At 42.6% G+C, this 141173-nt stretch overlaps 9 protein-coding genes across 15 annotated transcripts; 2 read left to right on the forward strand and 7 right to left on the reverse strand.

Annotated features, from left to right (window-relative positions):
• Positions 1-10249: 10249 nt before the first annotated feature.
• ACADSB (acyl-CoA dehydrogenase short/branched chain) lies at positions 10250-26176 on the reverse strand. Its single transcript, XM_052677119.1, has 11 exons — positions 26063-26176; positions 23655-23817; positions 22649-22749; positions 21517-21723; positions 20904-21074; positions 18625-18750; positions 18153-18245; positions 16369-16458; positions 14531-14668; positions 13873-13972; positions 10250-13365 (listed from the first exon to the last, which is right to left on the reverse strand). Exons 1-11 carry the CDS (start codon positions 26102-26104, stop codon positions 13295-13297), a joined length of 1302 nt encoding a protein of 433 aa, XP_052533079.1. The 5' UTR covers positions 26105-26176; the 3' UTR covers positions 10250-13294.
• A 192-nt stretch (positions 26177-26368) lies between these two features.
• On the forward strand, positions 26369-40038 carry IKZF5 (IKAROS family zinc finger 5). Of its 2 annotated transcripts, none has more exons than XM_052677123.1 (5): positions 26369-26488; positions 27908-27976; positions 32290-32455; positions 32745-32927; positions 35453-40038. In XM_052677123.1, exons 3-5 carry the CDS (start codon positions 32323-32325, stop codon positions 36400-36402), a joined length of 1266 nt encoding a protein of 421 aa, XP_052533083.1. In that variant the 5' UTR covers positions 26369-26488; positions 27908-27976; positions 32290-32322; the 3' UTR covers positions 36403-40038. The 2 variants fall into 2 exon arrangements, with proteins under 2 accessions (XP_052533083.1, XP_052533084.1); XM_052677124.1 differs by lacking the exon at positions 26369-26488 and adding an exon at positions 26538-26557.
• Positions 39897-43394, reverse strand: PSTK (phosphoseryl-tRNA kinase). The gene is given in 8 exon segments (XM_052677139.1): positions 39897-40763; positions 40869-41033; positions 41259-41352; positions 41664-41739; positions 42136-42427; positions 42430-42534; positions 42819-43074; positions 43170-43394. Coding segments are annotated over 8 exon segments (1416 nt in total). The 5' UTR covers positions 43380-43394; the 3' UTR covers positions 39897-40545.
• A 578-nt stretch (positions 43395-43972) lies between these two features.
• On the reverse strand, positions 43973-59525 carry LOC128077634 (disintegrin and metalloproteinase domain-containing protein 9-like). 5 transcript variants are annotated; one of them, XM_052677104.1, is made up of 23 exons: positions 59371-59525; positions 58801-58946; positions 56364-56476; positions 55112-55188; positions 54455-54533; positions 53373-53449; positions 52464-52686; positions 51911-51976; positions 51758-51829; positions 51006-51178; positions 50530-50614; positions 50161-50282; positions 49546-49717; positions 48599-48688; positions 47848-48043; positions 47618-47723; positions 47231-47405; positions 46729-46809; positions 46082-46187; positions 45211-45343; positions 44561-44624; positions 44270-44322; positions 43973-44167 (listed from the first exon to the last, which is right to left on the reverse strand). In XM_052677104.1, exons 2-23 carry the CDS (start codon positions 58868-58870, stop codon positions 44086-44088), a joined length of 2415 nt encoding a protein of 804 aa, XP_052533064.1. In that variant the 5' UTR covers positions 58871-58946; positions 59371-59525; the 3' UTR covers positions 43973-44085. The 5 variants fall into 5 exon arrangements, with proteins under 5 accessions (XP_052533064.1, XP_052533066.1, XP_052533063.1 ...); XM_052677106.1 differs by lacking the exon at positions 59371-59525 and having other exon boundaries at positions 54953-55188; positions 56364-56461; positions 58801-59303; XM_052677103.1 differs by lacking the exon at positions 59371-59525 and having other exon boundaries at positions 58801-59303.
• Positions 59526-60252: 727 nt separating this feature from the next.
• Positions 60253-64519, forward strand: CUNH10orf88 (chromosome unknown C10orf88 homolog). 2 transcript variants are annotated; one of them, XM_052677121.1, is made up of 6 exons: positions 60253-60416; positions 60534-60731; positions 61490-61562; positions 62109-62315; positions 62888-63354; positions 63972-64519. In XM_052677121.1, exons 1-6 carry the CDS (start codon positions 60280-60282, stop codon positions 64198-64200), a joined length of 1311 nt encoding a protein of 436 aa, XP_052533081.1. In that variant the 5' UTR covers positions 60253-60279; the 3' UTR covers positions 64201-64519. The 2 variants fall into 2 exon arrangements, with proteins under 2 accessions (XP_052533081.1, XP_052533082.1); XM_052677122.1 differs by having other exon boundaries at positions 62891-63354.
• A 1338-nt stretch (positions 64520-65857) lies between these two features.
• Positions 65858-72607, reverse strand: CUZD1 (CUB and zona pellucida like domains 1). Its single transcript, XM_052677108.1, is given in 9 exon segments — positions 65858-66246; positions 67024-67292; positions 67635-68020; positions 68641-68813; positions 69665-69885; positions 70445-70595; positions 71392-71606; positions 71827-71977; positions 71980-72607. Coding segments are annotated over 9 exon segments (1827 nt in total). The 5' UTR covers positions 72074-72607; the 3' UTR covers positions 65858-66079.
• A 2848-nt stretch (positions 72608-75455) lies between these two features.
• LOC128077832 (deleted in malignant brain tumors 1 protein-like) lies at positions 75456-91234 on the reverse strand. Its single transcript, XM_052677391.1, has 21 exons — positions 91024-91234; positions 90265-90294; positions 89780-89881; positions 89273-89350; positions 88677-88736; positions 88058-88156; positions 87732-87806; positions 87334-87411; positions 83559-83882; positions 82808-82849; positions 82356-82667; positions 81878-81910; positions 81410-81442; positions 81229-81264; positions 81055-81096; positions 80576-80608; positions 80248-80322; positions 79552-79581; positions 78998-79173; positions 77721-78106; positions 75456-76738 (listed from the first exon to the last, which is right to left on the reverse strand). Exons 1-21 carry the CDS (start codon positions 91232-91234, stop codon positions 76498-76500), a joined length of 2496 nt encoding a protein of 831 aa, XP_052533351.1. The 3' UTR covers positions 75456-76497.
• Positions 91235-98197: 6963 nt separating this feature from the next.
• On the reverse strand, positions 98198-104445 carry LOC128077647 (deleted in malignant brain tumors 1 protein-like). Its single transcript, XM_052677137.1, has 5 exons — positions 104148-104445; positions 101565-101588; positions 100434-100784; positions 99069-99446; positions 98198-98871 (listed from the first exon to the last, which is right to left on the reverse strand). The coding sequence occupies exons 1-5, from the start codon at positions 104191-104193 to the stop codon at positions 98858-98860; spliced, it is 813 nt and encodes a 270-aa protein (XP_052533097.1). The 5' UTR covers positions 104194-104445; the 3' UTR covers positions 98198-98857.
• An 8017-nt stretch (positions 104446-112462) lies between these two features.
• Positions 112463-138182, reverse strand: DMBT1 (deleted in malignant brain tumors 1). The gene is made up of 22 exons (XM_052677392.1): positions 138027-138182; positions 136484-136795; positions 136173-136223; positions 135549-135702; positions 135108-135316; positions 133418-133590; positions 132636-133030; positions 131362-131633; positions 130461-130631; positions 129607-129659; positions 123045-123402; positions 121692-122072; positions 120230-120610; positions 118820-119255; positions 118580-118666; positions 117650-118056; positions 116471-116621; positions 115989-116200; positions 115558-115730; positions 114693-115081; positions 113850-114121; positions 112463-113160 (listed from the first exon to the last, which is right to left on the reverse strand). Exons 1-22 carry the CDS (start codon positions 138085-138087, stop codon positions 112997-112999), a joined length of 5262 nt encoding a protein of 1753 aa, XP_052533352.1. The 5' UTR covers positions 138088-138182; the 3' UTR covers positions 112463-112996.
• Positions 138183-141173: the final 2991 nt, after the last annotated feature.

Here is a 141173-nt window from a genome sequence, read left to right on the forward strand (position 1 = left end):
AGCCTGAATCCACTAGAGATACAAATCCCCATCTCTTTGAGAACGGTAAAAAGAAGTCAGCCATCACATTGTACACCATCTTGCACTGAGAGAAACTCCAAAGTTTAAGGCCATCCGCATTTAAATCCAAGGCCAGATAAGACATTTAAATTTTAGTAGCACTCAGTTATACACCTGACATAGAGAAATGGCTGCAATCCTTTTTATCAGGCTGTAGAATAGGCATTAAATGACAAAATATTAGCCAGGCCATAGATCCACAAAACCTATAAGTTTTGAAGGGGCTTCATTAAATCTGCTTTTATCAGATGGGAGAGAAGGGCCTGGCACAACGTTGGAGGTATTTGAGGCATCGGGCTTTTAGAGAGCCGCTGCCAGGTCCTCCATCCGTCTGTCTATTTTCATATTTATTGTTTTACCAATCACTTTATCCATCCATCTGTTCATCTGTGTAAACCCATTTTTTTAAATTTTAATTTTTATTTATGGACTGACCTTAATAAACTCTCCTCAAGTACCGCGTGTTTATCACTGTCGCGGGTGAAAACGTTATTAATGACAGCAGGGCTGAGCAGGGGAGACGACTGCCCTCTAAATTCCTTTTCAGCTGACTGGGCCGCAGCAACTCAGCTGGGTGGAGGTGGCTGGATCGATAAGGTCGGAGTTCAGTCACTGTTCCCATCTCCTCTATCATCCCCATCATGGCCAGCTAACGATGCCTGCAGGTGGAGTGGGGCCCCTTCCACCCTTATGAATTGCCTCGCTCCGTGGCAGGGGCTGTCCGGCCCCGTAGGAGAATCTGTGGGTAGCTCTGGATATTGTTTTGAAATGTATATGAGGGAAGACGTGGAATTCAATAAAAGAAAAGCCCGGTGTGTTTATAGTAAATAGCATGGCTGGCAGTGAGGCGCTGGCACGATCTGAGGGCAAACCTGGCTCCCACGGGTTGCAGCCGTTACAGAGAAATTCTGACTAAACATAAATAAGGGATGCTGCAGTCATTAAATGCTTTCCTCATAACACAGAGAAATCAGAGGCAAGCACTCGGTCATGAAAGTTCCTTAAAGTAAACGGCTGCAACAGTCGGCGACCTGGGGCTGATAACCCGACCCAGCATCGCACGGCCTGCATCCTCCCTGCCACAGCCGTGGCACAGCCCTTCAGACTGGCATACACGTGTTTCTTTTTGAGGGTGCAAGTCACAGTTCAGGCCTGAAAATGATATTTATCGCTGCTGCTAAAGTTTGTTTAATTGCTAACAGCAAGGCGGATGATCGCTACGTTGAAAGCGTAAGGCAGGGAGCGTGTCTTGAAGTACCTTAAAATTACACACTTATGGATTAAGACTGTTTCAAATTTATGATACGTAATAGTCACGAGGTGGCTATAAATGCTTTATGAGTTCACTTTGTTGACATAAGGTTTAACCTTGCCTCAAAAATACATTTTTATCCTGCTGACTTAAAGCAGGCTTGACAAATACTCTGCAGCTTCGCTCAGCCCTCACTTGTTATCCCTGGCTGGCCCAGGTGCTGCTGGTGACAGAGCTCTGTCGTTCCAGATGTAGCTGTGAGGATGGGGACGTTCCTCTCACGGCTTCATTCTGTCTCCAGCATCATTTGAAGCCTCGGATCCCTGCCTTGGGTTTTATTTCGACATCGGAGGCGTAAATCAAGTCATAAACATATTTAAACTAATGTTGTTGAAAATCCGTAATTCTGACAGCAAAATGAGCAACAAAAGCGCATATAATATTTTGTGACATGTAATTTTAACTTCATCCAGTCTCTTTGCTTTTGAGACATTGTTACCTGCAGGATAAGGCAATAAAATAAGGATGTACAAGAATGTGTCAAATGTAGGGCTTCCCTAAATTACGCTCTGAGGCACAGATTAATACATTTAATACATTCCAGTCATGAGTGAAGTACTTATAGCAGAACAACTGCTCCTTCAGTGATATCATTCACTGGAATGAACTACAGCTAACAGTGACAAGCTGGAAAAATGCCCCCACTTTTCAAACTGTACAAATGGCATTTGGACACAGTAACTCAAAACTGGACACTTCATTTCAAGTTTAAAGCTAGTGGTCCAGTCAAAAGCTATTACTCCATCTTCTTTATTTGTAGTCCATGCTTTTGTGCTCTTTAAGAATCAAATAAATACTGGTGTAATGGTTAGCAACTGCCAGTTCAACGAAAAATACTGCTAAATTCACCAATAAGTCTTTTTTCTACACACACAAATTTATGACATAAGAACTGAACCCATTCCTGTTACACTGTCTGGATAGTTTTTTAATGCAGAGGGAGACTCACTTTAGTGATAAGAGTTTAAACCTGAACTCCTTTTTCCTCCTCCCTGTGTCATACATCTAGATAGAGAGGAGCGTGGAACAAATGAGCAACGCACGCAGGTGTGCTGAGCTGGCTGGTGCTCAGCTGCACGAGCTGTGCAGAGGTGAGGCTTGGGCAGCACTGCAGTTCAAACCAGTCTCTTTGCCTTTTCCATTTGCACCAAATGGAATGTGGTCATCTAAGAGCAGATGCAAGGTTTGTCTCCCTCCTCTACACTGAGAACTTAACCAAGCTCACTAGACAGCACCTTGCATCCCCGTCGCTTCTACATGGAAAGATCTCTCATCCCCATCTTCTACCCAGGAGTCAGGCTGTTGGCTTTTCATTCCTCCTGGCACCATGGGCAGACTGCAAGACTTGAGTTCGCAAGCTCCTGCTTTGATCTGCCTATACAGAACAGCCCATACTGACAGGTACAAGGTCTGAGCTCCTCCTCAGCAATCAACATATGCCTGGTGCTCCTGGAGAAATGCCTCCTGAAACCCTCCAGCACAAACTATGAGGCCACCTGTGAATTAATGCTTATTCCAGATAACATCTGTGCTAAAAAATGCATTATTTGGTGCCACGTGAAACCACCTGGAAGAACACTTGCAGCTAAGGAGGTGACACCAGAGGCTGTGCTAACCTGGAACAGGCTGAGACAGACACAGAGGTGGTGGGACAAAGGGATGATAAGTATTCACACTGCCCAAGTGCCACGACTCCTCTCCATGCACACCTTTTACAGGGCGCTGTATTAAATGCTAAAGGGTGTCTACAAGCAGAAATGACTTCTGCTTCCACAGAAAGAACTTAATCCTTTCTTTTATTCCGTTTCTGAAAGATATTGACACTGAAATGAGCAAGATTTTTTTTGTATGATGTTCTAAGTAATTTCATTTGGCATCATAATAACATCTTGATTAATTCTATCCACGTGGAAAATTACAAGTAAAATTACAGGTCCTTTTGTTTTGTTTTTTCTTTTCCTGCAAAGTGCTTTTTAAAGGCTTGGTATGAAGCGCAAGCAATGCAAACTGAGAAGAACTGTGGTAGTGACTATGATGGGATAAATGATTGGTGTATCAAGATTGTATCCCTGATCTCTGCACTGATTAATGAGAATACAAAGACCTGGAAGCTGCTGGAAGCTGCTGTAGGCTGCCAATTCGTAACAGCCCTTCTACCCTATACATCATGTCCTTTACTGTCTTTCCCTCTTGGAGAGAAGTTCTTACAACTTGCTGCGTGAGCCACAGTCCCACAGCAGCCAGATGCACACCCCAAGTGATGTTACTCACCTTTCAGATGACAGGCTCTTACTCTTGGACACTTGCAGGCTTCTAGAAGAAGACCACTGTAATTCTCTCACTCTGGCTGGTAGCACTGCTGTTTGATGGTTAGCAGGTATTCTTGAAAAAGTTTTCTTTCCTAGCCACAGATAAGTGCAAGCTGCTCTCCTGAGCTCTGCCAGAGCCCCTAAGAGAAGTGTGAAAAGTTGTGCAGGCTGCAGGAAGTGCCTTCTTCTTGCACATGCAGGTTTGCTGCGCTGCAGTATTGAATTCCCCACCATGACAAAGTCTGCCCTGAAAGGAGGCACTCACAGATTTGTGCCTAGAGACTTCCACGTGCTCTTCAACCTCATGTGGCCTCAACGAGAACAAAACACTGCAGGACCTTCCAGGAAAAGGCTGTGAATACCAATATATAGGAAAAAATCCTCACAATTAACAGTCACTTGAAAAATAAAACTGTTTTCTCTTCTCCTCCCCATCATTGTCTCATGTGAAATAGCTTCAAGAAAGAACCTGTTATTGGTTACATGGCACGTAGTATCAGAATCATTTCTCTCATACTGCATCCCATGGTCCCATGTCACACTGCGTAATACAGTCATCTCAGCCTAGGAAGTACCACCTATTTTAAGCAGGCCTGAAGTGCTCTAAACTATCTAACAGTGCAGGAGTGGAGCTGACACACATTGGTGATGCATGAAAACGCACTGCAGATGAAAAGAAGTTTCTCTATGTGAAAGAATGGGGAGTGCAGAGCTTCACGCCAGCTGCAAAGCTTGGATGTTTCTCAGCACTATCTTAAAAATCTCTAAATTTCAAGATCATAACCCAACCCTGCTAAGATCTATTTCACTATTTGAGTACGTAGAAGCCTCAACACCTCGTATCTTTGATAGGCTTATGACACAGAAAATGTTTAGCTTTGCCTATATCTGATCCCAACTCAGCTTGGAAATGCTTTGAAGTAGAACTTCTTTCAGCCACATAACTGGGTTTTATACGAATCTTGTACCATGGGCAACGGCTGGAAGATCAATACAAATAAAAATGAAAAATAATGCAGTGTTCTAAATTACTAGGACTGATTCCTCGTAGCAGTCATACAGAACAACAATTCCACCCATACTTGCAGGATTTTATCAGTGGCCGATTACCAATTCAAAATCTTCACAGAGTCTACAGGCCGTTCCACGGAAGAACAGCAAAATTCATTTCCAATTCGGGTTTTGACTTCTGAAGTCGTTTTCAGAAGGCCTCTCCTCGAGGCACATCCGTGCACGCAGAGCAAGCAGCCCTCAAACACCCATTCCTGGCAAACCAACACAACCTGAGGAGACGCGATGCTCCTGCTGCAGCCACCGCACCATAGGCAGCGCTGAGTAAACGGGCAAAAGAATTGGATTATGCACACACACACAATTCAGACTTTCGGTTACTGGGTGCTTCCCGGCTCCCTGTTTCCACAGAAAAGTCAGGGTTTTGTTCCTTAAGTCCTTGTACTGCTTATTTACATATGAAAAGGTGAGTTTATAAAAGAGCTTTCCTATTTTACCACATCTAATAGTTAATAATTCAAATCTGTGGCCATTATCATCATATAGATTGACACAAACGGCATATGGATCATTCTGGGGACGAGGGTTAGTTTCTTTTAAGAGAGAATTGTTTTAGTTTTTGCAGGAAATTAATCAGGGGAATGGGCTTTGTGGAGCATGGAGCAAATCTAATCTGTTCTTTGTTCAAATTTGCCTTGCTCCAATTCCTAGCAATTGTAGACAACATGCTCTTTTGTTCAGGAGCCACTTGTTACATGCATAATTAGAGACTGCAGTAGCTGTGTTTAAAGAAAAACTGTTTTCCAATGTAATGTGTGATCTTGATAATAGTATTTTCATCAAAGGTAGCAATTACATTCATTAAGCTGGGACTGGCAAGGCAGCGAGGAAATTAAGTGGAAGGTGAATAAAAAGCTCCCTGTTTCTTTTTGAAATCTCCATCTCTTTATAAGTTGAAATGCACCATGTTGAGCTGCAACTGGAAAATACATGCTGGATATATAAAAAAAAAAAAAAAAGAAAGGAAGAAAAAAATAAAGTCCTCCTTAACCTTTCTGAATAATGATCCAGAAGATATCCTAGGGACACCTACTATAGATGCACTTTGCAAATTAAAGGGCTTTATTCTGCATTAATTTCTTATGCAAGTTTTAAACGAGCTCAACATATGATTCGGGTCTTTAAAGGCTCCAGGGCTCTCTAGGATTAATTCACTGTTCTTTTCACACATAAATTAATTGTTTTGTGTTCTCAAAAACGGCAAACAGCACATAAATCAACCGGTTTAGAAGAGACGTGAGGCTGGTACCTTTTGCAAATCACCCAAGTCGGCTATTTACACTTCATTACTATAATGTAACTTTTAAAGGGAAAGCTGTAAAAGTAGGACATCTGTTATTAATTCTAAACGGATTTCAATGCATAGCTCATTTTAGCAATTTGATTCCCTGAATGGCACAAGTTGTAGAGCCATTCTTCCAGCGCTCTGATTGTATTTTTTTCCAGTTAATAATTCAATTAGACATCGTTAATGTACGTGCAAACATTAGAAGTAGACAGTTCACCCAGCACCACTACTTTTGCCTAAAGCCCGGTGAGATTTGCAGATGGGAAAACATGAAAACCTAAAGGTGAGCCGTGGAGCAGCAGGAGGGCTGCGTCCTGTCTGCAGGCTGCCAGCAAGCACTCCTGCTGATGGAGCACACAGAAATCCCATCCTGGGGTTCCAAAATGTCATTCTGCTGTCTTCCAGGCTCTGTACAGCAGGCTGAGAAGCAGGGGGGAGCGGGGTACATCCCTCATACCTTCACACAGCCAGGGCAGCACACTGCTGTCCTACTCACCGGGCAGAAGGCACAGCAAATTAGGGGTGCAGCCAAGATGCTCCCTGGCAAACAACCCTTTCATCAAGTGGGGCAAGGCTAACTTACAAGCACTTACAGCAGAGCAGGAACTGAGATGCTGACCGTGGCAGTGCTGTGCTCCTGCCTGAACAAGGATGTCCCAGCACGCTGTCATCTTGAGGAAAGAGAGAAAGATCAGAGCCAGAACCTGCCTGGCTGCGGCTCCCAAAATAACTGCTTCTCCTTCTGCCCTTCCCAGAAATAGAATATGAAACCACAGCATCTTTGACAAATTGGAATTTGCATAGTTCTGCAAAACATTTCCTTCAGTTAGGAATGATTTAATTATTCCTCACTTCCTCTTCTAGAAATCATTCCTGGATAATGATGTTAGCATAGAGCAGATATGTTTCAGTCAAGAAATTGATGTAATTCAGTGCCAGAAGGCTTTTACAGTACCAAAGGAAAAAAGAATTTTGTACACTTCTAAATAGAAATAAGAGTATAGAAAAGGCTGGCAATCCAATTACAGTAGCCTGAGTCACTGGGTGTCTTAACCTGGTGCCATGTCAGCACCCTGAAGGATGAGGGGACAACCCACGTGAACCAGATTCTTAGATTCTAAATAACGATTAAATCATGAGTAGCTGCATTACCTCCAGAGAATTGTTTCTCTCTGCAAATTGAATCGCTGAAGTCAAAGTACAGAAGAGCTAGAACATTTGTGATATGGAATGGAAGACCTATCGCTGCACCTTGCTTTGGACCTCAGAAGCTGTGATTGCTGCATGATAGTTACACATGCTTTACAAGTAGCTCAACCGAATCCAGCTTTTATTCTTCAAGCAATAATAACCTGCCTCAGCAATCAATTGGAGACCTTGCCTCAATTAAACTGGGACAATTATTTTCTTTCTGAAGTTTGACTGGACCCATGCTGTGAAGACAAAAGAAATCTGGTATCTTAAGGAAGGAGCTCAACAGTTTGCATTTGGTAAAAATCATGGAGTGGAGCATAAGGAGTTTTTCACTGAACACAGGGAAAACAAGACTGTGAATGTAAGTGCAGCCTTCCCATCGGATGCCAATCTTCCAGTACATCCAGGGGAGTCAGAAAACATTTTCAAAGTTCAAAAAGTACCTTAGCTGAAAAAGTGCTTTGTGGCAATTCTTATGGGAACAGTCGGAGCGAACGCCGCATTTGGTGCGCCAACATCTTCCACCTCAGGAAAGAACACCTAACATTTTCCTTCCTAGAACAAACAGCTTTGGCTTTGACACTAAAAAAACAACAGTGAACATTTGCTGTGTACCAACACACCATCAGCTCCACCAAGACAATTTATACGGAGCTTCTCAGTATTCAAGCACATTTCTAGAATCTTTAACTTCTGAATGAGATAAAATGCAAAAAAAACCCATAGAACTTTGAAATGATACAAAGGTGAACACAAAGATGGCTTTTTTTTTTCCTTTAGGAAACTGAACTGATGGAAAGGATGATCTGAAAGCCATCCTGGTCATCTGATGGGTCACTCAGCATCCAAAAACCCTGGCTGAATTCTTTCAAGAGAAGGGAGGAAGCACCTCTTCAACCAGAAAAACAACAGTTCTGGATACGTGTATCGGAGCTTCTTGCTTCCTGTGAAGCAGAGACCCAACCACAGTTTCTTTTGCAGGCCTCAAAATGCGAAGTTTTCAAACCCAAAGCAATCGAACCTCCCAGACATGAGGTACAAATTCAGCATGAACAGATCACACTGCAGCTCAGCTCATTCTATCCGCACTGGGAAAGCAAGCTGTGTCATAACTGGAAAAAATAAGACATTTCTCAATCTGCCAACTTGCACTGTGCTCTAAAACAAGCAAGCAATGCCATTGCAGCTCTTCACACCAATGAGTGCTTTCCCACACTGCTCACCTTTACAGATAGAGCCAGCTGCAAGCCCTGCTAATGCGTGCACATGGCCTTCTTTAAACACACCAGGAGCAGTCCAGCCCTGCCATATGCACTGATTTACTACAGATGCTTTTAAAACTGTCACAGATTGTGACAACTATTTGTATAACACTTCAGTTAGCAGCTCTTCAGCTCTGCTGGGAAGAGAGCAGAAATCACTCCTCAGCTCTCACGCGCTAATTTCCTGCTGAGGTGACCCGCTAATAACCAAGCTAGCAATGTGGTGTTGGGGACTTATTACTGTATTTTAGGTTTTCCTGTTTCTATCAGACTTTTTTCCATCCGAGTATTATGTAAGAGAGTAGTTCCAGCTTGCAATAGCTTCCCTTTCTCCAGAGATCGCTGCAAAGTATTTGATGAACTTATTTCTCTGCATGTTCAGAACTCCTGATCGCATATATTGCGCTGAGCTCTGAAAGCACTGGTTACTTGGCTATCACCATTCACTCCTCCATCAGGTGGGGAGTGCTTTTTCTTAAGGTTATTTAGTGAAGTTGTCTTGTAATATTTTTTTTTTCATATGTACAGTCCTTCAGCATTAGTCACTGTACACTAATGAGCCATGCAGGGGAAGATTAGCTCCAAAAGGATGTAAATCCACATGATTTCAAATGACAGAAGAATATACACAATGCTATTGCTGCCTGTTGAAATTGTCTATCTTTTTGATTTATATTGAAATGTATTTTGTCAGAAAAACTGTCACACTGTGCATTCTTCTGAACTAACTAACATACCAGTATGAATCAACATGGCAACACTGATCTATGAAACAAGCCAGTGGGAAACACACTAGTTAGTTTTAGTTGCCTACCATGTTACAGCACACAAACAGAATACTTACAGGGGAAAATAAACACCAAGATTTCAAAGCTTAATCATATCTTCCATATCAGCCAATGAGAAATTCCCTCCACTGCTCTAAGTTGGACTTTGTTCATTACAGCGACTGATCTTACAACTGCCATGTTTAACCAAAATAATGATTGTCACTCCTATTTGTTAGCCTACAGCTCAGGATTAGCCACACTGATGTGTGACCTTGGCACAGACTCAGGAGGAGCACTCAGAGGGGAAGCAAGCAGGCACTCACACTCTCTCTCACCCTTTGTGTACAGCTGGCCATGCCATGGAGCTCCGGGCAACCGAGTCCAAAGAGAAAGCTTTCCAACCATTCCCTTCCACTTGGACTATGGAGTTACATTTCAGAGAGGACAACTCCTTGTCGAATGCTCTGCAACTGCTACATTTCAGTACAACAAACTGTGAAAACTCCTTTGGAATCGTGCTGCACATCTTCACCTGTCTCATCAGCTCTCGCTTGATTTGTGCCTCCTGCAACAGTTTGCACAGTGATAACATAACAGGTAAATATTCATGAAGTATTTCTGGCAGCTGTTAGCCACTCTTACATTATTCTCTTTGGAGAACATTTATCGCATTGGTACAGTGAAAACATTCAGGGGCCAAGGAAAAATGTTTCTTCAGTTTTCATGTATTCAGTAAGCCCAAGAAGTCAGACAGCTGCTTCTGAACCGGACGGTGCTTCAAATCTAGTTTATTGTGGTATGAAGAACTTGAAATAGGTCTCTCACCAAAAGATTTCCAAATGGAAAAGTAATATCACGTTAATTAGAAAATTCTTTACATAGTGAAAAGCTCCTGTGGAACAATTACTCTGTATTTCACACCATCCTTTTCTAACACAATCTTCACATAGGGAAAAGAAAACACGAAAGAAAGAACAACAGCATCGGAAACATCATATAAAAGGTTGTATTTGAGTATTTTCCAGATAACAATTAAACCTTTCTGTGGATACCTGCATCAGCTTTATCACAAACCGGAGTAACGTGAAAGCAATACAACAGGAGACATATTCATTCTGTCTCAGTACAAAAACTGCAATTTCAAAATTGAAATGACAAATTACTAGAGAACCATCAGCTGATACACAAGATTAGCATTGTATCTAGTCAGATATCAAATTCAGGCACTTTTTAATGCATTCTCAAAGGTTTTTTCTTCTAACCAGTGCAATGTAGCATATGAGTACTGAAGATGTTGTTCCAAGGTAATAGACCAGACTGACTGAAATGACTAAGGACATATACAGAAAAACTCACTAATATATATACATATTATGCATGAAGCAGCTTTAAGTCCCACTCTCATCACAGAAAGCCTTGTGACACTCACCATGCCAGTTCTGCTGCCCCACACTTACTGGTCCAACCACCATTAACAGTTCTGAGCTCAACACTGCCAAGGGCAGAAGTGCAATTTATGACAATCCATACACATGTGTCCAAACCCAATCGGGGTGGGGGCACAGGCTCTTAACAGCTCCTGACAACAGAGCACACCCTATTACTAAACTAACAACTGCATCAATGCAGCCATGGAAGCATGCTTAAGAGGGTCAAATTCTTCCCAGAGTAAATGGCCAGAACAGCCAATGCTGACACAGTGACGTGTTCCTTCTTTAAGGAAAAGTGGCATCTGGGAAGAAACCCGGTGATTCACATTTACTTGTGTGCATATTCCTCCACAAAATGTTGTAGACAGGAATAGAATGCATTCATTTTGTTCAAAAGAAAGAATTCGGACAGCACATGAAATGGAGAGACATGAAACACTCACAGTCATAATACTAGCTAAAAGACTGACTTTGCCTTTCTAAGAACTGTTGAGTTGCTGATGAAGCTGTCCAGGCAGTTTTTTGAAGTACAGCAGCCAAGTTCAGACTGCAAGAAATCACATTATTGTGAGTTTTTTCCTTTCCCCCCCCCCCCCTATTTTAAATAGACACCTGACCCAGCTCCACACAAAGAGACAGTCCTTTTACACGAGGCTGAATATCCAGCCCTAAGCAGTCCTTCAAGGAGCTCCGCACTTTCCTTAATAAAGGGTTTGCTTTTAGCACTATATTAAGTCACTTAAGTACCATCACTCACTTTGTAGCCTCACACAAATCTAAAGAAGCCAAGCTAAGATATTGCCTTGCACTACGAGACCCATTAAACAGTACGGATCAAAACCTGATCTCTGCTGATACTCGTGTTAGCAAAGCAGGCTGGAGCAGCTGAGGACAGCCTCTCACATTAGCACATTGCATCATAGCAATCAAGGACACTCAAGTATTTATAGTAAGATTACAATCAGCCTAGTCTCACAGATGCCTATTTTGAGCAGAGTAACTGCTGTTAGTCACTGTAGTGTTCATAGTCTTAACTGTAGTCTAGAATCTGAAAGAAAGTCTGCAAACAACCTGAAATGTGTTTTAACAATGTATGAGGAGGAAACTTTCAGGAATTCTTTTGAACAAACTCACATGGAAAGTGCTTTTTTATTTGGCATAGTTATCACATTAGTTCTTTGCTGTCAACAAGGCAAAGAGGGTATGTGGGGAAAGTCACTCACTAAAATAGTTACTTCCCTTTGAGGCTGAAAGCACGTGTAAGAACTGATGCTTTTCTTCTTGCTTGTTTCTCTGTGTAAGGCACTGCAGTGTGCTTGTCAAAATATACTTATTGAGGGCCCTTTTCCACAGTTGGCCAGAAAATCCTCTGGGAGTCTCAGACTGGAACTTTCTATACTCCACTCAATGTTACACATAAGTGACTAGGAAGCTTTAAAAATGAGATCCTTCTAAGTTGGCCAAAACAGAAAACCAACCTTTCCCTACCCAAAACACTTGAAACAAATTGCCAGTTACAGCAATTATATAATTATATAAACTTCCTGTCTCTCGACTCTAAGTTAATTAGTTCTCCTACACTGAAGAGTCCTCACAAGTAAATAAAATGCCTAATTTTAAAGTAAACAGAGAGGGACAAAACAGCAAATACATCCAGACAATTATCTCCCTCTCTCCCCAGTGAAGATAACTGGCTCTTAGTGGTTGCAGAGAAACCATGACTTCCATGATTTCCTTCCCCTCAATCATCTCTCCCTAACCCTCAGGAAGGTTCTGAGGACTGAAGTTGGTAACACACACTGAACAAGGAAGGCCGCTGTGAGGTAGCATCACAGCATTCCTATTATCTAGCTTATACCTCTGTCCTTCTCAAGAACCAGTAGAGCTTTTTAACCCCATTTCACAAAGATTTCAACTCAACCTTTTATAAAAGGATATCTATAAATAGCCTCTTAGATTTAAACCCTTAGCATCTGTGAATGCTGGAAAGGGAGGCAGACATTATCTACCTTTCAATACTACAGAGTGGGGCTGGAAGGGCTTAATTACCAAGATATACTTAAGAACACACTAAAGGCTGCAAAAAAAAAAAAAATAAAAAAATTGCTCCAATTACAGCAGCTCCACAGACATCAATCCCCAAAAGAGGAAAACCATCCCTTTTACCTATTTCCAAGCAGCTCTCCTCATACCCCATGCTAAAAAAGGCATGAAGAACAAACTGAAGCGTTACACCGTGCAGCAGCTGGGCTGCACACGAAGAGACCTTTCCCATAGGCAGCTTAACAGAAGCTTTTACATCAGGCAACATTTCTTTTGTTTCAGTCTGAAATCTTGAAGTTCGAACACACTGCTTGTATAATCAAAAGCAACAAAATAATTTCAGCCAAGAGATTGCTTTTAACTCAAGATTTAGCATGATTTATACATTCACTGTCCTGAAATGTGGAATCCACCGTTTTGCTTGTGATTTTGTCTCTGATAATGTATTCTGATTTTGATATCACTTCTGATTTTGTATAAACACAAAGAACTTGGGATTAGTGATTAACGCTCAGTGAAGTTGTTGCTGTTAACAGTCACAAAGTTCTTAAACTTTCAGTACTCCTGTGCTAAGCTTTTTGCAATGGTGCTCAACTGGATGTTTGAAGTTCCTTCATATATTGTGCCTGAAATCAGAACAGAAAGAGTTAGGAGACAATAAAATCATGGCAAGTACTCCAAGAGATCAAGATATTATCTGAACAGTCCAGCTAGAACACTGATGATTACAAAGAGAAGCTTTACCCAATAAGTTCTAGAGTTAATATTCATGTAGGTGTTCACAACTTATCTGTGACAATCAAAATGCTCTTCTTTTGGTACAACAATTTCCATGAAAACCAATTCCTAGATAACCAACAGAAGGCTAACCATCAACATAAGATGTCAGCAATTGGCAGCAATGTCAAACCCTTAGGTTCAGCAGTTACACTGGTAAACGAGGAAACCTCCATGAAATTCTACATACATTCAGATCTTTAATCCAAAGAACTACATACAAAGATACACTTTAATCAGTGTTGATGACAGTTCTCAGGGAAAAAAAATCTCTTTAAAAATTAGCTAGTCATTCATGTCCAAAGTATAACAACATCAATGCCACAAAAAACATCTGTTTAGAGGCTACCACTCACCTATTTTGCAGTCACGGTAGTACTTTTCTATTGGGTAATTCTTTGTGAATCCAACACCACCCATCCATTCAATGCATTTACTGGTTGTTAGTGTTGCAACCTGTGAAAATAGTTTCACTGTTACTATTTCAGCATTCAACATCTCGTAGGCAACGCTACACTTTATGGTTATTAAAAGGGAAGGCAAAATAGTAATTACAACAATAACTAGTATAAGTGGAAAAGTGACAGATTGATATTTTTGTATTATCTTATGCAAGTTACTTGATACATTAACATTCTTCCACACCAGAGAACATCAAGAATTCACTATTACTGCAGCAGTTCACATGACACCCTATGAAACAGATTAGGGAAAATATGCAAAACAGCAATTAAAAAGAATCAGAAGCAATGCAGTTCTGAATCACATTAAGCATCACAGTTGTGGACCAGCTAAGTTCAATCATTTATTTCTCCAGCCACAAAAAGAATCCCAAGAGAATGAAATCTCTTTACATAAGTCAAAATACAAATTCACTTTCTCTTTTAATGACAGAATATAGAAATATAGCTACAGATTTCACAGCAAAACATGACTTAACAATTGCACATTCAGTAACAGAAGAAACTTTCAAACAGCAGTGAAATAAGCATTAAATTGAAGAGTGTACATTACCTCTGCAGCATAGTATTTGGCCATGCTGGCCTCCTTTATGTAAGGCTTTCCTGTTTCTGCAAGACGGGCTGCATTGTAGGTCAACAGCCTTGCAGCCTCCAACTGTGTGGCCACCTGAGCTATCTGATGCTGCATGGCCTGTAATAAGCATGTCACAAGTCAGACAGAACTAATATTTAGTACTCACGTGACATTTCTAGCAAGAATCCCTTTCTCCACAAAAGGACATATCTACACTCAGAAATAGAATAAAAAAGTAATGCAGATAGACCAGCAATTCTTCATGGCTCTGCATTTGCGACAACAAATTCGAGAAATCTGAGCCACTGAAGTCCTTTGAGGAATTGCACTCTCTCCTTTCCTCTCCTTGGATTCAGAAGTACAGAGGAACTTCTTGCCAGACTGGAAAGAGTCAACTATTTGAACCCATGAATACCAAAGAAATCTCAGCCAACTGGCAACGTTCTGCTCAGCAGTGCAGTGACAAGAGTGGGGCAAAGTGCTACATTTACTTGGCAGCTATCTACTGAAACAGTTGTACATCAACACATCTAGTTCTCCCATGAAGTTTAACTGAAAAAGACACGAAAAAAACTTCTTAGATAAAAATGGAGAACTACTAGAGCAACAACTACCTCTTCCCATGCACAATATTCATGAGACAAAAGCCATGGGTGGCTTAGAAAGAAGCATAGAGGATGTGACTGATGAATGGATTCAACAGGATGGAAAGTGGTGATGGAATTCACCTCTAAATGGCAGGTATTAAAGAAGAATAGGATTACTGAAATAGATACAAACATTATGATGATTGAAAATGAATATTTAATAGTCTAACTTGCACCTAAAACACAATGAAATCTTTCATCTTACTAGAACATTAACACTGCTCCTTAAAATTTGCAGAAACATACAGCAGAAATATAAAGGCAGGTCAAAATAACAGAATAATTTGGCAATTATGAAATTCAATTTCCCATTTGAAAGACACAGTTCCAATAATTTGCTAAATATCTCTGGGTGCTTCCTAAAATTTGTACAAATTACCAGAAGCATTAATGTTCCTTCCCTTCAGTTGAGATGTAGGTTTCTTTTAACAAGAAAATTACTACAGTAATTACAATTATACATCTTCCTTATTAAACTATACCTCATTTTTGCAACAAAGAGTCTTTCAGTTTAAGATACAGATATTATCAGGAAAACTCAGTGTCTTCATATAACACAGGAAATAGGATAATTTAATCAGTTTTCCTCATCTTCCTACGTTTTCCAGTGTCTCCAGGAAAAGGCCTTCCCCTACACCTCACGTGAGTGTATAAAAACTGGGATGTGCTCAGCTGTGAGACTAAAATCAGGGTGCATTTTTCAAGGCAGTGAATATAATAGCAAGCAAAACGAGTTACAGCACCACTGTTTTAAAATTCTGAATGATTTACATGCCATTTGAATAAAAACAACACTGAATTGCTATAGTTCCCAGGTAGGTGGTTGAGTCACCGTCCCTGGATGTGTTCAAAAACCATTTGGATGTGGTGCTCAGGGACGTGATTTAGTGGAGGGCTGTTGGAGTTAGGGTGGTATGGTTAGGTTGTGGTTGGACTCACTGATCTTTAAGGTCTCTCCCAACCTGAGCATTTCTGTGATTCTGTGATTTCAAATGGCAGACGAATGCTTGTCTGAAATTCTTCTGAAAATTTCTTCTCAAATATGGAGGAGTTATGGCAGAAGATCAAGAACAAATCATGAAAATCAGGGAACTCATTTTATGAACTTTATCTACTGTGATCACTGCTACTGTCTTGGAGAAAACCTCTCACGAGCCTGTAAACAAGTACCTGGAAATCAAATACGCGTTTCCCAAACTGGACTCTCTCCTTTGTGTATGGAACTGCGTGGTCAAAACACCCCTGTGCCAGTCCTAACATCTGTAACAAAGACAAGGCATGTATTCAGTAAAACTTAGCTAATGAATGCACCTTACAGAGATCAGAGCAGAGTCTTTGGTCAGTGAGTTCACCTTTGTAAAAAGCCTGGCGTTTAGGAGAAGAAATTTTCTTCCTACCTAATGAGTGCTAAAACAAATCCCAAATATTATGAAGGTTCCATACAGACTCTGAAGAGAGAGTTTTACAGTTACTCAGATTTCAGACATTTACTTTTTATTCAATTAAGACTCCTGATTAAAAAAAACCCACAATGCCTACAAAAAAGGGTATCTAAGAAAAGAACATAAGAAAATAATGCAGTACTTGGCTCATCAGCTGCACTGGCATATTTATTGTTGTCTCAAATAAACTCATGTGAATGAACTAAGTACATCAGCTTCAGCACCTATACCAATATATACAGCTACCTTGCCCTAAAACTGTCTGAAACTGTTTTCACAGCCATAATTATATCTTTACTTAATTTTAATTATCTTTTAAACCCACCACACTGCAAAACTAAATTCAATATTACAGGGCTTTAACACTGCTCTTCTTGGTCATTCAAGTATATTTCTCACCATTTACCAAAAAAGTAGTAACTGAGATATAACAACTACCTGACCTTAACTTTTAATTAGGCTATAAGTGTAACTTGAAGTAATTAAGTTAAATTCTAGACCATGTATTTTACTGCCAGAGCATCTATATTATTTATATCTCTGGGAATAGCAGGGTCCATGGCTCTCGTTTTTAAATGCCATATGTGGACAAGTTTAATCACAGATGATTTTTAGAAATGATGGCAAAGCCAGTGCATTTAGCAACACAGTGTACTGCCATGTGAAAAGCCTAAGTTTCAGAAGGACCACTACTCCTGGTGTGATCATTCAGAGGTCTGTCTGCAAGCTGGAGAAAATAGTTAGGGAGGATTAGCAGTACAGATGCATGGCACCCTACACAGCATAGCTACATTCACAACAAAATACCAAGGAAACATTACTTATTAGGAAGTAAATTTGAAAATACAGAGAAAACTTGTCATAAGCTGTTTTATTATAAGGCTGTATCTGATTTCCACTGAAGTCACCAGCAGTCTGGGATCTAAAGTGAGTTTACAACAAAATGCAGCACTTGGAAGAAACTCCAAGATGAGCAACTGAGTTCTTGAAGATGCCATTAAGATACAATTTTCAAACACAGCACTGAACGAGGACACTTCTGCTACAGAAAACATCATACTCATTTCAAAATTAAGTTAACTATTAACAAAAAGGCTACTGAGGAAACATTAGTTAGCCCAAGGTCACATTTGGCAATCCCATCACGATGAGGAACATTAACATCAGATATTTCAGATCTAGTCTTCAAAAAATAAATATACACAATGAGAGACAAAAGTGTTGAAATATTTCTGAAGCCATAAGTTCACCACCAAAGACAAGCTAATTGGTATTTAATGTGCTTAAATGCATTGCTCATGTCACAGCAAGGATTTAATCATTTGCAGTTGTTTTGGTATATTGCTGGTATGTTACTTTAGACACAGGGACAGTGACATCTAGTGGCAATGTAGTTTTTAATAAAGCATCTCCTCAATTGTTTATCTTTACTAGCCCCCAATACTTTGTAAGGTCCAATGCAAATTCAAAGTTATTTCATGGTTGCATTCAGCATTAAACAATGTTACCCACCTGTGCAGCAATCCCTATTCTGCCACCATTCAGCATCCCAATCGCATACTTGTAGCCCTGTCCGATCTGCCCAAGGATATTTGTCTCAGGAACCTAAGGAATAAAATCACTCAGTTGTTTCTGTTCCATTCTGCTTTGCAACTGCTAGAAATGTTCACAGGTGAATCACTGTATGCATCTTGTTTAATTTGCCCTGTAAAGGAGGGCATAATACATAAACCAACCATCTGCATATTAGAAGACCCAATTAGAACATTCTGATTATAAATTCAATTAGGAAAAACGGTATCAAAATTTAGAACTTAAAACTCAATCATCCTGAGTATTTCTGAGAAATAGGGATGACTGTAACAAGCAACGAAGGGGAAACAGGGAGAAAGCAATGGAAATGTAGTTAATCTTCTTTCCTTCTGTGTGATCAAGCTCAAATCATACACAAGTTATGCTTCAATAGCTAAAGAGCCTACAATACCTTAACGTTTTCAAATGTTACTGGGCAAGTAGAAGATGCTCTGATTCCAAGCTTATCCTCCTTCTTGCCTACATGTAGTCCCTCTGTGTCACGATCTACTATGAAGCATGTAATTCCCTTGTATCCCTAGGACAAATTAAAAAAAAATAATCAGTAACTGTTCTTTTATACTAGTATTATTACCAAATGCTTATATAAATATCACATTCCAAAGCTGATGTTTCATACCTGCTCCATATGTTACTAAATAAGCAGCTGGCACTGTCATCTGCTCCCCATATCTACTAATTATAGCTCAACACAGGCCAAAGCAAACACTACTATGAGATATTCCATATGAAAGACAGAATAATTTTGGAAGTTGTCTTGAGAGGACAGCAAACCTGTATTATGCCAATGGAACAGGATCACAGTGCCTTCTGTACTGGAAATCACTGGGAAAGCAAGGTTATGCTGTGTTGGAACATGGCACGTTAAACAGTGAGCTGCCAGGCAGAGTGTGTTTAGGCTCAAGTGGACAAATGAATAGCAGCTCTAAACCCACCTGTCAGAATATTCTGCAGTATGCAAGTTTTTAGTTAAGCTCAATCACTCCAGCTGTGCTCCCTAAGGAAGGCTGCAATTAATCACTTCCTTCTAAGGTTGTCCAAAGTAAGAATGCTCATTAAGGAGACTGTTATCACTGGGAACTGTATCTGAATATTCAGAGCTCAGTATAAGTACTATAAAAGCCCAGAATGGAAATCCAGGTTTGCTAGGCACATTCATCTTGTGATTCCAGTCTGCAGAACTTGAATACCACTGCCTTTTCATTTCCAAAAAGTAGTGGGAACATATTTTATGAAGTACTCTGAGATCATTGTGATGGTTGTTGTACATATTCAGATCACAATCCCAACAGGACACTCAACAATGCATGTGACAATACATAAACTGTACAGTCAGTCTGAATTCTGGCACCTCTCTGCACAGGACTGCAGTTTTGACACAGCTGAAATCTTAGAATCCTGAAGTACAGCAGTAATTCCTGATGACTGTCACTTTCCCTTCCTCTCTGTAGTTTATTCTTATTTCCAGTTCTCTCTCCTTTCCCCCACTCATTCATGCTTTCTCAGCGTTTCCTCCTGCCAGAACCACAGCAGTCTCTCACACCCCATTCTTCAAGGCCCAGGAGAGAAGTGCAAAGTCCTCCAAGGCCATGCTCCCATCTCTTTCCAAACCAACCACCCACAGCACTTCTTCCCATTAAGAGGATGGCACAGTGAAGCAGGAAAAGCATTGTGGTCCTTGTGAAAGAGTCGTACCCTTATTAAAGTCTTCCCTCTCTGTCGTGGTTTTACGATTTCTGCTATCAGTATTCCACATCATAACATCATGTAGTGCACTGCAAGTTAAAGAGTTAATGGTACACAGATCTACACTGGTCTGTTCTTTTATATGTACTGTTGTTAACTGTTAGCTAGTCTTTGAAAATCAATGGCTTTCAGTCTCCTTGAATATTAACGGAAAAATCAAATTTCTAACTTCAACAGGACAAAACATATGCTTTCAAAATGCTACACAGAGTAACAACTCCAAACTATAAGCAAGGGACAGCAGTTAACAAATATGGAAATCACTTATCAAATGCATTTTCAGGTTATGAAGCACTTAAATCACCCACCAGACTGTGATGAAATGAACAACATTTCATAAAGCAACACGATGCTCAATGTTCTGTCTAATGAAAGGAAACAAGATTTTTTTTGTATTGGATTCTCTCTCTGCTTTGTGGTACAGCATACTTTAAAGCTTGCACTTGATTTTTCTGGGTCTTTACCACCAATGTCCAAATTAGTAAATGATAAAACTTGAAACATGCATATTCAGATATGGGTTTGGTTTTCTTTTTCTTTTACCTGAACTTTACTAATGTGTCCTTGTTAATTATTTGGTGCATGGAGCCTAAGCTCTGTTTTGCCTTGCAAAACAGCAACTTGTCAGTTGGGCCAGCAGTGTCACAAACAATCTGTTCTTCTGTTACTCAGAATAAGACCAATGCACGCTGTGCTTGTCAGCAAGTAATTATGACTCTGACATTTTTATTTTCCCTGGTGGGAGGAATTTATTAAATTGCTCAGCAAGTTCTCTATTTTTGTTGGAAAACACTTTAAAGGTTTGTTCTCAGCTAGGAAAAGGTGCAAAGAGTATTAGCCTTTAAGATCATATTATTAATATAAAATGCACAGACTCATATCATCATCTGACATTGAAAATAACATGATTCTTTAGCAACTTACTGAGGCAGGATCTGTATTTGCCATCACAAAGAAAACCCCTGCATGTTCTGCTAAGGTAATCCACATCTTTGAGCCATTGATAATATAGTAGTCTCCTTTCTTTTCAGCACGAGTCTTCAAAGAGAAAGCATCACTGCCAGATCCAGCCTCTGACAGGCAAAAACTGCCTATCTGCCAATGGAAGGGAAAAATTCTTTTTAAGAATTCTGCAACAAAAATAGTTATTAGCAAGCACAAGCCTCTTGAATTCAAACCTTTTAACCTATCACCTCAAAGTAACTAAGTATCAGGTATGGAGGTTAACAACAAACACCATGTAATTCCATGTCTCTTGCAGTCAACTGCTTCAGTGATTTTTTTTCCACAGTAAGTTAAATTTCAATGGAACTGAGGAACTGAGATCCTTTCCTCTTTTACCTCTCATCTACTGATGACAGGATACATCTCTACCACCGCAGCTCTCAGCTCTAACAAGTGTTTCAAACTTCACATACAAAGATGTTTTCCACTGCTGCAGTCACCCATTCAGTTACTGGGAAAAAGACACCCAACCACTTCTATCATGTGACTTCTGAAAACTGTCCTGTTGTAGTAACATGAGCTGCTGACTCACTGTATCTTTAGACACTTTAGGCAAGTAGGTTTTCTTTTGTTCTTCTGTTCCATATGTGGTAAATAATCTATTTGTCAGCGTATTTTGGAGTTCACACACTAGAGCTACAGTTGGATCAACTTTGGCCAATTCTTCTACTGCCAATATGACAGAAAAAAACGAAGCTCCAGTTCCTCCATACTCTTCCCCAAGTTCAATACTCATCAGCTGAAATAGAAAAGATGCAAATATATCAGCCTTTCTCATAAGTTCTCATCACCCTGTTAGGCAAATACTTCAAAGACTAAAATAAAAACTACAATATGTAAGCATTTCCAGGTCCTTTCTTGAAGTTCCTTTTAATACCCTCTACAAACTAAAAAAAATTATCAAATTATCATTTTTGATAAATTATCAATGATCAAATTTTGATAAATAACATGATCAAATTATCAAGAGTCAACCCGTGCAAGAAATAATTCACAAAAGCAGAATACAGGCCAAACATCACCAAGGCCAGGCTGGACAAGGCTCTGGGCAGCCTGGTCTGGTGGTTGCTGACCCTGAACATAGCAGGGGGGTTGGAACTAGATGGTCATTGTGGTCCTTTTCACCCCAGGCCATTCAATGATTCTATGATCACTGCAATTTCAGTGTAAGTCCATCATTTAGAGTAGTCTTTGCACAAAGTGATGTTTTCATCATAGATGAGCGTTAGGTCTAATAGCAGGAAAGGTTACAATTGAATGCAGGAATAATAAACTCAAGCTCCTGTGGCTGCCTGATATGGATATGGAAGACTCTCAATGCCCTCTTCCAGAGACACTTACAGTTATGCTGGTCCTAGTATTCCATGCAATTATTCTTGTCCGAGAAGAAAAACAAAAAGTTGGTAAAGAAAGAACTCAAAGATAATTTGAAGAATGCAGTATAAGAGTGGGAGAGATGGAGAGAATATCATAGCAAAAGATGGAGAGAAATTGAAAAACTAAACTGCCCTTCTGTGGATAAACCCCAAGTTTTCCAACATGCGTTAGCTCAAATGAATTATCTCTCACAATCTTTTAATCTAAAAATCTGAAAAGTGGACAGTTAGAAACTCGTATTACTGGTGTTGCTTTTGGACTAAATAATCAAGTAAAAATGTGCAGACCCCTTGTTCAAACAATCCCTTTATTACAGAGTCTTCCATTTTCGAATTCTCATCCATTTTTTGTACCAGAGGCGCAACTCGTTCCTGAGCAAATCTTTTCACTGTAATGAAAGAAGAAAGCAAGCATGTAAGTATCCTAACACTGTACTTGAGGATCACTAAAATGTCACACTTCTGACAGGTTATGCCTCTATCCTGACACTCCCTGACAATTTAAAAAAACCAAGAAGTGAAACAAAGTAATGTGCCACAATGTTCCGCTATCATTCACATCACAAGCTTGTGAACTGAAACAAACACTTTCTGTAGATTTAGAAACTTCAAAAAACAACTCAAAGACACTTACATGCAATTATCTGGCAAAAAAAGAAAGGGGGGGCAGGGGAAATATTCCCAATACACCCCTTATTTTGTTAGCTGTATCTTCTTTACAAATTCAGCTTCTCACTTGGGCAGTCTTAAGGCTTTAACACATGTTGAGTGTATGAGATGATAAGCAAGACTCTTCTTGTTCAAGATGAGCCTCAGAGATCTCTGCTAGATATGCAGGTTGTCACTCTGAGCCCTCTGCACCTCAGTCTTCCTCATGCAGGCCTGACTACACTGCAGGCACACATCACATCTGCCCCTGCCAGGTGAAACTTCTGACGAGCAGCTGGAGCAGTGACCCACAGCTGAACCAAGCATTTCTGAAAGGGCATGAGACAACACCAGGCAACTTCACTGCTGGGACAGCAACAGTTTCAAACAGCTAATATTTACTCAAGCAGAGTAAACTGCACTCTGGTATGTGCACTTGTGCTCTGGTAACATGGAAGAAGGACCAAAACAACACTGCATTCTTCTCTTGTGATCGACAGCAATTTAAAAATCAAGCGAAATTCAACAGAACTATCTCAACTAGAGATTTAACTGGTATTAAATGACAAAAAAAAAAGTATTTTTAAGGTAAGATTTCCCTTATAGCTAGGCATTTCTGAATTTTAACCACACAGAAAATAGGTACCCATATCTTTCAGCATCGTCTCCTCTTCAGTGAATGTTTGAAGCGGAGCACAGATGAGTCCATCAGTTGTCACATTTGGCTTAAGTTCTGATTTGAAGGATCTATAGGCACACTGAGAAGCCCTCCAAGAGGCTGCCAAGTATGCTGGCACATTTCTTTTCAGCTGTTGACAATAAATACAGAACATCAGAACGGTTAGCAGAATTCATGTCTGTAGACTTCTTAAATATTCATGTAAAACAACGTGGTTGTTTTTTTTTCCCCACAATTCCACTCAACTTTAATAACAGACTTAACTTCTCTGATTTTCTAGGGACCAGCAACTCTCACTTTCAAAGCAATGACAGCCCTTTCTCTGATTATCTTGTTGTGAAAGGGCATGACTTCAACAGCACTGTGGGTTTTTCTGTTCCAATCCAAATCTTACTTATCACTGGCTGATTTTCAGAGCAAACATTTCACAATCCAAGCACCAGGTATTTGAAACTTTCTATATAGTTTAAATCCTACAGCTAGTATATTGATAGCACTCTGTAACTAATTATTAACATGTCTTGGTTGATTTCTTTAAAAAGTAGAGGAGTACTAAACCTGAATGATTAACCTCACCCCTCTAAGAAGCGTCTCTCCATTCATCCATAACACAAAACAATCTCAAATGACATCAAGAAGCAGTGTGTATCCACCCAAGAGAGTAGAGGTATTACACAGCATTTTACTGCAGGAGGAACTGTGTTAAGCATGCATGGTAAAATCCAGGAAGTCACCAAAATGAATAGCATACACAGCGTGGCTGTTGGGAGCAAGCTGCAAACAGGGATCATCAGCTGAGCAAACAGAGACAATGTGACAGAACGAGTTTTGCATCTTGGGGAGCTATGAACTACTTTCTGCTCAAAGAATTGCTCAGGTAGGTAATGGAATTAACATAGCAAACGTGAGCTGGCTCAAAAAGCAACAGGTTAATGTATGGAACCTGCTGCAAAATGTATTTTGTGCTATTCAAAAGCAGCATTCAAAAAAGAACAGTCCAATCAACTGAGCTCAAATGAGACAGAAGGAGGCTCTGCCCTCGCAGCTCCCTGAACCCAATGCACTCTGTGGCTGTTGTCCCATCAGATCTTTGCTACAGGTTTCTGTCACTGTTGCTGCCAGACGGAAATGCAGGCATTCATTTCTTATCAAGACAGCTGGTGACAGAAACCCCTAGCAGAGACACAGCTGTGCCATAAGAATAATGTATATATGAGCAGCCTCCTGCCAACATATGTTTTTGCTAGCATGCTCTCTTAACCCCACAGTGAACTGATGACAGACTGTGCTGTAAGCAGAGTGCTGCCAGCTTACAAAAAGCAGGACAAGTTGGCAGTGCACATTATGATAGCAGCATTTCTCAAAAACCAGCAGAAACTTTGAGGTTGGGAATTAAAAATTCCTTTGATCTTCCCAATGATTACTCTTCCATGCTGACTTTCAATACCTGTCACCACACTGAAGAACTGCTGTAAAACAGATCTGTGGACTCCTTTTGTCTTAGCAACAAGATGCCCAAGCCTATCACAAGCAAGGCACGTTACTCCAAACAGCCATGTACAACCACAAGAAAATAAAAGGAGTTGCAATACAGAAAACAGACACTGCTATTTGTTCGTATGCAACACCAAGGTCACAAAACAAACACTGACTGTGACCGATTCAGGAATACTGTATTTAGATGAGCAGCAACAACTGCAACACTTTCAAACTACGATTAAGTCACTGGAGCTGCCACAGGTCTTCACAGGAAAGCAAACTGAGAGCTGCTTTAATAGAGGAAAAAATCCAAGCTAAGCACGATCTTGAGGCTGACAGTGGGTACAGAGCCAGTACTGCTGAAACAATATCTAGTAATACTCTGGGTGTCACCCACGCTTCCCTTGGCGGCTCTCAGCACTGGGATGCAGACTTAGCGAACACATCACTGGATGCACACGGAGCTCTCTGCCCCACGCACAGAGGGAAGTTGATATTTATCGACCAGAGAGAAAAACACAAAGACTCTTCTCAAACGACGACAGGCAGCTGGGTGAGCTCGGCCGGTCAGCAGCCCAGCAAGGACAAGCAAAGCGCTGCTCAGGGAAGCAGCTCCGCACAGCCAGCAGCTCAGCGTCCATCGCTGTGCTGCAGCAGCTCCCGGCAACTGCGCCAGAGGTTTGGTGAAAGCCAGCGCTCAAAGCAGCAGCCCTGAGCTCCGCTCCCCTCCCCGCCACTCCAACAACACAACACGGCTGCTTCCCATTCCCAGCACCGCCCTGAGATGGAGCCCGCGTGGCAACCCGCACACAGATCCGCTCCGAACAAGGGAACGCTCAGCCCTCTCCCTCACCACCACCAGGCGGGCTGCCCTCAGCCCGCGGCCCGCGCATCACCTTAGCGCCGCTCCTCAGCCAAGCTCCCGCCGCCGCCGCCATGCCGGCCCGCTGCCCGCCCCCTCCGCGCTGTCTCGCGAGACTTCGGAGAGGGGGGAGGCCGCCGGGCGGCACAACAAACATGGCGGCGGCGGCGGAAGGGGGCGGCCGCGGCGCGGGGCGGCGGCGGTGAGTAGGGGCTGCCGGCTCCGCGGCCATGAGGCGGGCTCCCTCCGGGCCGCTCGCCGAACGGCTGAGAGGCGGGCGGAGGGGTGAAGCGGCGCGGCCACCTCACGCGGGGCAGGCGGCGGTTGAGGCGGACGCGTCCCGGGCCGTTTGGCGCTGAGACGGCGGTGCTGTGGAGATGGAGCCCCACTCTCTCTCGCTCTGTGGAAGCTGCCAGCTCGGGGCCTTCTGCCTCGTTCGTTTTATACGGGAGAAGATGAGGTTGTGACAGGCGGCTCTTCTGCCACACCCCCCTTTTTTTTTTTCCTTTTCCTTTCTGATTCCTTAAAAGTAAGTGGGATGCGGATGTGTGCTGTTAGTCCTGTCACGCTGTTCTCCTGCAGCCGCAATTCCTGAAGTCTGATGTGTTGGTGCTTTTTGTTTTTTTAACTAAATACAATTTACTGATGATTTTGTGGCGTCTGAATGGTTTCTCATGGCAGAGTCGTGTGGTTGAGGGCTGGGGGAGAGCTGGGAGCAGCCTACAGGGCTGTGCCATACACAGACAGCGGGTTTGCTGCAGCACCCCTAGGGGAAATGGTGTCAGACCAAAGAAGGGGAGATTCAGGCTGGATATAATGTTCACTGTAAGGTTGGTGAGGCACTGCTCAGGCGGCCCAAGAAGTGGTGTTGCCCCATCATGCGCACACCCAAGGTCAGGGGATGGGATCTGAGCACCTGATGGAGCTGTGGTGTCCCAAAGCTCTGTGCCTTCCACTGAGATGTATTTTGCTTGGATGAAAACTTAATGTCTAGAGACTGGGACACGGGTGTGGGTAACTCTTGAAAGGGTAGATAACAGCAGGACAAGGGGAAACGGTTTGAAGTTGAGGGAGGGAAGATTAAGGTTGGATGTCAGGGGGAAGTTCTTTACTATGAGAGTGTGAAGGTACTGGAACAGCTGCCCAGAGAGGCTGTGGATGCCCCATCCCTGGAGGTGTTCAAGGCCAGGTTGGATGGGGCCCTGGGCAGCTTGGGCTGGTATTAAATGTGGAGGCTGGTGGCCCTGCATGTGGCAGCAGGTTGGAGATTCGTGATCCTTGAGGTCCCTTCCAACCCTGGCCGTTCTGTGATTCTGAGAAGGGGGTTCGTGTCCTACAGCACTTTGTCCACCATAAGCCTGGCATGTAGCATTGCAACCAATGCTATGTGGAACAACTGTGTAGTAAGCCAATAATCCATGTTCTGCTCAATTGGGCAGAGAAAGTGCCCAATGTGCTCAGTTCATTTGAGTACATGAAATGTGAGCTGCTCTGCTTGGGTTCTAATAATTAAAGTTGCATTTACTAGTATGCAGTAGCCTGAGCTACTATCATTCTTCCCTGGAAGGGAGAGCTGTAAGGTGTGTCTGCTGTAAAACAGACTCTGTCAGATAAGGTTCTTTTATGCATGCAGATGTAGAGGGTTGTTGTCAAATTGTGGCAATTTATCTGTCCTAAAATGAAAAAGAGCGGTGGGCATCTGTAAATTGAGTTGTTGACATAGAGAAAGGAGAACCCCCCAAAACATTATATTTTCCCAGTCCAATTTCTTGACTTGCTAGAAGGAAGCCTGGTCATCACTGTACTACATTGTCCTGTATACCCCTTTCATATCTATAATTCATGTCTTGATGTCCTTGTTTTTTTTTCCTCATTGCAGGAGACACCAACAAATGGAACACAAATTGACCTAAGCTTACATCAGGCTGGTGACATCCAAAAAAAAAAAAAGGTATGCAAAATTAATATGTGACGACGTGGTCAAAATTAATTGAACAGTGTTAATGACAACAGTTACATAGGTGTGATGTGGATACAAAAAGTGAATTAACGCTTGCAAATAATTTTAAAGAGGCATGTTTGTTGTTGAATATGGTTTTGAATTCATAACTTGAGTTTTCACAGCTTACCTTGTGTTTTGTGTAGTAACTACTGGAAAAAAGTGATGTTCTTATGGGAAAAGTAGCAGTAAATGATGCTGATTACAATCTGCAGGAACAGTAATGTGACAGGCCCATCTTCCTCTTTCCACTTGAGCCTGACTTCTGTATTCACAGATTCACCTTAAAGATTTGTCACTTACAGTCCCAGAAAAAAAAGCATGACAAGTGACTTCTGGTGAATATTTTTATTATTTCAGTGCATAATAAATAAGTGAATTAAGACCACTGCAGAACAGGAAGCTAAGATTTTGAGGTGAAAGAAACACTGCTTTCTCCAAGGCTTTTTTCTGTCCTTACTAATTCTCTAGTCATTCCCCAACATGAGACAGCAGAGCAGATGCTACGGCAGAATTATCAATCTCTGGTTTCTTTGGAACCATTTCTTCCCTGGAAACAAACTATCAGGTACATAGAATTGTCCTCTGGTGCGATAGATGAAGCAGATGAAACTTTGTAATGCTTTTACTGGCAATGCTGAATTCTAATAAAGTGTACAGCACTAGAATATTAGAATTTGTTCTCCAAAACATATACAATTTTTTCAAGTTTCTTTCCTACAACTCACAGAGGTTGGGAAGAATAATGGATTTCTTCCTTCTCTTTATTTTTTTTCCCCTTTCAGGGAGGTGGGGTATCTCTGCTTTTTGTTTTGTCTGACATAACAGGAGTACATTTTTGGGCATGCTCCCTATTCAGTAGGAAACTAAAGTTCAGGTACAATCCATTAGGAAAAAAAATAAAATAAATAGAGCATAGAGTCATAGAATCACCAAGGTTGGAAAAGGCCTACAAGATCATCCAGTCCAACCATCCACCTATCAGCAATAGGTCTCACTAAACCACATCCCTCTACACAACATCCAGACATCCCTTGAACACGTCCAGTTGGTGACTCCACCACCTCCCCTGGCAGCCCATTCCAGCACCTGACCACTCTTTCAGAGAAGTATTATTTCCTCACGACCAGCCTGAATTTCCCCTGATGCAACTTGAGGCCATTCCCTCTGGTCCTATCACCAGTTACATGAGAGAAGAGGCCGACCTCCAGCTCACTACAACCTCCCTTCAGGTAGTTACAGAGAGCAGTAAGATCTCCCTTGAGCCTGCTCTTCTACTGACTGAACAATCCCAGCTCCTTCAGCTGCTCCTCATAAAGCCTGTGCTCCAGCCCCCTCACAGCCTAGTTGCCCTACTCTCCTGGATGTCTTTCATGCAGAGAGGGATCCAAAACTGAGCACAGTACTTGAGCTGCAGCCTCATGAGTGCTGAGTACAGAGGGACAATTGCTTTCCTGCTCCTGCTAGCAACGCTATTTCTGATACAAGCCAGGATGCCATGGGCCTTCTTGGCCACCTGGGCACACTGCTGGCTCACGTTCAGCCAAGCATCAACCAATACCCCTAGGTCCATTTCCTCTACAGGGTCTTCCAGCCACTCTGCCCCAACCCTGTAGCACTGCCTAGGGTTGCGGTGGCTAAAGTGAAGGACCTGGTACTTTGTCTTCTTGAACCTTGTCCCATTGGCTTCAGCTCAGCCATCCAGCCTGTCCAGATCCCTCTGTAGGGCCTTGCTACCTCAGGCAGATTGACACTCTGCCAAGTTGGTGTCATCTGCAAACTTACTGAGGGTGCATTCAATGCCCTCATCCAGGTCATCAGTAAAGATATTGAAGAGGACAGGCCTCAACACTGACCTCTGGGAAATACCACTCGTGACTGGTCACCAACTGGATTTGACTCCATTCAGCACCACTCTCAGCCCTCCAGCCAGCTCCTTACCCAGCAAAGTGTGTACCTGTCCATGCTGTGGGCTGCCAGCTTCTCCCTTCTTCCACAGGAGGTAGATTCTCTTTTTCTCCTGGAGTCTCAGGAAAAGCTCCCTGTCCATCCACGCTGGTCTTCTTCCTTGCTCATGTTGTGGCTCAGGGGGATAGATAGCCTGTTCCTGTGCCTTTAAGACTTCTTTCTTGAGGAGCAACCAGCCTTCCTGGACCCCTTTACCCACCAAGACTGAATCCCAAGGGACCCTCTGTAGTAGTCTGAACAATTTGAAATCTTCCCTCTGGAATCCCAAGGTTTTGCTGTCCCCTCCTGTGGCTCCACCAGGAATCGAGAACTCTAAGACTTCATGGTCCCTGTGTCCAAGACAGCTCCCAACCTCCACGTCTCTTACCAGACCTTCTCTGTGAACAGCAGGTCTAGCAGGGCACCTCCCCTGGTGGGCTCTCTCACTAGCTGCAGAAAGAAGTTATCTTCTATACACTCTAAAAACTTAACAGACTGCTTCTTCTGTGCTGCGTTGTATTCCCAGCATAGATCAGGGAAGTTGAAGTTCCCCATGAGAACAAGGGCTGGTGATCACACAACTTCTGCCAGCTGCTCATAGAGCACCTCATCTGTCTCTTCATCCTGGTTAGGTGATCTTTAAAAGACCCCCACCAGGATGTCTGCCCCTGACACAAGCCCAATAACATCAAAACGCTCTCTAACATAGAGAGCCATGCCACCACACCTCCTTCCTTGCACTTCCTTTCTGAAGGGCTTGTAGCCATTCATTCCAGTACTCCAGCCACAGGAGCAATCCCACCACGTTTCTGTGATGGCAACTCAGTCATAGCTTGCCTGCTGTACCATGGCTTCCAGCTCCTGTTTGTTGCCTGTGCTGCATGCACTGGTGTAGATGCACTTCAGCTGAGCCCATTGCCTCACCCCTAATCCCATTATCACTCCTCTAGGCTCATCTCTAGCAGGCCTAGTTTTAATATATTCCCTCTTCATATTTAAAGCCCTCTCTACAAGCCCTGCTAGCTCCTGGGCAAGGATCGTTTCCCCCTTCGAGACAGGTGATACCCATCAGCAGCCATCAGGCCAGGTGCTGAATAAACCACCCCACAGAATCATAGAATTGCTCAGGTTGGAAAACATCTTAAAGATCATCCAGTCCAACTACAACCTAACCACACCACCCTAACTCTAACAACTCTCTGCTAAATCACTGAGCACCACATCCAAACGGTTTTTAAACACGTCCAGGGATGGTGACTCAACCACCTCCCTGTGCAGCTCATTCCAGTGCTTAACAACCCTTTCTGTAAAGAAGCTTTTCCTGATATCCAACCTAAACTTACCCTGGTGCAGCTTGAAGCCATTTCCCCTCATCTTGTCACCAGCGAGAAGAGACCAACCCTACTCTCACTGTAGGCACCTTTCAGATACTGGAAGACAGCAGTAAGGTCTCCCCTCAGCCTCCTTTTCCCCAAACTGAACAGCCCCAGTCCCTCCTGTCTCTCCCCATAGGCCATATTCTCCAAGCCCTTCACCAGCCTTGTTGCCCAACTTTGGACCTGCTCCAGCACCTCCGTGTCCTTTCTGTACTGAGGTGCCCAAAACTGAACACAGCACTCGAGGTGAGGCCTCACCAGTGCCGATTACTTCCCTAGTCCTGCTCACCACAGCATTCCTGATCCAAGCCAGGATGCCATTGGCCTTCTCAGCCTCCTGGGCTCATACTCAGTACTGTCCATCAGCACACCAAGGTCCCTTTCTGTCAGACCTCTGTCAGCCACTTCTCCCCAAGCCCGTAGGGTTTCCCGGGTTGTTGCACCAAAATGCAGGCCCCAACACTTGGCCCTTTTGAAATTCACACAGTTAACCTTGGCCCATGATCCAGTCTATCCAGGTCCCTCTGTAGTGCCTTTCTCCCCTCAGGCAGATCAGCACTCCCTCCCAACTTGGTGCAGTCTGCAAACTTACTGATGATGCACTCAATCCCCTCATCAAGATGGTTAATAATAATTAAACTGAGGTAGGTCGTGATGGGAGTTGCTTGTGTTGCCGAGCTGGGACCTGCAGTCTCTTGATGATTTTGATTATGTCATTTCACCTGCTCTTATGTAGTCCTTATTTTCCTGTTTCTGCAGATGATTTTCATACTAATACTTACTTAATGATCTTGATTATTAAGATCCTGAAATTATGGTTGTCAGTTCATGTATTTAGACATGATACACGATAAAAATAGTCCCTCCCTATAAAAAGCTTCGTTTTATGAATGCTTTTAAATGCAGTGGAACTTGTGATTTGAACATATTTTTCCTTCTAGGCACAAGAGGTTGTAAACTTAAAGAGGGAATATGGGTGAAAAGAAGCCAGAACCTTTGGACTTTGTAAAAGATTTTCAGGAATACCTTACACAGCAGACTCACCATGTGAATATGATTTCTGGATCTGTTAGTGGAGACAAGGAAGCAGAGACTCTTCAGGGAGGTAAGCTAACTTCAGTCCTATCAGCATTTTGGATTCTGGGAAATGACTGCACAGTTTACATTCTGGATAATTATGCACACTACTCCCATTATGTGGAAGCACTTCTAGTAGTAGTTTTTACATCACAGAGGATGTATGTGTACCCTTATCTTTATTAGGGTTTGTTCTGATAGTTCTGTGTGTTTAATGAGCAAGGGCGTATGGAAGCAGAGATACTTGGCATATCTCACAGCACAACAGCTGTTATCTCAGAGATTGTCTATTGAAATGCCTGTTGCATTCTTCACAGCTGGGACTGAAGGTGATCAGAATGGGCTGGATCATCCTTCTGTTGAAGTTTCACTGGATGAAAACTCAGGAATGTTAGTGGATGGATTTGAAAGGACATTTGATGGAAAATTGAAGTGTCGCTACTGCAACTATGCCAGCAAAGGAACAGCAAGGCTGATAGAGCATATCAGAATTCATACAGGTATGAAATATTCTACAGTACTTCACAGTGAGGCACTGTGGTGTGCACTCAGTGTTACGTTTTGCATATGAGCAGCTGTCATCTTCAAGCAGTGTGATATTTCTTTGAGTTACTCGGCAGATAACCTGCTTTTTTGTTGTTGTTGGTGGTGGTGGTGGTATTGTTTGTTTGCTGATTCCTGAGATGTCTTTGGCTTTGTGTGCATGGGGAGCCTCAAAGAGAATGGCTGGAACAATGTATTGTTATTTAATATCAAATGTTGTAAATCTTTCTTGTACCACAAAACAAAAATGAAGCTTTACTTCTTCAAGTGTGAGAACGTGGCTAACAGTACAGTGTCAGTATTCCTTCCCTTACTATAGAAAGTTGTCTATGTTCTCCTATACTCTTAGCTCTTAACAGCTCTTTTGTGTTCTCCAAATGCCTTATCCTGCTGCTGCTTTATGGAACAGAAGTCATTTGGTGGCTTGAGCTAGCAAAACAATATCTGCTATAGATTATGACCTTTTCAGTACAGTTGTAATATACGAAAACAAGATGAATTCCATTTGAAAGCTGAAGTGCTGAGAAACGTCATCAAAATTTCTGACCCACTGGTAATTATTCAAAACCAAGCCTTCTGAGGACTGTGTACCATCTGCAAACAGGAAGGTCCTCTCTGGGGACAAGTGTGACACTTAGGGTTTGTGCCCTGGCTAACGTTCAGACTTGTTTCTCATGGCTGTAGCATGTAATATTGTCAGCATCACCCCAGACCTGAACTTCACAATGGTAAGTTGCTCACAACACATAAAACCATCAGTTCTTCATATGCCTTCTTTGTTTCAAATAAAATCTTTGCTCTGTCTTCAAGTTTTGGGAAATGCTGGAAGAGCAGAGCTTTCTGTGACAGGTGACTGTTCTCAGTGCATTTGCAAATGTTGCCAGAATTGGAGAGTAAATGCATGACTTGTTTGATCAAGGAAACTGTCCTACTTAAAGGCAAGTTGATCCAAGGCCTCTGTTTTATTGTGCTCAGAAGCATGGGGAGGAAGTGTGGCAAAGGGCTAAGACATGGATTGCATGACTATGAAAGCTCAGAGTGAGCCAGCAATAGGGAACTGGGAGCTGACCTGTAGCTCAGAGAGATGTAAGCAAACAGATGATGCGTCCTGGATAATGTGCAAGTGCAGCAAGTATCTACCAAAGCAATTATGGCACAGGCATGACCATACGACTGTTATTAAGTGCAATTTACTCTGAATAAAATTCATACTGGGTCTTAATAGCAGTGCTGTCAGTGGTTTACTGGCTGTGCTGTGTTTAAGGGTTTGCAACACGACACGCAGATCTTTTTCTGTGTCACCAGTTTAGAGTGAAATAAGAACTGCATTAACTTTGCCATGGGAAGGGCTGTGTGACTATTAGTCATGTGACACCTTGTGTGTCCTGTGCAGTGCTTGCATATTATCAGTAGCCCTGACTGCATTCAGACATCTGGTTTTTGTTGTTGTTGTAGATAATGGATTTTGAAAGCCACAAAGCAGTTCTGTTGGCCTGTTTTCACAACGATAGAGAATGCTTCAAAAGAACTTAAAGGCTGAAGAGAAGGATCACACTCTTCTGTTTTGCAGTTTGCAAAACATTTTGCAACAGAAGTTGCTCAAAAGCAGTTTAGACATTGGCATATCATTCTAGGTAGGAAGGTAAGCATGTGGAAGGTAAGGGATGTGGCATGTCAGCACCTGGACATGCATCAAATCACACCAAAGGCATTTCTAACCATCCACACATGGAATGCAAAAACTCCTAAGATATCAATCTGTGAAAGGAGGATTGAGAACCCCAGTATGATGTTACAGAGGTAACACATGGAGTTGTTTGAAAGCTTTCAAAGAGTTGTGTTTGAAAACACAACTACAGAAGTGTTAGTGGGAAATGTCATCTAGTAGAAGAATGAAGTTCAAGCTGTCAGAAAGGACAGTACCTGACTACCATGTCTGAGAGAGCAGTTGTCTGGTGGTTAGCTGGATTTAGTTTTCTTCAGTAACTCTTTAGCCACAGAATTCTTTTTGAAAATTCAGTTCTCGAGTACATGTATGTGTGCATGGGTTACTTGGATAATAATTCCAAGATGTTTAAAAGTGAGAATTGTGCAGAAGATGTCAAAAGAATGCCCTTCCTAGATGTTAAAAGAGCAGTGAGACATTACTGCAGCCAACTGATTGCATGCTTCAGAGAGGAGGTAGATTTTGGATCTAATGAGAGCACCGCACGGACATCACTGCATTTGGTTCTTGGCATCATTGCTGCAATTCTCAGGCTATGGGCTGTGCTAGTTGTGCTCACGTTGTTTCTGATGCTCACTCACTTAGGAGAGGCAGACATGTGTAACTTTACTCCGCTATTCCACCAAACATCCAGCTAATCTCAAGACTAGCAACAACTCTGAAGCTGAATTTGAGCCCTTTGGTGAGCAGCACACAGCTATTTCCATGAAAAGACTTTTCCTGTGAGATGCCACAGTATCTTTTTTAATTTTCCAGGTGAGAAGCCACACAGATGCCATTTGTGTCCCTTTGCGTCCGCTTACGAACGTCATCTGGAAGCTCACATGCGATCACATACTGGTGAGAAACCATACAAATGTGAGCTGTGTTCCTTCCGCTGCAGTGACAGAAGCAACTTATCTCACCACCGGAGGCGTAAACATAAAATGGTGCCTATCAAGGGTACGAGGTCTTCCCTGAGTAGCAAGAAAATGTGGGGGGTTCTGCAGAAGAAGACCAGCAACTTGGGGTACAGCAGAAGAGCGTTAATTAATTTGAGCCCTCCTTCTATGGTGGTTCACAAACCAGACTACCTGAATGATTTCACTCATGAAATCCCAAATATCCAGACTGAAGCTTATGAGAACATGACTAAGTCATCCCAGACCGGTGGGTTGCCAAGAGATCCACAAGACCTCATGGTGGATAATCCTTTAAACCAGCTCTCTACGTTAGCTGGACAGTTGTCCAGCTTGCCACCCGAAAACCAAAACGAGAGAGGATGCTCTCCTGATGTTGTTACCTGCCAAGACGAAAAGCCTTTCATGATGCAGCAGCCTGCTACGCCCGCTGTAGTTTCCTCTGTGTCAGCAAGCATTGCTCAGAGTTCATCTCCAACCAGCCCGGATCCTCGGCCTGCACACAACCAAAGGAACTACAGCCCAGTGGCGGGGCCGAGCAGCGAGCGCAGCGCCCACACCAGTACTCCCAGCATAAGTAACAGCCAGCCAAGCACTCCAGCTCCCACCCTTCCTGTTCAGGACCCCCAGCTTCTGCATCACTGCCAGCACTGTGACATGTATTTTGCGGACAATATCCTTTACACCATTCACATGGGATGTCATGGGTTTGAGAATCCTTTTCAGTGCAACATATGTGGGTGCAAGTGTAAAAACAAGTATGACTTTGCTTGCCATTTTGCGAGAGGTCAACATAGCCAACATTGAGAACGTGCTTTCTTTTAGTTTTTTAACATATTGCAATATATTTTTCATACTTCCTGAAGGAAAGCTTGCACATTCCCATAAGGAAAATTTGCGTTGAACTATTGGACAAAGAAGGCAAATTTATTTCTGTGTTGTCATGAAACTTGCCAGGGAAATTTTGTATAAGGTGTGGTGGTTGTTTTATATGTAGCCTTTAAAAGGAGGGGAAAAAAGAAGAAGAAAAAAAAAAGAGAAATCAACCCACTGAAAGTATTATAACAATTGGAATTTATTAAGATGTTTTGGTTGCGAAATTTCAGTTGCTTGCTCTTAAAATCCCCATAAATATTACAGATGCAGAAACAGAGTGTCCTGACACGTAGAATACAGTCATCAGATTTGTTAGATAGGATAAAATATGTTAGGCATAAACTATGAAAGGTTACTGCAGGGACAGATGTGGTTGCTTTGGAGACTTATCCTTAAAAACAGCTACTATCAAGGTTAAAACACAGACAGAAGCAACTTTCACATACAAATTGAATTTGACTTTAAAGCTCACTTTAATCTGATGAGATTATTATGTTTTAGCTTACTATAACCCAAACTCAAAACACTAATTTAACTATTATTGTTAAGATTCACCGTGAAACTAGAAGATGAAAGATGATTGTGAGTGAAACTCTGGTAGGAAAATAAAGTTAGGAGCCAATCATTCACTGCCTATAAAAAGAAGGAATAAACTTGACACCTTATTTGAAACTGCAAAGTACACTTAGCAAAATTGTATCCATGTTAAAAGGAGGCAATTCTTGTAGTACTAGCACAGATCAGTGTTAACTGCCTTAAATCCATTTGTACACATCTTTAAAATTTGCACAACTAGACTTCTGTCTGGCTGATGGAAGTTCTAATGGAAAGGAGAGGTCTATGAGCTGAATCTGATACTCAGTGTTATCTTGGGCCGGGCGACAGCTGGTAGGTTGCCTTTCTGTTTGAAAGCTGTGTAATCACGTTATTGTAAGCTTTGGCTAACTTGGAAGTCAGTTTGTCTGGCATCCATCCCCAACATGTGTTGTGCTGGAAGTACAGAGAAGAGCTGAGGGTTTGTTTGTGGTGGGGTCGGGTTTGTTTTGTTGGGTTTTTTAAGTATTCATGTAGTAGGCAGGCCATGAAGCACTGGCTGGCTACATTGAATTCATTGTGATGAATAGCATACGTACACAAGGATGTACATGAAGTCCATTGCACATGTTTATTTAATCCTTTACATGTTACTTTAGAAGCACCTAGACTAATGGACAGGCACTTTAATAGGAACTTATATGAAACATCCTAGCAGAACTAATAAAAGCTCTTGATATGTTACACAGGAATTTGTAATGCTTCAAAAATTGAAGAACCATTACTTTTACCATACTTAGACGTGCACTTTTATCTTAGTTTGTCTTACTGGAGACAAATTAAAGCTTCTTTTATATGTATTCCCTCTTTCCTATCAGCAACATATGGCAGAAAATGTTTTGTCAAAAGTAGGAAGATTTTGTGTTCTGGAAATCAGTGTCTGCAATCTGAACAGTGACTGTTTGGTTATTCAGATCTGTATTGCCATGGGAGCTAAAGCTTACAAGGACTTCTGTTTAAGAAGAATACGCAGGGAAAAAGAACCTGACAATTTTGGCACCAGAGGTGATTTTCACTTGAACGAATTAGAAATCTAGGAACTGAATACACTTACCCAATTCATCCACGGTTTTGGTTTCAGGCTTGGTTTCAAATGCGTTTTAGTGAGTTGGTATAACTGAGAATATCATTTCTGTTTTTCATATGGCACTCTTTATAATCCTCCGATGTCCCTTTCTCACTTTATAAAGTTTCAGAAGCAAAACAGCAGCTCTTTGCATGAACTGCATGCAGAGGACCTGGAGCCACCCACCTGTGTGTCCTTTTGTATTTTGAAGGCTATGGTGAAGTTGACTGAACTGGAACCCACGTGGAAGGTATTGCTCCTGTACAGGCTGTGTGACGTGGCCTTGCCAGTCACAGAACAGTACTGAGGTGACACACAGAGGTGGCTAAATTACACACTATTAGAACCACAAATTAATTAAAGACCATTACAATTACTAATCTTTTTCTTACCTTTTGATACATGGTGCAGGCTTTAATTGCTAGGCTCCGGCTGCTGCAAGGAGACTTCCAGGATTGCACTGCTGTAAGGAATACCCTCCAGCTGTGAGTTACTAGGTTACAACAGCTGAGTTTGGTTTGTGGCTCCAGTCTTTGACACCAGAGGGATTGCTGTGGTTGTGTTCTGTTCTTTATATTGTTTCTTCAGCAGTGCCTATAAGCAGTATGGACTTCCTAACAAGTGCAGTGACTTCTGAACCATAATTGCCCTGCATGTAACTGCAGGTAGAGCAGTAAGGTTGCTATGAGAAGCAGCTGGTAGCAAGAGGGAGCCTGCGTGACCTCACTGAAAGGGGCCCAATGTAATGCTGTGTTCTGTTGTGCCAAACAGTTCCCTGACTATAACTAGCTCCTTCTGACTACTGAGTAGCTTTGGAAGGCGTGTTTTCCTGTTGGTTTTGTTGTACATATTGTTTACTATAATTTAAAGAACAGAACTAATTCTGGAAGATGGATGACGATCCTGACAGTTGCCATGCACAAGCAGGCCTTACCCGTTCAGTCAGCGAGGGATTCCCTTAAGGAACCACGGGATCAAGACCTTGGCTAGTGAGCCTTTCCACATTGGCTTCTCCATGGGCTGCACTGGCTTTTCTTTATGAAAACAAACCTTTGTATTGCAAGGTGGTGATGAGCACCTGACCTCATATTCACAGGGAAGTTTGGGAACGAGCTGATCTATTTTTTCCCCCATACCTTGACTCTGGTAACTTCTGTAGTTGCAAAACATTAAGTTAATGGTTTTCTTTTGTTTGTTTGTATTGTGATAGCTTATTTTACAGATTTGTTGATGATCTGAACATGCATTATTTATAGCACTCTTCATACAGACTCAGTACTTTGAGAGGTATTCCAGCAAGCGTGAAGATCTTGGTAGATCATCTCAGTTAATGCTTAAACCAACTGTAAAACAGCCAACAGAGTAGTAATAGTTGGTTTGTCACAGATATGATGTTTAGATAAAGTTAATTTTGACATCAAACTTTAATTGGCATTTTAACATAAAGGTTCGTGCCAGTGTTTCCTAGCAAAATGATCTGTTGTATTTCTGTTCCAGGATGTTTTTGGGGTTTGCTTCTTTGCTTTTTGTTTCTTTGGACGATGGGAATGTAATTTAGAAGTTTTCACTGGCAAGTTTTCTATTAATTTTCAACTTCTTTGAGAATCTACAGCAAACGGATGTTTTGGTGCAGGAAAATATATACCCTGCTGAAGCATTTTTCATTGAGCAATCTTTGTATATGTGCTTCTAAGTATCTGCTTTGTTAATAATATGTATTTCAATGTAAAGAGCATATTTTGTATGCAAAAATGAAATCCATTAGAACTGTAAAGTAAATTTTACTGTGTAGTGGATGTTCTCAGAAGACAGGGTTAATTCTGAAATAACTCGACTATATCTAGTGTAGTTCATGTTGTGGAGCTTTGCTTTTGTAAGGTAAGAATAAAATAATACTTTCTAATTAAGCCTTACAGTGATTCATCTTTCAATTGCACGTGGATCAGCTGGTGAGCTGCTCATGCCTAGGTGTGCTTTAGGTAAGGTATGGAAGGTGAGATCAAGCCTTTCATCACCCTAAGCTGGATGTCCCTATGCATGGAAATGAATGTCTTGTAACAGCTTTGAGGGCAGCACCAACTTTTAAGCTCCTTTGGACATCCAAGTTATTCCAACCTGTATTCATGTGTGCCTGCAGCTCTGAATCTCAATTTAAGGTGTTTCAAATCTTTTCCTTTATGGTGTTGCTGTAGAGAGGCCGAGAGCCTGTCCTAAAATGGACTTGGGAAACTGAGACAGCACTTGAATGGAGCATAACTGTCTGTATCCTGACTTTGGATGCTGCAGTTCATTTACTGTTAACCTATCACTCAACGTGCTAAATGCCATCTCACTGCTTTTACACCCTGTCAGGCACAAAAGAGCTGTGCAAATGCTCAGCTCCCTGTTGGGAACAGAGCTGAGCAGGCTGCCATTCAAGGTGCTCTTTGAAACCTCAGCTGGATGAGGTTCTGGGAAAGCCAGGCCAGCCCGATGGTCCCACTGCAAGAGGGAAGTGGAACTTGACTTCCAGGCATTCCTTCCAGGCTGCTGTGCTCTACAGCATCCCTGTTCCATAAACCAGGAGCAGGAGTTAGAGGTGGCTGAGCCCTGAGAAGGAAGCTGTCACTCTCGGGTGTTTTCAGCAGTACTGCTAAAGCAGCGTTACGTTTTTAACGCTCTTTACTCTTCAAAGTAACCCAACATTCTCTGTATTATTACTTTAGAATGTATTTATTAACTATATTGGTTGCCTCAAGTTGGAATGAAGAAAGCACACTGGTAGCAGGGTCAGTAGTGGGATTTTGTTGGCCAGATTCGTTTCCCACATGACTTCCATGCCGCAGATCTTCCAAAAGTTCTGCCTTGAGTTTGTTGAGTTCTTCTGCCAGGCTTTTCATCTCACCTGGGAGCACGTTCTTATCTTAAAGAAAATTCAAGTTGCCATGTTATGCTCATTTTAGAAGCTAACATTTACCATAACTTTGGCTCGTGTTGTTCAATAATTCTGGCAAGGCTTCTGAAGGACACTGCCTTGGTCACAGCTGCAGGGTTGGGAATCCAATTAATCCCAAGGGATTCCACAGGTTAACCTCACGGTGCCAGCTAACAGCTTGGCTGTGCTCCACCTCAGCTGTGCCTCACGTACCTTTTGCCTCCTTCATAGTTTGAGAGATGATTCGTCTGCACGTCTGATCAGCTTGATGGACAGCACTGGCTGCACAGATCGCTCGATCTGCTTCCTATCCAAAAGGACCAACAGACAGGGAGAAACGTGCAAACAGATGAGAATTCGTTCACGTTATGATCAGCCTCTGAAGTACTCATTCTCCAACGGGGAGAAATGTGAGCACCACCTCAGTGCCCAGCGCAGTGCACGTCTGCTCCTTCTCCTCTTCAAATAGGATCAGCCTCCGTGTGCATGCTTTTGCCACCCAGAACCGCAATAGAACTCTTTGAATTTTTGTCACTGTGGTGTTGTGAGCACAATTCCAGAAGAAATTGATTCCCTATCATCTGAAAGAGCTATGGATTTTAAAACACAGCACTCTACCTTCTGCTCAGTGTCTTCCTTGTTTTGCTTCACGGGGTTTTGCAACGCAGCGTCCAGCAAATTAATTATCTGCACGCTAAGGAAACAAAGAATAGAGAAATGCATTAATCCAACAGTCCTGACAGAAATCTATCTTCCATTTTGTCATGATAGCTCATGAAAGCAAACCCCCATTCCCAGTTAAATTTATGAGACAGTCAGTGAGATAATAGTTACAGAGAAGTCAGATCATAGAATGGCTTTGGATGGGACCTCAAGGATCGTCAAGCTCCAACACTCTGTCACATGCAGGGCCACCAACCTCCACATTTAATCCCAGACCAGGCTGCCCAGGGCCCCATCCAACCTGGCCTTGAACCCCTCCAGGGACGGGGCATCCACAGGTGGCGGTCCCACCACTCTCACAGTAAAGAGCTTCATGATATGAAATGACAACAAGCTTCAACCGCCCGTATGTGCAAACAGAACTCACTGGAAAGCCTCCATCAGCCCGGCATCACACTGCTCCTCCAGGGTGCAGGCAGAGCAGCTCAGGATGAGGCTGTTCTGCTCCCAGGGGTTCTTCTCAGGCTCTGGCAGCTCCATTCTCTGTGCCATACGGCAGATCGTCCCCTCGGGCACCGGGCTGCCCCGCAGGCGGTTCCTCTGCAGGCACAGCTCCAGGGGGCATTCCAGGAAGAGCTGGCAGAAGCCCAGGCAATCTGCAGGGATGCAATGGACAGTTGTCTGGACGAGGCCGTGCACGAGTGCTGATCCTCCGGATGAAGGAGCCCAGTTCTGAGGGCGGCACACCGAGAACGGCAGCGTGAGACCCAGCAGCTCCTATGCTGCTCGCTCCAAAAGTAGCGCCTCCTGTTTATTTCCACGGAAACTACAACAGGTACAAAGGGCACGACAACACGGTTTGACAGAGCAAACTCTCGGCTACAAAACAGTGTTTTTTCAACGCAGCCACCGTCAGCTCTGAGACCAACGAGAGCCCGTGCGCTGCACCGGTACACGTATAGACGGGCGGCAAAGGCTGCCCTGCCGGGAAGGTCCAACCCTCCTGCATCCCCCCAGCGCCACCCCGCTGCCACCGGCCGACACGAAGCAGGACGCCCCGCTCGACCCACGCCCGGCCGCGTGCGGCAGGAGGAGCGGAGCACGAATTACACTCGCGAGCCAGCTGGAACACCTCGTATCGCATGCTGCGGTAGTAGAAGTTGTCATCCAGGACGACGCACAGCGGGCGGACCGCGGCACCGCCTCCGTCCCGCCCCGGGAGCGGCCCCTGCTCGGCGCAGCAGCTCAGGAAGCGGCCCCAGGCGGGCGGGGCGGGGCCGGGCAGGGGGGAGCCGGAGCGCAGCTCCCGCAAGAAGCGCTCCAGGAGCCGCAGCACTTCCCGCCGCCGCCGCTTCCAGGCGGAGTCCTGCGGAGCGAGGAGCGCGGTTTGCGCCTCGCCGCCCGGCAACGGCGGCCGAGCGACGCGGCCAATGGGAAGGCGGGAAGGAGAGCGGCACTGACCAATGGGGGCTCCCCGTCAGGAGGCTCGCCCCGCCCCCGGGCCTCCTCCGGGATGAGGTCGTCGTAGACGAGCAGCGCGCAGTCCCAGCCCTGGCGGAGCGGCAGTTGGCGGCGCAGAGCGCGGGCCAGCGTAGACTTGCCGGCGGCCGGCAGCCCGCACAGCACGCACAGCACGCACAGCACCACGCGCCCGCCGTCCGCCCGCTCCATCGCCGCCGCACTGCGCTCAGACGCCGCTTCCCCGAGGGGGCGGCCCTGCGCAGGCGCAATGGGAGAGCGGGCGCGCGGCGAGAGCGCCCCCTGGCGGAGCGGCGGTCCTCGCGGCGGCGGCGGCGGTTCGGGAAGTACGTGGAGGGTGACGAACGGTGCGGCAGCTGCCGGGTGCCCACGGCCATGAAATCAAGATCGTGCCGGTGATGTACGTTAAGTCATCGCATTAGTGCGATTCTGCCTTCTGAGGACTCCCGAGGGAGCTCGTTGCTTGCACGACGCGCTTTGCCCCGCGGGTTTCTGCCTCCAGGAGGGGGCGAAGGGGCCCGAAGGAGCTGCGGGCTGCCCGCACAGGACGGAACTGGACGGCTGTTAAATGACCCCCATCTGCTTCTCCTCCCCTGTGCGCTGAGAAGCCCCGTTCTGCCACAGGTTTAAAGCAACCACAGCTGGACTTCAAGCTTTCCGTGAAAGAAATAAAAACAAAAAGAAGGGTGAGGTAGATGAGGCACAAACGCAGCCAGCAGCTCTTAGGCAATAATACAGTAAGGCAATGATACAAAGGCTGTGCTCAGGGTCTCTCGGCACCGAGTCTTTCCCAGTGGTACGAGCTGCTGGAAGGATGCACACGTGGAGGGCTGCGAGATGCCAGCCCTCGTGCTTCTCCTTATCAGTTCCTCGCAGCAGTTGTGGCCCAGGGAGTTCCTCACACAGCGGGTCGGGGTGATGGGACAGCAGGGCGATGAGGTCCTGAAGGAACCACGGGAAACCGCGTTTGTCCTGCCTGCCTGGAGGGGGGAACAGCTTTGAGAAGTGCTTCGGCACCGAGACAAGCTGTACTTCTGAGCAGGAATTTTGCCCCCTGTAGCAAACGTTTAAGTCATACAAACCTCGGACCGGGAAAATGCGATATGGTGAAAATATCAGGGCTTGCTGTGGTGGGCTAGGAGAGATGGCACAGATAATCAGGTTAGCGCAACACATTTCAAATCGTAGCTCACTATTCTCAACAGAGCTAATGCTATGCAACTTTCAGACAGCGTGTTTTGTCCTGTCCAACAGCCTCTGATGGCTTTTGTGTATCAATAAAACCACAACGTAATCAGTAAGGGCCTTAGGTGAAGGCACTGTATGACTGGGATTACTCAGCACGAAGTAATACAGCTATGCATCTGCCTTACCTGATCATTTCTTGTGGTATGGGTTGGTCTGTTGCTTTGCTTTGGTTGCTGTGCATTGTTATCCCTGAAAGGAAAACACCACCCTCAGGAAAATTCCCATTTGGATTGACAGCATGAAGGGATGAATGCTTACAAAGGGACGCAATTACAGATCTCATGTTTCTGACTTCACCCCTTCCTGGATGTGGCAAATAATTTCCATGTTCATCATCATAGAATGGCCTGGGTTGAAAAGGACCTCAAAGATCATCTGCTTCCAACCCCCTGCCCTGTGCAGGGTCTCCAACCAGCAGCCCAGGCTGCCCAGAGCCACATCCAGCCTGGCCTTGAATGCCTGCAGGGATGGGGCATCCACAGCCTCCTTGGGCAGCCTGTCCCAGTGCCTCACCACCCATGCTCCATGTCCCTGTGCCCATGAACACAATTACAAGTACCAATGAGAACGGTGCAGGGCATTTTAAGAAAGAAAAATGCTTGAGAAGTCACGATCAGAGCATCTGTATGAAAGTACTCACATTTACCAATAGCAGGACAGTCTTTCTCTTTGGGGGGCTATGTAGTATTTTTTACACAGAGCGTCTAACTAGATTGCTAAATTGATTTAGAGCACCCTCACAGCCATTGAAATGCATTTGTAATAAGGATCATACCTGTGATGTCTTCTACTTTTCCTGCAAAACTTCCTCTTTATTGCGCCACGCTTAATTACTGCTATTACAGTCACAATCAGTACTGGCAGCACAACGAAGAAAAAAATAAGCAGGCCGTCCCGAAGTGATGAGTCTGGAGAAAAATAACAGCAATCGTGTAAGACAGCTGTCTTGTTTCACCTCATATGAAAGCATTTTGCAGTTAAAAATACCTTTCTGAGGTAAGAATTGCCATCTTTAAGTTGCTATAAAGCAAAACTAATAATTAGGATTTGCATTTCCGTAATCACAAATTGTCCTTGCCTTACTCAGCCTGTGCTGTAGGACATACAACGTTCTCCTTTTAGTCACAGGTGTAAAAGGCTTTCCCTGGTCTCTCAGTGTAAATGCCAGAATAATTCACTCCTTCTTCCCTTTGCATAATTTCATGGCTCTCAGCTGAGCAGTGATGATGCAGCATGAACCTCCTTCATCCCTCTCATTGCAGTGACACCTTTTCCATATGTAAAGGCTGCTGGTTTCATACTCAAGCTGTAGCCTTACTATATGATACATGTTTTATCAGGTTCAAAATAATTAGGAATTAAATATTTGAGAACATCTAACTGTTTTAAAATGTACAAGTAATTCTAAGTAATGAGTGTATTGTTTTTTATCTCAGATAAAACTAAAATGGAGCTTCTCCCTCTGACCAACTTGTGTAGGTCTGCAGACACAAATCAGATGCTGGTCATTCTCCAAGGCAGTCACAAATGAGCAGTAGAGAAAAAAGAAAAAAAAGCCTTAGAAAAGAGACAGAAAACCACCCTGTATGAGTAGATTAATTAAATGGGACCCTGGAAGCAGTAAGAAAGCAGTTTCAGAATCATACCCATGTGAGCTGGACCACTGTCAGTGCTGCCACCGTAGCCTGACTGGTTACAGAATGGAGGCGCCCATCCAGAATTGCAGTGGCAGTTGCCATTGTTGTTGCACACCTGCAGCCAATGCAAAGGGGTTTAGTCAAGGAAAGGCTTTTTGGAAGCAGCCACTTTCAACCTCTGATGTGTATCTTAAGTTACACATTAAGAACTGCAGGTGGGAACAAGAAATATTGCATAGTATTGCACAGAAGCATAGGAAGCATAAGCTCACTGCTTCCACAACATTCCAGAATGCTGAGTGAAAGAACTTCTCAGTTCTAAACTGTCCGACTCCATTTTCATTCTTCACAGAGAAATATCTGCATCCTGAATCACCAGCCTGTCCTCCTCAGAGGAATACTCTCCTCTTACAGTTTGACAACTCAGAAATATTCGAGTAGTCCTGAGGGAAATTCAGAAGAAATGTTTAGAAGTGTCTTGCAATGTTAGTGCTAAGGTGTTTACAGTACTGCTAACGTGAATTATGGATTAAAACGTGGATTTAACTTTCAGTACAGAGCAGAATAAAGCAAAGCCATCTGTCAGGCTGTTGCTTTTACAGAGGCATTCTGTAGCTATCTTCAAGATGTAGAGCATGAAAACACCATCTACTCACCCCATTGCCATTACACTTCTGCTTTACATCACAGCTGTAGCCCAGATGACTTGCATCCACACACTCAAAAGCTACACAGGCCTGGGAAAGTATTTAAAAAATGACTTTTAAATGCAACATTCCCCCCAGATCCTATCCATTTTATACATATACTATATAATAATAAACATTTTCAAGTCTACAGCTTTTGCTTATCAGCCCTTTGCCTTGGCATACAGAACACTGAGTCCTTAACAGCTTTATAGCTGTATTTATCTCAGATTTTCTTAAATCTACGGATGCAGCTTGATGGAAATAGTTTGAGTAACTGATAAGATTGCTCACTGATTTGTAGCACCACAGGTTGTTTTTAAGAGCTAATTAATTGTGTGCGTATCTCTCAACAAGCAGATTTTTAATGACATGATGGTAGATACATAAGTGAACCATTGAATGCTTTTGAAAGTTAAGAGCTTTCCAGCTGGTGCAATATATTGTGTACATGTGCTGACATTTGTCTTACCTTCTTTTCTCCACATGCTGTTCCATCATGAACTTGAGCAGGATCAGGGATATCTGATCCTAAGTCAAAATCAGAGGACCAGCATAAAACCCCAGAGGCATTATTGACAACACTCCACGCAGGAAGATTCTGAAGGCTAACAGAAGTGCACTGGAGCTTGCCACACAGACTGTGCCTGTAGTGAACAAATGGCACTTGGGGAGAAGATGAACAGCAAAAAAACACACCCAAAACCCCCAATATAAATGCAAATACACCAGCCAGTCAAATGTAGGCTGCATTTTAAACAAATACTCATCTTAAACCTCTATGCTCTACAAGTACATAACAGAATGTGTATTTTTCACTGGAGATCTTAGGGGTGGCTTTTGTTTAGTACTGACTTACTGAACAGAACACTTCTTGTACACTCCACCTGTCATTCCGCAGTTTCCAAATCTATCTCCTTTAATATTGGCTTTTTTAAAGCACAGATCAGGTGCTTTTCGTGCCCCTGTATGAAAAACAGAGATTCTTAGCAAGCCATCACACAGTCTTAAAAACATGAGAAAGAAAAAGCAAGCTATGAACCGTCTCTAGAAGACTACAAGTCTTTTTACATTGAATTATAAACTTACCTTTTCCATATATAGCTTCACACTGCGAATCAAAGCTCTGACACACTCCGTAGTAGCAATATGCTTCCATGTTGTTGCATGGGTAACCATTCATGATGTAAACATCGTCTGGACAGTAGGCATAGCTTCCATTGCAGTATTCAGGGAGATCACAGAAATCCATTTTTGATCTGCATTCTGTTCCTGCTGCTTTAAACTGGAACAGGAGAAGAATGCTGCCTCACTTTTATTTCGTGACGGCACGACTTCAAACATGAAACAATGACAGCTGAGAATCTGTTTTTAAAGAAGATTTTAAAGAAGATAAAATAGGGTGGGGTTTTTTTTTTTTTGATTAACATCTAATAAAAAGTCTCAAACTTCCCTCAGGTTCATAGGGCGTAGCTACAAAGTTTTTGAGCTGAGTTTGCAGAAGAGTTGGGTAGGTCGTACAGATGCACACACAAGCACAAATTAAAAAGTAGCCAACAATCAGAGACTGTGCAGATGCCTGGAGTTGCATAATGGAGATGACTATTGCTGAATCCCCTGATTACTTCTTCCTCCTGTGAGGGATGACACAGAGATGAGATTCCATTTCTAAGCTTCAGAACTCATCAAGAGACAAATTCTCTACCTCCATGCTCTCTGCTGGTGAATGTAGTTTGATGTGGAACTATGTCAAGAGATTCTATGGGATTCTTTTCCAACACCTCCTAAGAAAGCCAGCCTAGTAATGAATATCAGTTCAGCTTAATCAGACAAAGCCTACCTTGCAGTTTTTGCAGCACAGTCCCTGTGCACACTGTGATCCAGACGTCAGTTTGCAAGTGGCAGCATTGCAGCAAGGGTTGGTGCATTCCTGAGAAAGTCAGAAAGAAGGGAACACCATCTTTCTACCTTGTGTAGCCAGGAATGTAGCTGGTCAAGCCATGTGCATGGACAAACCAAGCACTGCATACACTGCCTGTCTTGCATATGCTGAGACTGGTAGCCTCTCACAGAAAGCAACATACAGTCTGGCTGTATTTTTTTTAACAAGTCATCAGAAAAACACCTATTTTGATGGGCTATGCCATAGGAATATAAGATAGGTTTCCACTTTAGGCAGGCACTGAAGAAGCAGACCAGTTTGTTTTAAAAATAACACTACATATCCCACCCTGTCTCATTTTCCCACTACACTGGCAGTTTGGTGTAGGGAAATGCTGATATCTTTTCTTGGCTTAGAAGAAGACTTATGCAACGGGGTTACTGGCAGCCTTTTGATTTATTAGTGTCTTTCTGGAGACACCAAAGAACGAGCCAATATGCCCCATTCTTAGAAAGACACTTTCACAGTGTGAATATGACCAAAGTAACTGTGCTTTGGGCTAATTTTGAGGGCTACAGTTAGGAAACATGTAAGTGCTACACAAACCAGCGATCACTTTTCTGTTACATAAATCTCTACCTTGCTAAAACCAGCACAAAAACCAATGGCATTTTCACATGCTGTGCACTGAAATGCACTTCTCTGTTAGGCAATGACTCAAAGCTCTATCAAGTCCAGCAGCCCTTAACTGAGTTCCTACCAAAACTGATTGTATCATTTTAGGCTTTTTCTAAAACAAACCTTTATACAGCTTGCAAAAATGTGAACTTCAAGAAAGGCTCCCCAGATGTTAACACAAATCAGGTGTGCAAGTATAACACAAGTACACAGCTGAATTCCATTACCTGTGGCTTTCCACAGTCACATTCTTCATTGTTATCAATCACGTTGTTACCACAGACAGGTTCTTTGTAAACATTACTTGTTTTGGGTGGATTTCTGAGGCAGTTTCCTCCTCCATTTAGAACAAGATTCTCAAAATCATCAGCACTGCAGGAACTGAAATTCCTGGATCCCCTGGAAAGCACAATGTTTTCATTAGATTTTCCTTGCAAAAAAGACAATTCAATAAAATACTGTCATGTTTCCAGATGTTAGAGATCTTGAAATATTCTCTTTTTGCTTTGTTTTGTGTTACTTTTAGAAATAAAAAAAGATTTTCCTTTTTTCAGAAGCAAAAAAGACCCATCAGGTTATACATTCTTATACAAAATAGGCTTCCAAAATCCCTGTGCTGAGTCCAAAAATGCCTGATTGCAATATCTTCTGACCAGGTCAGAAAACAGGTAAAGATTCATATAAATGCAAATGAAATCAAGCCCAAACATTCACTGCGTGATCAAAATCTTCAAACAACTTCTCATTCACAAAAGTTCCTTGGTGCTCGTGGAATCTTCTCAGTTTACAAGACATAGGCAGTGCAGATACATAACAGTCATTAAATTAAATGGAAATCTTACTTATCTGTGCTGTACATAATGTAGGATGCAGGACACCTGTTATCATCATGTTTCATTCCAAGGTTATGTCCCAGTTCATGTGCAACTACTGTAGCATGACGTAACACATTGTTATGATTCAACTAATAAAGAGAATCAGTGTTAAAAATGATGAAAGTAAAGTACTATGTTTCTACCTGCCCACTTATTCAAGCCACAGGTTTCTTAGAGGCTACAAAGACACAAAATTGTGTTGCAAAGCAAAACCAGCAAGAAATGGCAGTTTGCCACTGTTCATTTTCAGGCAGGGCTACATTCTGCTGCCCTTTCTATTCCTTCTAACAGGATCATAGTGTGACAGTAACACAGTCAGCCACGGAATGTACTTACAGTGCTGATCGACCCTCCCTGCACCTGTGAGCAGACAGTACCCACAAAAGCCATTCCGATGGATCCGCCGTAAGAGTCTCTCCCTCTGTGACAGAAGCAATTTGAAGGTGGTGTTGAAAGAGGAGCTGAACGTTTAAGGTTGCTTCTAAAAGGCGCTGATGAACCAAATACTGCAAAGCATAATTTGGTCTTCTTGAAGACAAGAAGAAAGTTGCACGATATCATGGTCTCAACTAATAATATTGGGATAACACTGATTGGAAATAATGATCAGTCGCCAAAGCCTGCTGTATCAGTGCTTCTAAGATCAAACCATATTCATTACATTTTCTTGATTTCTTTTTTGCCAGGTTAAAGCTGTTTGGAAGTTGAGGGAATTGTTTTCCAGTTATATTTTCATTCAGACGTGAAACAAAACCCACATATATTAGCAACTCTGGCAGCGTGGCCAGTTCTGCCACTAAATCAAAACTTACATTATGAGATGGCTGACATCATTTCTGGATCTCTTAAGAAGATCTTTCTGTCTCCAAGAAACAAATCTACTCAGTACATCTCCAGCTGAACCCTCCATTACAGAGATTTGGTTTTTATCTGTCCAGATCTCTAATCCAACCAAAACAATCTGGATATTCAATGCACTGTACATCTGGAAAAGGGGGAAAAAAAGGTGATGACTATCCATCAGTCTGGTTCAAGTGAGTTACGAAAGATTTTTTCATTACTGCTGCATTAACATGAAGCCAAACAGTGTCTGAGACATAAGTTTAGTTTCTTTGAATAGTTACAATCTAGTTTAATATTAAGAAATACATGACTGAAGGCAATCTACTCATGAATATGCTCAAAGAGATCTTTCAGGTGAAATTGGAAAGATAATGTTCATTTATTTTCTTAGCTAAATGCACTGAGGAGAAACTGTGAGCATGTCACTGCATTCCTCATGGAATTGTTCACAATGCTGACAGTTTGCTTAAGGAAAAAACAATTGCAAACAAGTGAAATACTCTTCCTGGAAGCATAAAAAGTGCTGCAGACCTCAGGTTTGTGGTCTGCACCTCTACAGGTTCTGTGCACAGATACGCAGCATGCCTTAATATCACCAATTGCCACATAACTTCCAAATACACTCTCAGGACACAGCTGCAACAGATTTACTGAATTATTTTCTCTTCTGAAAACTAAGACATATAAAAGCTACTGAACATAGGTGACTGAACAGACCTACCCCATCAACATAATTAATCAGCTCAACGGTTTCCTTTTGCACTGCAGCAGGATCAGAGCTCTTCTGCAAAAACTGTAAGATGCCACATGCAAACGTCAGTGAAAAGTGTTAATATTTTAACAAAAGGTATTTAGCATTCTACAGAGTCATTACCCTGTGATTATCCACAACCACAAATAATTCCACATAGCTTTTCTGTGGCAGGACAGCTCGCTTCTTCTGCAAATTAGAAAGCACAGTAAGTTAATGCTGCCTAGTGGATTCAAGGTTTTTAACTCATCCTTCTCATCTTTTTCATTTAATGTATTTATAAAGAAATTTGCATTTTTAAACTGGCCTCAAATGTAAGTTAGCTTTAGATTTCCACGCCAGTATCAGTACTTTAGCACTTCACTTTTGGTCAGACCTTGAGATGCATGAGCTGAATGGCAGCTTCATGCCTTCCATACACCCATGGGCTGAGCTCTGCTAAAGGACTGCTTCAAGTGATGTTAGATTCCCATTGTGCTATTCTTCTCTTTCAGAATTTATCAGGACTCCCAACAGTTTGGGGTCCATGAAAACATGAGCAACAGGAGGTGCTCAGCCAAACCCACCTGCAGTGATACCATGCCAAAGCAAGGCTCTGCAGACCCTTTGCTGCTGGGACAGACTGAGGAAATAGTTTGGACTGTAGCACTCAGGAGAGAAACAGGAATGTATTTACCCTCAAAAGCTCTTCCCTACTAGAGGTACTGTTTAGTGAAAATGCATATTTCACAGACTGCTTCGCAAACATCTGCATCTCATGATGAAGGCTGTCATTCAGCACACCACAGTGGAAAGGAATATGCTGCATGTCTTCTAACTGGTAAAACCTGTGTTCAAACGTTCTGGATGTGTTGAGTGGCTCCATTCCATACCATTTGCCAGCAATGTAGATAATTCCTCTGATGAGCATAAAAGAATGAAGAATTATTTCTCTCTCGTGATTATGACTAGGGGAGTGAACAGTAGATTAACACTTCAAAGCGTAATTATTCGTGCCATTATCTTAACATAAATTATTATCTCAAATTATCTCAGTACAGGGAGTGAATTCAGAAGCCCAACAGGATCTCAAAAGAAAAAAACAGTACTCATTGAAGATATTGATCTTATGGAAATATATGCTCCTTGAAGCAATTACTGGGAAAGCATAACTGTTGTGGATGGTCAAGCACTGGAACAGGCTTCCCTGGCAACAAACAACACCTTAGATATATAGTTGAGCTCTTAGATCGCTCTGCATGGAGCCAGGAGTTGGACTCAGTGATCCCTGTGGGTCCCTTCCATGGACAGGATATTCTGTGCACTTGTATCAAGTATTACAGGCCTTTGCTCATGCCTGTGTTCTACATGTATTTAGATCATGCTCTCCCCGAAGGAATTTCAGATAAGTGATAAATAGTAGTGGAGACAAAGAATAAAACCTGTATCGAGTTTCAGCTTCATCAAGATGTGAAACGTAAAAAACCTTTGCAAGACAGGATGGTGCTTCTTTCCATGAGTAGGATGGATATTAAGGCTTTTGTTTTGTTTTTACTGGTGGTGCTGTACAGTTAATTATCTCCAAGCAAAAAGCAAGAGGTCATACCTCAGGCCATCGCACGTGCTAAGAGCAAGCACCGAGTCAGCCATTCCTTCCACAGCACCATGGTAATAACAGTGTGTCTGAAATGCAACAAGACCCCATAATTAATGACAAAATAAGGTTGCTGTGTTCAAATTCAAACGTATTTGGTAACCAGCCTTATTATTTGCAGGATGTTACAGCTGACTTTTGCAAATTGAAAGTGTTCCATATTCTAAAATAATCCCAAATTTCTTGGGAGTAAAATATTGCTTGACATGAGTAGTAGCTACTACAGCATCTGGTCCCCTGGTTCTAGAAAATAAAGAGCTTTTTTATTTAACCTGTCACCATCTTTTCATGAGTTCTTTGTGTCTCTATTGCTTATCTTGTTCTCACATAGAATGCTCTCCAAGGCTGATCCAAGATGCTCTGCATGCACAAAGCAGTCTCACTGAGCCAGCATGCAGGTAAAGGCTGAAATTAAACATAAAAGCATTCTGAAGGTTTGCTCAAAACTACAGGGCTTTGATGCTGCCATTGTACATTTCATTTCAATGTACATTTCAATGTACATAAATGTACATTGTACATTGTACCTTTAGCAGTGTACTATGCAAAGGTGACCTAGTTGGGTAGCTCAAATTCAATCTTGGCATAATCTCCTGTGCCTCCTTTCTCACCTTACAAAATAGTGATGCTGTATCATCAGAAAAAGTATGAGGACACGACTGCTCCCTCATAAAACATGAAACCTTCTGTTCTATATCACATTAATGCTATAAGTAGAAAACCTTGACAAAATCTCTCTCCCAGCATATAGTTCTTTTTCCTATGGGTGCCCTTCATTGGCATACCTGCATTTCTCTTTCCACTGCTAAAAATGTAAACAATTTTTATTGTTCTACTGTACAGACACAAGGACACTCAGAATGAATGGTCACACACATTCACTTTTGCTTTTGAAATGCATACAGATGCACCTATATCCTGGCTGCTGCTCTCAGTCCTATCAAACTGTTAATAAGGCCTTCAGTTCAAAAAGCTTGGGTTCTCTGCTTTGAGGAAGCTCTTACCCGAAAGGGGAAATTTAAGATGTACAATACCTTGTTTTTTGATTGTGTTGCCTCCAGTTTCCCATTTTTCCCATAGGTATATAGCATAAAGTCTTTGCTAACAAGGTCTCTGCAAACAAAAACAAACTACTGCTCTTTTAAGGGTCTATAAAGCAAGAAATAAATCAAAAATCCTAGTAAGTACTACATTGTTAGCAGCATACTCCTCTTACATTATTACTAAACTGCATAGACATGAAAGAGATACCTCCAGAATGAGCTGAGCTATTTGGAAAATGTGTTATTTTGAAGTAGTTTAACTAAAATATCCACAAAGTAGGACTTGAGCAGACTATGTTATATCAGGGCCTGGACTGTTCCTGACTCAGAAACAACGAAGAACAACAGACAAATTTATCTTAACTCCAACATTACTAACAACCCTCCCTGCCAAAAATGGATATGAATTCTACTTTTCCAGGAAATCTACTGCTGTGTGGTGCTAATAATAAATTAATTGAAATCAATTTGTGCACAGAAAAATATTACCTTGTGCTTGTGAGGCAGCACCATAACAGAGACACTATAGAACATATTCTGTAATTATGGCAGCCTGCCCTCAAAGTGATTTCTTCTGTGTAACAATACTTGGCTGCATGCAACCACATTCAAACATGGAATGATATCCTAGAGCACTCTGTAACATACTTATTTTTCTTCAGTGTTAGGAGGTATGTTCCATTTCTGGTTTTAATGGAGTAAGAAAGATTGTCATCTGAATGCTCCTGAAAACAGAACAGAAATATCATTCAGTGAATTTTTACCTGGGTGTGCCAGTTCCATGCTCTCTTTGATAACAGAGCTCCAACTACCACGTATGTGTGACGTATTCACTTGATTCATAAAACACACATTTCCTACCCCTCACACTTTCTGCACTTAAAAGATTCAGCACCACGCTCTACGTTCTTTCCTATGGAAAGTTCAAATTCTGCTAGGCTATAAATAATCATATAGAAGACATAATGAAAAATCATACAAACTACACAGAGGATTAAGTATGTCTGCCTTTAGAGATCTGGAGAAGGAATGAAGATATGCTGTCTACAAAAAGGTCAATAATTACCATTTGTGGTATTAATAACTAAAAAATAATTGTTCATTAAGCTAAACATAGGCGTCCATTGTATCGCTTTACAGGCTCAGGAACCTCAGCATCCTCAGATGCTCCTGAGGATGTAGTGGAGAGGAAATAGGCACAGAGCAGACGAAGGTGGCCAGAGGCTTCCAAGGAAGGCACAGCCCAAGTATGCACTCTGCTGAACTGTCACGTCAAGTTTTGTGACACTCCTTATGTAAATCACCATCAGCCAGCTGAACAACACGAAAACACTTCCTTAGGTAATCAGTTTGCACAGAGATGACTAACCATTTCATCATCAGTTATTTCAATCATTGAACTCTGTATCTGGTGTAAAGGTAAATGACCTCAGAGCGGAAGAATTAAGGTTCAGATCTCTCTAACTCATTCATTTACCTGTAGGATTGTATGGGACCACTTGTACCAAGGGAGCATCTGCCCTTCAGGTGCTACGATTGAAATCTCATGTTTTCTCAAAGACTGTGTACCAAGTACAACAGAATATACACAGCATGGACATTAGCTCAAGTTCAGTGTCTAATCTGACTTGAAGAATCAAATATTCCCCAGTCTCCTTCCTACTTCTGTCTCATAAGGCAGGACTAGTGCAGTCCTAGATCTCTGTGGGAACAAATTCACTCAAAACTACTCAAGAAAACTTAAGAATCTAATCTGTATCAACATAAACATAAAGTATGTATGCATGCCTGCAATATAGGCCAATATTATGAAAAACAGAATCACAGAATTGTAGGGGTTGGAAGGGACCTCTAGAGATCATCGAGACGAGCAACGTTAGAAACAAAAGTAACAACAAACCTCATGAAGAAATGGGTGATGTTTCTCTCTGCCTGTCAACCTTTGAGGAATAATGATTTCGAATGCGGAAAGTCTGGATGCCTCTTCAGAATATGCACCTAAAAATGAAATTCCTAAGGAATCAGAAAGGGTAAGTGATGTCTGGCGTTGGCACCAGGACAGAGATGATAGCTGAAAAATAATTCTGAGCAGACAATAAATGGAGAAAAAGGAGTTTCACCAGCATGGGACCCAAACCAAAACTGCCTGTGCTGAGTTTGGTTTGTTCCATCTCTGCCTGAGTTCTGGGGTTATGCTGAGAAAGTCAAAGAAATCAGTGTTTTCATTCATGGCCAAAGTATTCTGTGTTCCTGGGTGTATAAACCAACTGTATCTTAGTTACTTACATTACAGACTGAAATGGTAACTCAAGTTTTGGTCATTCTTTCATATAGTCATTATGAAAACAAATGATTGTATGAAAAAAAATAAAATCCCACTGCTGTAACATCACACAAAATCCCGAGTAAAAGAAAATCTAAAAATCTAACCAAAACAAAAAGCTCCTGTATTCAGAGCATGCCTTGAATAAATAGCTCAGGAATGGTCAGACTGATGCGAAAGGAGGTAAAATCTGGTTTCAGCTGCAGTCTTCCAGAGGACATAAAGAAAAGCTCCCAAATTAGCTAAATCTCCCATATTCTAACCCTTACCTATTAACTTTGTCTGTCCTTTTTGAAACACTTTCTTTTCCCATGACGGATGCTTTCAACCTGAAGTACTGCAGAAAAAGTCAGTATCTATCCTCCCTGTCCACCCATCTGCCCTCTTCTAGGAAGTTTTAAGGCAGCTGGCCAGTTAAAATTAACCGTGTGTGAGATTTTGACATCTCAAATACCATTCAGTTCCTTCAGGTTTTGTGAAATCACCTTGCTGGATGTGCAATGTGCTGATGTGTCTGTTGGCAGCAGGGCTCTCTAAGGGTGGCTGATGGATGCTTGCTCAGTTACGCTCACGTTTCTCCTGTATTTTTTGGTGAAAGGCTTTACACACTATGAGTTGTCTTCAGAACACCATCCCAACTCAGGAAGCTAAAGCTAAGAAGTCAGTTGAGCGTCCAGTTTCAGTTACAGGCAAAAACCATCTCCAGTGACCTTTTGGAAAATCGGGAGAACTTCTCCCCTTTTTTTCTGCTTGTTCATTAAAGTGGTTTTAGTGTTTCTTTTGGTCAACAAAGACACAACCGTTGCTTTTAAACAGCTTACAGAGTCAACAATAACGTGGGCTTTAACAACCTACTTCTTAAATTGTTCCCCTGTGAGGAAACAAAGAGATTCCTGCTCATTTGTAGTAGGGCAAAGTTAACCCCAGCCTCCCGGGTTTCTGTGAAAGGAAACTAACTGCAAAGAAGCCACAGGGCAATCATGAATCACCAATTCAAAGCAAGGAGGAGGACTCCTCAGTGTAATGATGATCTCTACCTATTAGATAACATCAGGATTTTTGAAAACTAGGTGCAGGTAGACTATCATTAACATTAAATACTGCCATTACCATCAGAATGTGGAAGCTGCTAATAGCAAAACAGGCTTGTAGATAATATTGGCGCTCCCTCTTTACTTTTGTCTTTTTATCTGAAATAATAACTTTGTTAACTAAATCATAAAATCTGTTCTGTTTTGTCAGTGCATGTAGAGATAAGGGCAGAAGTACGGTTCTCACAATTCGAATGTTGACATCTGAAAGGAAGCTTTTTTACAGTGATGGTGGTGAGGCACTGGCAGAGGTTGCCAAGAGGGGTGGTGGTGCTCCATCCCTGCAGACCCCCAAGGTCAGGCTGGAGGGGGCTCTGAGCATCCAATGGAGCTGTGGGTGTCCCCATTCACTGCAGGGAAGTTGGGCCAGATGACCCCAGAGCCACCAAAAGGTCCCTTACAACTCAAATAATTCTATAATGACTCTATAAGAAAAGCAAGAAAGCACCTGTAAAATCGGTCATAAACATATAACTTTCTAAGAAATATTTCAGGCATTACGTCTACTTCTAAAATCGGAATCCTAATCATCAATGTAAAGAAGTTAATGTGGACATCAAACAAAACATTGCTGGAATTTCAATTCTTCAATTTCATTTCAAATCTTTTTCTCCACTTTTTACTGTCCATCAGTGACACTAGCTGCCAATTATCACAACCAGTGTCATGTGGGGAAGGAGATGTTTTTAAACACCTACTATGTCATGGGGGAAAAAAATCACAAAGAACTAAGCTATAAGAAGCTACAAATTGCAGGATTTTCCCTAAGCCAGAGCTTCTTGGATATAAGATCTGCTAACAGCCTAATGCCTAAGGACAGTCATGCCTTGGTTTGAAAGGTCTGCACGTTTCTGGTTGGAATTGGAGAGTACAAGAATTCCTGGGTAAACTTTCTGAATACGTAACAGAAACAAAAAGCTTACCTTTCATCCAACAAGAGCTTCCAGTTAAAGACAGTCCAAAAGTGAGGAGAAACAGGCCGTGCCTTAGCATGACTAGATTCCCTGCAGACACGGTACCTGGCTCTCAGCCGCTCTGCACGGAACGAGAAGAACGAGCACCGTCTGCTCTGGAGGTAAACAACAGAAAAAGCTCTGATACTTCATCTCTGCTAAGGAAACGGGAAGTAAAAGTTCATCCATTAGGCTTGCAAGAAAACTGGTTAGGCAGCTTAAGGCAAACAAAAAGCAGCTCTCTGAAATGCTGATTGGAGGCAGACAGCCACATCATGCCAGGACCAAGCTGGTTTCTTCTGAAGGACTTTGAGTGTTACCACAGTGAGGTTATATGAGATTCAAAACATCCAGTCTTGCTAGCAACAGATCTGATATTTGAGATATTTGTACTGGTTGCTGCTAGCTGAGCAAAATGTACTCTCTGGAATTTCAGCTTGTTGTTTTCCTTTATTTTATCTCTACAAATATGAAAAATGCAGTGCTTATCAACACATGGAAACCCCACAGCTGTATAGAACACAGGATAATTCTCCTCACCAAAAGTCTGTAATGTTGAGGACTCCATCACTCTTCCAGGATCAGAATCATCTCCCAAGGCACGGAGCGACAGCATCGTCACCAAGAGCAGACAGTGAACGCTCCCAAAGATGAATGCAGTGCAATTCGGAAGCGCTGAGCACCTTTAGGAACCCAAACAGGAGACTGAGACAACAAGGCTTTCACACTGAAACATTTATATCGAGCAATTAATTTTAATTCATTTTAATTAAAGCAGAGCGAAGCCAGCGCTGGTCAGTCACGCAAAATAAAGGCTCAAGTGCAAAAACAAAACAAAAATCTGAGATGTCAGCGCTGTCATATTGTCCTGGATAAAGCCTGTGCAAATCTCCCTAATTAACAGACCTAATTCCCTCAGCCAAAGCACCAAGAACTCGATATCCGAGCTCCCTGGGCTCTCATCCACAGCACAGCGGAAAGAGAAACGCTCCCTGACTCCAGAAGCCAGGATCCTACTGCAAATTAAATGAACCCGATCTTTTATTTATGCTCTCCTTCCTACCATTAGCACGCCGCCTGGAATACAGGGGCTGCATCGCTCCAAGCGCTGCTCTGCTATGGTTATTTTAGATTGGGTATCAGGAAAAACTTCACAGGAAGGGTTGTTAAGCACTGGAACGGGCTGCAAAGCGGGGTGGTTGAGTCACCATCCCTGGATGTGTTTAAAAACCGTTTGGATGTGGTGCAAAGAGACGTGATTTAGCGGAGTGCCGTTGGAGTTAGGGTGGTGTGGTTGCACTGGATGATCTTTAAGGTCTCTTCCAACTTGAGCGACTTCACGCCCCTTCACTCAACTCCCGCAGCACCGAGCCCTCAGCGCCGCCCCGCGCATGCGCGCAGCCCCGCCCCGCGCAGCCGCTCTGAGGCCGGCAGGCTCCGCGCGCGGTGATGGCGAGCGGCGGCGCGCCCTGCTCTGCGCCTGCCCCGCCCGGCGTGACCGTGGGCTGCTTGTGGCTCTGCGCGCCGCCGGGCGGCCTGGACCGGGCGCTGTGCCTGCGGCGCGGGGCGAGCCGCGATGAGGCGAGGTGAGGGAGGAGGAGGGGAAGGGGGGCCTCCCGTCAGCTGCTCGCGAGGGACGGCGGAGGGCCGGGGTGGGGAGCCGGCGTGGCGGGGTAACGCGGCTGTGGCGCTTCCCTCCTCAGCGGCGAGGCCGTGGCGCTGGAGCGGCGGGCGGGCGGCGGGGACGCGGCGTGCGTGCTGCAGCTGCAGTGCCGGGCGGGCGCCGAGCGGGTGGCGGCAGTCGGCGTGGTGAGCGAGGCCCGGCACATGGAGGTGTACGTGGGCGAGGAGTACTGCGGAACCGGGCGGGGGGTGAGCGCCGGAATCCTGCAGCCACCGGGGTGAGTGAGCGGCTGGGGAGCGGCGCGCTGCGGGCTGTCCATCGGGATCCTGAGCCGGGAGCGGGCTGGTCGTAAAACCATGGAGTCACTCGGGCTGGAAGAGACCTTAGAGATCATCGAGCGCTACCACAACCTAACCGTACCACCCTAACAACCGTCTGCTAAATCACATCCCTGAGCACCACATCCAAACGGTTTTTAAACGCATCCAGGGATGGTGACTCAACCACCTCCCTGTGCAGCCCATTCCAGTGCTTAACAACCCTTCCTGTAAAGAAGCTTTTCCTGATATCCAACCTCAAATAACCCTGGTGCAGCTTGAAGCCATTTCCCCTCATCCTGTCACCAGCGAGAAGAGACCAACCCCACTCTCACTGTAGGCACCTTTCAGATACTGGAAGACAGCAGTAAGGTCTCCCCTCAGCCTCCTTTTCCCCAAACTGAACAGCCCCAGTCCCTCCTGTCTCTCCCCATAGGCCATATTCTCCAAGCCCTTCACCAGCCTTGTTGCCCAACTTTGGACCTGCTCCAGCACCTCCATGTCCTTTCTGTACTGAGGTGCCTGTTAAGCCATTGTGTGGCACATCTGCTTAATTAGCTAAATGAAAACATCCGACTCAGAGCCTCAGGGGCAGTGTGAGTGATACATCCAACCCCCAGAGCTGCACTGACCTGTAGTGTGCCCACACATGGAATATCAAGTTAAAACTCCCTTGGAAATAGGTTGGGTGTCACAGATTTCTCCTTTCGTTTTGCAGTGAAACTGAAACTGTGACTTTATACGAAAAGTATCTGAAATTGGAATGCCCAGCGACCTCTTGTAGGATTAAGGTAGGGAGCTGGAAACCTACAACTTGTCATTGTCTTTTTAATCATTTCATTGACTAAATTGCATCATCCTTCCTCAGATTACTGTTATTTCTGCACCATAATCACATAACCAATTAAGATCATTTGGTTGTTGTATATCTTAATAGTTCTTGTAGTTTTCTTTCCCAATTTTCTTTTCATGAAGTTGCATGTGAGGAAGTTGCTACCTCATAGAGAAAAGCCTTCATACATCAAACACATTATAGGCAATTTGCAGTTACTATATAGTCAGAACTATGAACTCCACTGTAGATGTGTACATTGGTAATAGGAGCCCTGTGATGCAGATAAATAAGCTTAGGAAAATCTATACAGCTATTGCTGAATTTAAGTACTGAGAAGAGTATTGATTGATTTTTCAATCCTGCAAGCACTTTCTGTTCAGTCAGAATTCTTCTAAGAGTAACAACCAGAAAGAAATCAACTTCCCAACATATTCAAAGAAAATGTTGAATTGTGGTTTTTTTTTCTTCCTAACCAAAATACCTTTTTTCCTTCTTGCATTAGCTGCTCTCCATTGGTGAGAAACAAAGGGTACTCATCAGTAAAATAATTGTACAACTGAATACAGTTTCAGCAAAACTAGCAACTGATTTTCCTTCACTAGGATCAAGCATAGATCTAGACAGAGTGCAAACTATAATGGAATCTATGGGATCTAAGTTGTCTCCAGGTGCTCAGCAACTCATGGACATGGTCCGGTATCAGCAGAAAGTAAGTGACTGTGCTGCTCCGTAAACATCAATAATGCTGTTCTGTGACTTGGCCTTCTGTGACAGTTAAGCATGTTCTAAACTGATTAGGTGGAAAAAGTTTTGGTTGTTTTCGTGGCTTATCTGTTGCTACCCTGAAATGCATGCAGTGGATTAAGAACATGTGCTCAAGGAGTCACGTGAAGATCAGAGTTAAGCATGTAGTATCACTGTCGTCATTTTCAGCTTCACTGTTGCCCTGTTGTCTTTTTGTCCATGTCACTTGTCACTTCTTGTGATTTCTTAGGTGATGGACATGTTTCTTGTTGTCTTTGGGGTGTAAGTAGATGGATTAGTTTGTCTTAATTGTTATTAAAAGCATGTCATGAAGTAATGAACACATAGTACATGCAAGGAAAGTTTTTCTATGCTTTTCCCTATGAATATAATTCACAACTACTTATAAAGTCATTATACCACACTAGTAGAATGCTGTAATCCCTTGGAATTAAATATATATCATAGGTGCTGTTCCAGTATCACTTTCAGTATATTTAAGTACTTAATATTTAAACGCATCTTTTTTCTTACCAGCAGAACAGTTTACCTCTTGGAGACAAACTTAGTTGGATGTTTGGGAAGAGCTCAGACTTTGGAAACGAGCATCCAGTGGATGGATTTCACGGTGCAGCCATTCAGACATCACTACATCAGTCAGTCAGTGAATCTTCATCTGTCAGAAATCCTGCAACAAGTGAGACAGGATGTGAAAACGTAAATCCTGATCTGAAAGCACAGCTTCCTGAAGGAAGGGATACTTCTAACTCTACAGAACTTAATACACAGCAGAATACAGTTGACCTCAGAAATGATTTTAAAGCTATGGGATCTTTGCTTATGCAGGAGCAAACAGACAGAATCCAGAATGTAGCTGCTCCACAGATGCTTCTTCCTTTTCTTCAGAACTTATGTAGTCAAGTTAATCATCTTCGGCTAAAAGGTGGTGAGAAGCATCTTGATAAAAACGTGGCCACTAAAGAAGAAGGCATTCAAACTGTTGGGTAAGTTAACTGTGTGCTTGCTTAGCTAGCAGCTTGTGCGTATTAGCAAGTTTAAATGAGAACACGAGCATTTTATTCTCACTGTTTGTACCAACAGTGCAGCTAGTTTGATAGATACCCGAAGAACAACAGGAGAAACTGTGAGATGCAGGAGCGTTGCCTAGGAAGCAGAGTTCTGATAAAGCCTGGATATCTCCAGGTCCTGGGACAGTCCTGTATTTTTAAAGAATACCACGTAAAAATAAAGAATTGTGTACTGTCTGTGTAACTCTGGAAATGCTTTGCTAGGAGAGAATAAAGCCTGTCATGTGGGCAAAACTTGAACTCTTGTGTATATTGTTGAGCTATGTGGATTTCCTTACTTATAACTAGGTCTTCTAATGCATAATTGAGTCTTCAAAAAAAGAAAAAATAGAAGGTGAATTTACATCCTCTGTTTATTATAAAATTTGCACATATAAAGTGTGACAGACAAGGTTTTTGCTTATGGTAAAAATCCCATCAAACCTTCATTGTCTTAAGAAATGAGATTTTACACTCCAGCATCCATATCGTTGTCATGCTCCTTGTCATCAAGAAACAAGGTTATACTGACTGTTATCTTGCTCTTTTCACAGAGTAGAACAACAGCCTATTTGCTCCTATCTGGAGAAGATCATCTCCAAAAACATGGATCTGATGGAGAAAAAACTGACAGACTACATCGATCGCCAAATCCAGGCTCTGCAGGCGCACATAGATGATAGAATGGTTCTCTTAATGGACTTGCTTCAGAACTCAAAGCAAAACAAAATTTCACAGGCACACTATGACTCTAATGAGGGATTCTCTAATGGGGAGAGATAAACATACGTAGATATGGAACTCCAGTGCAAGTGTTTTTAAGGGCAGTTACACTTTACAAAGCTTCATATTTATGGAGTTATAACCGCAGAGAACCTCAGTGTTGATGACTTGCATTTTGTTACTGTAATTCTCCACTGTTGTACACAGTTGTTAGTTTTATGAAAGATCGTAAGAATGAGTGGTTTTCCTAAATAAGAATTTTGTATGCCTTTTGTGGCTTATTTATTTAAGGAGCTTTGCTGAAAGCCATGTAAAACATGGCTTCCCAGTGTCTGTTTGGAAAAAATGAAGTACACTAAATAAACTGAGTTACAGCATATCTCTTTATGTATGTGTAGTCAATTCCCTTTGCTTCTGTCTTGCTCTATGACATGTAGCATGTTCCCACTAGAACGAAACATGGTTTCTTTGTGGTTTTGGTTTATTTTAATGGGACTCCTGAAGAAGCTGTTTATTTCTCTGTTTGTAAAAGGAAGGGTAGTACCTGCACTGCTTAATTTAAGCTGTATAAGAATCAGGCATAGAGAGGGAGGAGTTGCAACCTGGGCCCTTTGAAAGCCTTGCTGGCTCTGCAGGCACTCACATTAGGAGTGTAGGTTCCACAAATGATCCCTAAAACAAGACTGTTTTGCTCTCTTTTTTTCCTGAAGATATTGATCCCTGCAGGAACGATCCATGCAAGTCCTTTCCAAGGGGATCTCCTTGCCAGGTAGGATGTGCTTGGGTAGGATCTGCTACATTTTGGCACTTAAAGAAGTAGTCTAATGCTGTAATAGGATGATAATAGCAGCGTGGCAAAGTCTTTGTCTACAGCAAATGAAAATGAGCCCAAATGCAGCAGCCATGGATGCAGAAATGAAGGAAAAAAAGCTGCTTACCTTTGGAAGACCTTGTTTAGGCAGGGATCTCTGGCAGAAGATGCCCTCACCTCTACAGCCAGCCCTTAAATGAGGTCTGGGAAAGGGTGGATCCTGGCTCCAGCCCTTCTGGTCACTGAGCTGCATTGCATGCACCTGAGCTGCCCTGGATTGGCCCTGCCTTCCACCAGGTGCTCTATCACTGCTTCAGGCCATGACTTAGCATTTCCACTATAAGTAGCCTTATTGCTTTGTATTTATTGTAACTTGTTGGTATCTGATCTGTTGTCATTCAAAGAGGTAGAAATGTCACAAAGTCCATCCTTATTGAAAGGTCAATCTTTGTACTTCACCCTGCTTATTGCTCTTCAAAATCCGGGGTGCACCATTTAACTTTGATTGTATATGGACCTCCTACTTTGTACAGATATTGGTTATATTCAGTGTCTTAGATGCTTTGAGCAAAAACTGGGGGCAGCAGTGTGTTGACAAGGGGCACATAGTAGACACGTATAAGAAAACTGATGTCTGTTGAAAACTATCAGCAACCTACAAAAGCCAATTGCAGAGATGGGATAGTTTGTGCAGAACAGCTATCTCATGGTTGTCCCTCTGTTTAACTCATGCTAAGTACAGTTTCAAAATGACTTGAAAACAGGGTGGGTTTTTTTTCCTTTTTTAATAAGGACCTAAATCATCTCCTACTTTAGATGTGTAACATTACATCTAAAGTTAGTTTTTGAAATGTTTTCTGAACACCCTAGAATAGGCAGTAGCATTCTTCCAACTCATTTAAGATGATGATGCTGATTTAAGATGCAGCCCTAGGACTCCTCAGGTTGAGGAGTCTGTTTTTCATCTATATTCTTTTTTCAAATAATTAAAAAGATTGAAGCGTGTTTCCAAGCGTTGTTGCATTGCAGGACTGTTAATTTGCTTCATTTTTCCCATTCTCCCCTCTTTGAGTGATAAATCTGAATAGAAATTTGTTACCAATTCACAACGTTGTAGAGCAGATAATATCAACTTTGGATTTTTTGGTAGCTATATCTCGATAGGCATTTATTGTGACATTTTAGTGCCACAGCCACCACAGTGATAACGTTTGAAATCAAAACCACAAATAAAAGAGCGTGGAAGCTGTCTTGTAGGTTTGGGGTTTCTTCAGCATCTGTCCTAGTGAGGGATTCTGTACAGAAAGAAAAGAAAGTGGAGTGTTTATAGCGTTGGGCACCACAATAACACTCAGTAAGCATTTTCTCAGGTATTTTTTTGAGATGTTGACCTGCACTGGTGCTGAAGGTTGTTGGATTGGGGCAGGAAATCTCAGCTGTCTTAAAGTTTTGTAGCTCTCATTTTAAAGCGTGGTGCTGAGGATTTTTTTGCTCCATTGCCATTCGTTCCATTTTTTGTCCCAGTAGGCCATGCATACAGTGAGAGGATATTTACTCTAGCACTGTCTCTCATCTGGCATAGCATTTCTGTAGCACTAACAAACAAGTGAAAGCGAGTGGAAGGAGATTTCTCAGAGTTGGTTCTATGACAAGATACAAAGGTTATAACAAAGCCTGATCACGCCTGGGGGTGCGTTTGTTTTTTAAAGTGAGTTTATGACTTGGAGAAATAAGCTGAATTCCTTAAGGTTTACTTCATAAAGAAAAAAAACAAATTTGAAAGTCTGAAATCTCATTTCCTAACTCTTTACGAATAGTAGTCAGGTCCTGCTCACCCTGCTTTTGTAACTAGAAGTTGCTTATTTTTTGGCTTTAAAGACTTGAATGCAAAAGCCCATTGGGCTGTCAGTTTGAAAAGTGCTTCTACATTCACACAAAATGCAAAGTCGTTGAACCCATTGCTCTGATACCATGCTAGATCTCAACTGCTGCAACTCACCTCACTTGTGGAAGGAAGGTAATGGATTTACATAAAGGAAGAGCTTGGTTCTTAATTCACGTGCCCTTCTTACCTAGATGCTCAGCAGCCCTGCGGTCTCGTTTCAGGCGGATAGGACCTACTACAGCCTTGGTTTTCCAAGTGAATGAAGAAGTATCCCTCTTGTGCCTGGAGACACAGCCTTCGGTACAGCGAGAGTTCACGCTGTTGCTGTCACAAATTAAAACATCACACTGGAGATAAACTGATGGAGCTCTCCTCAGGAACCTGAAGGCATTAAATCTGAATCTTCCATAGTGCTCCAGGGGTGGATATGTTACCACAGTGTCATCTTTGTTACAGCTGCAACAGAATTCAGAGAGCTGTTAAAGTGGACCACATCCAGCAGTCACTCTTGCCAACTACTATTAGCTCTAACCCAGAGCATTTCACTAGGGCTATTATATTTTTCCCCAGTATGTGGGCATACAATGATGTGCTTCTCCCCCACCTCCCAGTGCAATGGGACACATGTTTTTCCTGGTTCCATTTATGTACTGCCTTTAACTTTCTATCAAATTTAGCTTCCAACCACAGCCTGCTAAAAACAGTTGGAGAAGAGACAAAGGTAAAAGGACTACAGCTGACATACAGTTTGTATTTTCTCATGTACTAGGAGACAATCAAAGTAATTTAAGGTCTTACCCACTTCTAATCAAGTCATATGTTATTGATCCAAAATCAGACTGTGGAGATGCTGTGCAGGTATCAATGAACACCAAAAGGTCTGGGTCAGTGGAATGAAGGCTGACTTGAACAAAAAGAGTTTGGTTCAAGTCTACATAATAGGGGGACTCAAGTACAGGGCTGGAGAATGAATCAGAATCATAGAATGACATGCTAACGTTGTATATTCCCACAGAGGTTGTGTTCTGGATTACATTGTTTTCTGTTACATAAATGACTTCTAGGGTTGAATTCTTTTCCATTATGCATTTTGCAACGATCTGGACTGTCTTTTTGCGGGTGATGGTGTTGCCACTTTCAGAGAGAGTTATGATGTTGGTGTAAGTGATGCTCTGATCTTCCTCCTGTAGAAGAAATCGTGTGAAATGCTCAATTTTCATGACTGGAGAGGTGCAAATGTGTTGAAGTGTCCCAGCCACACTTATCAGAGGCTCAAGATACCTTTGCAATAGGAGGTATGTTGCAATCAAACCAACCACATTCAGCCTTCTCACTCCTATTTGTGCCATGCAGGAATGTTGCATGAGTTGAGGAAAATAACAAAGCTACAGTTCAGTCACTCTTGTCTAAGCCATGCTGTTAACTAGCTCTTAGGAATCTTGCTGTCACAGGGCTTTTCTCTTTCCTCGTGACTTGTATCACTTGCAGAGAATGGAGCCACATACCAAACACTGTGTTACTTCTGAATAACTGCATTGTGCAGGAATGAAATATAATACAAAAATGTTGGGAATTAATTTGTTTGGATTACCCTGGGTTTCCTTTGAAAGCCTCGTTGATCGTTAGGTGCTACCAGAGAAAAATATCTTTCATCTTCAAGACGGGAAATGTGTAATTGGGTGAGCAATGTGAAAGTAAATCTGCTGTTAATTCATTCTCATCCTATCCATAAACTGTTCTGATGAGTCCCTGTCATTCCCAAGCTAGTGTTGGCTTGTACACGTCCCTTTTTCCCCCTCTTTACCTCCTTAGTTGTTTCACAGCTGCTTAAAGGAAAGGAAAAGATCACTTGGTCTGTTGTAACTGGCCTGCAGGATGGGTCATTGAGCTGCAGGTGAGTTTCATTATAGCCAAGGGAGTCCAGGTAAGCCTTGCTCAGAACAATTGTCATTCTGTCTGAAGAGCATGTAAGGGATGCTGCCATTGAGAGAGAAATTAAAAAAAATAGATTACCACAAAGTGTGCTGCAGTTATTTCTCACCTGGTCCAGCTCAAGGCCCGCCCTTGAATCCATTGCATGGTTCTCAGTTTGTCAGAACCTGACCCTGAAATGGCTTACGCACATCTGAGGTCACTTAGAATTTCGTGCTCGGCTCCCAGAATTTGCTAGGCAAGGGAAATCATGTAAAACTCATGCTGAAAATTTAATTTTAAGCACAGTAATGTAATGAATTACAGCATTTATAAAAGGGAAAAGGAAGCAAAGTGCTACTGCAGAATGGGGGAGAGGAAATAGATTTCTGGCAGACATCAAAGTTTTAGAGGCTGCTCTTTCTACCTTGGTGAATGAGAACATGGGTATGCAAACAACCAATAAGGAACCAATAAGGAAAATTTCCCAGCTCGAGGTAAAGGAAATTGCAACATTCAACCCCCATTTTATCAACTGGTGTGGACCATTTCCTGAATATCTTGGGAAACAAAAACATATAGTGAGTCAAAAAAAGCTTATCTTTAGATCTCTGGAAGGGCAACATTTCCTATTGTGTCCCTAAGAAGGAGAAAAATCATGTTTTCTGTGGAGATGTCCAGAAGGAGGACCAGAAAGACTGAACAACATGCTTTGTTTTGAAGATAGATCAGGGAATAACTTATAGTCTATTGGAGAAACTAATGTGGTTTTTGTACTTTAAAAGAGTTAATGACTGCCACAATAAAGGCTGAAATCCTCAGGATCAACTGTCAGATCTTTTTGACTTTTATCATGGAGGGGAAGATTCGTATGTGAAAATGAGAAGCAAATTCTCACTCATAGCAAATACACTTACTGTCAGGCTCTGGGAGACTTGGCAGAATGCTGGTATATTGAGCAGAAAACCCTCTGTAGGAGTTGGCATAGTCTGTAGAGAGCACGACTGTCATGACATTTGAAGAAGATTCAAACCTGGGCCGAGAAACACCGCATACTTTTCCAATGAGGCCAGTGTTAGTGGTGAGGCCGTCGTAGACTGCCAGAAAATCAAACTGGCAGTGCTGATCTAGTTCCAGGCTATAAACAGAAAAACATAATTATTGTACTGGGGAGTCTGAACACTCCCTCAGTCTTGAGGCTTTTCTCCACGCATAATGTCAATCAATGCTGCCATCCCACTGATACAGGGGATCAACCTTGATAAAAAGCAGTGAGGGTCAGGATGACCCACAAATGCCATTTTAAAACATGAGCTTTATGTAGCAAAAGACTTAAAACTGTTGAATTTAAATTCAGATCAACCACGATAGCTGATGGAGAGGCACCTCTTCTTGCTTGCCTGTCTTGCTGCCTGACTCTGCAACAGCTAAGGGGTAGCACACAGGGATTTGGAACGTGTTGTGATTATCTGAACATAAAAGTCAGCAAATCACATTTGTTTCCAAGGTGTATAGATATTCTTACATGTCTTAGATAATATTATAGATATTACATATTATGCACACGTTACATAATATCTTACATATTATAGATAAGCTTACAAATACTTTTGCTTGCTGTATTTGAAGTAATGCTTCTGAACACAATGAAAGAAGAGTAACGGTGCGTAGTAAGCGTGTAGTAAATATCTACTCACAACAAATCCTGAAATTCTAAGCTTATCTTCGAGTTTTCTGTAGTCTGTATGTGCCAGACACAATAGGTAAATTCAGGGTAAGCTGCTGGGTAGTTGGGGCTGGTAAATGTCCCACTGGGACCAGTCAAGTTTCCCCCACAGTTTTCAATTGCTGAAAGGAAGAGCAGACACAGTGGTTAACACAATGGTGTATGTGTAATGAGCCATAAAAAATAAATTCTAAAGGTACAGCAGGGTTGCTTTTCTAGGATTCCATTCCTGTAGAAACGAATAAAGGCACTAAAGATAACATTTCTATAATTTTTGGGGAATTTCAGGTTAGGTGGCAGCTCATAATTCATTATAAAATGGAGCCTGTTAGCACATGTGTATCAAGGCGCCGTGTAAAGGAAACTGAAACGGCTGTAGATGAGTTGACTTTGGTACTGTGGACAACTGAATTGAATTCACTTTTGGGGTAAGTTAGTGCTTTGAAAAATGAATACTGAGAAGACTGCACCAACCAAAAGAAACCCTGAATGACTTGGTTAAAGAAATCTTGGTCATGGTCTGCATGGACGTGCAAGGTCTTCATGTTTGACTGATAGGCAAAGGCAGAATAAAATCAAGATAGCAGAAAACTCAAAAAGAAAAGACAGGCTGTAAACATAGGGTGTGTTTTTCCAGTAGCAGAGTTAATTAAACACTGGAGCAGTGTAAGCAAGGATGTGACAAGTTCTCTCTCCAGTTGAAGCTTTCAGGTGTTAGGTACCATGCCACTCAGATCAACAGGAACAAAGGAACTGATCAAGAGCTAGGGCTGGTTATTATTATTATTATTTTTCCTTCAGAATAAGAATATATTGAACAAATGCAGAGAACTTACTGGATGAAACTTTGCCTTATAAGCTCTCCTTCAGTGGTACAGCTTAAATGGTGTTTAATGACTGCATTAAGTTCCGGCTTACCTGTTTCTGGTGAGAAGAAGTAATAGAAGACAAAGAAGTTTCGTGTGAAATCCACAGAGTTTGTTGTAATGAGAAAAGTCAGACTGTTTGAAGATGACTGGAACACTGGGACGGCGTCAGTGTTGTTACATACTTGTCCAAGAAGAGGTGAATTAGGTGAGGGACCATCATAGACTTCAATATTTTCTGTTTCACAGCTTGAGGAAGGATTGAATCTATTTAAAAAACCAAACACAAGCAGAACAGATAAATATCCAGGTTCCTTGGGGTACACAAACTCAGTAAGCATTTTACTGAAGCAAATACAGATAAATATTTGGGGTTACAATGTCTTGAGATGAAATTCAGATATTCAGCCTGATGCATTTCAATATTTTTCTGTGCTCTGTTTTGATGGAATGAAATGCTACCGGAACAGCTGGAGGAGATACTTACTTAAAATACGAGAAGATGAGCCTAATTGTTTGATTATCACTCCTCTGAATGTGCCAGACACAGTTTGCATTTGAATTGAGGTCAATCTTTAATGCTTTGTTGGAGTCTGAGAGCGAAGCACCGCATCGAAGATCTGTTGGGGAACAGAGGGCAGCAACCAGCTCAGCCTTGCAACAAGGTCTCGTCCTGCACTGTGCAAACTCTGGGACAGTCCACTGCAGAGCAGGCAAGCAAAGCATTGTACCATTTTGATTTTTCGTTTCTACTGTAGTAGCTAATGAAACTTGAAGAATCAAATAGGAAAAGAGTATTAGGAAATATTTTTTTTCTCCTCACTTTCATGAATAGCAGAGAAAATGGAGCTAGGGAAACACATGCAGGTGAAGCCAAAGGCAAAACTGGAAATTCCAGATGACATAGGACACCTTGGCAGCTCTCATTGGTAAGGTTGGTGGTTACAAGCACCTCAAGCCCTGTCTTCCCCCTATGCTCTTCTCCTGAGGATCTTTGGATATAGTTCTGGGTTTCAGCCTTTGCATGAAAGCACCTGGGGACCCACACTCAGGGAATCAAAAGAGCTCTTCAGATGTGAGCTTCTGAAGGACCGTGTGTATGATTGGTGCTGCTCACAGGTCTGGTTCTCCATCTCTAAAAGGAGGCAGCTAAAGAGGGGAAGCTTCAAAAAAGTGGCAACAAAGGTGAGCAAAGGTTTAGAGAAACTTCTGGACAAAAAAGAAATAAATAAACAGCTTAAAGCAACGTAGGACAGAAAAGAGGAGCCATAGGTCTGTATTCATGGTGAGCTGTTCTCTTCCTCTATAAACATTCAGTGGCCTGAAAAAAAAAAACCACCACTAAGCTGTGATTTCAAAGCAAAAGACCCAGCTCTTTGCATGTGGATTTTTGCTGTGGATTGATGTGAATTTTAAAATTAAACGTCAAAACAGCTTAGAACTCTGACAAAGAATGTCTTTGGTAACTATCAAACACTAAGAGCATTTCCTCTTCTGGTCAGGACAGCTTAAAGCAGCAGGAAGCATTTCCTATACAGCGTCTACAGTCCCAGATGAAGAGGTTGGAATTACTGCTGAACTCCAGAGGGGAAAGAAAGGGTTAGGGACAAACCTTTGTGTCACATAGGAAACCTCTGAGCTGTAAGAGCATTACAAGGTCTGCTTTGCCTGACTTGGTACCAATACTTCATCCCACAGCCACCACAATGCCCAAAACTGTTTCAAAAAGCAATGCTTTCCAAGTCACTTCAGCCATTAGTTCAATACAATATCAGTTTATGAAAGGATATTTCCATTCTGGAGCAAAATCTCTTCAAAATTGAGTTCTTCAGTTAAAAATTTGACATAACTACTCATATATTGCCATTTTTTGTTGTTGCTGTTGTCATTACAGTCTTTAGCAGTTACTGAGATCTGAGCGTGCCAACATTTCGCAGCAGTATGCTAAAATAAGATGCACTGGGATGTACATTTGACATTTTTTTCTTCAGTTGCCTAATAAATAGTTCAAGAGATAATTAAATTCCACAATAAAGAATGTTACTTTCCATACCTATGAATTCCATCGAGTTGTCTTCAACAAAAGCCAGAGCAGCTAAGAGAGGCAGCAGGAGGAGCTGTCTGAGCACCTGCATTTTGATGGCAGCTGGGGTTAGCAGCCAAGAGTTTTCTGCCTTTTATACCTCCTGCTATTTCCTAATCATCTCGTACGGTGTGGTATCCCAGAGAGAGGTCTTAATATCTCTGTTGCTTTTTCTTTTTAACTGATACAAATGGGAAAGTCAACAGATGTGCCCTTTTTTTTTTTTCTCACATGTGCTGCGAAGAAGTTGTTTAACTGTGCTTTCATCAGCTCCGACTCCTGTGGTTTCAAAGCATGTTCTTCTGTTGGTTCGTTGAGCATCTGTTCAGGTGTGCTGACGTTAGTCTGACATGGACAGCAATGTGCTGAGTGGGACAGACAGCCACGTCCAGCCTTTGATCAGAGATAGCTCCGTTGTTCCCACCTTCCTTTTGGCACATATCCCTGTAGGCTGCCCTGGGCAAATCAGCGTGTCCTTACTGGAGATTCCTCAGCTTGTAAAATATCATAACAGAGTTGTTCTGAGTAGTAATTTCCTGTTGCTGAAGCATTGGTGGCTGGACAAGGCCAGGTTAATGCCAGCCGTGGATTTAACTGAACAGAATTAATTGCACTGCAGACGCTTTGTGAGTAAAACTTAGTTTCAGAGTAGAAGCTCCAAGAGCCCCAATTAGAATCATAGGTTCATTAAGGTTGGAAAAGCCCTCTAAGATCCCCAAGCCCAACCCATGCCCACTGACCACATCTCTCATGTCCATCTCCACGGCTCTTGTGCGGTTTATCTTTCCTGAAGGACCGAAGCTCTTTAAAGTGGAGCATTTCCTACTGCAGCAGCAAATAGCAGAGTTTAAAGCTTCCACAGGCTGTGATGCTGATAGTGCCACAGATGGCCTTGTTGTTTGGCATATGCCCAGCAGGGCAGATTGGGAGCCTTGCTGGGGGAATCTTTCCAATGTGAAGAAAGCTGTGCAAACAGGTGTTCTTTCATGTTCCCTAGCAAAGGCAAACTGCAGAGCAGACCTCCTTGAAACACATCCAGGTGCTTCTCATTTATAACCATTTCTTTTTCGAATAAAACAAAATTCCTTTCTTTTGTATGCAAATATTGAAATATTGCATCTGCAATTATGCTTCCATTCTAGTCTCAGAGCATAACCTTCCTTAAAACAGTCCTCCCCGTGATTTTTAACTGTCTTTAAGGATTCTGAATGTAGCTCTCTTCCTCAGGACAAGATATTTGTACTGATTTTAAATGTGGAATGGAATCACAGAATCATTAAGGTTGGAAAAGACCACTAAGATCATGTATGCAACCATCAACCCATCGCCACCATCATTCCATATACAAGAGGTATGGAATACGTTTCATATTTGAACCTTTTGATTCCAGAAACACTGAATTAACGTTTATCCTTTATAGCCTTTCATTTCTTGAACCCACACACATATTTGCAAGCAATTTTCAGCTGCTAACACCCACTTTATGTGCATTTAAAACATGAACTGGTGTACAAAACTCAGCCCTGGTCAGTGCTGTGTCCAGCAGCACTAGGAGTGAAACCCTCTGTGGCTGTTGTGTGCTGGTACCTACAGGCTGGTAGGCAAATTCTTGGGAGTTTCTTATGTGTGGGGAAATCCTGTCCTGCATTTGCTCTAAAGTATCTGGAGCCCCGAGCCTGGTGCCAAGTCTGAGTTCTCAAACTTTTACAAATTCTGCACGTTAAGCCCACGTTCAGATGGTGCAGTGTGCTCACGGATCAGGCAGAGCTGAAATATTAATGACCTGCTGTGAGTTCCCTCTTCCATCTCCAAAGAAAATGGCTGGGAGGTCTTCAGGAAAGTCCTCTAAAATGGGAACAGGATGACTGTATGGAAGGTATTTTAAAATAGCTGATCCTTAGAACAAATTAGTGTGCATTTTGGAAAACAGGAACAAGAATTCAGCTGCAGTGGATCTGTTATTTACAGGCACTTTTCCTCACTGCCTGTGGCTGGGAGTGCAATAGCAGAGAAAATGTGACTTCAAGCACTTTAAATCATTACCTGTGAGAAGCAGAACAGCAGGGTTACCAGCACAGTGGAGTTCTATGTGAATGAAGTGCAATTAGGAAATACTCCAGCTCAGGACTGAAATCTCAGCCATTTTCCTACCAGGCATTACGGTCCCTCTGGCTTAGGATTGGCATTAACAGGACCAGCCCTGGGCAGAGCCACCTCAACAGAGTCCTGGTCAGATCAGATCTAAGCATCACACAGAGCATCTCATTATGAGTTTGAGCAATTTGCAGATATTCACTGCATGGAAACTGAGTACTGGCCTTCAAGATGCTTTTCTCATCCCAACAAAGCTCACCACGTTACCAAAGTTTAATAAATCTCTTTCCTGTAGAGTTCTGTGGTGACTTTCAAGACTCTTTTCTCTATTATAAACTGAAAGTTACTCTTCTCCTTGTTTTCACTATGTCATTCCAATAGGGCAATTTAACTTATTGAGTTGAACACATTCCTGGCTCAAAGTAATACAGTTAGAACAGATACTGAAAGTAAAGGGATGAAACAAATACGTATATCATGAAGAACACATATATTTTTTTCAGGTCTAATCTCCAGCAATAAAAACTGACATGGAAAATGTGAACAGGTCATAGGTATTGGAGAGATTACTTCTCTGGGCATGGACAATTTTTGCTCCAAAAACTGTTGAGCTCCTATTTAACATAATTGCTCAGACGTTATTGGTTACAAGGGGTTCCTATTCTTCTTGAGCTTGTAAAGCAACACCACTGCTTTACAAGGCAGGTTAGTAATTCTTGAATACTAAGTATTTGAGTTATGCAGTACAAGAGAGGGAAACAGTCTTGGTGGGGGGAAAAAAAAAAAAAAGCTGATCCTTTACAGTTTATCACTGAGTTTTTACTAAAGTTTAGGCTTTTACAGATCTGGAATATAGATCCAAAAGTTTGAAATTAAGGAACACAACACAGTTAAGATTAAAATACGAGCAGGTGTGCAACCTACTGATCACATATATAAGTGATCAGCGTGATATTAGAATTAGAAGAAGTGTTACTGGGGCTACTGTAGTCTGGAGACCACGATAATGACATTTCCACTGCCATCTCCTGTGCTTCTTTTGCCTCTGGCTATGCAGCCCTGGTAGCAGCGGGAGGAATAATCGTATCTGTTGCACACTGCCATCTTGCACTGTAGGTAAACTGATGAGTATCTGCTGATAAAACTGGGGGCTCTGAATCGGAACTGGACAATCCTGCTGTCTGGTGACAAGTAGCTCCTATAGGTTGGGTCTCTGACACACCTGAGGTAAGATAGAAGGGAAAAGGATAATAGTTACCACACAGAAATTGTGACGTGGTTTTTGTGTCATTTGTTTCGTTATTTACCAGCGATTTTCTTTCTATTTATCTGTGAGATTCATCACAACTTATAGTCCTGAACTCCTGAACACAGATGCAGTAATACAGAAATTATATGGGTAGGTTGTTATATGTAATGAAACATACATAACTACCACACATATATGTAAATATACAAAAGTAAAGCATCTGTTGGAATTCCAAGTATATGAGAAAGGGCTATTGTGTAGCACTGTTATCTTCACTTCAGCCTTTGGCTTTGTAAAAACTACACAGAAACAAATCCACATCCCAAATCAAACAAAGACACTTTAATGAGTGTCAATTAGTTCATTCTTGCTTTTTTTTTTTTTTCCTAATAAAATGTGTGAAATGCTTTCTGAAGATTTATACTGATTTCTCTCCCCTAGCAGAATGCAATGGTGAATTCAAAGTTGAATTAAGCATACTGCAACAGCTTAAAAAGATGTGCTTGTGGTGTTGGCTAGTTCATGTAACATCCAGCTGCTGCTTACTAATGGATCACTCAAATGTTTCATAGAATAATAGAATGACCTGGGTTGAAAAGGATCTCAAAAATCACGTAGTTCCAACCCTTTCTATGTGCAGGGTCACCAACCAGCAGCCCAGGCTGCCCAGAGCCACATCCAGCCTGGCCTTGAATGCCTGCAGGGATGGGGCATCCACAGCCTCCTTGGGCAACCTGTTCCAGTGCCTCACCACCCTCTGGGTAAAAAACTTCCTCCTAATATCCAACCTAAACCACCCATCTCAGTTTAAAACCATTCCTGTTTGTCCTGATACGTTACATATTAATATGTTACAGAACCATGGCTTTTTGGCGTGTCTATTTATTGTTTCCCATATTGCCTCAACCACACACAAGGAATAGCTTTGAAATGTCTGCTGAGATATTTTCCTTACCCGTTTCGTATGATATCAGATGCCACAGTCACAAAGTCATGGGGATTTGGAGAGACCACGCAGGTGTCTGCAAACAGCATCACGTTTGGCTGTGTGCTGTACAGGGTAGCACGAACAAACAAATCCCGGCTCGGCATTACATAGTATGGTGCTGCCTTCACTACATTGGAGAAGGATGGCGAGTCATAAAAGGCAAACTTGACGACAAATTGCCTAGATGGAGTTTCCTGGTACGGGGGCCGTATGACGCTGGGTATTGTTTGGGCGCCAGCGTCGTCGTATATTTTGCAGGCAAAGTTTAGCAGAGGATTTCTATTTCTGCTGTAGGAGTTGCTAGAAATGGATCCTTCCACTGTGTTGGAGTAAGTGATGGCTCCACGTGATATCTGTCGAAACATTAATAGGTTAAGAGCTGCAGAGGAATGCTGAAAACATTTTCTAAATGCCACTGGAACTGGGGGCTCAGGCAGAGGAGAAGCATAGCCAAGGCCACCATGGCCTTGCTACCCAACACCATGGCCTTGCTGCCTGGCCTCAGAGCTGCAGGGCTGTGAGAAGGTGTGCAGCACAGTGCCAGGTGAGATAAGGGCTAACATGGGTCAGCTGGAGAGATGGCTCATTTGAGATTATTAGTAGCTCATGGACTCGAGAGGGAAAACAGGTATAAACAGAGGTATAAAATCCTAAAGGAAAAAAAGAAAACCACAACATGGAAAACAACAAGGAGCCAGCAGGGAATGGCAGCTGAGCACAACAAACATGCTCCAAGGAGCCATGGGGAAAGAACCTTCTTCTCCTGAATGGTACCTTGCCAGCAAAGACCCTCTGGGAATCTCAGTGGTGTGGTGAGCATGCAAACACCCAGCTAGTTAACTTGTGCTGCACGTTGTATTCACCAAAGTGTGGGTTTGCTTTATATAACTAACCTCTTCCAAACCCACTAGCAGAGTATTTGTGCACAGCTAAATGTGAGAACAAGGTGACCTGAAGAGCAAGTGTTACAAAAGGGAAAGGGAAAAAAAGATGAGGAAGGTTCCTAATAATCTGTATAGCTTAGAATCAAGAACTTTGAGAAACATAATTTTGTTGTAGTCTTATTATAGTGTTCATCAATGCTTTGTTAACATAACGCTGTTGATATTTGTGCTCCACCTCAACTCCTCCAGGTCGTGTGGCTGCATCCTCACATAACAAGCATTAGAAATGCTCGAGAGCTTCTCTCACAGATAACTTGGACTCTGTCTTGGCACACAATAGTTTCAGCCTGAGGTTCTCACCAGCCTCTGTGTGCCACAGCCATCGTATGGTATGCGGAACATGACGTGGTAGCTGCTGATCACAGGCTTGCACCTAGGGTCCCTCAGGTGGATGTCACTTGCAAGGTACCCTCGGGAGTTGATGTAGGATCTCCTGATGATTGCCCGCATGTAAGTAGGCAGACAAGCAAGGGTTGCTGGAGGAGAGGAAGTTTGTTAATAAAACATGTTTTACTGCACAGCGTAATGCAGCATGTGTTAAATACCATTACGAATGCAAATGCGGGCTTTACTGGCAATAACAGCTGGCTGCAATAACCCCTGAGCTGTTTTTTTGGTGATGAGATCCCTCTGGAGTGTGCTGGCACACCTGGCTGACAGCCTGGCAATCTGCTGGCAGATGTTTCAGATGTGCTATGCCCATAAATGTAGCAGACATAGGCCAGCCTGTCCCTCAGTGCTACACTGGTGCTGAGCAGTATACTTCCAGCCTCCTCCAACTCACCTCTTGCCCAGTACAGGAGGGACTTGGGAAGAAATGTAATCAAAAAGAAGAAGAAAGGAAAAGAACTTACCTTGACTTGTAGGTACTGGCTTTGGAGAAGCTTTTAATGGGAACAAAAAAAAAACAAAACAAAAAACAACAGAATAAGTGAGAGTGAGTGATAAAAATATCTGCTTGTATGTGATCAGCTTACACAGTGATAATCGTCTGAATGCAGGCTGACTAGAAAAGGTAGAATCAACTGATCTGAGGAATGGAATTGTCAAAAGTGATAAGAGAAGTGCATAGACTGGAATGATGGCATATTGCTAGCACTAAGGGGACAAGATTTAACTCTGCTTATTCCTTTGTGTAGTCAGATGACTCCATGCTCAAATGCATGCGCTGCAAGGTCAGATGCCTGTATGCTGCCAGCACAAGTATGGATGTTTTTCTGGTGTGGCTGGAGTGTCAATGTGTAGCTAATAGGGCCAGACTTTAAAAGAAGACATTATTCTGCCTTCAAGAATTTGAGGTGTGATATTTGCAGTGTATGAACAGAACTTGAACTTCAAGTTTTTTCAAAAGTTAAATCCTGTCACAGGGAACTTTAAGGTTCAAACCAAATACCATTGGAAATATCAGAAATTCACAGTGACCTCAACTTGGGAAGGTGCTGACTGACTCCCAGAACAGAGTAAAATGGGGAGCTGTGTCAACATGTCATCGGATCACAACATTGAGGGCTGACCAAGTGCTTAAACCAGAATAACACTGCATTACTTACAAGTGCTGATTTCTGTGCTTTGAGGAGTTGAAGAGACTGGTAGAGTTGAGGAGACCAATGGAGTTGTTGAGGCTCCTATTGTGAGAAGAGAAAATATGGAAATAAACATTGTCTAAAGCTTAAATACGTTCATCCCTCAAACAACAAGTGTGTACCCCACACAAATTAGGCCAAGGATTCCTAGTGGCCTTTCTTGCCTGGGGAACTTCCCTGGGCTCTGAGCTCTGTTCATGAGCATCAGGTTTTTTTTTTTTCCTTGAGGGAATCAGCAGTTTTGTGCTAAGCTTAAACATGACTCCAATTGCAGTAAGTGTCAAGCAACACATACCTGGTGCTTCAGACATGGTGCTGCCTGCAGGAGCTGGTGGGACATAAGAGAGAACACAAAAGTTAGAGGCTTCCCAGAGCAGGACAGGTGTAATGCATGTGCAGGGCAAGAGAGCCCCAGGCTCACACTCACACACTGACTACACAGCCCCAAGAGATGAAGCCATGCTCAGACCTATGCTGGTGCTGCTGGGATCTGCTGTAATGAGGGAGCATCCCCAACTCCAGAGCTGTGCCATGGCGTGGATGCCAGGTGATACAGAGATCCCAGTACTGTCTGTGGTGTGGGGTTGCCCTGGTCCTGTACCAGCACCAGCCCACATTCCTCCCTGGCTAGGTGTGGGAGCCAAGAGAGAGGTCACTGGGATCGCCTCTGGGAATGAATGGCTGCATCCATGAGATTACATGCACTGGGAGCCAGCCAGCACCTGGTCACAGCTTGGGCAGAGATCTGAGGGTGTAACGCTGAGCATCACTTACAGCTGGTAGTGGCTGCTGGTCCAGGAGTGGGAGAGGTGGTTACTGTGAGAAGCAAAATAATGAAACAAATTATTGTCCACAGCAAAGCAAGGACTGCTGATGTTGAGGAAATTAGTGGTTTTGTGCCAAGCTTAAGCACCACACCAAATGCAGTAAGTGTAAAGTGATGCATACCTGGTGCTTCAGATGTGGTGCTGCCTGCAGGGGTTGCTGGATATGGGAGAGAACACAAGTGTGGATCAGGAGCTGCCCAGGGCAGGACAGGCAGGATGTACCCACAGTGATCGTGCACAGCCCCTAGGGATGCTTCTGCATCCTGAGCAAATCCATAAGGTCTGCGAGCAGAAATAAGTACCTGAAGTTTCAGCTGTGGTGGATTCAGTTGGGGCTACCAGAAAGAAAGCAAGAGCCAAGCATTAGCAGTCTTTAAATGATCATGTGAGCAAAGCAAAACCTATCCAACCAAAGCCAAACTGACATTAAGCTGCAATTAAGACCAATGTAATCAGACCCTCATTTCAGCTCCATTGTAGCAATTACCTTCACCTGTGCTCCCAGGGCTGACCAGATCCTTTCCCCAGGTGCCCAATCAGTGGCTCAGGCCATGAGTCAACAGTCCCATACACCATGCCCACTAATCATGACCCTAATGCATGCCTATTCATCTGAGCACTGTGACTTTTTGGAGCTAACAATATGTTCAGGGCTGTCACCTCCCAGAATGTAGATAGCACTACTGAAATCAAGGGGAATCAGCACTCCACGATGGGAGAAATAATATTTGACTACATCTGAGGTGACTGAGTGGTGAAGTGCTCCATACCTGTTGTTCCAGGAGTGGTAAGATCCACAGGCCCTGTGGGCAGAGAAAATAAACACCATCGAAAAAATGAAAGCCGGATCATTGGTTATAAAGAGAGATAAACAGAAGCACAGCCTGGTATCCCCTAGACCATGACCTAGGAGATGTTATCTGATGCCCTGGAGCAGCCAATGCCACCCTACTGAGGATGTCTATTGGCAGGGGATGTTGATGCAGGTGGTGGGGAGAACAGCAATTCCATCCCAGCTCTTCACTCAGACTGCAATAGGAATCGCTGCTGGCAGCAGAGCAGCACCTCCTCTGCTCTGCTGAGGTGAACAAGATCCTGGACGATATGCCAACCAGCACTGCTTTTAAATACAATAACCTAGGTGCAGCTTGAGGTCAGTCAGGAAGAAAGCATTTTGCTCTGTCATTTGCTAAAGCCTCCAGGCAAGTGTGGCTCATTCACACTAAATAAAATGTAGAAGAGGAGTACCTGTGCAGATAACACCAGCATCCTCCTTGTGCAAACAGTCATGTGTTCCCAGCTCCCTGTGAGAGCACTGCTCCAGGAAGGACTCATCCCCTGTGCATTTCACATCATCCATGAGGATGTCTCCCGTGCCTTCCCCAAAAAAGGCACTTTTTTTGGCTGAGATGGCATCTCCGCAGCTCAGCTCCCTGCACACAACCCTGGCACTGTTTATGTCCCAGTCATCATCGCAGATGGTTCCCCAGCTGCCGTTGTAGAAGACTTCCAGGCGCCCTGAGCACTCGTTATCTCCATTCACCAGCCTCAGAGACAGCTCTTGGAAAAACAGAAGGAAACACGTGGTTGCTCAGCAGCCTCAGCAGTGGGCAGATGTGTTTACCAAAGAGGAAAAAACAAGTTGCTATGTAAAATATCAGACGTGAAAACTTTGCAAGACCTGCCTGTGGAGAACTCACCAGCTGGGACAGGCTCAGTTGGGACTGGGGGAGTAACAGGCTCTGGAAAAGGAAACAGAAAAGTGAACTTGTGGTCTTGCTACGGCGGATGGTTAATGACATTCTTCAGTTCCTATGTCAGGTAAAGAAAAGCAGTAGTGACATAACCCATTAATCTCTGGGAGCATGGACACAAAGAGGAGAAGGCCCATTTCAGCCATTTCACCTCAGTCATTTTGGGTTCAGCAGATCTCTGGCACTGCAGGGCGAGGGGAAGGTGAGCTCGAGATATCAAGAGAAACATATTTGAAATTGCCTCTTTTCTGCTTTGTCTGAGTACAGCCAGAATTCAGACATTTGCACAACCTGGGCTCCAGCTCTGCCAGAGGGAGGTGGGGTAGGACTGCCAAGGCGCTCTGTTCCAGCAGTATTAAATAGGCAGTGCCTTAGTATCTCTCTTGGAAAGTCCAGCAGACATATGGCCATCCTCTTGCCAGGAAATGAACAGTGCATGTTGGCAAACGGTTCTTTTGGAGTGATTTTGAAGTAAATTTTCTATCTTTTCTTCCCATTTATTCCCTTTGCTTCTTCCAAGGGCCACCTTCCTACATTCCCATGTTCCAGTCAGAACACAAAATTGCTGGAAAACTGGGAACTGATTTGCAAGAATTCTAAAGGAAGGTACTGTTAAACACAAGAAGAGGACGTTTTAATTACAACTGGTCATAGTTCACAACTGATGTGAAATCAGCACTGAAATGTGCTCACCTACCTGCACAAATGACGCCGGCGTCTTCCTTTGGCTGACAGTTATGCACACCTATCCCTCGGTGAGAGCAGTCCCACAGGCTGTCCTCATCCCCTCTGCACTGCACCTCATCCAGGAGGATGTTCCCAGAGCCCTGGCCGAACTGTGCTTCAGGCACTGCCAACATAGGCTCCCCACAGCCCAGCTGCCGGCACACCACCTCAGCAGCCCCCAGATCCCAAGCATCATCGCAGACTGTTCCCCAGCTGCCGTTATAATAGAGCTCCACACGGCCTGAGCACCTGCTGTCACCATCTGCAAGGCGCAGGGACAGGGCTGGAACATCTGCTGGGGAGAAAGAACACCACAGTCAGTGACCCAAGGCAGTGCTAGAGACTGTCTCCATCATTGGGATGACGGGGACCGGTAGCCTGCAGTGTGGTTGGATATGAGAAAGCATCCTCCTCTGAATTTACGTGCTGTTTTAGGATTGATATTATGAAGTCTTGAAGCCATCTTTCCAACGGTTGATCATGCAGCACCCAATGGGCACAGACATAGTCCTCTTCCATGACACACTGATGCAGGGAAAACGATCCTCATCCCTACAGGGTTCTTACCATTTCTTTACCATCTTTCTCATCTATATGGTAGCGTTGTCTAAAGGATGAACACAAGCACCCAGAACCAACCTTTCCCTGGGACACCTTGCAATCTAAGGAATATGTTTTTTTTTCTTCTTTAAATAATACCTGATTGGTCTTCTTTTCACTCTGGCATAACAGATGGTTGGCACAGCATCATTTCCCCAGAATAGTAGCAGAGCTATTTCTACAGATCAGGCTCATTTCTGAGAGCTGGGTACTTATGGAATAATCCACACATTTATCTCACTTTCAGAGGGAAAGGCTTTTAGAGATCTGAAGTTCCAAATTAGTTTTATGGGTCTGGAGTGTATTTTTCTTTCAGAGAAAGAAATCAGAGACTCTGCAGACAACATAATTGAGTTCTTTTGAGTTTGTTGCCATCATAAACTGTACCAAGTATACACACCTGTCTTACTCCTTGGTAGGTCTGTGATTACAAGGTTTTCATTTCAGGACATTTTGCTGTCACCTGGCAGTCATTTGTAACCAACTAATGTACATCCATTCAGAATGAGTACCCTGTTCCCAAGGACTCTCTTTGCCCTTAATTCCTTTTTGCTGACCATGATCAAAGCTCCTTCCATCTGAGTACCATGCTTATCATTTCCTTCTGCAAAAGTTGGCTGTAAAGAAATGTCAGGAGCAGCGTGCTTGGCTCACTTCCCAAGATCAAGGCCTGAATTTCTGAGAGAGCTCCAAACACGATATCAGAGAGAGAAAAATAATTGAGTCAAAAGATAATGTATTAAACAGGTGCTGAGTAGCCATCAGCAATAATGAAGGGTGTTAACATAAAAAGTTGAAGAATTAGATTTCATTAGTTATCTGTATCTAGGTGGGAGAAAGAGGGAGATTAAAAATTAAGCATCCAGATCCAAATATTGAGTTAGATTACAGGCAGGAATAAATGTGTCATGATTCAGCTGATGTTAAAGATATCAGTATTGAGAGAGAGGCAACCTCCAGATTAAACATCCTAAGTAAATGAAGTATTTCATTAGTCTGAAATACGAACATCATATTTCTGATTAAATAACAGAACTGATTAATTGACAGTCCCAAGAATTATTAATGTGTTTTGTGAATGTGTCTACACACTGATGATAGGCAGCTTTCTACTCTCATCAAATGAATAAAAGAAAACTGTTGATATTTACTTTTCTTCAAAGTCAGTGCTTTGCACATGGCTATGTGTAAAAAAATACTCAAAACAATTAGTAATCAATTAGTTTTCCTTAGCCTTTTGTAGCCAAAGAACAGTTTTCATACAGTTGTCACAGTATAAGTAATGAGTTGCTATAATTACAGCTATAAAGGAGCTTTTTTTTTTTTTTTTTTTTTAAAACATTTTAACCATTGACCAGCTTCCCTTGTTACACACAGTATGCCTAAATAAGATAAAATTGTTGGCTCAAATACATGGGTGAATAGGCATAAGCACAGCACTTAATAGTTACAAGCACTTAGTTGCACAGTTGTGAGGGCAGTATTAGGAAAGCACAAATACACTGCGTATCAGGTTCCATAAGCCTGCACAGTGCTCAATAGAGCTGTCATTTAAGAAGAAATTCACATTCAAACTTCTGAAAGCCAAGAAAATAAAAGTAAATCCCAAAGGATTTCTCAGTTTCACTGGTGCGTGCTGAGAAGTGCCCACTTCTTTTCATTCAGTTGGAATAGATCCCAGTCAGAGTAAGTAAGGCAGGCAGCAAAATCTGGTCGAAGCTCTGTTAAATACCCTTTAAAGTAGCAAAGTTTTCTTTTATGTCCTTTTGAAATTGAGATGGCTGGCAGTAAAAAGGTAGAGAAACACTGATTTAAATCTCTACTGTGCTGAACATTTGTCTGTTAATTTGCAAGACATCTGCAGAAACGAGGGAGGGTGGATCCTAGAGCTCAAATATGAACATACTGCTCATAATCAAGTTAATGGGTGGAGCTGTAAGCAAATTTGTACCATCTTTCCTTCAACTGCTGCCGTGGGCATGGAGTCCCATCTCTGAACTTCTGACAACATTGATAAAGCTGTCGAAGACAAGTAGGTTTGGAAAAGGTTACAAAGAGAAGAAATACCAGTTGCCTTGGTAATTGTTTACCACATTCTGCAGCATCTTGACCTAACAGATGGCACGGGTGTTAGATAACCAGCCACCACTACTGTACTGTAATGAAATCCTCAGCCATTAACTCCGACACTTTGGAACATAGGTAGAGTGACAGAAGGAAATGCTGGACCTGTGCGCTCTCTGGAGGACAAAATGAGAATTCAGAATGAACAGAATGAATGCCAAAAATCAGCAAGTTGAACTTCTACATCGACAGGTGCAACGGGATGCTCGTTGGAAAGAGAAAAGCAAGGCACAAAGGCTAAATCATCCTTTCAGCTGGCACAGAAGGACCGTGGAAAAACTGGAAGCCAATAACATTGGCACTGCAGTGAGCCAGACCAACCTCAGTCCTGCTCTCAGTGGTACATAGGAGCTGCTTGTTCTTCCCAGCACTAAAGAGGCCTCAGCTGCTTGGTCAATGATGTATATTTAATAAAGGTAGAGATAATGAGGAGATTCAAGAAACGCAATGGGCTTGAAAATCATGAGCTCTGAGGAATGGTGTAAAGAGCTGTGGGAAGACTTTCAATAGCCTGAAGATGACTCTAAAAAAGATGGCATCTTGGTTGGATGGCCATGAGTTGTCCTGGCTGATGGCTGATGCAAAATGACCCTTTCTGGTGAAACTATGCTTCTGAGATTTACAAAACTTAAGGAATTATTTCATAGACTCATTAAACCATTTCTGTGACAAAATCTCTGGTTGAATCTTTGGGGGAGGAAAACAGGAACAATGAAAAACAACGTTCAAATGTGAATAGGACCCAAAGCTGATTACTTTGGTTAAAACAAGAATATACAGTAATAGCTCATCAGAATGTATTCATAAGTACAAGACTGGGGACATCCATCATTAAATGGATGTATTGCTGATACATCCCAACAGCCTTTTTTAAATGAAGATGTCACAGAGGACCTTGTTCCTTCACACAAATGATCAATTTCTTGTTGACTGCTGTGAATATTCTACAATCTTAATCCAGCCTCAAACCCCCAAGTAAGAGCATTAGTCTTAGAGATTGCTTGCAAAACAGCTGCTCTTACCTTCATAAGTTGTGTCTGGGATTTCAGTAGCTGATGTGGCACTTCCCTCTGTGACAGCAGTGCATGTAGAAGATGGCTCTGGGGTCACAAGCAAGTTGGGGGAACAAAGAGAATGGAGGAGAGAATGGCAGCAGTTAGGAGTGAATCTTGATGCAAGCATGTGGGTATGGGCTTTGCAGGGAAGTGAGTGAATGCACAGCCCTCTGTTCTTACTGACAGGAGGCGTTCGCCTTGATTTTACATTTAATGGCAGTAGATCTGGGTGTTACTTCTGACTGCCTTCTTCTACTGCTGGAGATGCAGCAGTCATTGCTAAAGACGCAGTGGCCACTGTTGGGGCAGTGAGAGATGTGATCCTTGTTGTGTTTGGGAGTACCTGCAGCAGAGGAGTGCCTCACCTTCCCCAGAGGTGGTCAGGATCTCTGGAACAGCTGTTGGCTGCGTGGCTGCAGTGCTGGGGGCAGAGGAGGAAGCTGCAGGGAGGGTCAGGGGAGAGGAAACAGGTTATTAGACAGAATCACCTGAACTGGATGTGAAGGAGAAATACAGGGATGTCAAAGGGACTGCTAATGAACTGAGGAGATGAATTACTGGAGTGAAGCATGAATCAGTCACAGACAATTGAGCTGATATTTGGTGATATGATTTAGTTTATATAATCTAATTTAATCAGAAGCTTGAATACTGTTCTTATTATATTTTATCACACAGAACCTGTTTTTACCTTTAGGAGCTGTGGAAGGGATTTCTGGAGTTGAGGTCACAGTCACATTCCCTTCTACAATTGGGATGGGTGATGTTGGTTCTGTTGAGCTTTCAGAGTCTAACAAGAAGCAAGAAATAAGAAAACATGACAACATTCAATAAGGCAGTATGGCTGAACCCAGTTCTTGATGCATTGAATTAGCTTCAAGCTTAGTGGAAAAGAGAATCCACGTATTCCCTGCCATCCTTATCCACTCTCAGTGCTCAGAAATGAGTCTTCATGTCTTTGCATTACAAGCATCAGGAAAGTTTCAGTCCTCTCTCTCTCAGTAATGAGAAAAGCAAAAGGAACGTGAGAAGCAAAACTAGCAGTGAGTGTTGTAATTTGGCAACGACAGTGGTTGGTAGGTAACTTCCAGCACGGTGCTGCTGGCAGCCTGCCCACGCTCCCAAAAAGCCAGCAAGTTGGTACCAAGCAAATTCAATTTATTTCATTTGTCTTGGTTACACTGAGAGATGGTGGCTTTGCCCCATTTTTTTAGCATGTCCATTGATCCCCCACCCCCAGACAAAACTTATGGTCACATAGATAAACACAGCAGTTTTCTAACATACTGCATTGTGCAGATGCCTTTTACCTTTCCATGACAAGGTGGGGATTTCTGATGTCCCATCTTCCCCTGTAGTGGAGGTGGAACCTGAGCAAACAGAAGAAGATCTCAGGATGGGAAATTAAATGTCTGCCAACAGCAATTAAAAGCAGATGTGTTTTGAGGAATTAGAGACTCAGTTTAGATCTCAGGCTTGATAAACAGCTGTGTAATTAGTCTGCTAAATTACTGGAGAGGCAGGGGTCAAAATGAGAGAGATGATCTCACAAGCCTGACTGTTCTCTAATTGTCCTGGAGCAGTCATGAATCTTGGACACACCAATCACAATGATCTGGACTACTACACAAAATTTCACGTATAATGCTACAGCTACAGGCTCGGGGACATCCATCATTAAATGGATGTATTGCTGATACATCCCAACAGCCTTTTTTAAATGAAGATGTCACAGAGGACCTTGTTCCTTCACACAAATGATCAATTTCTTGTTGACTGCTGTGAATATTCCATAATTCACACAGCCACATCTTCTTAATCCAGCCTCAAACCTCCAGTTAACAGTATTAGACCCCCAAGTAAGAGCATTAGTCTTAGAGATTGCTTGCAAAACAGCTGCTCTTACCTTCATAAGTTGTGCCTGGGATTTCAGTAGCTGATGTGGCACTTCTCTCTGTGACAACAGTGGATGTGGAAGATGGCTCTGGGGTCACAAGCGAGTTGGGGGAACAAAGAGAATGGAGGAGAGAATGGCAGCAGTTAGGAGTGAATCTTGATGCAAGCATGTGGATATGGGCTTTGCAGGGAAGTGAGTGAATGCACAGCCCTTTGTTCTTACTGACAGGAGGCGTTCACCTTGATTTAATATTTAATGGCAGTAGATCTGGGTGTTACTTCTGACTGCCTTCTTCTACTGCTGGAGATGCAGCAGTCATTGCTAAAGATGCAGTGGCCACAAATGCAGATGGTGTTGGCCATTGCCTATTCCAAGGCTGATCACACACAGAGTTAAAAACACAGGAGCTGAAACACTTTGACTGAATTCCAAGTATTACTGCCTGCTGTAACCAAATTGCACACTACTGGGTTTTATTTATTTCTTGTAGATTTACAGGTTGGGTTTTTCTCTTGCCTTTATCTGTAGAAGTCGCCAGTTGTGTAGTAGGTGTTACAAAGCGGTCTGTGACCAACGTGGTTTTTGATGAAATTGTAGTTTGGGTCCTCTCTGTGGATACTGAAAGAGGAAATACATTATTGGAGAACTATAAGAATGGTCACCAAAACTGAGGCAGTGATAAAATAATGTATATGTTAGGTTTTGTGTGGCAGTGGTGAAATAACCAAGAGTCTAAAGCCTACAGCTGGAATGTAGAGACTTGCCACATGCTTTCTCTAATTATTAGTTAGTGAAAGGCAATTAAAGTTCCTACAAATAATCCAAACATCCAGGTCATTAGAATAATGAATTAATGAGGAAAATTAGGAACACACATTCTTCTACGATACTGTCTGGAAAAGAGCAGTAATTGTATGATATTCAAGTTAAAAATCAGTTTCTGAGCATTTAGGCATACTGTGAAGTGCTAATAGACTTAGATTGCAAAGGCCCTGCCTTACCTGTTGGTGCAATCGTGGACTGCACTGCATCTGTGAACATAGAACAAAGCAAAAATTGCCATTAGCTTTGGCATTAATCAAATTGCTTCAAAATAGGTGGCTTCAAGCTATGTGATCATTGCTTTCAGTAACATCTAGGATAGAAGTGTTGATATTTATTTTCAATTCAGACTCAATTCAATGCAGTTCAGACCTACTGGATGAGCTTCTGTCTGCTCTGAACTTGTTGCCTGGCTTATCTTGGGAAGTCTGGAATCAGCAACAGGATGAGGGGAAATGGTTTTAAATTGGAAGAGGGTAGATTTAGATTGGATGTTAGGAGGAAATTCTTTACTGTGAGGGTGGTGAGGTATTGGAAAATGTTGCCCAGTGAGGCTGTGGATGTTCCCTTCCCTGGAAGCATTCACGGCCAGGCTGGATGGGGCTGTGAGCAACCTGGGCTAGTGAGAGGTGTCCCTGTCTATGGCAGGGGGTTGAAACGAGGTGATCTTAAAGGTCCCTTCTGACTCAAACCATTCTATGGTCTCAAATGATTCTCCTCATATTCATACTCAGTGCCCACTGCTGCCAATTTTGATATGTTGCACATGACATCCTTGTGTTCCTTGCTCACTTGGTTCAGCCCAAGCACAAGGAGCATCTGCATGCACATAGCTCAGCTCCCATCTGATTTCCAAATCCTACTCTGGTGTTTCTCGCTATTATGGTCAAGGATAAAATCCAAATCAATTTTTAACAGCACAGTTTATTTTTTTTTACCTGAGCAGACGACACTGACATCCTCATTGTGTCCACAGTCACTTTTGTTCCAGCCGGCATGCGAGCAGTCCCAAATGTGAGATTCGGTTCCTGCACACTTCACATCATCCAGAAGGATGCTTCCTTCTCCAGGGCCAAAGTAAGCCCAGCCCAGGACAGAAACAACTTGGCCACATTTGAGTTGTCTGCACGCAACGCTGGCACTGTTCATATCAAAGAAATCATCACAGACTGTCCCCCACTCGCTGTTGTGGTAAACTTCAACCCTTCCAGCACATCTGTCCCCACCAGATGCCAGTCGCAATTGTGGCGTCTCTTCTAAAACCAAAGCAAAAATGAGCAAGTAAGCAAATCAGTTTGCTTATTCCAGGATATCTAAACTTCTAACATCTAAGGCTGCATCCCCATCTGCTCAGGGGTGGGCTGTGTGGTGCTTCTGTGTCTCCAGTTGCTGGGGCTTACTGGGAAATGCCTGCAGTGCGCAAAGCAGTGGAGCCCAAATCAGTGCTGTTGATTCAGCCCAGTTCACTTGGCTCTGCTGCACAAGGACCTGTTCTATCATTAAAGGGCCATGGTGAGATAACCATCTCATGCAGAGGGGGTCCATTAACCCTAACAGGGATGCCCAGAAGGCTCACTCTCAGGTCTACGTCTCACCCTCTTACCTTTGGGTTTAAATGTCTTCTTAAGCCATTTTGAGAATTTGGCCCATGGTGAGGCTGAATCTTCACTGTCTTCTGTTGACTGCCACCAGAAGCCATTTGCTGTGTAGGATTAATAGATACATTAGCATTGATGTAACACAGTTCTAGATAAGTTTTATGGTTTCCTGTGCTGACACAGAGTTTGATAGAGTATTTACTGGTATGTGACATATTTTCAAAGTGAAAACCATCCTCCCTTTGCCTGGAAGGACGTGCTTCTTCTCTCATAATTCAGCAGAAGATGATTGTAGAGGACCTTATTTCATAGCAGCACAAGAGCCCTCATGTACATCCTTCAATGGATGGAGACTCTGGCTTCTGGGAGCTGAGCTCTGCCAGAACTTGCTGGGGCAGTAGAGAAGTTACTTATCTTTGCCATGTTATTACCACAAAAGCACAAGAGGCTGTGGATCATTTGTTTGTGCAGAGTGTGGCAGTTGTTTTGGCCAACAGCCCAACATGTTAGCCTCAACTGTTCTCTTTGCAAATGCCTGCTCAGGTCTTCCTGGGGAGCCCAGACTTCGCCTAATTCTGCAGCATGGAATGTAATATATATACTTGCTTAAAGGACTGACTAAACCAAACTGTGGTGTTACATATCTGTAGAGCAGCTCTTCCAGTCTAGTTCTGTCAAGTTTAGGGAATGATAGATCTCTGTAAACTCATAGGCAATCCTTTGCTTCCTCTTATGCAGAGAAATTGCAAAGAGCAAGCAGTGATCTTTCTGTCTTTATAACCATAAAGAAGCAAGAAGGCTCTTTCAAAATTTGCAAGCTCTGAAGATCCATGCCTGATTCAATCAAGAAATTTAGGAGAAATTTCTTTTAGAGACTGTTTTTTTCTTTTTTCCCAAGCTAGCATTTGCTCTTCAGACACTTTTGCTCCTGGAAATATATCAGTGATCCTAAATTTGGGAGTTTACAAGACAAAAGCCAAAGTGACTTTTCCATTCTAAATTAATCCAGGTCAAACTGAAGACAAAAGCAAACTTACTGACGAGAGATTACAGTGCTGGGATTTTACCACCTTCTTGAAAGGCAGCTCAGCGTCATTTTATGCATCCTATTATGTCTGACTTGCCTTCGCTCTTGCTTTATAAATAATTCAATGTAGCCAACCCTTGAATCTATGTTCTATGAAATTATTTCTCCTTCTGGCTGATGAGCCTTTACTCATGGTGCCCATGGATAAAGATCACGTCATTCAAACCAGTGAGTTTATAAGGAAGGTTTGAGGTTACTTTTCTGAAGACTGAAGGACAATGGCACTTCTGCAGTCCCGAGTCTCTGCAAAGTAGATTTCCACCCATGTCAGTCAAGCTGCTTTTTTATTCTTTCAATGTCTTTTTCTACATTTTTGAATGTATCATGTAGAAGAATTTAAATCCAAAATAAGAGAATTAGAAGAATGTTAGAAGGAAGAAAGAAAATGACTTCTTCAAGCTATTCCCCTTACAGAAGAGAAGCAACGAAAATATTCCTCAGCTTTAAAATCTAACCTGTGAATTTGATCTGAATATTTGAGTTACAAGGCTAATATTTGAATAAGAAGACAAATTAAACCAACAATTCCATCATACAAAGCTTGCCAGCAATACATTAGAAGACTCTGCCACCACTTTCCAGCAGGCCAGGCTGTATTAGTAATGAATTCTGTCCGTAACATTTCCATATAAGCATGAAAAAATGTACTCACTGTACCTGGTTCACACAGGAGAGAAGTGCTTAGCAGAAGCATCCAAGTGAGACTCACATGAAGGTCCATTTTCATTGTGGTTATCTGTTCTCAATCTGTGAGGACTGAGAATTTATACTAAATGAGTTCTGGTCTCCACCAAAGGTGTGTGCTTTGCAATTTGATCTCTCTTCCTGAAATTCCAGATCCATGCCAAAGAAATGATTTACCAGGTATTTTCATTTTACAGGGTATATCCAGACATCCGGATGAGCAGATCCCGATCACACCACTGTTCCGGGCTGTCTACCAAGATCTTCCCAAACACTCCCCTGGCACTTCAATAGCTGTGCGTTGGTGTGGGTTGGTTTTTCTTTTTTTTTCCAGGAAGCAAAGATTTACGTTTGGAGATTAGGCTGCTTGGTAAGGTTTTTCGTACCACCAGTTAAGACAGTTTCCAATGCATAATTGTGTTTCCAACATACAGCTGTGCCCAAACAGACAGTGGTGAGATTTGTGTCAGAAGATTAGCATCCAAAAATTTTCAGGAAAGTCTCAAGCAAATTATCTCTGCTCTCTAGGCATTATTCCTACAAAAAAGAATTTCTACACTCTTCTTCATATCTCTCTGGCTCCTGTTTAGCCTGAAAGTAGATCCCTCCATCATTCCCCTCATCTGCAGTCAGTCCTTTTCTCACTTGCAGCCTACAGAGCAATGAAACAGCTATATGAGTTATCGGCCAAGGTATAATTGGGTGGGAAGAACTCTCTTGGGGATAAATTAGCAGGGCAAGTGCTGAACTACAACAGCCAAAGAAATGGAGTAAGAAAGGGCCAGAAGGTTAAATTAAGCTAAAACTCAAAGAATCTGTATGTGAAGTCAGAGTGGCATGACCAGCTGCCATGCACTGCATGGGAAGACTACTGGGAAGACCAGTAGAGTCTACTGACAACTTACTCCCCATTCTCCATCTACCAGTTTCACAGCTGGTTTGTTCCTGAACATACTAGCCTGAAATTTTCCTCTTCAGAGGACAAGTACACATGCTATCTGACAGTCCTGTGTGGTACATCCTTCATAACTATGGAAGTGGAGCCTTTGTGTGTTGCAAAATATGAGGCATGCTTTTGGATCTGTGAGATACTGCCCAAAAGAATTGAGGCACAGAGCAATTGTCAGCTGAAGGGGAGAAACTAGTAACAGGTTTTTATTCTGCTGGTAACAGATAGCAGATCAGAGGAGGAGAGGCAGAAGATACGATAGTGCTAGTGGAAATCCAAATTTAAGGACTGAGAAAACATGAAAGAAAATCATCGTGAAGAGGAAAAATACCACAAATTGTGCTGGAGGTTATTGTTTGCCATTAGCTTTCAAGCTATCTTTTTAGATCAGGTGCTTTGCATGAAAAAATCCCACCTGGAAAGGCCATGACGTACAACTGGAGAAGATTTGCATCTCACAAAGCCATGAATCCACCACGACCCCTTCAGACACAGATTTCTCCCTGGCACGAGGTGATGGTGACAACACACTGTGGCCAAAGGATGCCTCCAGCTCTGCCTCAATAGGCAGGGAGAAGCTGGCTCTCAGCTGAAGAGACTAAACTAAACAAAACTAAAGGTTCTTAGCGGATACTAAAACGAACATAAATTCATTTGTTCCATGAGATCTTTTCTTATTTTCTCAACGCACTATTACATACTGTAGCTATCCAAACATCCATGTTCTGACATCCTAATACCTTCCTGAGCAAAACCAGTCATGTCAAATGTTTAAACTCCCGGTTCCGTGTGTGTGGATTACTTGAACTCTGCTGCCATTTCCTGAAGTGACTAAATGGGTTTATAGCAGATCCTTATCAATTTTTCTATCCAAACAGCCGTAAGCTGGGTCTGGTATACTACGTTACAGTTTTCTTTCCTAACAGCAATTAAGATATTTTATACAAACACGTCTAACTTTTGAATGAAAATAATTTTGGAAACAAATAGAAGGAACCTCATGGTTCTCTTTTTCAGCATTCCTCAATCTCCTTCACAAAACAGATTGCAAAGAAGACATTGGTCCCAGCAGACATGCTTAGGGCCGAGGGCTCCACATCCCCATTCCTGCCTGGTAAAACTGGGTCCTACTGCAGGCTGTTTTGTACCCTATCTGAGGAGTCGTGGTGGTAAGTATAGGTGTGAACAAAGGCAGCAGATTTGTACAGCTAATCCGTAGTGTTTGGTGAGAAAGAGTGACCAACCTCCACGTTAAACACTGCAGCTCTTGTCACGGACATCGAAGGCACCATTAAAAGAGGTGGTGAGTCTTCAGTCCAAAGCTAAGCAAGCAAACTAATCCTGCATGGCAGGAAGTAGCAGTGATGACAGTAGGGCTGACCTTTGTGGTCTTGGAGTCGCAGCGCCATTTCCCAGGAAATCTTCTTAAAGGAATCTATCAAAATTCACTCCGAAAACAAAGAGTATTTGTCCATAGTGAAAGAGCTTTACGCTGGAGGGTGGGTGTTAAGCTCTCCTCGCAGAGTGTTGGAGCTTTGCTGCACCTACTCCTCCCTGCAAAGCTTTTTCCAGCTTTTTCAAACTACATCCAATTCTCATGGAAACCTGTAGTGTTATATGCTCCATAAAGATGGAGCTTGAGGGGCTACGAGCAACCAGAAAATGCAGAGCTACAGCTGTGAGGCTGCTACCGCTGGAGGGCAGCGAGGCACTGTCCTTAAGGAGTGAATGTGTTACGGGACAACGTGACCTAACGACACAGATCTTCCGTAGGGTCCCTAGAGGCCTTAACAGTAGCAAATACCGTAACAAATAAGCAGAGGGCAAAATAAATGATGCATGAGACAGCTACAGACTGCAGGTAGGTTGTTTGTATTCCTTGTCTGGCAAAGTTTTGGAGAATCTGGCCCTCCTGAGGCACCACCCGTTTCACCTTCCCTTTCAGCTGCTTATTCGTTATATCTCAGTGGTGTTGTAAACCACAACACGTCATAGCTCTCATAACTAATATTTGCAAGGAATTTAATTGAGGTGCCTGTGACAGATTAACGAGCACTGTCTGCGTTTCTCCTAGCCATGTGTTTCTTGTACAAGTATTTAATTGTATTTCTTCTGCCCTGATAAAGAAAACCCTGATGTGTGAACCCGCAGCATGATGCATGGGTCTACTTTTGTTTTGGCTCATGTCAATACATTTTTTAGGTCATTGCAGATTACTCACAAATTCACAGCAGTGAAACAGGCAGAATTTACTGAAATGCCACACAGTATTGCCACTTGAATGCTGCCATAGCAATTGCCATGTACTGGTCCTTGACTTCAGTCAGCCCAAGGATGTGGCTGCTTGTAAGCCTGTAGGTTGGTGCTGTTCCTAGCTGAGGGTGAAAGCACGTAGCAGATAAGTGTGCAGAACTTGGCTGTGTCTTGCTGCATATTACTCTGTGGAAAGATGTAAGGAAAGATTTTCAATTCTTTCATTTTTCACATTTCCTTTCTGCCAACCATTCTGCTAAATTCAACTCCAGCAAGTTCTGAAGTGCATTTTGTGCACTAACAATGTCTAGAGAAAATGGCAAGGCCAGGTTGGAATAAATCACATCCTTGACAATACAACCTTCAAGTAAGTTCTCCACACTTATGACAAATTTCTTCAGAAGGCAAAGTGGGACTTTTACATGGGAAGCCATCTTTTGTAAACAAAACTGAGTACTGAGTGCTGGGTACTGCTTCCAGTTCCCAGAGGCGTTGTGTTGAAAGAAAGGTGTTACCATCTGGCCTCTGGAAGCCCCCTATCAATGCCTGTGAATCCAGTGAGAGAAGACCTTTGTCAGAGATGGAGGCTGTGCCAATGTAAATGGGTACCAATGGTCTTGGCTCTGCATGCAGAACTACAAGTCATTTAATCCTGTTACCCAGATAATTTAATTGGCTAGCACTCCTTGTCAACGTGGGTTACTTATCTTGGCATGTGCCACATTCCTGCTGTTTTTCCTTCTTTTGATGTTTACATGGTAAACTTTATTAGTGATAATATAAAGTTCTCCCAAACACTCTCCTGGCAGTTTTCTCAACATCTTTCTCAGCTTCAAAGAAAATCCCTTCCATTTCAGCAAGTGCCATCGTAAGGGATCACATAGAGAATCACCTATGGAGGTGAAACACCCCCTTTGGAGGATCTTGGAGGTCTTTTCCAGCCTTGGTGAATCTATGATTCTAACTTTGCTCTATTAGTTGCTAATTAAAGATAATGAAACAAGCAATTAACAAAATAAAAAAGGTTAATTAATAAATAGGGGAAAAAAATAACAATCAGGCTAACTGCATTGATTAATTAGGAAAGTTTTCCTTCCTGCATGAGTGACTGAGATGGGAAAGGAAAAATCACACATAAAGCAGCTATACAGATTGTTTTTGTTTGTAAACTGATTGCTTTTTTATTTTTTTCCACAGTGCAAGCTTGCACGTGTAAAGCTAACCTAACAAAGTTAAAGTAGGTATAGGACCTATTAAGGGATCAGCAATAAATGCTTGAGTGGGACACCTGGGAATGCCACCTTCTCCTGCCCCACATGCCCCAAGGAGCTGTGTTGGGTGAGAGGTTGGCAAGGGATGGCTCTCTTTTCCATAAACACTGTGTGGAAAAGCAGATATCCTGTTTAACTGTGACATTTTGGACAAATAATGCAATCAGAGTCTCGGCATGGAAAAAAGAAGGATGAGCTGTAAGCAACGTCATGCAGTGAAAGAGTTTATTGCTTATTCGTGATAGCTTAGAATCACATAATTTGATTGCTTTATATATGTAAGAGAAATAATTCTGACTATCCTAAGTCCAAATGCTGACTCCATTTGTGAAAACGTTTTTACTGGATCAGTTTTTAATCAGATTCAGTTTCAGTTGGTTTGAATATCTGAATGTTTACAAGCCTGAGAGAGGATTAAAGCACAAGGACAAAGATGGATTATACAAATATATTTTCTAAAGTCCCACATGAACAGCACCATTAGCAAATGTAAAAAGTGTATAAGTGTAGGAGCATTCAATTTGAGATTGTTCTGGTTCTATGAGTGCAGTCAGCAGCCTGTTATGGGGGGGAATTGAACTATTTTTCTCTCTCCAAGTTCAGGATTGAGAGGCACGGAGTGGAGGATAACACAGGCACTACTTTTTTGATGAGCTTTGCTCTAATTTCTGCTACATGAACTAAAGTTCAAAAGCACGAGTCACCAGTACTCATCCAGTGGAATATCAGATAGGTAACAGACAAAATCACTGAGATGTTCAGTTCATAACAGATCAAAGTGATTGGAAAGAAGGTGTGCTCATAATTCCTCATTGAGAAATCTGGTTTTCATAGAGATTGCAGATCAGTGAAAATGCCTGCTGAGATTTCTTGCAAATGCCTCAGCAGTTTACCAGCCTTAAAGGTAATGCACATCTTTATTTCCTCTGCTTATGCTGCAGGCCCTGTAAGAACAAGCAGAGAGAAAAGCGATCAAATGAGCTGGGAAATGGGAATGAGATTCATATTTGTTAGGTCTTTAATAGTCCACAGCAGCGGAGAAAGAATGGTTTTTATCATGGGCTCGACTCCTAATGATTTCCAGCTATAGTTCAAAATCTATATCAAGGGAGATTCTTGAGGAAAACAAAGCAGAGCATACCTGAGCAGACAACACTGGCATCTTCACTGTGGCCACAGTTATGTCTTGACCAACCGCTGTGGGAGCATTCCCATACGTGAGCTTCGTTCCCTCTGCACTGCACGTCATCCAGGAAAATAACCCCAGAGCCTTCCCCAAACTGGGCCTCTCCTGGTGCTGAGATGGGCTGCCCACAGCCCAGCTGTCTGCAGACGACCCGAGCATCTTCAATATCCCACCGATCATCACACACTGTTCCCCACTGTCCTTTGTAAAACATTTCCACACGTCCCTCACATCGATTGCCGCCATTCTCCAGGCGCAGAGCTACTTCTACCAAAGACAGAGCAGAAATAAACGTCACGATGAATGTCTGAAGAAGTGAGTCCAAGGTTTTCCCTCCTTGCTGTGTGATTTGTTGATTTTCAGTCAGTAACAAGTTATGAAATACACACTTTACATTCCTCTTCAAAGTGTCTTTCCAACATTTGAGCTCTCCGTAATCATCTACATCTTTTGAAATGTATCCAAGACCAGGTTGGATGGGGCCCTGGGCAGCCTGATCTAGTATTAGATATGGAGGTTTGTGGCCCTGCCTGTAGCAGGGGGGTTGGAGACTCATGATCCTTGAGATCTCTTCCAATCCAAGCCATTCTATGAAATGCTGCAGTGTGGAACTTGGCCATTCTCCTCAAATGTTGTCTTTTTCCCCAAGGCTTTGCACCAAACAAAAGCAAACTGTTTTCAACAATGGGTACCCAATTTTTAGAATGATCAATAAAAGAAATGGTAAGACTTACCAGGTGCTCTGGCTCCCCTGGAAGCTGTGGTTTGGGAATAAATATGAAAAACTTAATTTCAGCAGCTTCAGTTGTATTTCAGAAGAAATAATCATCAACAACAGCAGAACAAATACTAAACAAAACTTTGCTTCACCTGGTGGGAGTCTCTTATATTGTCTGATTTGTTCTAAAACTAAGTTACTTTTTATGTACTATCTTTAATTACCTTAATCAAGATAACATTTAACTTGTGTTGGAAAGATAGAGTAACATTTAATTCTTTAGGAACGGCTTCTAAAATTAAATTCTTGTGAGAGTGCCACGTCTGTGAAACCCAAAGTGTGAAGTGTCAACCAAACCACCAAGTATTTCCTCCTCTGGTATCCTGCATAGAACACAGCATTCCTTCTCTCTGCACTCACATCAATGTCACTGACTGACCACCAGGAGTATCTTCCGAGCACCCCAGACCAGAAGATACATGGAGGGAAACAGAGGCAGCTCATTTCTTGATTTCTGCCTCACCATCCTTCTAATTACAGCTGTACTGTCTTTATTGCTATATCCCTTGCCGCAGGCTGATGATTAGATTCTCAATTTACACAATGCAGAGTTTTACTTAAATAAATAGAACCACTTGTACCTGAGCAACGCACACTGGCATCTTCTCTGTGCCCACAGTTATGTGTGGCCCATCCTCTGTGAGAGCATTCCCACAGGTAGGATTCATTTCCACGGCACTGCACATCATCCAGGAAAATATCCCCTGTCCCCGGATTGAAATGTGCTTTTCCCAGTGCAGAGAGAGCATTTCCACATCCCAGCTGCCTGCAGACGACCTGCGCATCATTTATGTCCCAGAAATCATCACATACAGTCCCCCAGCTTCCCTTATAGTAGATTTCCACGCGCCCTTCACATCTGTTTCTGCCATTTATCAGCCTCATGGATACCTCTGTGAAAAAGAAGAGAGGAGATAAGAGTCTGAAGGCTCCTGAACTGCAAAGTTAAAATCCTAGATTAGTTCTGGAGCTGATTCAACATGTTCCTATGGCTATTGTATTCTGTCATGGCCTTTCACCCCCAGGGAAGGCAAGGACAGCACTGATAAGTGCCAGCTGTCCTCGTGTCTTTGCACTCATGTGCTGTTTCCTGGTTCACCCTTGGAACACAGCTTGCTGCTAGGGCTTGGCAGTGTTCACAGTTGCCTAAACAGTTCAATTCCTGTGATGGGATTAATAGCAACGAAAGAAATAACCTGCATTAGATAAACACTAGTGGGCATTTATCAATCAATTTATTAATGACAGTATATTATAATTAGTAGAACAGAATCAAAGTTTTCCCACAGAAACAGAGTTGACCAAGAGATGAGGTTAACCAAGCCACAGCATCACAACGGGGCCATGGCTTCCTAATAACTGTGTTGTCTCTTCTCCTTATGTTTTAATATCACTTAAGGGGTTCTGAGTTTTATCAAAGCATGGAATAAAATGGTCTTTTTGTGTGCGTGGGTGCACGGATGTGGCTCCATCCAACTGATGGAATGTTTAAAATACTGATTAATCCAATAGCTTTTCTTTTAGACAACCATGGACTTAAAGCACCCTAGTCCAATGAAGACTTTTTCATGCTCCAGAAGTCCAAGTCAGAACATGATTTGTTGTCATTTTATTGCTTATGCTTTAGAAAACTCTGGATAGAAACTATTGAATAAGTATGAAATTGAAATTACCAGGTATTTCAGTTCCTGTAGAAGCTGTGATGGGAAGAAACAGATAAAATGCACATTTCAGTCATCAATGTTTCCAAAAGTAATTAGTTTTTAAGAGCTTCTTTTAAGAGCTTTTAGTGCTTTAACCTTCTTTACAATGTCTGTTTTTATTTCAGAAAGTGTTCAACGACTGGTTAAATAATCTGCTTCTGAAGATAACAAAAATGGTGAGACATGAAATTGTAACATGACTTTCCTTGCCAGCAACTTGGGAATCTATGGAGATTAGGATAGAACTTTGGAGTTTCTTATGCCATCTAACAGAAGCAGAAAGTTTCCAAGGTTAAATTTAGGTAAGGAGCTAAGAGTGCCAAAAATCTTAGCATATCTTTCTTCAGGAGAACCTAGCAAAGCCCTGGTTCCTTCTCCTTGTTTCCTGCGCCTGGATTGCAAGAGTCATGACTCTACACCTTTGGATTTGGCCCTGATTATCTCACTCAAATAAATAGACTGCAGCATTCAATAGAAGCTTTGTCAAAGAAAGGCATGTAGGATTAGGACCTTAAGCTTGTGAGAAGTCTCCTCTGTGAAAGCTGGTTGGTTCTTTAAGGGCAGAATGTGCCTCGGGATTATTTTCTGGTGCTTCTTGCTAGTCTGGTAGCAAGCAGATCGAACTGGTTAATATGGATTACAGGTGATTAAAATAGTGTGATGGCAGTAGAAAAGCTGTGGATGCTTTACAAGGGACACTGATTAAAATGCTCTAAAAGTTTTCGAAGCTTATCTGGATGGAAGTTTGCAAGAACAAATTTTGATCACGTAAGAAAAGAAGGGGAGTTATCTTTCCAGCAACAGAACCTCAACTCTGCTGAGAAAAATCTTCAAGATCAGGGGAGCGATTTTCAATCTGACAAAATTTGAGATTAAACCACATATTTCTCTTCGCATAAAGCAAATAGATCAGTGTGTACCTGAGCAAACGACGCTGGCATCGCGCCGGCTGTCACACTCCTCTCTACACCACCCCCTGTGAGAACATTCCCACAGGTAGTTCTCATTCCCTCTGCACTGCACATCATCCATGACAATATATCTCGGGCTGTGAGAAAAGGTGACATTTCCCGAAGATGATACAGCATGTCCACAAGCCTGCTGGTTACAGACAACGTCTGCATCATTTATATCCCAGGAATCATCACAAATGGTCCCCCAGGCTCCTTTGTAAAGGATTTCAACACGCCCTTCACACTGGTTCCATCCATTCACCAACCTCACTGACATGTCTTTGAAAGAAAAAAGAGAGTTTTGCTGAACCTTCGTTGTTAGACAAAATCAGAGACTCGTGTGGGTCAGAAGGGACTTCCAGACATGCCTGGTTTAGCCCAGGGCAGGCTATTCTGGGTCCTGTTTAGGAGAGTGTGGAGTATCTCCAAGGATGGAGATCCCACTGCTTCTCTTGTTCTCTGTTGTAGTGTTCGACCACGTCGTGGAAAAGAAATAATTCTTTTTTATCAAGGTGGGATTTCTCCAATTCTGACATGCATCTGTTTTGCCTCTTGACCTATTGCTGTGTACCATCTTCTCTATAATCTCAGGTTATTGTAGATAGCAACAAAATCTCCCCTCCATAATCTCAAGACTGAGCAAACCCTATTCCTTCAGCAACTCCTTACACATATCATTTTCCTACCCCCTGACCCTTAATGACCCTTTGCTGGGCTTGCTTACAGATGAACTAGATGATCTTATCAGCCTTTTCCAACCTTAATATCCTATGATTCTACAATTCTATGCTCCAGGATGCCCCTACTTCTCTTGTACAGGGAAGCTGCACTCTTGTACTAGACCTGAGGCTACAGGTGTGTCTCACCAGTGCTAGTACAGGATAAGAATTGCCTCCCTTGACCTGCTGGCAGCACTCAAAGGGCACAGTGCTGGCTCATAGTCAACTTCTCGTCCACCAGGAAGCCCAGATCCTTTCTTGCAAAGCTGTGGTTGACACAGCTGGCTCTCTGCCTGCAAGCTGCGCTCCATAACCTTAGCTGACATGTAACGTCAAAGATATTTTTTGCTAAAGGGGAATTAAGGTGACACACTATAGATAGACAGATTTCCATGCCATGCTCATTTCACTAGTTAGGTGTGCATGTGCATTTCCAACCTACCTAGAAACTCCTGTTTTTCAGAGTCCCTGGGACAGGGCCATGCTCCTTAAGCCATGCCTGAAGATAGAGACGTTCCCGAATAACTCAAGCTCTGCAACACAGGATCCACAGTACTGATGATCTGAACAAACTTTAGGTGTGAACTTTCATGTAACTCTGTATATAACAAAGCCAAGCCTCGTTTGTCCAGACTTAACATTTCGATGGATATAAATGAGGTGAGTTCTTGACTTTATTCTCTGCTTAACACTAACAGAAGAAGAAAGCTGAGCACCTGTTTGTTACATGGCTAAAGGGGTCTGTTATTTTAAAGGGAGGTCCCTTTCAATAGGCAAAGTCCTGGCTTTTCAATTAAAATCTATCATTGTTTTTAGCTGTACAAATCCAGTTCTAAAACATGTGGACATTAAAGAGAATGACAGGCATTTAAGACACTTACCTGTCACTTCAGATCCTGTGGAAGCTGCAAATGAGAAAAAAAACATAGCTCATTTTTAGGTGGAGTTTTCAGTCACTGCGGTAGCATCTGATTCTACAGATGAAGTGTCACGTTGGACATTATGCTGAGAATAGTGCTGAATCAGTCCTATACAGAACAGTTCTCTTTGTGTGGGGACTGTTACACAGGCCTACAACAGAAGCTACATCTGTTCTGGAATATTAGTAGTACTAATATTCTGTAGGCCTGTTTCTAGCATGCATTTTAGTGCAGTCTGTGCTGCAGTATTACTATGAACTAGCACAGAATGGGCACAGATTGCCACAGAGTTCAGCTGATGAGTGTCCAAGCAGGCTATTACTCACTGTGACAATGAGGACCACTGTTTGTTCTACCTCCAACACAATGACACCTTTGTGTTCAAGTCTGCAGGGACAAGCTGTGCCAGGTGCCACCAGCACCAGGCTGGACTTGTCCTCTGCGCCTGCTCTGGCACTTTTCCATGGGATGGCTCTACTTGCTGACCTTCTGTTTACACATTACCCAACAGTGAAGGAACATCCAGGTCCCAGAAGGAGCAGGACATACCGGCAGATGGACAGAAGCAGTTGGCAAATGGTTGTACTCCACCTGGTAGCTCTCTTGGGCTGTTATCCCATTTTCATTGGAAAACCTAACCTAGACTGACATGTCTATGGAGTGCACAATTTTTCGATTTATTTACAGATTTTTTGTAGTTAATTTCTGTAGAAATCACTAGCATACACTGCTGAATAGTAAGAAAAAGCAAGTATTAAACAGAACCAATGCTACAGGTGAAAAAAAATTGCTTCAAACATGAAGGTTCTGCCTGTTTTTTTGGGAAGCAGTCTTGGCGAGGAGCATGGTGCCAGGACAGGGCTGTCCCTCATGCTGTGACTGGCCACGGCACGGAGCATTGCATAAATACATAAAACACACCTGAGCAAACAACACCAGCATCTTCCACGTGCGCGCAGTTGTGGACTGACCACCCTCTGCTGGGGCATTCCCACAGGTAGGCCTCGTTCCCTCTGCACTGCACGTCGTCAAGGAGGATCTCTCCCGAGCCTTGGCTGAAATTGGCATTTCCTAGGGCAGAAACAGCCCTGCCACAGCCCAGCTGGCTGCACACCACCTGGGCATCCTGCAGGTCCCAGGAGTCGTCGCAGACTGTGCCCCAGTTGCCCTGGTAATGGACTTCGACACGGCCCTCGCATCGGTTCCTCCCATTCACCAGCCTCAGGGACACGTCTTTGGAAGGCCAAAAGTGAGAGAGTTATTTAGGTGTTAAGTAGGTTGTTACGCGTTTGAGACAACAGTAAGTCCTACCCAAAGATGGCAGATGATTGGCCAAAAATATTTATCGACTTTTTTTTTTTTTGGAATGAAGAATTGTGGAATTTAACTGATACAAACACACTGAAAACTTGGAGATACAGCATATTCCTAACACAAGAGGTTGTGGTTAATACATGATATGGTTAAAAACTTGTGGGGATGCATATTCAGAAATGTTCAATAGGAATACATCAAAATCATACCGTGACAAAGGTATTGGCAAATACTCTTCTTCACAAACTGTATATACTGAATGACTACACTAGGTAAAATGACTTAGTCAGCAAACAAGATGCAGATATATGAGATGAAAATTACCAGGAATTTCAGACATCAAAGAACCTGAAATAAAAGAAAAAGCAGAGTGAGAAAGATCACTTTTTTAACAATCTTGCACTCAACAAAGTGAGCAAAAAAGATCCCTCTTTGTTTACTTGGCTATAAAAGACAGCACAAAACCAACTCTCTGCACATTAGGATTTTGTATATATAAGCCAATCTATGCTTTAAAATGTATGGTGCCATGTATTTTCACATCAAGCAATATGTCTCATGAAAGACCCGATTTCACACTGCATGTGGAAATCGTTGCTTATTTTTTCAATGCTCTTAGGAATAATCAGCTGAATTCATCCTTTAGGTAGGAAGCAATGGAAATGGCCAGACGGACAAGTCTCAGAAAGGCATTATACTCTACAGAAAGAAGGAAACATAACTGTCTAACTGAGCTAATTATGTGAAGATTTTGAACGTGAAAGGTAATGGGTAGGTTGTAGTGCTAGTAAGTATTTGCTGAAATGCGGAGGAATAGTCTGGGGATGTCCTGTATAGCTTGGTGATGGTTTGGTAGTTCAGCTGCCATTTGTTGAGCACCCAGACCTCATTCTGGCTTATACTTGTAACTATTATTGATCACTGATGCCAATAAATCTCCAGTTACCTGCACAGATGACGCCGGCATCTTCCTGATGAAGGCAGTTGGTGATGAGCCATCCATCATGGGAGCACTGCCAGAGCAGAGCCTCATTCCCTCGGCACTGCACTTCATCCAGCAGGATGTCTCCTGTGCCCTCACCAAACTGGGCTGCCCCCACGGCACCAGTGGCCTGGCCACATCCGAGCTGAGCACAGACCACGTTGGCATCGTCCATGTCCCAGGAGTCGTCGCAAACTGTTCCCCAAGCTCCGTTGTAAAATATTTCAACGCGGCCCTGGCATCTGTTCTGCCCATCCACCAGCCTCAGGCTCAGCTCTTTGGAAGACAGAAAGAAATTAGTCAACTGTTAGAGTGGCTGCCATCTCTATGGGACCATGAGGCAACCAGAGGAAATGCTCTACAGCAGCTTTCCAAGGAGCGTGTCCTCAAGGAAAGTGTGCTCCATTCTCTTCTGCTCACCAGTCTTGAGTTCCTGAGATCACAGACCTGATTTTAAAGCATCACCCAAAGATGAGGCATCCGAGTGTCCCTGTGGCAGTCACATTCAATTAGAGTTATGCTGACACAAAGACATCATCATCTGGTGGGGACTCCAGCATAGCATATTGTGTTTCTCCTGGCCACCAGTGAATTAAATACGGAAGCCAATACTAAGAATGTAATAGCAGAAAGCCACTGCCTACAGTATTTCACTTTTCAACTTACTGTAAGGAACAGATTTGTCAACCCTCGTGTGTCCAAAGCAATAATTTTGACCCAGGCTGTGTCAAAACTGCCACCTGTGTGCACCATACACTTACCAAAGCTCCTACCTGCTTGCTCGTGTCCTCTTTCAATGCACTGTACTTTGTCTAAGCCCTTCCAGTGGAATGCAAAAGAATAATTATTTGTTCTATGCATTTTTTTCCAACAGTAATTAAAATACAACACAATATATGCTTTTTACATTGCATTAAATACACACCCAAGATATTTGAATGGCATCACCCGCCCTTCAGTCCTACTAACTCTCAAGATATCTACCAGTTAGAATGGGCTTTGCTACAAGCTACAAAATGAGCAATATTGATTTTAAAGGGAGGTAGGGTAGAACAGCATTAGGCACAGTACCTGACCCCTGGAGATGCCCTCCAAGCAGAAGTAGCATGCACACAACAGCCAGAGTGCAACCCATTTTGTCTGGGATCCCCATCGTGCTGATAAAACCTGGTTCAGAATTTATAAGCATGAAGATTTAAAGGGGTGTGTTCTGCAGCTTGACCAGCCTGATTTTATTAAAGTAAATCAGTGCTTTCATACAACAGGGATACTTCTAACTTTTAAAAACATTCTCTTGATTTTTTTTGGCAGGACTTTGTTTATAGTAGCTTGATTTTTTGATCACCTTATCATTTCAATCCCTTCTCTGCACATATTGGCTAAACACTCCCCTTCACGGACCCAATGGCTCAAGAGGAACCAGCTTCGTGCAACCAGGGAGAAAATCAGTGAAACCAAGCAAAAAGTGCTGGCAGATTTTCTTCATGTCCCCATTTTTCCCTTGTCCCAAAGTGGAGACAGGTGGCTGCTGTGTTCCCATCCTCTTACATCTACACCAGATGTCCACAGCTCTGTGGCTCTGCTCAGAGCACCAATGGAGACTGTGCCTCCATGCTCCTACAGCCTGCATTACTACAGCAGTGAACTGCATTATTTGCTGGAAAAAATAGGATTTCTTTTAAAACGTAGTCAGTCATCCCTTCAGACTGTATTTTAGTAGTTAATGGCATTTTGGCTATTAATTTTCATTTTGCTCTAGCCTCCTTCCTACCCAGCCTTTGGGAAGCACTTCATGTGTCATGTGTCATGGATTAAACACTTCAGGCCTGGCAAAGAGAAGAGCACTTGTCTTCCTCCACATCACGTTCCTTACAGACATCCAACAAACTCTTACGAAACAAAGGCGGCTTGTTCCACACTGGCATGGCTCACAGTGAGTGTTTACCTGACACACACTGGGGCAGCTTCCAAAAACGCGCTTTCTAGGCTGCCCAGGAGCTCGAAGAGAAAGGGGAGCAGCAGGTTTGGCTGTCCTCCTGCATCTGGGGTTCACAGTCAGATGTCTGAGCCTGTGGCAAGCAACAAGCAGAAGTGACAAGGGAGATATGGAATAACAAGATCTCGACACGTATTAGAAAGTTATCTGCAGTGCTTTCAAGAATGGAGAACAGGATAAAGGCAAAAAAGGAAAAATCATATGGAACATCTTCTAAAAATATAGGGACTGATACAGAGACCCCAACCTGATACATGTGCAGCCTCTGAGGCTACCAGGCAGCACTCACCTGACTGCAGCTGTTTAAAAAATATATTTTATCTGCTCTGATTAGTTACTCACACGTCTACGTAAAACTGCCTTACACTTGGCCAGTTTGCATGAGTACATCTGAGGACAACACAGCCAGAGGATGCCACTGGGGGAGTCCTCTGCAGCCACCGTGCCAAGGTGGCAGCACCAAAGAACTGTTCTTTGAGGAGCAAAGGGATACCTCTGGATCAGCCAACCTTGTCCTTGCTGGTGACCTCAACTTGCCAGATGTTAACAGGAATTACCACACAGCTGTGGTAATGGAGCTTCCAGGAGATTCCTAAAATTCCTTGATGATAAGTTCTTGGTACAGGTACTGAGGGAGCTAACTAGGAAAGTTGTCCCCCTGAATTTGTGGTTTGTAAACAGAAAGGTTCTTATGGGAGAAGTGACAACTTGTGGCTCTCTTAGCCATCGCAACCAAGTAACTGAGTTTAAATTTTGCTGTGTAAGATGGGGGTTGGGGAAAGGCTTTGCCCCAGAGGGTGGTGGGCATGGAACAGCTGCCCAGGGCATGGCCCCGAGCTGCCAGAGCCCAGGGAGTACTGAGACACCACTGTCAGATATAGGGTTTGGGTGGTCCTGTGTGGAGCCAGGGGTTGGGCTGAATGCTCACCATGGATCCCTTTCTACTTGGGGTATTCTATGATTCTACAACCCAGCCCTCATAAAGAAAGAGAAGGAATGGAGAAGCCCTCTCTCCAAAGATACAATTTCTGAAAAATGAAAGAATAAACAAGAGAGAGAAGGCAACAGCCGTTCCAACTTGTCTTCTTCAGAACAGTAGTAATGCAATTCATTCCTACTTTACAGCTTGTGACTAATTCACTCCTTTGAAAAAGAACAAGGAAAAAGCTGTTTGGATGGGTACAAAGTGGTTCAGGGCAAAAGAAGTGATCCAAGTGTTATTCCAAAAAATGAAAAACAGATGTCACTCCCAGTGCCCTCGCTGGGCTTCCTCAGTTTAGCATGATTTTGTAAAAATATGTTTTTCATGTCATAGTTCTTGAGCCTGAAATAGAAAGTCTCCCAAAATACACAAACTGCTGTGAGAATTTCAGTACCGCCTGGGTTTCTTTTCAGCTGGATATAAACTGCCCAAATAAATCAAAGTAAAAGCAAGTTTTTATTGAAATAAATAATGAATAAATCAGGAAAACTGGCTATCCCTGTAGCAGAAGATATTTGACAGAAATTGTGCAAAAAATTCCTGTTTGGATTCGGAGATGCTCACCAGCAAAAGGCTGCAATTCTTATTCTGAACTCACCACAGAAAGGGCAGCAGTGGGAGTCTAAAGAAACACATTTGCTGTTTTCTCTGAGTTTCTGAAGTGTGGTGTGCAACTGAGAAGCCCAGCAGCAGTGGCTGTCTGCCTGATCTCCAGCTCAGGGCAAATTCTAGTATAACCCTGCTTAAAAAAGCTCTGTTGGAGTCTGCTAGAGTTATTTCCAACAGTCAAGTGGAAATGACTGCTGCAGTATATTCATTTAGTTATTTAATTGGAATTTAGTGTAAGTGTTCCATCTGGGGTATTAAAAGAATACCTGATTGGAACCACGAAATAAAGGTTAATTGCTTATTTCAGACTGGTGTCAATGGTATCTGTGGGCTTGTGTGGAGAGGCATGGGGAGAGAGTAATAAAAACAAGAAAACTGTGGTTCTCACCCATATCCTGCAAAAGCAAACTAGCTCTCCTAAGTCTCAATCTACAGAACTTGGGGATTTGTTACTAACAACTGGATCTGTTTGTTAGCTGTGGGATCCAGAAACAAAACAACATTTATTTATACCCTTTTATAAATATTTTCATAATACGTTCCTGGGAAGAAGGCCTGCAGAGTCGTATTATCTTCTCCATACTCCAAAATTAGAATAGAAAGATAAACAGGAGAGCAAAGTACGGGAAATTTAGCATACAAACAAGCAAACGAGTTTTGTTCCTGGGCTTTGCTTTAACCCCACGACTGGTCACATAGGCTCCATGATTGCACTGGGAAAATTACACTGGCAGGAACCCAGATTGCTATGACTCCATCCTCTCTCCATGAAATACCACGAAATACCACTTTGGGAGTTGTTATGTGCTTATCAGGTCTACATGCACTTCCACTGACATGAGATGTACCTACGTGGTGTAATTCGTTACCTTCTCCCAGCTCAGATCACACTGCAGATGTTGACACTCATATTTCAGCACAGTGCTGCAAAAATGTTTAGATGGTGCTGAGGTTGTTGGTTGAGTGAATGAGAACAGACTACATGATTGAGTACATGCCATTGAGTGACAGGCACAAGGAAAAAATAAAAATACCAAAGTCAGACAGTTATTCAGAGCAAAAGCCTGCCAGATGATGGTTTGTTGGTCTTCTCTGAAGGAGGAGCAAACTGCCATCTCCTGGGAGCTCATCTGAACAAAGGCAGCGCCGAATTGTGGAAGCACTGACCCACACAAAGCAGACAACCAACACCCCCAAAGAGGTCAAATGAACAGTTTTAGTTTGCATTTTGGTTTTAATTCCTTGTATTTTCAACTAAGACATAAAAGGCAAAAGTCCCAAACCTTGTTTTTCATGTTTTCATGCACCAGTGGTAAATGCTTATGTAGGATTTGGCTGTTTCAGCGTGTTTCAGTCTGATTTACGAATGTGTGCTACACACTCAGAAGGGCTGGGTAAGTCCAGAGAAGTCACACTCCTCAAAAAACAAAGTAAACAGTTGTGGGGAAAAAAAGAAGTTAAATATTTTTGTAGTTTGATTGGCATCCAAAAGTGTTTAAAAAATGAACAAGGTTATTTCTTCTGGAAAGCAGGTGTGAGATTTCTTTTGATGTTGAAATGACATTTTGGTGAGACCTTAAAAGACCTCTGATTAAAGTTCGATCTCTTGAATGAGATTTACAGTTTTGCTTGGTTTAGGCTGTATCCAAAAGCCACTGAGTCAGAGGGAAGGCTTCCAATCGAGTTGACAAGATTTTAGATCAGATTGTGCAGCTCAAAGGTTGCAAACACCTTTAACAGCTCAGTGTTTTTTAATTTGGATTTCTTTGATGCAGAGAACAGAAAATGGAATGGAAAAGCATCAACATAATGCACCTAAAGAGAAAGGTGAGAGAATTTATTCTCATGGCCAAGAAAGAGAGGTCAAGAACTAAACAGGCTTGAAAAGCAAGAGTGAAAATTGAGAGGAAGCATTTTGAAAAGCTTTTCCACAATGATGTCAGTTTGAAGTGTGAGCCTTGTTTAGCAAGAGGAGAGATTGCCTAGGCCAAATGGAGTTTTGGAAGATTTGGGCAAAATCTGTCAGGAAGACTTTGGGGTGGTGACGATGAGGGTAATACTCAAAGACTAGATCAGCCATCTGCTTTGGAGGGAACATTGGGATGAGGGCTGATAATTCCCCTCAAGGTCCCAGAATGACGTGGATGATGTAGTGTTTGTGTGTGATACTCAGGAAGGAGAAAGTACTGGAAAACCAAAAGAGGGTATTTCCACATCAGACATCACCAGCCTATTCTCTGGCTTCCTAAGGGCAGAAATTATCTGTAAACTTCCATGTTCTTGGCAAGTTTTTTGTCCAACAGACCACAGTCCTCAACACAACAAATTATTCATTTGTATTTTAATCACATAGATATTAATTTGAAACCAAAAGAGTGAATTATTCCTTTGTAAACATTCCTTCCTTTGATTTTGGGTGACACTCCTTGTGCAATAGATTTCAGCTTAAAAATCTCTGCATTTTATAAATAAGCACAGATCGATTATTGTTTCAGTGAAATTTTCAGCGTTAAAAACAATGCTTCCAACCATTAGAACAGCTACAACACCAAATGGCATATTTCTTCTCCCAGAACTAAGTCTTCCTCACTTTCAATAAACCTTAAAATATTTGTTATTGCCTCATTCATATTTTTTCTCCAGCTGACATTATTTTAAGGTATCTGATGAACATTCTCGGGAGAATGCGAGGAGATAAAAATAGGAGAAAAACGATAAAATGACTGCACCAAGCAAATTGAGCAATGATTATTGAAATTATTCTTAAATCATTTAAGAGGAGTTAAGATTACAAAGTTATTTTGGAGCTTGCAACAGGCTAGGATTCACTCCATCTTGGCTTCTTATAAATGGCACGTATGTGATTGCTGTCAGTGAAGCATTTTGGTGGCTCACAGTATGAGATTGTCTCGTAATTGGCCTTTGTTTCACATTATCCTCTGTAAAAGTGGTTTCTTCATTGCAGGCCTCAGAAGAAAGCCGGCAAGAACGAAGACAACGATGGCCAGGACAGCAACAGCAGCAGTGAGAGGCCCGAGCACGTTACCCGCAGTGGGAACCGTGTTGGGAGGAGGCACGGAAACATCCAGTCCTGTGAGGGAAGAGAGGAGTGTTTGGTGTTGTGGTGTCAAGGAGCAGGGCACAAAGAGCTGCTGTGCTAAAAGGGATGCTTCCTAGATCACAGCCAGAAGTTCTAATTTCATTGCCCTTTGAACAGGAGTTTTGGTAGCAAGGACGACAACTAAGCAAGCTTCATGAGCAGGAGACAACTGAAGGAAAACATTTCTAATAGATCTGGGAACGTGATTCTCAGGAAGCAGAGCTGGCAGTCAGTTTACAACCATCAGATTGGAGCTAATTAGTCCAATGGAATTATGGCACTAAATTGGGTTACTGTTTTGGGACAGCCAAAGCAGCTATCATTTTTCATGCATGCAGATGAAAATAGTTTGCAAGATGTTGAAGGAAGAAGGATGTTGAAGACAGGGTTCTATGTTCTTGACTTAATATCTGTCAACTCTACCTGCAGCAGAGAGATTGAAACTTTATGATCTTCAGTGTCCTTTCCAACCTAACCCATTCTATGATTCTACAATTCTGTGATTCTATGATTCTACGATTCAGTGACAATTGAGCCAAACAATCCCTTCCTGTTTACGGTGAAGTTAACACAAGCAGATTTCAAGGACAGATGTCAGAAACAAATAGAGCTATGGCTTTTTCACTTGAGCAACTAAGTAAGGCTTAAAATAAGAACGAGATAAATTTACTTGACTTTACCAGTATTCCTGCTCTGAGCATCTCCTTCTCGAAGCTTTAGCGGTCCGACAATGACGTCTACTTTCTCGTGGGCAGGACTTGCCTCTCTCTTGGAGCGGCTCAGGCAGCCCTGGTAGCAGCGGGAGGAGTAGTCGCCCAGCCGGCACACCGCCAGCTCGCACCGCAGGTAGACCGACGCGTGGCGGTGGATGAACTCAAAGGCATTGAACTTGAAGCGAGCAAAGTGGCTGTAGGGGGAGTAGTACGAGGCATAGGAAGAATCTCTGATGCATCTAGAAAGAAATAAAGAGAATTAGTCTTTATGGATTTACACGTGGATTACTTCAAAAATACGGCAAATTAGAACGCAGCCAGGTGCTGAGAACAAAAATAATGCAACTTTTAGACTGTGTCTAAGTATACCTAAGTCCTGTGAAGAAGCTAGAGAGGGAAGTATGCCAAGTGGTGAAGAGGGGAGAATGGGCTCCTTGCTCATTGTCAGTTCTATGTGAGGCACAACGAATGGGCCTGACACTTGACATGGTTCTGCTGGATTTACTAAAATATGAATGCCTATGATGATAGATTTCTGCTCCCAGTTTTCACCATCTCCTCCATCCATCCCACTGCTCACTGAGTTTTGCATATAAGGACAAGGACAAAGCCAGCCAAACAAAATATCAGTAAGGTTTAAGTTTCATTTCTTAGGCCTAGGTTGTAAAAAGAATTAAAAAAAATCAGAGAACTCTTTTGACAGTGCATTGATAAGAAGACCCAAACCAGTTCTTACTGTCTCTATTCTTTTAAAATAAATGCAGGAAGGACATTACCACCACACATCTAAAGACTTGCGAAAGCTCTTACCCATCCTTGATTATATCGTAGGCCAGAGTGTTAAAATCATGAGAATCGGGTGATGCCACACATGTGTCCACAAACATCATCAGATTTGGGTCAGAGCTGTGAAGGTAAGCTTGAAGGTACAAATTTTGGTTCAGGTCAATGTAGTACGGAGAGTCACGCACTGGCCGCAAGAATGATGAGGAATCATAAAACGTAATGTTTACAGCATATCTTCCAAACTGATTTTCATTCACATCCACAGTATCGTCAGCAACATACATCACTTGCATCCATGTGTTTTGTAGCATTTTGCAACTGATGTGTAACAGAAGATCCTTTTTCCTCTTTATTATGTGCCCAGAAGAGATAACTTTGATCACGTTGGAATAGTTGATTGTATCATTGCTTTCCTGTAATGTAATTTAAAAAGAGGAATTGAATTTCTTACACATCCTGTATTCTAAGCTTTGATAAAGTAATATGCAATTAAAAAGGGTAGTTTCATCTTAAGCTCTTTGAACTAAGCTTGGTGTTGGTTATTTCTGAGATGTAGATGTAAAGATGAGATGTAAATAAACTTGCTGGTATTTAATTAAGCAGAAATTAGTGGAGAAAAACTTCTGAATTCACAGCAGAGCCAACTTGTTGCACTTCTGTACACTGACCATGAAATGCACAATCACCCCAAATCTGCACGGCACTTACAACGATGATTTTCCTCCCTGAAAAGTCATTTCTATTAAGCATGAAGATTCCATGAGGCAAGGAATACTGAAGCAATTAAACCTACAGGTTTCATTGCACTTCTTAGCACCGAGGACCACAGCAGTCCTTTCAGGACTCATTTCAGTGTTCCCTGCAGTTCAGTGCAGGGCTGTAAGCTTACCTCTCTCGTCGTCCCACAGCTGTCGTAGGGAATGTTGAACACAACCTCACGTGATGTGAGCATCGGTTCACAGCCAGTGTCATTCAGGGTGACCCCCTCTGCATTGTAGCCCTGGGACTGGAGATAGTCCCTGCTAACCACTGTGTGCATGTAGTCTGGCAAGCACGTAAGGGCTGGTGGAAGAAGAAGGTATGATACATTTGTGAATTAGGCAACTGGTTAATGATCAAAGGGCGCAACTGAATCAAATGCTGATTTTTACTTAAAGCAGCTCACAGTAGAACCCAGAATATTTTGCACACATCACTTCCTTTCCCTTACATCTTTAAATACATGCACATGTTTATTTTACGAAACGACATGTTTTATTTTAAGAATCTATTAGAGGCCTGTCTGTTGAGCAGCGGTGTCTATTCTGAACAGGAACTTACCGATGTTGTGATCTGCTGGAATGGAGGAGTAGTGGGCTTGAAACCCTCTAGATGTGTATCTTGAATCGCTGTGAAAGCGAACGCTCATCAGGTTTGAAGATGACGTGTACGTGCGAAAGGAACCTGCACAAATTCTCCCAAGAAGTGGAGAAGAGTGTGGGGGCCCATCATAGACTTCAATGTAGTCATACTGGCACCTGCTGCTCTGCATCCTGAGAAACAAGCATCAGCACCTGTCAGAGTGTTCCAGAAGCTCGGGCTGACCTGATGAAAGCCTTCAGCACTTGAAGTTTTTGGGGCAGAGGTTTTATTCATTGTGCATGTAGTTGCAAGCAGAAAACACCTCACTGATCCAATCTGTTCAAGTCTTCCAAATGCTGGAAGACACTCTTCAAGTTGGGAAAATGTCTCAAATATACTTTCAAACTCTTCAAGTAAGTTTTGGCTTTGTTATCTGCCTGGGGAATCAATGATTTACTTACTCAATATCTCTAAATGTGAGCATAACACGGAAATTATTCTGTACTTGTATTTCCCACACACAGTCAGCGTTGTTTGGATAATTTCCAGGGTGGTTTGGGCTCTGCAGCATCCCAGAGGAATTTGAAATTAAGCCACCACAAAAGTAAGGTGCTGCAAAAGGAAGTGGAAGAGAATTTACTCGCAGTAACCTTTACAAAACGGAACTTTTGCTTTACGTAACTAATCTACAGATGCTGAAAAGCAGCTCTCCTGCTGGCTTCAGGTCATATTCAGTATGTTCCAAATCTAAACAAATATTTGGTTTTGCTGCAGGTTTACTTTCACATTGCTGGTTTGTTGTCACATCTGTAGTGTCAGATCACCATCTTCAGGCTGCTCTGATCTCTTCTTCCTGAAGTCAAGGTCTGGTTCTGGGAGGGCCCATGAGAATCAACATGGAAACACCTTCCTGAACAGACAGCATCCCCTCACACAGAAATAAGCACTCCAAGCAGCTGGGCAAGGCTTTAAATGAATTATCTCTTGCTTTGCCCATGAGGGTGGCTACAAAATGCCAGCATGAATGTGTTCTTACATAAAACACACAGATACTCCTTACAGCTTCCTTATAGGAAGGTGGGCATAAGCTCTGAACTTAATTCTTACAGCATGCAACATGCAAAAGGCAATTCTCCATTTTGTTTTCTGTGAATGCTCAAGTTCTTAATTCTGCTTCTCACTGCAGAAAGAGCAGGACGAAGGTAATGGCAGCTGTACAGCCAAAGAGGACCCAATGTGCAACACTTGACTGATAAACTGCCTGCAGCTGTGAATGCAAATGGTGAACATTTCGAGTAAAACCGTATCAATTTGAAAAATACCATGTGAGCACTGTATAAAAATCATCACACTAAATAAAGGGTACTACACACACAACTAATGTCAGTGGAGTAGCAGTGTGCTTGCGGTCTTGGCATGCCTTGATATCAGTGCACTTTGGTTTGTTAGCTCTGAACAAAACAACGTGAACACTTTGGCAATACCAGTCCACGGTTTGGTCCAACCAAAGAGCTCAACAAAATGCAAAAGATGAGAGCCACGGGAGAGTCTTACCTGCATCTGGTGCTGGGGTGCTCACAGCAGCTGTGGGGGAAGAATAGGAGCCACGGGTGAGCTGTGATGCTCAGATGAAGGAGCACCAGGATGGGATGATGGATGGAAGGGATGGAGCACAACGAGGCGCTCATGGAGCTGGATCCCCATCACCCACCTACCTGCACAGATGACACCGGCATCCTCCATGTGTGCACAGTTGTGCACAGCCCAGCCACCATGCCGGCAGCGCAGCAGGGAGGTCTCGTCCCCACGACACTGCACGTTGTCCAGCAGGATGCGGCCTGTGCCAGCACCAAAGTGAGCGCTGCCCGGGGCGGCGATGGCAGGCCCACAGCCCAGCTGACGGCACACCACCTGCGCGTCCCTCAGGCTCCAAAAATCATCACACACTGTGCCCCAGCGCTGCCCGTCCTGCACCTCCACGCGGCCCTCGCAGGCATGTCGGCCGCTGGCCAGCCGCACACGGGCACCTGGGGTGTGGAACATCGAACACAGTCAGGGTATGTCAGAATTCCCCAGCAGAACCCATCTCCAAGGAGCTCCCATTCCACAGCACGCTCATCATGCAGAACATTTCCACAAAATACTTATGGAAATATTTATCCACGGAAGGGGCACACACTCCATGACCCTCTTCTGCAGTGTCCCCAGCTGCCAGCAGTTTCATTGCCCAATAGATCCTGGCCCCAAGACACAGGCTTCCAAACTACTAGCTCTCCTCATGCTCTGCTTGCATCCTCCTTGCAGATTCGACTGCCAAGAATGCTTAACTGGAATGCATTCAAGACTAGACTGGATGTGGCTCTGGGTAGCCTGGTCTGGTGGTAGGTGACCCTACATATAGCAGAGGGGTTGGAACTAGATGATCACTGTGGACCTTTTCAAACCAGGCCATTCTGTGATTCTATGACATGAGAGGTCCAGGGCAGGAAGATCACCTCCATTGCTAACTGGTGTGGGAAGAGACATCGGGGACACAAAGAGGCACAGTGGGTGACAGTGGGCACACTTACCTGCAGTGCTGTATTCCACCGGAAAGCTTGTTTCTCTCAGCAATATTTCTGGAACAGGGGAACTTGTCTCTGTGGTGGCGGTCACTGCTACAAATACAGAAGATAATACCAGCCACAAGAGGATAAGTGGAATGATGAGAATGCCCAATAGAGGGTACAGACAGAGTCCGTCAGGAATGAAATCAGGACAAATTATTATTCCATAATATTCCAGCTTGACAGAAGTTAATTTATAAATGCATAAAATGGGTGCAATTTACAGAAAACACTTTTGAGTAGTAAAATGTTGCAGTACCTGAACAGACAACACCAGCATCCTCATGGTGGCGGCAGTTGTGACTCCCCCATCCAATGTGACTGCAGTGCTGCAAAGCCAGCTCATTTCCCTGGCACCACACGTTGTCCAGCAGGATGCTGCCTGAGCCTTGGCCAAAGTAAGCACTGCCCGGAGCTGCAATGGCCTGGCCACATCCCAGCTGCCTGCACACAACCTGGGCATCAGCGAGGTCCCAGAGATCATCACAGACCGTCCCCAGCTGGCCTTCATAATACAGCTCTACGCGGCCCTCACATCTGTGCCGTCCATTGACCAGGTGGAGACCGGTTCCTATGGGAGAGAGGGAGTTGAGCACAAACACAGTTGGATGAGTTACCTGGGAAGGACCTGTAGAAGCTGCTTATCCCATCTTCCTGCCCTGGGGTACCACCATTCCCCTTGGGTGCCTGTCTGGTCTAGTATTAGCCATTGGTGTGGACAGAGATGGTGGTGGAGGAAGAGACCATATTTTCTTTCTTCCCATGGCTGGGAGATATCCTCCAATGCAATTGAGTTTAGGAAATTGGATTGAGGGCATGAAGGTGCTTGGTGAGTGATGCTGGGCAGTTACCTGCTGTGCTGTTCTCCAGTGGGGAGGTCGTCTCTGGAATTGGGGCGCTTGTCTCCACTGCGGAGGTGACTGGTATGGTGGCACTCAGTCCTGCAAACAGAGAGAATAAAATCACTCACATCAGCATTGTCTGTATGATGGGCATGTCTCATGTAGGCTACAGACCCCTCAGGAATGAGATCGGGTCTAATTACCCTTTGTTACATTCCACCTTGACAGAAGATAATGGAGAGAATGGGGGCGGTAACAGCCTGTTTGAAATCATCATTAAATTGAAAGTGGTATTTAGAGATGGTGATGGCAGGGAAGGGCACAGCTGTAGCACCTGCCCTAAGGCCCAGACATTTTGAGCCAACTGAGGCTGGAGCTCTCTCCTACAGCTTCCTGCCCTGGAGCTGTGGGACTGTGGGACTGTGGGGCAGCTGCAGGTCTTGTCCCCATCACCACCACCCCATGCTGTAGCTCAGCTCCTTTGTGGGAGCAGCTGTTTGCTGCTTGGGGCAAAGTGTGCTGCAGGGCCAGGGAGGCATGACTCACCCATTGAATGGGGCCAGTCCGTCGTATTCGGTGGACCTACAGGTGCCAGGTAAGAAAAACATGTCACTTGGTACAGCTCTAAAGACTGCATCCATACAGCAGTAGAGATATCATGGTAAGTCATATTGCTGTCTTCGAGGAAGGATGACTGAATAACACTACACTCAAATCAATTGAACGCATAAATTTACAGAAAACACTTTGGAATAGTAAAATGTTGCAGTACCTGCACAGACAACACCAGCATCCTCATGGTGGTTGCAGTTGTGACTCCCCCATCCAATGTGACTGCAGTGCTGCAAAGCCAGCTCATTTCCCTGGCACCGCACGTCGTCCAGCAGGATGCTGCCTGAGCCTTGGCCAAAGTAAGCACTGCCCGGAGCTGCAATGGCCTGGCCACATCCCAGCTGCCTGCACACAACCTGGGCATCAGCGAGGTCCCAGAGATCATCACAGACCGTCCCCAGCTGGCCTTCATAATACAGCTCTACGCGGCCCTCACATCTGTGCCGTCCATTGACCAGGTGGAGACCGGTTCCTATGGGAGAGAGGGAGTTGAGCACAAACACAGTTGGATGAGTTACCTGGGAAGGACCTGTAGAAGCTGCTTATGTCATCTTCCTGCCCTGGGGTACCACCATTCCCCGTGGGTGCCTGTCTGGTTTAGTATTAGCCATTGGTGTGGACAGAGATGATGGAGGAAGAGACCACAATTTTTCTTCCCCTGGCTAGGAAATATCCTCCAGTGCAATCAGGTGTGGGAAGAAATACTGAGGGAATGAGGTAGCTTGGTGAGTGACACTGGGCAGAGTTACCTGCTGTGCTGATATCCATGGGCAAGCTCGTCCCCAGCACTGTAGTTGTTGCCCATGTCGTGCTTGGTGTTCTGTCGGTCGTTGGCACTTCAGTACTTGTCTCCAGAGCAGTGCTAGTCTGTGGTGTGGTTGTCATATCTAGTGTGGTGCTCCACTGTGACATGCTGGTTGCTAACAGTCCTGTGCTGGGCATTGCTACTGTGGAAGTCTCTTCAGCCAGTGTAGTGGATGTTGGCCATGAAGTTGTCAAATCCAGAATGGACGTCATTGGTGCTGTGGTGTGGGTTACAGCGGTCGATTCTAATGTGGAGCTTGTCTCTGACAGCCACACTGTGGGCAGTGTTGGGGGTTCAGTGGAGCTCCATTCTGTGAATATAAATAAAGGACAGTTGCCATATGAAGAAGTGTATCTGAGTAATGAGTATGACTGTGTGTAAGCTAGAAACCCGGCTCCACACGAATGAAAGACGGACAAATTACTCCACCAGCATGCTCTATCTTGACAGAAGTCAACAGAAAGAATGGAGGCAGGTGAGCGACATGCTTTAAAATTATTGCTAAATTGAAAGTGGTATTTACAAATGGTGATGGCAGGGAAGGGCACTGCCGTGGCACACTGCTGCGTGAGACACCAAAGGTCGGGGGAAACTGGAGCTCTCCTCTAAATACTCCTGACAACTATAGATGCCATGTAGGAAATAAATGTCACATACAAATGCACTAAACAAAACATGCACACAGAAATAGAGATATCACATCATGGGTTTTTTTTTTTTATATCTCAGAAGTATGTCTGAGTAACCCAACATCCAAATGCATCTGTTGTATGCATTTATAGAAAAAGATTTTGGAGAAGTAGAAATGTCCCAGTACCTGAACAGACAACACCAGCATCCTCATAGTGGTTGCAGTTGTGACTCCCCCATCCAATGTGACTGCAGTGCTGCAAAGCCAGCTCATTTCCCTGGCACCGCACGTCGTCCAGCAGGATGCTGCCTGAGCCTTGGCCAAAGTAAGCACTGCCCGGAGCTGCAATGGCCTGGCCACATCCCAGCTGCCTGCACACAACCCGGGCATCAGCGAGGTCCCAGAGATCATCACAAACTGTCCCCAGCTGGCCTTCATAATACAGCTCTACGCGGCCCTCACATCTGTGCCGTCCATTGACCAGGTGGAGACCGGTTCCTATGGGAGAGAGGGAGTTGAGCACAAACACAGTTGGATGAGTTACCTGGGAAGGACCTGTAGAAGCTGCTTATCCCATCTTCCTGCCCCGGGGTACCACCATTCCCCTTGGGTGCCTGTCTGGCCTAGTATTAGCCATTGGTGTGGACAGAGATGGTGGTGGAGGAAGAGACCATATTTTCTTTCTTCCCATGGCTGGGAGATATCCTCCAATGCAATTGAGTTTAGGAAATTGGATTGAGGGCATGAAGGTGCTTGGTGAGTGATGCTGGGCAGTTACCTGCTGTGCTGTTCTCCAGTGGGGAGGTCGTCTCTGGAACGAGGGCGCTTGTCTCCACTGCGGAGGTGACTGGTATGGTGGCACTCAGTCCTGCAAACAGAGAGAATAAAATCACTCACATCAGCATTGTCTGTATGATGAGCATGTCTCATGTAGGCTACAGACCCCTCAGGAATGGGATCGGGTCTAATTACCCTTTGTTACATTCCACCTTGACAGAAGATAATGGAGAGAATGGGGGCGGTAACAGCCTGTTTGAAATCATCATTAAATTGAAAGTGGTATTTAGAGATGGCGATGGCAGGGAAGGGCACAGCTGTAGCACCTGCCCTAAGGCCCAGACATTTTGAGCCAGCTGAGGCTGGAGCTCTCTCCTACAGCTTCCTGCCCTGGAGCTGTGGGACTGTGGGACTGTGGGCAGCTGCAGGGCTTGTCCCCATCACCATCAATCCTGCAGTAGCTCAGCTCCTTTGTGGGAGCAGCTGTTTGCTGCTTGGGGCAGAGTGTGCTGCAGGGCCAGGGAGGCATGACTCACCCATTGAATGGGGCCAGTCCGTCGTATTCGGTGGACCTACAGGTGCCAGGTAAGAAAAACATGTCACTTGGTACAGCTCTAAAGACTGCATCCATACAGCAGTAGAGATATCATGGTAAGTCATATTGCTGTCTTCGAGGAAGGATGACTGAATAACACTACACTCAAATCAATTGAACGCATAAATTTACAGAAAACACTTTGGAATAGTAAAATGTTGCAGTACCTGCACAGACAACACCAGCATCCTCATGGTGGCGGCAGTTGTGTCTCCCCCATCCAATGTGACTGCAGTGCTGCAAAGCCAGCTCATTTCCCTGGCACCGCACGTCGTCCAGCAGGATGCTGCCTGAGCCTTGGCCAAAGTAAGCACTGCCCGGAGCTGCAATGGCCTGGCCACATCCCAGCTGCCTGCACACAACCTGGGCATCAGAGAGGTCCCAGAGATCATCACAAACCGTCCCCAGCTGGCCTTCATGATACAGCTCTACGCGGCCCTCACATCTGTGCTGTCCATTGACCAGGTGGAGACCGGTTCCTATGGGAGAGAGGGAGTTGAGCACAAACACAGTTGGATGAGTTACCTGGGAAGGACCTGTAGAAGCTGCTTATGTCATCTTCCTGCCCCGGGATACCACCATTCCCCGTGGGTGCCTGTCTGGTCTAGTATTAGCCATTGGTGTGGACAGAGAAATGGTGGAGGGACAGACAATATTTTCTTCCTCCCTGCCTTACCTGAAAGTCAGCTAAATGTATTTCATGCAAAATTTCTATAGAAGACTAAGTGGGATAAGAACAAACTATTTTCGTAACAAATGAAATTATTTGATCATAGGAAAAGCACAAATAAGTGAGTAGAAGAAAGAAAATGAATTTCAATATCAAAATGAAATCCTAGGAAAATTCAAGTAAGAAAAATAGCACTAAAATTTTTTGCTTTGTTGATAGGAAGAAAATGTCATGCTTTAGAAACATGTGTTTATGTAGTTCTTTATTGCCTTCCAAATGTTTTCTGGTAAGAAGAGGGAGATGGAGCAATTTGCATTGAATCCTAGATAAGTTTAGAAAGTACGACAAGACTTCTCTTCCCCCAACCTGTGTCTTACCAGAAGCGTGTATGAGTAGCATTTCTATGTGCTGTGGAAAGAATGTTGAACTGGTGGCAGAGGCAAAGCTCAAAGTGGCTCAAGGAAATTGCTGAGGTTTCAGGGACACAGCAAAATGCAATGACATCCACTACCACTTCTTCCTAAACCTATTCTCATTGGGTAACCACAGTGGTGGCATAGAAAAATTACCAGGCAAACAATTTGGAATTCAGAAGCCATTCCATACTACTGATGTGCGACATTAAGGACACCAAGCAGTGTGCTAGTTCGCTTAAAATGACATCAGAATAAGACCAAATTAATTCTTCTGAAAAAAGAGTGGGATTTTAGAGAAAAAAACAGTCATTCTTACATCTTCTCCCTCGGTTATGGAATTTATACGGAACATGTCTTCCTGTAAAATTGCAAGGGAATTTTAAAGATCTAGAGTCCACATATCACAACTAAATCCTGTATTTTTTAGGACTAATTTTACAAGAATTCCACTAAGTGTTCAAAAACTGGACAATGAACACAATGGAATTATAAGCATTTCGGTAGGAATCCACTGGCTTTTACTTTCTTACATGAAGAAATGCTGAATAACTTTTCGTGAACACACCTAGATAGCTGCTCTTAAAATAGATCTATTCATGTGAAACCCATCTGCTTTTCAGTTTGATTTAGCTTTTCCATAATTCAGACATCCTGCATAAACAGCCTGAAAATATCAATTCCTAGATCCATTTTTGATGAGTTTATTAAAATGTAAGTAAGTCCCCAAATAAATGTTGTAATATAAGATCTCCAGGATTTATACTTCAGAAATCAAACTAGCAAGCTGCATTTGCCAGGATTTTCCTATCTGTCAAATCTATGTGTTGCTCGTTACTTGACACAAAGTCATCCAAAGCAAAAGAATCTTGAGAAGTTACCAGCTCCAGGATTTCTTCACTTCATCTAATTCACTGCTGATGGACTAGAGGAGCTGTCAAGACAATGCCCAAACTAAATATTTCCCTATTTATGCACTGTTAACTGTCAGTTCAAAGTGAGGAGCCACACATTTGGCCCTTGATTTTTATGGATCTCAATTGTTTCAAGCATTTACTTGGAGATGCACATTTATAAACCATACTTATACAATTTCTTCAAACTGGAGAAGCAAACCTGGGGAGAAACAAACTTGGCGTTAGGAAATTAAAAGTGATCTGAAATGATTTTACTTTCATTCAAGCAAAATAATTTGCTGGGAATCTAATCAGATACAATGCATCCTGCTTTGCACTTCAGAGGTGTCAAAACTGGAAAAGTCTTCAAAGCTACAAATGCAGCTCTTGCTGTGACCCAGGAGACAGAGGCAGGGCTGGGGAATGAAGGCAAGAGCAGAGAGAACAGAAAAAGAGACTGAGAGAAAGATGGCAAGGAGAGGACAGAAAGGACAGATTAAGAAAACTGGATAAGGGCAATATAAATTGTTATAATGATACTTATATAACTAGTTATCTAGCTATAACTAGAAACAATACCTGCAATTATTGTAGGTTATACACATTATTATTTACCTCAAAGGTACCTACATCACTTAGGAGACAGTAACTGTCGTGTAAGGAAAAAAGGTCCAAAAATTTTTTGAATGAAAGTCATTTCATGTCTTTGATTGTTGTAATCCATCACACAGTGATAGACTATGAAAACTAATCTCTTTTATATTTCATTAAATTGTACATAAGGCGAAGATTCAAATAACTCAAGCAATATTTTACATGTAGCCTATGTAGTCACATATATATTCTACAACAAGTATCTATTTTAGTAAAATATAAATAAATTCTTCCATAATTCCTAGGTCAAATTTCGGTAACGGGGAGAACCACACATACATTATATAGTCATAGAAGCAACTCTAACAACAATTCAAGGCACTGAGATAAGGACTGTCCCATGGGAGCTAGAAGATTTAAATAATTATTACAATTTAATATAATTAGGGACAGTTTTGTTCTACTAGAATTGCTAACATGCACTCAATTTCACCTTTAATCTTTTTCCCAAGTTAATACCAGCATGACTATCATTTTTGTCAACAGAATCAACAATCTTTATATCTCACGTTTTCTATGTGCCTTAGAACAAGTCTAAGTGGTTTACCTGATCTGGCCTCCAGAACTGCTGCACCAAGCAAAAGGAAGCACATCAATATCATAGTGGTACCCATCTCATCAAGAGCTGTTGATGGAAAGAACCATCAGGATATATACTCTCTATTTCTGAAGGGGAGTGGCTTTATAGATCTCTTTTTTCTACGGGAGGATGGTAAAATAAGCATGGCATGATAGTCTGAAGTAAAAATATGTTTGATTTGTTATTCAATATTTTGTCACATCCTGGTTTCTGCTTGAAGATAGTATCTCAAGAGTAACATTTTCCACTGCTTGGAAGAAAATATTTATGCTACTATGAGTTGTACAATCACCTCGTTGTACAAACAAAATGAGCTCTTATCCAAAGACACCTCTTGATTTTGGCTGACGAGTCTCGTATTTTTCTTTTATGATGACAAATCTTGGCAAGTCTGAGGAAGGTAGTGGGATCCTGAAATTCAAACGGGATTATCTCCAAGAAGGTTGTTAGAGAACTTCAAACCTTGGTTCCAGCTACTGAGACAAGTTCCCAGGGGAGCCATCAATGGGGTACAGATTTGGCATACTTTAAATATATGATAAATATATATATATATGATAATATATATATATATATATGATAAATAAATACATTAATGATAAAATAGCATCATGATCAAGAACAAGTGGGAGTCTCTGAACATAACCCACCAGAACTGTGGCTGTTGCTAAATATAAAGTGAAGATGACCAACAGACACCTCATCTAGACACTTGGGTGCTACCAGCATTGCTAGCTTTACCTCAACTTCAGTGTTTCTACCTTCAGTATTAGAGCCAACAAGAAGGGGGCTGCAAGTGGCTGCAGGGTCTTGATGGTCAAAGAAGCCACTGGAGAGGCAACATGCTGGAGATATGAGGAAAGGAGAGGGGGCAATCAGTGATTCTGTGCTGAGCTACCAGTTGCCAGGTGTTATAACAAGAGCAGACCTCAGAGAGGCATTAAGGCTTGCTTGCTGATTTATTTTCTTGAGCACCTCAGCCATCAGCAGAGAGGATCTCTCACCACTGTAAGTGACACATACTTTACCACACTATGTGGGCAACTTGCTCCAGATAACTAGTGAGGCAGTTCTGAGGCTTTAAGTGAATCACTGTGAGATATCTGAAGAACCTTGTAGCTGCAGCATGAGTATATTTGTTTTTGGAATTTTAAGGTCATGCCAAATTCATACTCTGTTCACCATGAAACTGTTAATGGCAAGAAAACATGAAGAGAATCACGGTCAGCTGGTAACTTTTTGTGAAAACCAAGCAGAAAAATCAGTGGATTCTAAGCATATTTAACAAACTTACGTTTGTTCTAAAATTTGAAAAATGCATCCAAAGCTTTCCAAAGGATAAAATAATGTTGAATTCTCATTCATCATTCTCTTGTCAGAGTGGCTAGTAGTCTGACAACTATCCTAAGATCGAAGTGCCAAAATATCATTCTGCATTCGATTCTTACCTTTACAGCCATCAAGTCCTGAATGGCATTATCAGCAGTCAAAATCTGTGGCACGGTTATTGTAATGCACAAATCTATTGCGTTCAAGGAGCCCAAGGGAAAAAAAAATGACCTGGAAGGTCTTTCCACAAAGGCCAGCATTATTGGAATGGAAGAAGGAAGTGCAAAACACAAGAGGCCAAAGATAAGGTTGGAAGCCTTGAAAGCAAACCTAAGAGAAGAGTAAATATATTTCTTCTTTATCCAAACAACCACATTCACACACGAATGAGGAAATGTACCCAGCACTTGGTATTCACAATTCATATTCTTCTGTTTTGACATTTTGACAAGAAGCTGAGAAAATACAGTACATTTGGCTGACCAATCCAACGTTGCAATCAGTGAAGCAAGAGTAAGTGATGGACAGCAATTCTCCAAACTCTTGTAATAACTGAAAAGGCGTAGGAGGAAGGGGAACACAAAAGTGATTCCCATATGGCTCAATGGAAAAAATACCCACTAAGCTGTCCAGGTAAATAAACAGCACCGATCATTTATTTTTTCACTTCATTCTTCATTAATTAATTCTTTGTGACAAACGTCAAAGATCTACGTATTTCTAGAGCTCTTAATCATCAGACAATCAGCACAGTACAAATAGATAACTACTATGTTCAGATTATATTGAATTATTCAGTCAAATACCGTGAAAAGGAGGTTTTCATTCTTCCCATTGGGTAGAAGTTCTCTAGCAATAATGTATTTTTGCTCTCTAGGACTTCTTCTGGCAGCTTGAAGTGTTTCTCAGCATATTACTCTGTGAAAGGACTTTGAAAACACTTTATGTTCTGCTGCCTGTTGTTAGGGGGTTTCTGTGGACATTTTGGCTTTTGTGATGTTCGGATGAAAACAACTGAAAGGACGTAGGACACTAATCAGTTTTCATCCATGACTACTCCAAGCATCTACACTGGAACGAGGGTGTCCACAGATTTCTACACAAAGGGGCAATAGTCTGAATGTCTGTATTTTGATCCCGTGAGGCAGTTTAGTCAAATTTATCAGGTTCCTTGATGGCCTCTTGAACTCTGTTGCCTGTGTGACATGAAGCATGTCAATACAAATCAATTTGTGTTTGTTTTACAGTGAGGAGACAAGTGGATCAGAAAAGCTGAGTCATGTCCCTTGGATTTACCAATAGAAGAGCTCCTGAATACTGTGGGTCAGGAGGTGAGAGGGAAGGTACTTAAGAGAAGTGCCATTCACTGAGCATGTTGACCTCAGAAAACGATTTTTTTCTTCCTCACCAAGCCTAGTTTTCTTGAATTCCACATTTCTACTTGTGGATCAAGGAAACTGTGGGGAGATTGGGACAATGGTTTTGGGACATCAAATAGTTGAGCAGTTTATTAGTGTTTTTCACAGCAACATTTAATATTGAAACCGCTGCACTTGGTACTTCTACCCTGTATTCTGGTACAACCTTGATTTATCTTCATCTAGAACCCCTGGTACAGACGTAGCGCAGGAAAACAATTCTGAAAAGCACAAGCATGTTGCTGATTGGAGGCATCAACATCCTGGGCCTAGGATATTTCTCCCAGTCTGATTACAGAGATACTCTGGGAATGTGAGATGTGGAAAAGGTGCCATCAGACTATGAAAAATTATGGGGTAGCACAACAGCAGTACAACAGCAGGAGCTGGTGCAAGAGAGAAAGTAGTAGGGGCAGAGAGAATGAGCAGAGAGTAGTAGAGAGCAGAGAGGATGGTCCTTTTCCTTGACTGCTTTGCCCTTCAAATGTGGTTGTAGGGTGGTAGGTAGAAAAGGGGAGGACCCTCCTCAGTTCTTATTCCCCATGTTTGGGAAACAAAATGCACTTCCATTCTCTGTAGGCACTGGCAGTCCATTCTTGTTAGGTCCCTTCTCCACAGTGCATGGGGAGGTGAGGAGATGCCTGGGGTCACCTAGAAAAGGTAGGAAGAAATACTACAGACTGAAATGACTGTTTCTGTCTACTCTTATCCTCCTCACCAGGACAAGATGTAATCTCAAGTATAAGTCACTACTTTGTCTCTGGCTCACCTCACAGGTAGTATTCATGCTGTTCCTAACAAGCTTTCCTCTGTCACTGCTTGCTAGAAAACAAAAAAGTCTAAAGAGGAGCATTTCTCAACTAAATACCAATGATCTTTTCACCTGTAGCAACTGGGTTCTTCCCAACAGGTTCTTCCTTTATTAATGTTGTTATTATTTTGTTCTCACACAGGGATACGAGGCTGGTCACGCTTCCTTATGGCAACTTTCGTACATTCCCCTTGCCACTACAGGTTTGGAAATGCATAATAGCAGGAGTACAGATCGCTCCTTGGCAAAGTCACTTTCTCAGAAACCATGTCCTTTAATCTGATAATGTATCAGCAGTGAGCTCAGACACATAGGCAGTGTATTTGCAAGACCAAAAAAAAAAAAAAGGAAATATCTCTCTACAAATGCTTCCTCCCCTGTGTTTTTAAATTACACACTTACACAACAGGTCAGATTGTATTTATCTTCTACGCAAATATTTATAAATAGCCTACATTTTCCGAGAGAACCATATAAATGTGAAGAACCATTCCCCCCCAGTAAATTAACATCGTACAGGAACAATTCCTTATGTGCAATATCTGTGTATTTTATTCTATGGCTGATTACTGAGATTCTTTTATCTAAAAGAAACATTTTTCATGGCTACTTATGGAGTTTCTAATACCAGCAGGACACCACACAAGTGTTCTATCTGCATAATAGAATGCAGATGGCAAAAGAAATCAGTTCTTTCCCAAGCCGCTGAAATCGTTCTCGTGAAACACAACATCAACAAAACAAGAGCTCAGTTGAAATGCTCTGAAACATCCGAATTGCACCCTCCACCTGCAGACTCTTGGTCACCTCTCACATTATCTGGTAGGGGATGGGTTCTTGCATTTTGCGCTTCAGAAGAATTCCTCCCACTGTGAGGATGGCAGCTGCCAGCACAGCGGCGGCCACAGCCAGAGGAACGTGGGAGCTGGCAGCATTCACAGGGCTCTCGAGCTCCTCTCTCACCTGGGTGTTGGAGGGCAGCTCTGTGCGTGAGAGAGAAAGAGAGGGACTTACATTCGCCTCCTGAGCTAGTTCATTTCAAAGGTAAAGAGAAATTGATACAAAACGGATCTGATCGGATCTGCAATACAGATCTGAATGGAAAACAAATTATCAGGTGTTTAAGAAGTGATTCTGTGTCCATAGCAAACAAGCAAAGATTATGGCAAGAACTTAAAAAGTAGCTAGGAATGATTGAGCTGCAGATGCCCTTGTTCACTGCAGGGAGTTGAACAAGATGGCTTTAAGGGTCCTTTCCAGCTCAAACAATTCTAGGAACTTGTAATAATTACACTCCAAGACCATACATGCTGTTTCCTAACAGTAGAAACACCATTTATAAGGAATGGGGAAACATTTTCAAGGGGACCTAAAGTGTGGTTGCTAATAAATAAGAGGTATACCAATCAGGCAGAAAAAAACATTGAAAATCTAATACAAATCCAGTAGGTAGATGGGCTACATCTCATTTCTCTTCTGGCAGAACTAAATCAATTGCTACTTGACACGAGGAGAACAAATATTTGGCCTAAGTATAATAGAAAGGAAATTGTTTGTGAATACTATAAAATAACTTTATATACATATTAAAAAATAGTCTTAAGAATTGTAATAGGGTTGTGCATAAGCCAGCAGAACTGGCTTTCTGAAATGACATGCAAACACACAGCAATATACAGAGCCCTACTTTGAATACAAGTTGTTTGCACTCACCAGCATTCCTGCTCTCACTGGGAGCCTCCTGAAGCTGAACAGGTCCGATGACAACGCTCACTTTCCCCTGGGAAGATCCTGCATTCCTCCTGAACCTGTTCACACAGCCTTGATAGCAGCGGGAAGAATAGTCCCCAGAGCTGCACACCACCATCTCACACTGCAGGTAGACTGATGGGAAGCGGTTGACAAAGGAGAACGCATTAAAAGCAAACCGACTGACGCTTGGGTATGGTGAATAATAAGAAGAGTAGGTAGGGTCTTTAACACACCTAGAGAGAGAGAGAAAACTAACAGATTAGATTTCACTGGGCTTCTTTTCCTCATAAAGATCCCAGAGTTCTCACAGTTTATCCTATATTGCAATGATATCCCAACACCTATGATATTTATAAGAGGATATTACTGATTTTAGATTTAGTAAATACACTTTCTTTTGACGTTGTTAAAGGTCAAATGAATAAAAATTAATTGTAAAAAGACCAGAATCTATTTGACATGTGTCCTGGTTGAGTGCCCTTTCTGTTTCTGCTTGATGAATAAGCATTTTTACAGGTAGAATCAAAAGAAATCTCAACAAGAGGAAAACCTTCCTCATATTCACACAGCATGTAAAAGGGAGGACACTCATCTCACATGCAGGAGGCACTATGTCACTGCCCTAGCCTCCTATAAGCAATAGACTTCCAGCCTAATGGTTGGTTATTTTACTTTGGTAAGGTTACCAATAAGAACTTCTTCTCAGGAGGTAGAAAGATTCAAGTCCCACTAAGCACACAAGGGAAATAAATTAGCAAGAGTTTTTCTTTCCTGGAAGAAAATGTGACACCAAGAGCAACACTTTTATGCTTCTAGCTCTTTGTCTATTTAGCATTACTGACAAGAGAGCACAAATATTCCATTTCAAATTAAAAGGCAAATTTTGTATAAATTCAAGGAAACAGTATTTAAAAAACTTTGATTTTGGAGTACAGAAACAAAGAGCCATCGACATTCCAGTATTTCATTCATCTATGTCAGAAACAAGTCTAGACCTCAGTTTCTACGCTGCCTCCTGGAGTGAAACTGGAGCTTGACTGCTACTTCTCAATGGGATTTCAATTGCCACATTTAATTTTATTTAGTCTGTGGCAGAAAGTGTTTATTAAAAGTGTATTTGTATTGAGAATGATAACCAATGCACACTGGTCCTAAGTTATATCTTTCATTAATGACTCACTTTAAGATCTCTGTATCCAAATACCTTCAAAATCATTCCTAAGAAAAGTTCTTACCCACTTCTGATCAAGTCGTAGGTCAGTGCTGTAAAATTGTTAGGATCAGGTGATGCCACACACGTATCCACAAACAGCACCAGATTTGAGTCATTGCTGCGAAGAGAAGCTTGAAGGAACAAAGTCTGATTCAGCTCAACATAGTAAGGAAACTTATACACTGGCAAAAGGAAAGAGGAGGAATTGTAGAATGCAAAGTCCACTTCATATCTGCCATATTGGGTTTCATCAATGTTAGCAACACCACGGTCATTAGCAGTGTACATTACTTGTACCCAGGTTTTCTGGAGCATTTTGCAGTTCACATGCAAGTAAAGGTCCTTTTTCCTCTTGATGGTGGAATCAGAAGCAAATACTCTTATCATGTTGGAATAGGTGAAAGTCTCGTTGCTGCTCTGTTTGACACATTGGATGAGTGCAAGATTATTGTGCGTAGTTACGTTCACACCATGCAGTACAAACTGTATGTGTCAGATCCTTCTATTACTCAGAAAGGATGTGTCATACTCAAAAACCTAAAGCATCTTATATGTGACTGTTCACTCTATCCTACACTTTCTTCTTTAAAGCATCACTGAAATACATACAGATATTACTTAAAATCTAAGAAGGACAAGCAGGGATGTTTAATCAACCTTAGCCTCCGGAAAGACATGCTGCTTTTGTGTGTTCTGAATACTTGTAGACAGCAATGCCCCATGCAATTCTTGACAGTTTTCCAACTGCATATTAAGTTTCTGTGCCCAGATCTGGAGATATGTCCAAAGTACACTGACACTCACCTGTCTACGGGTACCACAGCTGTTGTATGGAATGTTGAATATAACCTGGGTTGATGTAATTCTTGGTCTACAAGAAGAGTCAGACAAGCTAGCGTTCCACACAGAGTAACCCTGTGACTGGAGGTAGCTTCTCTCTACAACTGCACGCATGTGGGTGGGGAAGCAAAAGAGGGCTAGGGCAGAAAATATGAATTATTAGTGAAGTGATGTAATTAATAATGTTCACATGATAAAGTTTCACCAAATGCAAAAGCTTCTATCATTTAGGGAAGGTATTTCATTTTTACACCTCACGCTTAGATGTGAATAATCTCTGACAAACTTCAGTTGACCTTCAGTTACTCTCCTAGTAAAAACAAGTAGTATACCATAGCATTTTGATGACACCTTGATCCAGTATCACCACTCATACAAAAATGATTAGAGATGGGAGTCTTTTCTAAATAAGCATCCAAAAGCTAACGTGGAAGTTGTAGAAATAAATGTATACTGTTTGCAGAAACACTACTTGCTTAGGGAGGAGATCTAGGAACCATCCTCATGACTGGGTCCATTACATGGAAAGGAATGATCCCAGGGAGATCCTAGCTTCCGGCAGAGATAAGTGTCCAGGGACAGCAGGTGATTTTGTAAGTATTGATGGCAACTATTTGTGCTTGGGGTGGCTGTTAGAAATTAGAAATGCATTAGAAAAACTCCCCCGCTAGACCGCAATGGAAGAGATCACTCAGAGAAGTTGTGGCTATGAAAATTTCATCCTTTGGTGATTTGCAACTGATCATTAGGTTCAATCTTTCATGGGATAAGGAAGCACAGATGAGATTATGTAGCAGCCTGTCCAATCTCATCTAGAGAAACTCCAACGACAGAGATGCTAGAGATTGATTCTTCTCACTGAAATTTTTTTTCTTCTACCAAGACAAGACCTCTAACCATGCAACTTGTACCTGTTGCCTCTCATCTCCTCCATGTGGCCCTCTTGAAAAGAGCTTCCATCCTCTTTGTAGCCACACTCTTAGTACAGGAAAACTGTGATGAGGTCCTCCTATCTAACTCCTTCAGTCTTTCCCCCTAAGGCAAGTTCTCCACCCTTTGAACATCTATGTGACCACCTATGGACACCTCTCCAGTCTGTCTACATCACTTTAGAATTGGTGGGACAAGAGCTGAACACAGTACTCAGGCTGCTGCCTGACAAGCACTGAGTAGAGGGAAATGATCACATCTGAGTGTCTGCAGGTAAGACCCCTGGAGATGCAGCTCAGAGTCCAATTTCACTTTCATTGCTGCTTAAATTCATAATGGATGTGATCTGGTGCTGGTGATAGTCCTGCTAGTTGGAGTAGGGAAAATTCAAATATCCTTTCCAATGAATTTTTGTACAAGAAATTGTCCACAAGAATAGAAAAAACGTGAAAATAATGAGGTGATAAGAATAAAGATGAGTTTAGACTGACCATCATAAAAAAAACCATGTAAGTGGAACCAACTTGATAGTTGAAGGTCTTTATAAAATGAAAAATTAATTATTGTCTGGAAGTCATCAGTTAATAACCACTTATGAAATTCAAGTAAGAGTGTCATCTTTTTTAGGAGCGGTGCAAAAACATTAACAAATACTTTGGCAAATAACATCAGGGTATAAAAGCCTTTTGGCCAAGAAAATGTTATAAAGTGAACGGAAACTTACTGGTGTTCTGATCTGCTGGAAAGGAATGATAATCAGCATAAAACCCTCTATTTGAATATCTAGAGTCACTGTGAAATCTGACAGTCAGCATATTTGAAGAGGATGTGTACATGATGTTGTAACCAGAACAAATTCTTCCAAGCAGAGGAGAAGTACTTGGTGGACCATCATAGATCTCAATATAGTCATACTGGCATCCACCTTGCAGCCTGGGGAAGGAACACGAACATAGGGCAAAACATGAACAGTGGGGTAAAACGCATTTGGTAAAGTTCAGTATTATAAATGCTGAATAAACAACAAACCAAGATACTGCACTGACACAATTTCAAGGTAATATTTATGATACGCGTTTAAGTATTGGGAAAATGTTTGAGAACTGTGCTTTTAAGCTGAAATTTTTGCCCCATTTACTAGTCAGGAAACAAGCAATTTACTTACTGAATACTTCCAAACGTGAGCATAATGCGATAATTGTTCACGACTTGTATTTCCCACAAGCAATCTGCATTATCTGGATAATTTGAAGGATAAAAGGGACTCTGAATTGTTCCAGATGAATTGGAAAGGAAGCTACCACAGAAATATTTTTGAGCTGAAAAAAAGAGATGTAAATGAGATTCACTTAGATTTCCTTATCAACAAATTGATATACAGTAAATGTACACATACCAGAGCAAATGATGGCAAAGTGTCCAGATGAAATGAATGGATACACTCTTCTTAACAAAGCTAAGGTGTAATCATTACAGAGCTATGAAGCTACACTGCTAATTAGCATTTGGCAGGCTTAAAGCATAAACATGCATGAAAGAAAAGAACAGAAGCTGGCTAAAATGGCATAAAGCATATGAGAGATCAGGAAAGTGACAGATGCCAAAATATTCTCACAGGACAATCAGAGTAACGGAAGGGTAAAAGGTAGGATTACACAAGTTAGTAGATATTGTGGAAAATTCAGAATTTTATTAAAGACTATAAAAGACAAAACTTTGAGATATGAAATATAAACGACAACCCATACAAAAATAAGCAAAAATAAATAAATAAAAATCACATACATACCAGGTGTGCTGGATGGTGGTGAAGTAGAAACAAGGGTTGAGGTATTAGCACCTGTTGAGGCAGGAAGAGAAAGAAGCAAGTAAGGGACACTGGGAGGAAGGAGCGCACCAGGTTTGCTCCCAGCACTGGGGATGGCAGTGCTGCCCTGTCACGCTGCAATGCACAGCGTGGGGGTGTCGGCAGGGCCATCTCCCATAGGAGCACGGCAAAACATGGGCTGCAAATATGGCTCCACGACTCCCCATGCCAGGCAAAGTAGGGCCAATTCATCAGCCCAAGTAGCAGGACTTGGGAAGGACAATCAATGGTACCTGAGCAGATCACGCTGGCATCCTCAGAGTGGTTACAGTTGTGCACACCCCAGCCACGGCTCCTGCACTCAAAGAGGGATGACTCGTTCCCCGTGCACTGCACATCGTCCAGGTAAATTGTGCCTGTGCCTTGTCCAAAATAGGCATTTCCTGGTGCTGAAACTGCAAAGCCACAGTCCAGCTGCCTGCACACAACTGTGGCATCACTGATGTCCCAGGAGTTATCACAGACTGTGCCCCAACTCCCATTGTAGTAGACCTCAACGCGCCCCTCACAGTGGTTCCAGCCATTCACCAAGCTCAGAGAGGCATCTGGGAAAGGAGAAACAAGGAACACATGGGAAAACACTGCAGCACGCACACATCTCTCCTTCACAGGGCAATTTCAACACCACACAAGTTCAAGGCCATGAAGATTGCTACTCTCAGCTGACCTAGGCTCCTCGTTTCCATTACTCTCCTCTCCCATTCCTCTCTTCTGCATCTCTCGTGCTTGTTGAAAGGATGTAGGAGTTCTGGTGGATGGAAAGCTCAGCATAATTCATTTCTGTTCCTTGGCTTTCAAAAGGGCCAAGCCTATTCTGTGGTGCACTAATCAAGCTGCAGTCATCCTGTCAAAAAAAACACTTGTCCCTCTACACTCAATGGAGGTGCAGCTGCACATCCTGTACCATGTGAAGCTTTGGGCTCTGAAGTTGAAGAAGGATATTAAAAAAATGACAATGACCTAGAGGCATAGCTTAATTGATACAGAGAAGTCTTTTTTCCAATGCAAACTGTGATGCTGTCAGGTAAGACACAGCTCCAGAAGTGTTTACTGGGTATATTGTGTATTCAAATATTAACTCCAGCGAAATATCACTAGTAGTCAGAAAGTCCTCAGTAATACTAAATATTGGTTTCTCACAAAGCCCAACCTACCTGAACACGGTTGTGATTTGCAAGTGTAAATTTGCCAACTGGGCTTTTATTGTCTCCAGGTTTTCTTTCTATGTGTATGAAAGCCTCAAGGACACCTCTGGTAGAAAAATACACGTCCTTGAGACTTCATGATACCATATATGATAGCAGCTGTATCTTACTACTGTGTTTCCATTACATGATATAAAGCGAAGCATTGCTGCTCCATGTGCATCTCCAAGTTGAACTTTGAAGTCTTTTAAAGCAGGTATGCACTACAGGCAAGAAACTACATTCCTCCTAAATTTCATACTAATAGACATGGATTTATACAAATAAAGCCATTAATATTTTCACAGTAGTACTTTTTGTTTTAATCTATGCTACAGGACACTACTGTAAAAGTCAGAATAGCATCAGTTCATTGCACTAAATTTACTTCAACGTGAATAATAATTAATCACAAAGTTGATTCATATTTTTAATAAGAAAACAATGCTATCTAATTGCAGTCTGTTTTACATATACAATCTTTGAACACAATATTAGCACATGAGATACGTGTATGAAATTGGTGAAGAGGACTAAGCCCCTCTTCACCACCTATTTGTAAGGATGTTTTAAAAGATTTAAAGTAGTTTACCTGAGATGGCACACAGAATTGCTGTGCTTACGAGGAAAAGCAGGATCTTCTTTCTGCCCATTGTGCACAAGAGGTGCCAATGAAGCAGAGCATCAGAGTTTATACCTCCCACCTGTGAAAGGGTGAGGCTCCCAAGGCCAACCTGTCCAAACACTGGATGATTATGAAATGTAGTTCAACAGTCATGATCCAATTTATACCTGACTTCTTATCCAGTGTTTTATGACAAACAGATCTGTACAGCAACAGAACCTACTAAGAACAAAGTTCCCATTTCCTGGAAAATTTGTTCTATCATCGTTATTACAAGTTAACTGTATCTTTGACTTGTGTGCATGTCCAGTATTACCTTTGGAACCAGACTGATGAACTTAGGTATTCCTTTCCTCCTATCATCCCAGTTTGATTTCTTTGCTGCCTGTAGCTAAAGACTTAATTAGGCAGATTGCAACACATATTGCAAGGCCAGGCAGCAAACTCACAAGCAGGGATTCTATGTCATAAACATAGATGTTTATGTTTCTGATGGCTTCCTCTTGAAATTACAGGCTTGCTTCTCTGTTGGCTCTCAACAAACAGCACATAATACATGGGATTAAGTCACGTATCAAAAATAAGGTATTGCAAGTTATTTGTTAAATACCCTAACTGGAGCTCATTAGGAGTCTCTGCTGAACTTGCTCTGATTTAGCAATATCTGCCCCAAATCTACCACTGTGCTCTTCTGTTGAATTTGTCAGCAATTCTTTGAATCATAAAGCTTATCAAAAGGGAAGGAAATAAGGCCTGATGAAAAATCCATAGTTCCATGGAAATGGTTTCATCAGTTGGTCAGTGTGAAGCCTTAATGCAGTTTTAGACAGCTTTGGGAACAACTGCCCATAATCCTGTCCTGCTAATCTCTTAGCCGGAGTCATTATATTGCAGTTCTGTAGTTTTTCCTCCTCACATACAGGCCAGCTCGTTTGTTGGTCTAATATTCCATTCAGTGCACTTCACCCAAGCTTTACCTGTCTGCTCATTTTGACTACGGTACAAACAGCAAACAAATAACAGCTGAAATAATTCATGATTCCTGATGGTATATTCCAACTTTTCTCCTGCAGCAAAACAAGTCTTGCGTGTACAAACAAAAGGAAATAACAAGTCCTCTTTCTGCAAGGTTCACAGTGCTACAAGAAAGGAAGAAAAGACAAAAGGGCAGGGTCCAGCAAGAGAATCAGGAATTATCAAAGCAGCCACTGAGAAGAGCAAACAATTGGAGCACAATGGTAAATACGACTGATTGTATTCATGTACTGATAAAGAAATGTAAGCATGAGCATTGCTATTCACAGCTTTGCTGTTCCTGACAAAAGCAACAGCACCATGTGCTCAGTGGAGTGATGGCACATTGTGTTTGGGAAGGGGCTACAGGCTCTTATTCCTTCCTCTAAATTCCTGAGAAATGACCATGACATGGGGAATCTTCAGGGCTCTCTCCTGATGGGGGGCTCCCCTGTGCCTCCCTGCTTCCAAAATCCAGGTAAGCCCAATGCATAGAAACCCACCTGGGGTGCTGATTCCAGTCTTGGGTTACCCAGCTTGTAAGAGATATGGACATAGTGGAGGGATTCTACTGAAGATACTAAAATGATTAAGGAGCATCTGAAGAATGGAGCATCTGTCTTACAGGGAGAGAGTGAGATATTTGAGACTTGCAGTCTGGAAAGAGAAAGCTCAGAGGGATCTCATTCGTTTGTATAAGGACCTGGTGGGGTGGAATAAAGACACAAGTGGACTCTTCTCAGTGATGCCTGGTGGAATGGCAAGAAGGAATGTGCATGAAGTATGGTAAATTCCATTTCAACATAAAGCATTTAGGTTTGATAACAGGTACTTTTGATTTACGTCTGCTGAAATGCCAGCATCCTCTGTTAAAAAAAAGAAAAAAATCTGGAGTTTATTCCTCCTTCCTGCTGTACAAATTGAAATCACAGCAGGAGGAAGTGTGATGTAAAATAAAGTACTATGAAAACTATAAAACACTCTATGTATTGCACTGCAGTCTTGATAACATATCAGCAATTAGCTGCTGTTCTGACAGCAGAGTTCAGCTTTTGGCCAAGTGTCCTCAGAGTACTTCCACTTGGATTAAAGACAAAATGTTGTATTTTTTATGCAGTTAAATTAAGTATTCCTCAGGTTTTTGTTCTTAGCCTGTTTTACTCTGCCTCTATAACATGAGAAAAGAAATGTTAGCTGACAGTCTACAAAATAAAATATCAGAGTTCTTAGAAAGAGCAATATACAGATGAAATAAATCTGTCTGGGCTCTAAGTAAGTCTAACATTTGGATAGTGCCTGGCTGGGTAGGTTCTCACATCCAGCAACACATCTGGGAAAGCTACAGATCTTTCAAGCTGAGAGTTTGCTGCAATGTCCCATTTCTTGAATGCTGCTTTCCATTCTGAACTCGCTCTTTCTGCCTGTCAGGAAAGCATATAGGGAACGAACACACATTTATCACTTCCTTTTTCAGACATCGTGGTCTTTCAGTATTCAGAAGAAAGAAACCAACCATTCAATAAGGTCACAGTAATTCCCAGCACCAGCTCACTTACAACGTATTGCTCAACATTTATGCTACTTTTCAGCTTATAGAAACTGCTGAACACGAAAGTCGTTTAGAGAAAGCTAAAATTAGCCTACTTACATCATTTTGTCTAAATGAGAGTAGCCATTCTGACTCCTTTGATGTCCTGTTTCTGTGTATTTTTAACTACCCTACATTTTTTTTCTTGTTCTCACCACGTTAACAACAATAATGTAATTCCAAAGACCTTCCATGCCTTGTGAACTTCACAAAAGCCTTCAAAGTGAGTTATCTCACTGCAATACACCTTTATTAAGGACTTCCTCTTCATCCTATGTACCTCCCTTTGTCAGCATCTAAAAAAATTATCGTGTGACTAAACATAAAAATGCAAAGAGAAAGACAAACTGGGTTGCTTAAAAAAAAAAAATTACATGGGATACAAAAAAAGTGACTAATTCTTATTTTTAATGTGTTATTTGAAAATCAATTGCTAATAGAGTAAGAATTCCTTTTCGTTACCTGTCACAGTGAATTCCAGCCCCATGTCTTTATCACATCTTTGTCTCTAT

This window comes from Tympanuchus pallidicinctus, unplaced genomic scaffold (genome assembly GCF_026119805.1).
Source record: "Tympanuchus pallidicinctus isolate F22 unplaced genomic scaffold, pur_lepc_1.0 scaffold16, whole genome shotgun sequence".
Classification (NCBI taxonomy): Eukaryota; Metazoa; Chordata; class Aves; order Galliformes; family Phasianidae; genus Tympanuchus; species Tympanuchus pallidicinctus.

What these genes read in the sequence shown, in the direction of transcription:
- ACADSB (XM_052677119.1), bottom strand. Translation starts at nt 26,104, where the DNA reads ATGGCGGCGGCGGCGGGAGCTTGGCTGAGGAGCGGCGCTAAG. An exon ending in GACGATGCTGAAAGATATGG is followed by an intron (nt 22,750 to 23,654) that starts GTACCTATTTTC and finishes CTTTCATTACAG; the next exon opens with TGAAAAGATTTGCTCAGGAA. An exon ending in CCAAATACTATGCTGCAGAG is followed by an intron (nt 13,973 to 14,530) that starts GTAATGTACACT and finishes CTATTTTCACAG; the next exon opens with GTTGCAACACTAACAACCAG.
- IKZF5 (XM_052677123.1), top strand. Translation starts at nt 32,323, where the DNA reads ATGGGTGAAAAGAAGCCAGAACCTTTGGACTTTGTAAAAGATTTTCAG. An exon ending in AGCAGAGACTCTTCAGGGAG is followed by an intron (nt 32,456 to 32,744) that starts GTAAGCTAACTT and finishes CATTCTTCACAG; the next exon opens with CTGGGACTGAAGGTGATCAG. An exon ending in GCATATCAGAATTCATACAG is followed by an intron (nt 32,928 to 35,452) that starts GTATGAAATATT and finishes TTAATTTTCCAG; the next exon opens with GTGAGAAGCCACACAGATGC.
- LOC128077634 (XM_052677104.1), bottom strand. Translation starts at nt 58,870, where the DNA reads ATGCTAAGGCACGGCCTGTTTCTCCTCACTTTTGGACTGTCTTTAACT. An exon ending in CAGTGGTCCAGCTCACATGG is followed by an intron (nt 45,344 to 46,081) that starts GTATGATTCTGA and finishes ATTTTTCTCCAG; the next exon opens with ACTCATCACTTCGGGACGGC. An exon ending in TCGCATTTTCCCGGTCCGAG is followed by an intron (nt 44,168 to 44,269) that starts GTTTGTATGACT and finishes TCCCCCCTCCAG; the next exon opens with GCAGGCAGGACAAACGCGGT.
- CUNH10orf88 (XM_052677121.1), top strand. Translation starts at nt 60,280, where the DNA reads ATGGCGAGCGGCGGCGCGCCCTGCTCTGCGCCTGCCCCGCCCGGCGTG. An exon ending in CGACCTCTTGTAGGATTAAG is followed by an intron (nt 61,563 to 62,108) that starts GTAGGGAGCTGG and finishes TTCTTGCATTAG; the next exon opens with CTGCTCTCCATTGGTGAGAA. An exon ending in GAAGGCATTCAAACTGTTGG is followed by an intron (nt 63,355 to 63,971) that starts GTAAGTTAACTG and finishes CTCTTTTCACAG; the next exon opens with AGTAGAACAACAGCCTATTT.
- LOC128077832 (XM_052677391.1), bottom strand. Translation starts at nt 91,234, where the DNA reads ATGAACAGTGCCAGCGTTGCGTGCAGACAACTCAAATGTGGCCAAGTT. An exon ending in GTCCACGATTGCACCAACAG is followed by an intron (nt 89,882 to 90,264) that starts GTAAGGCAGGGC and finishes TTCCTCTTTCAG; the next exon opens with TATCCACAGAGAGGACCCAA. An exon ending in CGCCGGCGTCATTTGTGCAG is followed by an intron (nt 82,850 to 83,558) that starts GTAGGTGAGCAC and finishes TTCCTTTTCCAG; the next exon opens with AGCCTGTTACTCCCCCAGTC.
- LOC128077647 (XM_052677137.1), bottom strand. Translation starts at nt 104,193, where the DNA reads ATGTTTTTTTTCTCATTTGCAGCTTCCACAGGATCTGAAGTGACAG. An exon ending in CACAGGATCTGAAGTGACAG is followed by an intron (nt 101,589 to 104,147) that starts GTAAGTGTCTTA and finishes TTCCCATCACAG; the next exon opens with CTTCTACAGGAACTGAAATA. An exon ending in TACAGGAACTGAAATACCTG is followed by an intron (nt 100,785 to 101,564) that starts GTAATTTCAATT and finishes TCTTTTTCACAG; the next exon opens with AGGTATCCATGAGGCTGATA.
- DMBT1 (XM_052677392.1), bottom strand. Translation starts at nt 138,087, where the DNA reads ATGGGCAGAAAGAAGATCCTGCTTTTCCTCGTAAGCACAGCAATTCTG. An exon ending in ACCACCATCCAGCACACCTG is followed by an intron (nt 135,703 to 136,172) that starts GTATGTATGTGA and finishes TCTTTTTTTCAG; the next exon opens with CTCAAAAATATTTCTGTGGT. An exon ending in TGCTGGTGTTGTCTGTGCAG is followed by an intron (nt 122,073 to 123,044) that starts GTACTGCAACAT and finishes AGATGGGATAAG; the next exon opens with CAGCTTCTACAGGTCCTTCC.